Here is a 143,266-nt window from a genome sequence, read left to right as displayed (position 1 = left end):
TCAACCGCCGGCCTTGGGCCAGGCCATAATTTCAAACTCAACGGTAACTAGCTGACGTCAGCTAGCCGTTATTTTTTATTTATTTATTTACAAAATTTTTTAAAATTCTATTTTTTTTCCTATAACTTCCTAAGCCATTAAACAACATTAAATTAAATTAAGTAACATGAAACAACATTAAACAATATGAAACAATATTAAATAACATTAAACAACATAAAAAAATGGAATTTTAACAAAAAGCTCCCGGTATTGTTCACTTTAAAGAAAAACCACATTTTTACACTAAATAGTCAATCTTGGTACTACTCACTTTACCCTTTATTTTGTCCTTATCGTTAAAACTCAAAGTTTTCAAGTCCTTTTCATTTGAAACTTAAACAACATTTTTAAAAACATTTAACAACATAAAACTTAAACACATACTCCATGCTTCTTTTGGCCCAAAGATGTGCAAAAAGATCCTATTGCAGGTGCTTGTTTGTTGCACGGGAACGTATCATCCTATAACGCCTCATGTACTCATTTATAGAGATACTACCAGTTCTTGGATTGAAGGGCAAATTAGGCCTATCATGCTGACGTCAGCTAACCGTTTGATTTGAATTTGAATTTTTTTGGGCAAAATTTTTTGAAAAAATATTTAAAAATTCTCATTTTTTCTTATAAATTTAAGTTGTTGTAGTTTTTAAATTTAATAGTTTTTAAATATAAGTTGTATTTTTTAAATTTAAGTTGTTGTAGTTTTAAAATTTAAATAATAAATTATGTTTGGCCTTATTACTCTTTGGCCCTTGGGAGATGGTTTTTTGTGACGGGGCTAAAACGAGTCCTATGGCCCTTTGGCCCTCGGTTGGAGATGGTAAGAAATATGGTCATGCATTATTCATTAAAATATTAATTTCTTAGAGGGCCAGATGACTAAAACAAGCCATATGGCCCTCCTTCGGTTGAAGATGGTCTTATAACCCTCGAGCGAGTGATATTTAGCCTTTCAACAAAATATTGTGTGGAGCCCACAAGGCTTTCTTTCTCTATTTAAATATGAGGTGTAGTGGTATTTCTCTTCACTTGTAAGTGAAGGGTCTTGGGTTCGATTCTCGCCAAAGATAAATTCGAACCACATTTTGCTAGCCCATTGTGAGGTTAAACCTACCCCCCTCCCTTTTTGTGTAGATAATATCAATTGTTCAAAAAAAAAATGCTGCTGGAGATTAAAAAAAAAATAGTTTCCTTTCTTTTATTTTCTTATTAACTAAGAAGCCATATTGCAAAAAAAAAAAAAAAAAAAAAAAAAAACCGTTGATAAATAAAAAGAAAAAAGAAAGAAGGAATTAAAGTAAGATGCCATTTGTCCTTTGATTGGGAGTTTTGAAAGAGATGGAAGGATTTTAGAGGGAGAATGTATCCCTTGAGTTCACTTTTTCTGTGTGCGTTGAAGACTCAACAATTTGAAATGCAAAGAAAAAAAATTGTCCTAACGAATTTGTTGCGACGAAGACCCAAATTGCCTTTTTTCAGAGTATCAAAAATGGAATTGTAATATAGATTAAAAAGGTATAATGCCTGTCAATATTATAACTATATTTTTCTCTTTGGGGGGTTTTGGGTGGATGAAAATTTCCTCCAATGTTGAATTGATGAAAATCTACCTACAAAATAATAAACACCGTTAGCCTAATTGACGAATATCCGAGAAAAAAGAGAGGTTGTTTGCCAAAGGGCCTCTAATGCCTAAGTCAGAGAGAGGTTGAGAGAAACTAGAACATAGAGAATTTGGAGTAAAAAAATTGGCGATTACTGGTTTTCTTGTTGAACTTGGCTATTTATAAGAGTGAACCCTCACAGGCAGCTGGGATAGGAGGTCGCATGACATACTAGGCAGACTGTTATGTTCTGCCAGTGTGATGCAGACCCGACTCTACAACTGCTCACGAGTAGTCCTGGAGATCTTTGGTGGATAACTGCGTCGTAACACCAAGCGCCTAAGAAGACTCAGGATGGGATATTATGGGCTTAAAGGGTACCTTGATATGTAACTGACCCAAATGCCCAAAACATGTAGGGCATGCAGATGTTTGGCCCTTTCTAGTACCCTGTGGTCTGCTCACGACATTAAGAAAAAAAAACTATCATATTGAGCTGAAAGTCTACGCGTCATTTTTCTATTGGATTTAGTTAGTTTATGCTTCCACAGGTTGCTTGTTCCTCCACTTGCAAATAACATATCTTCATTGTAGAAATCTTAATATCATAATCGTTCAATTTCTTAATCTTCATTTAAAGATCACGCTTGCGAAAAACCATTGAAAAAGTAATTGTTTAGTCATTCAAATGTATCAAGTAAATGGATGGTTCATCATTAGCATGTTACTTCGTACCTACACCATTAATTTATTTGATATCTATAAATGACAATGATCTCTGAATATTCTTGGGCTTGAATTGAACCATTTGTGGTGTATGTTTTGGCCACCCAACTCCGGATGCGTTTGCCCCACTTGTGCATTTATATATGGACGACTCAACTTACATCTTAATGTCTATCGCAACAATTGTCAATGCTAATAGGTCAAATGTCTTACCTAAAGACCACACAGTCGGCAGGCAAGGTTTTTATGCAAGTCAAAGTCTTTGGTCGTAGTAAATACTACCCACCTAAACGGCTAAACCTAAACCTTAATGTGTCCGTATGAGTTATGAGCTTTCGATACTTCTATCACGCTTAGTAATTGTCGTAAATACTTTCACACCCAAAGTCTTCTTTTGTCTATCCATCCATGACCGCTACCGTCTTGTTAATATAAGTCAATTTAGAGTACAAATAATAATCATGTTTTGAGATAAATCATCTGTCTTCTTAGAGCAAAAGATGATATCATTCCACTAAAAGCAGTGTTTAAAATATCAGTAACTGTAGAAATATCTATATACAAATTTATGGAAATATTAACGGATATATTGAATATCAATATCGATATTGGTTGTTTTCGAAAGAAATGATGGAAATTTAAAATGAAACTTTAGGGATTGTCAAAATTTAGTTTTGACGAAATATAAGAGTTTCTTCGATATTCAACAAATGTGTCAGAAATATTAACAATATATGTCGATTTTAGCCTAAACTTAAGAGTTTCTCCAATATAAGGTGAACTTGAGACTTCATGCCCCATTTTCAAGTATTTATCTAATTTTTTGAATATTTCCATGAAAATATCGATCGTATGAAAGAAATTATAAACACCGACTCAAAGTAATCAAGTTATTGAAAGTTTTGTAGCAATATTGCCTTATTGAATTGCATATTCTTTTTCAATTCAATGAGTTTGAGGTTCCAAGATTTCTTTCAATGTAGCTTAAAATGTAATATTGCTTGTAAATTTGTAATAATAAATTAAAAAAAAACAATAATTTGTTGTAGTCCTATTAGATTAAGAATGTGATTGTGTAAATCCTAGTGTATCTATGATATCTTTGAATATTCCCTTTAGTAGTTAATATCCTATTAGAGTTGTAATCCTAAAAGGGTAAGGAATTAACTATTGTTGGAAATTTGAGTAGTTTGAGTAGAAATTTCCTTATCCCATATTGGCCATTCCCAAAAGATTTTATCACTTTATAAGGTTTTGTCCTTTAAAGAAAGTGATTGGAGTAATAGGCCTGGAGACTAAAATTGGGCTCACCCTTGGGGTTGGGCTTTGGGGTGTAATAATTAATTGGTAATTAATATATAATTAATATATATTGTCAAAAGATGGGCCTTGGGCCTTGGGGCTCTAATAATTAAATTATTTAATTAATTATTTTTCGGATTTACTTAATTATTTTTTAATTAAATTCGAATTTAATTAATTAATTATTTTTTTATGAAAAGACTCATCCTTTCAGATGAAGTCTGAGAGTTCTTTCTGAACACAGAGCAAAGCACCCTTCTGAAGAGATGTCTCCCAACAGTCACACCCCATTCTCATACCTGTTGCAAACAGGCATCTATCTGCTATATATACATACATCTGCATAGCATTTAGGACACAGAAATAAAAAACTTCATCTTCTACATTCATAAACCTTCTTACTGAGAGAACCACACTAAATTCGCCAGAAGTTAAATTTTCCGGTGCTGGAATTTTAACTTGATCGTTGAATCCTGGTGAAGCAGACGTCCGTAGAACTACAAGCACAGAGTATGGACGAAATTTCTGTTTCAAGGACATTGCGGTACGCAAGCCTCGATCTTCAAGTTGTCTGTTTTATAATTCATATTCTAGTTTATATTTTGTTAGTTTCTATTGCATTTATTATTTATTAGCATATATAAATTATCACAGATTGTTGACTTATATCCAACAACCTTTTCTACGACTATAAATAAATGCACAATGGGGTGAAATAGAACACATCTCACAATTACACATCTCTCTCTTCTTTCTCTATGTGGCGCACCCCGCACAATTGGGTGAAATAGAACACATCTCACAATTACACATCTCTCTCTTCTTTCTCTATGTGGCGCACCCCTCTTTCCCTATGTGCTCATTACGAAACGAACCCTCTTTTCATAGTGGATTCAAGGGAATATATGTGGACTAATCCAACCAAAATGTGGACCATATAAATACTTATGGTTTTGGTTGATGAATCAACAAACTGGTCACATGTTTGTCCACAAACATGCTACTAAACCTCTTGGCCTAGAGCACGACAGATCACTCGATTCATATGATTCACTTCCCTAGAAGAGGAAGATCACGGCATAATAATGAATCTATACTTGATTGCTGTCTCAAATAATTTCCATCTCTTGAAATTAATTCAGATTACTCCTGAAACTTGAAGTTCTTGGTCCAATATACTAGTTTGGATGAGTTAATGGAATTGAAATGAGATTACCATCGATGATGTTTTCACTTATATGGTAGCTACTAACATAAATGAAAGGCGACGATATCGAACCGTGTTTCGTTGATTAAGTGATAACGTAGAACTGATTGGACAATTGAAACTACAATCCAGGTCAATTTCCTTACCAAAGTGTGTTTTGGACCTATCGTTCCTACACTGCCCAAGGTAACTTCATTGTGTTACAAGTGGGAAAGGAAGCGTAATGAGATGAATGAAATAATGCGATATGATGCACACCTTACAGCTCAAAGTTTCTCTCAAACGTCCTGTGATTTATAGCAACATTATGAAATGTAGTTAGTATTTTCTCCATGGGGATATAGATACAGAGATTTGCATGTAAGTTCCTGAAGAATTACATGGACTGGTTCAAATAGTTCCAAACCACGGAACACCCTCTTAACTTGTTTGAGGTGTTCACTTACGGATTGAAACAATCCAATGGATGTGGTATACTCGTCTAAGTGATTATTTGATCAATCAGGGATATGAATGAATGCCCTTGCGTGTTAAACTATAAAGTCTTATTCCGAATTGCTAGAGTTACAGTTTATGTTGTTAACACGAATCTCACTAAGACTCCAGAAGAGCTTGAGAAAACTGCCTTGCACTTGAAGATGGAATTTGAGATGGAGGATCTTGGGAAAACACTTTTATGCCTTGACCTAAAGTTGAAGCATTGTTCTGACAGTACTTTGGTCTACTAGTCAAACTACACTCTGAAGGTGTTACTTTTGAGTGTACCTGTGATCGTCCAAACGTTATATGCAAATGTGACTGTTGAAGAGGTTATGGAATCTGAAATTCCATATCTAAGTTCAACTTTACGCTTTGTACTTAGCTCATTGCGTTAGACATGACATCTCATTCGTTGTTGATCTATTGGTAAAGATGTAGCACCGTGCTTACATGCAACCACTGAATTGGTATTAAAGATATACCCTGAATGTACTACGAATTTGTGCAAATCCCAACACATCTCGAGCAGATCTAAGCCCCCTGATCCTCGAAATGATGTTTGCCTGTTTGTCATCCTGACACTGGTTACTTATCAAACCTGCACAAGGCATATCCCTGAATGGTTATGTCTTTGCCGTTAAGGGTTATCGCAATATCTTGGAGGTCCATGCTATGACCTTAGTTGCGAAATATTCGAATCGTTCCAAGACTCACCTTACTTCACTACGCCATACATGAAACATGGTTAGGAGTTCTTGTTGAGTATATTCGAAGTACTTGATGGTTTCATCCATCGGTGAGTCCCAACGACGATCCATTAAAACTATGTTGCATGTATCAACCCGACCAAGACATGATACATCAACAAAGCCAACTCCAAGACATATTGCTTCTACATCTACATAGAAAAGTATCAGGAGATCGAAGTCATGCAAGCTCATCCCAGACAACCTTGCCAACCTTTACACGACGTCACTGCCGAAGTCAACCTTCCAAAAGCTTGTATAAGGAATTGATATGCCTAACTATTCATATGCAATGCTTGTAGTTCTCATTTGGAAGTTCTGTCAAGGCAAGTATCCAGAAGTATACTCGCTTGATCTTAATGTACTATTTTTCCATACAATTAGTAGCATTTTTCCCACTAGGTTTTTTGCTATCTAACTAGGTTTTGATGAGGCACCCATCCTGGGCTGGTCATACCCTTATGAGCTCTTCTACTTGTGTCCGGAAGACCTATAGTTTTGACTTAATGCAACTTCTCACTTTTCTCCTTGGTCTATGGGTTTTTGTCCTACCTTGGGTTTTACCATAGCGAGGTTTTGTGAGTTTTACTTTTTATGCATTCTTCCATTGATCTGAGACTTGCATTCGTTCATTATGCCAACAACTTCATCAAATGTACTTGCTTCATCACTAACGACCTGATGCGCCACTTTAGTTGAGTATTTACACACTCAAGGGGGAATGTTGCGGTCTTATTAGATTAGGAATGTGATTATATAAATCCTAGTGTATATAGGGATATCTTTGAATATTCTCTTTAGTAGTTAATATCCTATTAGAGTTGTAATCCTAAAAGGGTAAGGAATTAACCTTCCATACTACTATAAATAAATGCACAATGGGATGGAATAGAACACACCTCACAATTACACATCTCTCTGTTCTCTCTCTTCTTTCTCTATGTGCCGCACCCCTCTCTTTAGCCATCATAATTGTTCAGTAAATTATGCCTACAACATAATCAACTTATTATATCAGACGTTATGTAGTACAAAATTCCGGTGAACCTCGATAAAAAAAAAAAAAAAGAACTCTTCCGATATCATTAGGTCAAAATTTAACAATTGTTATACTTTTGGGTCCCATTTAACGTTAGATTTTGTTTCGACAAAAAAAAAAGGTTAGATTTTGAGTACAACAATATAAAAGAAAGGAAGGATATGTAACCCCGCGCAACCTTTCTTTAAGTAAATATTAGTATTATTATTGTTTAGCCGATTGAGCAATACCTAATCATGATAAATTAAGAACAATTAGGCACAAATTTGAAGTGTCGACATCAAATTATATCAGATAATACAGATTAGAGAACAAGGTAATTTCTCCTTAATTATATCACCAAACTATATATGACTTGTCAATTTTATGCGCCGCATTTATTTAAGACTAATACCATTTTTAGAAGAAAATTATTGTTTACCTTTAATTTTTCTAGCTTCTCATTTTTTATTTATAGTTTACAGTGTGATCTTATATTTTAACCGTTCATTTTTTAGTTATTTGTATGTCGTCATATCATTGTAGTATTTAATTGAAATAGTATTGTATTTGTATTTTGTAAGAATCCTATGTGAACTCAACTAGTTAAAGATAAAGGAGAAATAATATGTTGGTAATACAAATTAATACGAGTTTGGATACATGAAAAGCTACATCCTATAATTGAGGCCAGTGGATTTGCTGTCACAATTTTCATGTCTCCTTTGTGTCTCTTTTTGTAATTTTTGACACGTGGCATTCACCTTAACTCTACATAAACACTGTTAATGTTTTTTTAATAGAATTAATAAAAATATTTTTTTTAAAGAAATACAAATAAACCCACAAAAACTCAATCACCCCATCACCCACCAAACAAAGCACCCCGACAACCACCCCTTGCCCCAATCGCCGACCATTTTGCTCCCAATCGCCAATCTCTTTATTCACCAACCCATCATCGTCATCTTCTTCCTCTGGGTCAAATCAATGGAACCCAGTTTCAGCTCCCACAGCCCACCGGTTCTGGGTCGTCGTCTTCGTCGTCAACCTCATCCTCCTCACCATACTGTTTCTGGGTTTGTTTGTGTTGAATTGGCGGTAGAGACGATTGTGGGTTCTGGATTTGTTTGGGTTGAAGTAGCGGCAGAGACGATTTGGGGGGACATCTTGAAATTTTGGGTTCTTCTACAGGTTGGGAGATTGAGGACTGTGAATAGATTCATGGGGTTGATAAGGACGATAAGGAAGATGAGTTTCCAGTGGGTTTAAGGGATTCCTTTGAAGGATTGCAAGAGACTGGGGAATGATTGCAGAGAGATTTTTTTTTTTTTTTTGGGTGTGTTTTAAAAATTTTAATTAAATTTTATGGAAAGTAACTATGTCAAATTTTAATGTTAAGTGGAGGACACGTGTCACAGAACTAAAGAAGAGACATAGAAGAGACACATTATTCGGGAAGCAAACCCGCGGCCATAATTGAGGGGTATACTTTCATTGTGCATTTGAAAGAAAGCACTAATCACAACACCTCTACGTGATGGGGATTTGAAGCAACATGAAAATAACCAACCCTCCACGATAGATGGGAGTTGGCTACCATTGCTTCTATAAGTGCAAGAGTTCCCTACTCACAAAGAAATACGTTTATCGTTCTTGGCTCTATCACCATCTGAACATAAGGTCTCTTAGTGGGTAGAAGAAACTACTTAACATACATGACTTCTTTAGGTTTGAGACTAACGATGGATATATATATATATGTATATGTATGTATTATGAATTGTGATTAGAGTTTCTGTTAATTTACTTAAATTCCAACATATCTTACTTGTAATCTCCACCACATGAGTTCAAATTATAAAGTCTATATATACGTTAATCACAAAGGTGAACAACGTTGTCGGCGGGTTGTCAACTATTGAACCATTTCATTTTATTTTACAGGAATTCGTACATGAATAAAGGATTAGCGACTAACAATGTATATAGGCAAGTGGGGATTTTAATAGGTTTTTTAAATACATACTAGCAAGGACGAAGCCAGAGATCTATATGAATAGGGGCATCATCAAATAACTAAGTTACGAATTAAAAAGTTCAAGAAATTACAAAATAAAACACTTATATATTAATCTATAAGATTTTCATACAACATATTACAATATTAATTTCTCGATGCATTTTCATATTCTGAAACCGTTGCATGACAATATCATTACCAATATTATAAAATATCTCTGTATAAGAATAACATGTTATTATTCATCCATTGATCTCTCATCCGATTTCTCAATCAATTCTTCAAAAATTTCATAGCCGAATCATGTGGGATTGCTATATGCATTATGTGCATTTTCCCCCCAAAAATAAAAATGAGCGGGGGAATCCGCCACTAGGCCAAAGGTGGTTCCATCCATGCATTCGAGATTATTTAAATAAAGGAGTGGAGGGAGTCGGCTAAGCCTAAAAAAGGATCAGCCATGATAATTTAGTTCAAATTCACCTTTGGTGAGAATAAAACCTAAGACATTCCACTTACAAATAAAAAAAAATCACTAAACCGTATTGGTAAAAAGAAATTCTATTGTTAAAAGGAATAATTAGGTTCCTATCTCTTATTTTCATATTACATTGATTGAAACCTTATTATTTTTCTATTTTAGATCAAGGTCCTTTGACTTATTCCATGTCATCATTTTAGTATTTAAAATATTACACGTCATCATAAATGAAATCTCATCCTTTTTTGCATTTAAGGCAAAATAAACCATATGAGTAAGTTTAAAACAAGGAAAATCCATTTGAACTCCTCCATTCTTCTTCTTCCCTTATGCACTTCCGGAATCTACATCATCCCAAACCCAATTTTCTCCATTTTTTCTCCATTCCTGAATTGATCCAATGCATATATGTTGAATAAATCTTTTGTGATTAAAATACAAATTAGCATCAATGGTTTTATTGGCTTGTGAGATTTGTGTGGCATAGGCAAGGCAATGCAAGCATCGCTTTCTTAAGGAATCTGGTTGATTCAAACATGCAGAGACTGTAGAGTGAGCGAGCTATGTGAAAATTGTACCATTATGATGTCATCTTCTTTTGTTCTTTATATTTTTTTCTTTTCCTTTTATTATTATATATTAGGCTTGATTATTCAATGTCTGGTTGGCTACACTTATATCCATGGGTACATTTTTAATCTACATGTTTCATTCTAATATATCTATTGCTATAATATGTTTTGGTTGTTCAAATTCGTTTTACATAAATATATGGGTACAAAGTTTTTGGAGAATATTATGTAAAATGGTTTTGGAGAATATGCATGTTTATAAAACAATGTGGTATTAAGTACATTCTTTTCCTTGAGTTTTTAAATGTACTCATGAGTTTTCTTGTAAATTCGGTATGTACCCATATGCTATTTATGTTCATATATTATTTTTGGTCTAAGTTTGTGGGTACATTGCTTTTGTATGTATGAATTCATGGGGTACATTATTTCCCTTGATACTACTCAATAAAATTCACAAAAATATGTGCAGTGTGCATGAATTTTTAGTGTAGAAATTGTTTTTTTTTTTTTAAGTCTCATAATTCTTGAGATTTGTACATATATGATCCCATAAATTTTTTAATTTTTAAAATTTAAAATTTCTTTTAGACTTGATCGATTGATTGAATCTCATAATACTAGGATTTTGAATTACATGAATTCTTGGATTTAAATCCCTTAAATGTTGGACTGCAATCAATATTCTAAATTACAGTTTTTTATTTAAGATATCAAAAAGATGGCATGGAAATATAGTAATACTAAAATGCTGAGGTGTACAAAGTCAAAGGACTTTGATCAAAAAAATAAAAAATAATAAGATTTCAATCTAACAATTGAGTTGACTAGGGACCGAAATCAAAATGACCATTGTTAAAATGTACTTGTAAATATTCCAAGTAAAATTATAGGAATCATTGCAAAAGAGATGTTGACTCAAATTTGTGCGACGACTCGGGCTTTATAACCAAGGCAATACAGACACTAGAGCATGCATCCACCCACCTTTTAGAAATCCCTAAAGGCAATTCAATTTTTTGAGTGCATATAGTATTTGGAGACTTTGGACTTTAACCACTTGTGTGGCAAGTATTATTCAACGAAACCTTGTAGGTGTTTTGCTTAAGCTAAAGTAGCAAAACATACAACCACCCCAGTCACAGAGAAATCTTATTCAAAAGGTCTACTAATTTTCCTGTATTCTCAACAACCATTTACTTAAAGACTAAATCATTACAAAAATTAGTAAACTAATGACCAAAAGATATATTATCAATGCCTTCGAGCCTGAGACAAATTAATTTCTTATTCCATTTAAACGTGTGTTTGGCAATATTTTGACCTATCCCAAATGCGGTCCAAATAATCGGTGGTGCGTTTTATCTTGAAGCACTTGAGCCGGCTGTTAAAGTATTTTCAGGTGTTTTTTTTTTTTTAATCAAAAGTGATCCTGAGTAAACATGCTTCCTTCGCAAGCACTCTGAAATATGTAGTAAGTCTTGAGTGACGGTCACCTTCAAATAATTCGAGTGCTGCTCCGTGTCTTTGGCTTTTGCGTTGTCGAGAGTATGAAGGCCAATCAAAGCTTGTACGAGGGAGTTTCGGCTCTCCACTTGTTGCCTATTTATTAGACAAATCATATATTTAATATGAGTTATATAGTGCTAGGCTCAAATCATGACACCAAATGTAAGGGCGAGTAGAAAATATGAATTTCACATCATGAAAATAAATATGCAACTAATTCACTTTAAATTATACCCTTCACTTTAATATGCAACACATAATTACTACAAACTTTAGGGTTACTCTACGGTATCGATTTAAAAAAAAAACAGTTTAGTCTACAGTACCCTTTAATAAAAAAGGTATTTGTGCTCTTTATCGAACAATGTTTTTGTAATATAATCACGTCCACATATAACAACGTACCTTGACAGTGTAATATGACATTGACAATGTAAAATCTAAAGTTTGTACAATAATAACAATATCATACATGAGGTGTTCGTGTTACTAACTATAGCGTACCATGACCATGATTATGTAACTTGTGATTGTAAACTTTGACGATTCTATTGTAACCTTAATTTCTAGTATTGCATGTTGAATAGTACTAAAATCCGACACGGGAAAGTTGACAAAAATAAATATGACTTATATTGTGTAGTTCCACTTCTTATTATGCCGACCCAGATGGCTTCAATGATGACCTTACACCATGAATATTCGGCTGTACAGATCCGATGCTTCACGGATTGGACGCTACTCTAGTCAAGATTAGGATTGATGTGTTACTGTTCATCCGTCCTTAACTGTGGAGCAAGCTTTTGCTTATGTTCTTCGTGAAGCCATGCGACCATCTGCAATTAATGATCTCTCAAAGGACATTAACTGGAGTGGCCATGGCCTCTATAAATCCTGTGCAACGTGATTAGGATGGTAACGGTTCGATTTGAGGATGAAAATGCTATATTTATATTCATAACCACGAAAATTAATCATATTCATAACCACAAATTAATCATCGGGGATTATCCATAACCATATTCACGGGGTAACGGATTTCTCATCGGTTAACGGTTATATCTATCTTCGTCAAAAACAAAAAAATTATATTCATCCAATTGACGCATAATAATTTAGTAAATGCTAATTTTGTCATTAAATAGCCATGTCCAATAATAAAAACATAACAATGAATAAATTTTGTAGAGTATAAAAATAAGAGTATTATATAAAACATTAATGATGTTGGCTGTTGATATCTCCTATAAGCATGATGTTTGATGCATAATAAATATAGTATAGGGTTCGATGAATAATATTATATTATGTACTAAATATATTATGCGGAATAATGAATACGGTAATAATGGTATAAGTTCACTCAATAATATATATATATATATATATATATATATATATATAATTTGATACACCTCGACCCGGAATGTCCGCTAGGATTTCGAATTGAGCCGTGCTGGCCAGCACCTGGAAGGTGACAAAGCCATAAAGTGTGATAATGCGTAAACTATGAAAAGATTTAAACCTAAAAGTGCCTCAATATACGAGTGCGCGGTGAGCGGGTATGGACTCATTCACACGTGATACCGAGCATAAGTAAAGTATAGCAAGGTAAGATAATGATTATACCCTCATAAGAAGCCACCTGTACTGAGAAGTGCCACGAATCCTTGTCGATACGGAAATTTTGCTACTAGAACCTGGAGGGGTGAAAAACAGAAAAATGTGAGTGGGCGAAAACAAGCTCTTCCGAACCATTTCATTTATCAAAGTAATAACCCTTCGCCGTAAAACCGGAATAATTTCTCAAAAAAAAAAAAGAATACATATCGATATCGAAACCATACCCGGAATAGCAGAATCCATATGTATGACATGCCCAATATCTCAACATAATGAAATAAGTAACCCAGGTGAAATAAATTCATGAAAAGTAATATGTCAGCCGGATCCACCTATTGTGGTCTGTACGACTGAACCTAGTTCATCCAATGTCCAAGTAATATGTCAGCCGGATCCACCTCTTGTGGCCTATATGTCAACCAGATCCACCTCTTGTGGCCTGTACGGCTGAACCCATAGCTCATCACATATCTCTTGTGGCATGTACAACTGAACCCATAGCTCATCACATATCTAAGCAATATGTCAGCCTGATCCACCTTTTGTGACCTGTACGGCTGAACCCATAACTCATCACATATCCCTGCACACAAGTCGGAACCACTTCTAATGGTCTGTACGATAGGACTAGGTGTAAATATGTACGCTCAAGTGCTACGATCACGTGAAGACTGTGCGAATAATCGCAGGTCATCTACCAGTCGGAACCACCTAAAGTGGTATGTACAACAGGACTGTGCACCTACCTTGGATCCAAGGTGAGTGTAAGGTGCGGGAGGTGAACATCACGTGAAGGACTGTGCCCTGGCCACGAGCGGGAGCACTAACACAGGAATGCAGGTTTATGAGCTATAACTGTATTTAATATAACATATACAACTCATGGGCAACTTGTACGACAGTGTCGGAGTTGCCTATTATTACAACCTGTACGACAAGGTCGGAGTTGCGTATTATTGCAACATGTACGACCATGTCGGAGTTGCCTAAAATATAAATGTAGTCATACGATAACTCAATCATTTCAACTAATACCATAAACTCACCTAAACTTACCTGTGCGTTCTGCATTCACCTTCGCACTTCAATGCATTCACAATAAGTATGTGCAGGTAATGTACATATGGATATGCCATGATACAATCTAAAACTCAACCATATCATAGTATTTCCAAATATATACATATATATAATATGGAATAAAATGCATAAGTTGTAACACCCTACTCCCGAACTATTTATTTTCGGGCATAATTATCAGTGATAAGCCCAATTAGACATTAGTTTAATTAACTATCATTACTTACATTTCCTTACATCAATTTCTTGATTCTTCACACATAGACTTATGACCAACATTTAACCAGCAAATCATAAGGTTAAATCTCATATTTCCCACCAATATCCCTCACATTGCTCAATTCCCCAAACAAGGTTATTGTCTCAATTATTGTATGGCTGCATCTAACATCTTGTTAGACTGCCTACGTACCCTAAACAGGGATCAAGCCATTCATAGTTCGCACTAGTACTTCAAAGCATTCACAGTAATTATATGTAGGTAATATGCATAAATCAACTTAGACATGTTTGTGGAATTATCAATCATATGTATATATATACAATAGAAAGGAAAAGACCCACTCACTGATATGTAGAAGGGTCGTAGCCCCCGAGTCTTGCTTATCTGCGCTCTTCCTCTAGAAACGTCTCACCTGACGCTGTTAGCATATTCCGTGAACTTTGACGGAATATTTCCTTCCTTCAACCTCAGCTCGCCGAAGTCAGGCGCCGGTGACCTCTGTAACTGCCGATTTCTGGAAAAACTTCTAATCGTCATATCTCACTCATTTCAACACCAAACTTCACGAAATTTAAACCAAAATGAAGCTTAGGATGAAAGGAACACATCCTTACCACTTTTATGCCCTAAAACTCACGAAATCTCGTCGGAAAAATCTTGATAATCCGGCCACCTCTGCAACTCGCCAAAACTGAGCTTCCCGATGTCCAAAACCTTTCAAAATCCTTCCCTAAGCTTCGTGAAACAGTCCTAAGGCTCATTAGAACCTTAAAATTCAATGAAACCTTCACGATCACGACGGAGTCATTATGCACCACATCGGGGTTTCCTGGTTCCCGAGTTTTCGAAGTCTTCACGTCCAACCAAAGGTATAAATAAGTTCCTGGGCTCGCAATGAACACGAATATCACCTTCACAACCTCGATCCGTGCACGAAATGGTTGGTTCACCAGTTGACCGTACAATTGTACGGAAAATGAAGAAAAACCGAGAGGGAGGAAAGAAAGAGAGTCAACGGGAGTGGTGTGTGTGTGATCCTAGTTGGTCACCAAACAAAACAAAAGAATAATAAAACCTAAGTTCTAATTGGGTCCAAGAACTTAGGAAAAATTGAATTGGTCCACAACCTAAATTCATCACACCACACAACGTCCAAGGGTAAGATAGGAATTTCACACTATCGAGGATATATTTCAGGACAGACTGTCGTATAATTTATATTATATTACATTATATATATTATTCGGTTCGAATTTGGGGACGGATATGGATTTGGGACTCCTATAACCATATCCAAAACCATAACCAAATCAAGTTCACAGTTTTTCCCCATATCCATAATATACCCGAATTTACATACCCAAATCCACTCCATTCGAGCGGTTATCCACGGTTATCGAGTTTAACAGTTTGAATTGCCATCCCTAACCGTGATGTCCTTCAAGTCCCCTGTGTCAACTCCTCCCTTGCCAAGCCAGCAGCCCCCTCTGGCAAGTAGGTTGATCCTCCTAGACCACGAGGCGGTCCTTCAAGCCTCTTCAGACGTGAATGTTAACATTATGTTGTAACACCACTAAACATGAAAATATAAAACTCAAAAGTGAATAAAATGGATAAGTTGATGATGTTCAATTATAATAATGTATTGTAACAAGACACCAACAGAAACTGAGGATGTCCTTGATCACCAACAAAGACAAAAACCAACGTTTTCAATATCAAAAACAAAAACCGATGAGAATGTCTTAATTATATACAATAATTAAACTTTAGATAAACTTCATTGACCAAAAAAACTTTAAATTAATTTTTAGTTTATACTATATATAATGACATGGCTTGTGCTGATTACTGATGAAACCACTGTCTAGCATTAATGATTGATTGCCGCCACTTATAAACTTATGTTTTTGTAAAGCTAGGAATCTCGTTACTCTATATACATATATATACAGTGGCAGACTTGTGATACCATTTTTTATACATAATTTTTAATATACATTTTTGTATGACCAACTTTATAATGTATTTGGATGGATTAATTTGAATGTGTTGTGTGTTTACGTGGTGTTTCTGAAAGTCCAGATTCTGAGACAAATGTTTAAACTTAGCCTCCTTACAATTTTGTTCTCTCTTCTTGAAGTATAGACAAAAACAATATATTAATAAATAAGGATTTGTAGAAAAGGAGAGGTGAGTAGATTTAAAGTTTGATTTAATGGTGAGAACTGTACATAAGACCGTTTCCTATATATAGTACAAACAAATAAGTTGTGTGTCATACCATGAAACAAATATTTATGTTGTACCATAGATGGGGTGAGAACATGGAAGTCCGATCAAGAAAGTACCACACCACTCCAAATAAATAAACAAAAGCAAACTAGAATGTATGCATGACCACTAAGTTAAGGAGTCAATCATTCTAGTTCCTCTTCAGTCCTCACCACAAAATTCATTGTTTTTTAGATGCGATCATAATAACTAACAGAACGAAATTTCATATCCATCATCTTAAGTAAAAAAAAGATAATTGGAGAAAGGAAAAATGCAAAAAATGGGGAGACATGTCTCTCACTCTTCCTGATGAAAATGATTTTTTTTTTTTTTTGGAGAACGATGAAAAAGATACTTGCAGTTGAAGCAGAAGTGAAGAAATAAATTAATTTCATACCACTGACTTATCTGTAGATAAAAAGATTTTTTTTTTTTTTTAAAGGATTTTGGTAAAGTTCGATGATGCTCGTGCATGCGTTTCGAGAAAAATCATCAAAGATAAACTCCTTGAACATTTTGATATTCAGATTTAAAGTCGAAAGAGGGGTCAGGGTAATAGAGGAGAGAGACGAGTCGTAGAGTTGATACAAATTTAAAAATAAAAATAAAACATGGTGAGAAATTATTATACAATGGTTTTTAAAACAATAATTAAGGTAATTCAACCATATGTTGAGAGTTTTTGCTCTCTTGCCCATGAAAATAATATTTTAAAACAATAATTGAATTAGAATGATGTAAATTTTAACCACCAGGGGGGGCTTAGCGGTTGGAGTGAATTTCAGGCTCGTATATTACACGGCACGTCCTGATTTCGATTCCTAACGCTGATGAATCACATAATGATGGTCAGAGGAAGTTGGAATGCATCTGTGAGTCTTCTCGGTCCTTCAAAGGGTGAACTGTTGTGGCGAACCACTAGCTTGTCTCCTTTTTTTCTAAAAAAAAAAAAAGGAAATGTTAATTTTATTAATAATAATATGAATCAGATTACAAACTCTAATGCCATTTCAATTAAAAAAAAAAACCTAATGCCATAAAATATCACTTATCCATAAAACCCTAAGAGATAATTTTGAATAAACAATATAAACTCTTGCGAGATTTCATGTTACATGATTATTTTTTTCCTCAGTCTTGGTCCTATCACAAAATTACATTATTTTATGGGCTACACACATCATATTCATAATCCAATCAAAAAGGGTAAATACATTATACAACTAATCACATCACATTCTTGAAGACCAATTCCAATGGTGTGGGAGGTGTCTTAGTGATTAATTAATTTGTCTATTATTATTTAAAACAATAATACATGTGGTAATATTATGGAGCCAAAAAAAAAAGTATGTAGGGTATTCACTTGTGAGTATCCATCAATTAAAATCTCAAAACCAAGCCCAATCAACAAGTTTTTTTTTTTTTTTTTGAACAAATTTATCAACACTAAGGGAGAGCGGAGTGAGCTTAGCCTCAAAATGAGCTCATAATAATGTGGTTCAAATTTACTTTTAGCGAGAATCGAACATAATACCTCTCACTTATAAGTGAAGAGTAATACTACAAGACCGTAGTACTAAGTGGCGCACCATCAACAAGCTTGAATACTTTAAGTAGCACTCTTCTCGATCCCCTTATTCTATCCTCAAATTAATTTAACCAGTTATTCTCCTCGCATATTAAGATTACTAGATAATTACGGACTTATTTGGAAAGTGTTTTTAAATAACTAAAGCGCCTTTAAAAAATTTGTTTTTGAGTTCCAAAATTAATTATGCTTATTGCAGGAAACACTTCAAGTATTTTTCCAGATTTAATTTACATTTTTATTGAGGATTGATTTCAAATATATTTTCTTTAAAAATGCTTTAATTATTTAAAAACTATTTCTAAACTATTCCAAATCACAAAATAGTGAGCTATAAAGTGTAAAGTGTTACAGCAAACTAATGACATCTGTCGACATAGTTTATGTTGGAAATTTGGGCATAAATTATAAATTGTTTGTCATTAAGTGCTAGAAAAGAGGGATTATATATGAATCATACATGTGTACAAATGATCAAACACTATTCTATTGATTCTACCCATAAATATTCTCAAACCATATTTGTTTATCTCACTTTGGATAATTAAACACAAGATTCCAAATTAAACCAGTTGATCATTGTTGCTATGGGACTAGCTAGGCCATGAATTAGTTAATTCCACATTATCTTTTTAAATCCTCAATGATTATTCTCCCTTTTAATTGACAGTTGACAACAAATTAATTTATCTAAACGACGATTACGGCTAAAATCTTCTGCTAATGAGAGATGGTTTACAGATAGACCGTTTGAATTAGTCCCAAAGAAGCAGTATAAGCAAATGATAATCATGTTTGTAACATTATCTGCTTAGCATTATATTCAACAAACTGAGGAACTCATTTGTATTTTCCAACTTTGATGTGGTCTAATTTGTCTTAAACAAAGAAGTATTCAACTATGGTCGGCAAAGATGGTTCTTAAGTTGAAAATGCCGATAATTCAGCAACTAATGGTGTATTGTTTATATGTTATCTTTGATAACATAGTGATATTCTACACTATATTCATCCAAAACTATTAAGAGGAGATTTAAATTGGAGTGTAGAGGGAGACATGCATTGTTGTTGCTAACTTATCTAAAGCATGGTCGGCTAATGGAATTTGACCTTTGAATTTTTTTTTTGTTATGCAACTATGATGTAAAAGGAGGGTCTGGCTACAATGTTAGATCCAAACGCTGCAAATATCTTATAAATTTTTATACACAATATCTAACTGTTGATTTTTCGTACACTGTCTAATACGTACCATGAAAGAAAAATCGATAAAAAGTACAAATTTGGTGAAGGAAGAGTATTCAGTTTGAAAATGATTATTGTAAAGATGGGCCAAGCCTTACTTATAGGCCCGGGCCATTAGGCTAGGTAGTTCTGAATTATTTGGGCATTTGGTGTTCATAGATGCTGGACCAAAATTAAATGGGCACTATGCATCAGCTAATACGTGCACGAGAATCCAGTCCACCAAAATACCATAGATTATAAGGACATTACTTGATACCATATTGACATGTTGCAAGACTATGTTGACATTCGTAGACACGATATCAGAATCTATATCGACAACTTAAATCAACATATCGACATGTTACCAATGATATGAAAGACATAACTATGAAATATCGATAATCGCTCCAGGAGTGTGGTGTAAGCCTTATGGAGTTTCTCATATGTGTGTTTTATATATATCACAGGTTAAGTACTGTGATTAGGCCATCAGTTGTAACACGAGAATTCATAAGAATTAGAGACATTTTTTTTGGGTTACCCCATTATTTCGTACGGAATATATAAAGTAGCAAAACCATGCATGGAATAATCAAATTCGTTTAATTGTCACCACAACTTGATGAAATTCTCTTTTTCCGGTACCATCATGATCACTGCCGTTGCCGTCGTTGGCGTCTCGATCCTTTTTCGTCATGAGAAAATGATCATCTTTGTAATCAGGGAGCGGTTCTTGGTCAGACTCGATAGCCTCCAAATCCATCAGTAGCTGCATGAAGTGTGATTTGATTTGATCAATGGATTTTCCAGGAACCAGAAGTGAGAGTTTCTCCCACTCCCCTTTTTCAATGCAGTGAATATTGTAGGTCGCTAGGGCAGTCTCGAAGACTTTGTTTTCTTGCCAAGTCCATTGATCACTACTAACTCCTCCTGCCATGGCTACTTGTATAATCCAGAGTGCTACTACATATATATATATTAGGGCGTGAGGAATTTCGAAAAGACTGAGAATAATGGAGGAGGCACGTTTAGAGATTTGAAAAGCAGCGTGATTCAGTACTGATATATAGGAAAGGTTTTGCTTTCTTTTGAGTAAGTAGGATTTTGAAAATAAATACTAATTACTATGAGTACGATGGAGTGTATATATATAAAGAAAGCACCTTTTACTTTTTGAAAAATTGGAGGAAATTCAATGGTAAGTACTAATCCTAATACCCTTGGGAATGGGCTGATATACTGTAATTATGATAAAAATCATATTCATAACTTTTTGTACAAGGTTCGATTTTTCCTTTTTGATCACTAGGTGAGTAGAAGTTTGGTTTCAACTTAGTACCAACTTGTTAATGCTTTTTAGATGATTCATATTTTTTATTATGTTGAAATTTTTTAACGCGAAACATTTTTTAAGCGAACATATTATACTGATTAATAGGCAATACACAAGCAGACAAATTTACTTTTTACACACTAATCACGTCGAAAAGTTGAATTCAATTCATTTATTTTATTGATTACGAACATATTAAGCATTAGCCCATAGGCATTAAATTCTGTAATTTGATTAAAAAATAAATCAATCAATCAATTACAAAAGTAAAAAATAAAAAAAAGCGCTTTCTTCTTATTGGTTTGTATTTTGTAGTTGTACCCATATTTTGAGGTTAATGCAAGAGGTGTACTACTTCAATGGACTCATATTCAAGATAGGGATGGTTTTGGAAAGTACTTGGGTTTGCTAGCAGATTTTGGACATTCCAAGCCTGCGGTGTTCAAAGAAGTACGGAAGGGTATGGATGCACGGTTTAATGGATGGGCGGAGCAATATTTGTCGCAAGCGGGGTAAGGAAGTGTTAATTAAGGCAATTGCAATGACTATGCCAAACTACGCGATGTCTTGTTTTAAGCTTCCGGTGAGTACGTGCAAAGAGATGGAGTAGAAAATAGCGAGATTCTGGTGGAGGGGAAACAAAAAAAATTATGGAATGCCTTGGATTGCATGGGAAAAATTGAAGAAGAGAAAGGCGGGGGGCGGATTGGGGTTTAGGGACTTACAATGCTTCAACCTTGCATTCTTGGCTAAAATTGGGTGGCGTTTGGTGATGGCTCCGGACTCGCTGTTGGCTCGGGTACTTAAAGGTAAATACTTTCCGAACACAACTTTTTTGGATGCAAAGTTGAGGTGTAAATCAGCATGGGGTTGGAAAGGTATTTTTCAGGGAAAAAAAATTCTTGAAAGGGGGTTGCGCTGGAGGGTGGGGGATGGAACGAATATTAGAGTCACTGGAGATCCTTGGATTCCTATACCCAACACTTTCAAACTTCAAACTCGAAATGCCTTGAGGCCGGAATGGGTGAGCGATTTGATTGATTTTGAGTTGGGTGGATGGAATATGGAGATGGTACAGGAGCTTTTTGATGAGGAAGAGTCAAAGTTAATTTTGGGAATACCATTGAGTTTGTTGGGCTGTAAGGATAGGTTTATTTGGCATCATACGAAACATGGAAGGTATACGGTTCGAACGGGGTATAAGGTGGCGATGGAGTTGCAAGCGAATGGGGAGTTTGGGAGAAGAGGTACATGCTTGGCAAGTGGGAAGGTTGAAAGGGACCGGTTGCGGAAAGGAATTTGGGGGCTTCATGTTCCTAATAAACTAAATTTTTTTATGTGAAGATGTTGCAACGGTTCACTAGCGGTAAGAAGGAACTTGCTTCGGAGACGTATGAATGTGGATGGTAGGTGTGCGGTGTCTGGCGCTGTGGAGGAAACGGAGGAACATCTTTTTTTCCGGTGTGTATTTAGTAAAGTGTTCTGGTTTTGCTGCCCATTACAAATTGATTCATTGTCTCTGGTGGGACAAGACTTTAGGGAATGTTGGGAGGATTTGCTGTCATGTATTAAAGGAATGGCAAGGTAGGAAGAAATTATCCAGGACGTGGTCTTCGGGTTGTGGAGAATTTGAAGTGCATAAATGATGTGGTGTTTCAAGGGAAAACATGGAATCCAATGGAGGCAATTGAGGTATGGAGGAGACATGTGGGTGAGCATCGGGTATTTGAGAAGGAGGTGAGGGATTCTTTGGTTAACTAAAAGGAAATTGGGGCACGGGAGGATGGTGGAGCAACTGAAAGGTGGAGGAAACCAAAGTTTGGTACTTTGAAAGTAAATTGTGATGGATCATGGAATTCGAAGACGGGGCTAGGGAGTTATGGGTGGGTGATTCGAGATTTTGCAAGGTGTTTACGGAAAGCATGAGGGGAGGGAAAGAGGCCTTTTAATTCGGCAATCTTGGCAGAAGTGGAGACCATTCATGCAGCGCTTGTGTTTTGCAAAAACGAAGGATTTACGAAGGTGGAGATTGAATCGGATGCCCAGGTGCTATTGCGAATGATTAACAAGGAGATTGAAGTGGATGCTAATTTGGAATGTCTTCTGTTTGATATTGATTCTTTGGTGAAGCATATTGGAGATGTCAAAATAGGGTTTGTGCCGCGGGGGAGCAACTTGGCTGCTCACATGGTTGCCTTGTTTACTGCCAAACATGGTGGTCTATTTATTTGGGATGAGATAGGCCCTGAATTTTTATTTAATATTCTTGTTATGGATGTAAACATTTCGATTAGATTATAAATAAAGTTTGTTTTTGACAAAAAAAAATTGAATAAAATCTTTTTCTTTTAATTAAATGCGTTCTAAATTCAAATTTTCTCATTTTGTATGTGTTCCAAATTCATAAATTTATAGGATTTTTTTTTTAAAAGTGAATTTATAAGTCCACTGTTCATGCATCCGAATACTTTTCATCTTCTAAATTCTTGTAAATTGTAATAGTTTTAAAGCCTTTCAATCTTTTAATAAAATAAAAATTAAAAAATTAAAAAAAAAAAAGGAAAAAAGTTCCACCATGCCCTCTTGAAACCCAAATTCATAAAAACTCGTAGCTTAGCGGCTAACCCCCCTCACCCGCGTTTGGCTTCACATTCTCAAATTCCAGGTACCCTCTCTCTCTTGTATCTTGAATCCATTTACGGTTTTTTTTTTTTTTTTATACATGTGATTGAGTTAGAGTTCTCAATTATAGTAGTTGAAATTGGAAACTGAATTCTTAGAGGACAGACAAGTTTTTGTTTTCTTCTTCTTATTTATGAATCTCGGTTATGCACTTACAGGATTTCAATCACTAATTTAGGAGAAAGGAACCCAAATTGTTAACAAAATAATTGGGATTAATTGTTTATGATTTGGGTGGAAACCCAGAAGAAGAAGAATTGAAAGGAATGGAGGATTCATATTCAGTGTGCAGCCCCAGAAGAATACTGAGTGTATCAAAGAAGAGGAGGGCAACAGTGTCATTTGTTGATTCAGATGACAAGGCTTCTGGGTTTCATGGCCCCAAGCCTTCTGAAGTCTATGGCTTTGTTGGTTCCATCACTACTGTTGTGGCCACAGGTCCCACCCAATATTCTTCTACAAATTCAGTTTTTATTTCTTTTTAATTATACTTATTTATTTATTTAATTTTGGTATTATTCTGTGCTGTGCTGTGTGAGCAGTTATATTCTTGGTGTGGGCGTATGTTCCAGAGTCTTGGTTGCATTCCATTGGGATTTTTTACTATCCCAGCAGGTCTGTCCCCTTTTGCTTTCACTTTCAATCTTATGTGTTTTTTGAGTTTTCGTTCAAGATTATTATCCGCCGTCTGTTCTATTCTTTTGTTGTTCCAAAGGGTTAGACGATTATCTAATCGGAACTTTGATCATGTTTTGTCATCTCTATGGAAATTTTAGAGTGGTGTTTAAATCAGATTCGGGAAATGGGGCGGGAAAGGGAACAGTTTGGTCAGTGTATTTTAGTGGAAGAGTTTCAGTCCTCCGTCAATAACATTCTTTTGTTGTTCCAAATGATTAGATGATTAGCTACTTGCAACTTTGATAATGGTTTGTCATAGTTTCTGAAATTTATAGTCATTTGGATTGGGAAACAAGAATTTTGCCCTATGAATCAGGAATTAGGGTCTTTTTGTGAGTGCTTTATAAGCGCTTTTGTTAGGAACACCAACATTGAAAGCACAATGAAATTGTCTAAAAAAGTTTCAAGTGTTTACTGAAATGCGCTTGGAAGTGCTTTTGCATCTATGGAGAAAAGGAGGATGTGCAGCGATGTTTCGTTAACCTTGGTTCATGTTCTGTTAAGGGATGGTTTGCCGTGTCCACCGTTGAACAGTGTCTAGTTCAGTAGTTTTGGGGGGCTGGCGTCTTACTAGCATGTTGCAACTTATTGTATCTTGCCCACCTTTATCGTCTTTTTTCACTTTTCTGTTCTCTGTGGCCTTAGCATCCTGTTTTGCTTCTGCCTCTTGTTTGTTCTTCACTGCCGCCTAGCTTTTTAATGAAATTTCTGTATGTTAAAAAAAAACTGAAAATTGACTTTGAATTGCTTCCTCTAGAAAGCACTAGGCTTTTGTAACCCACAAGCACTTTTAAAACGCTGTCAAAAGCAGTTTTAGTCATTCTAAAAGAACTTCCCAACAAGTTTGCTCTTTTGAATTTATGGTACTATTTTCAGGTATTGGGCATTGGCAGTGCCAGCTTACGCTATGATGACAGTGGTATTAGCATTGGGATTTTACTGTGGCCTCAACTTCATGTCCACCCCTCCCCCTTCTTCCTTATATACTGTTTACGGTGAGAGTTGATTCCCTTGCTTCGCCAATTAACGTTTCAGATGTCTGTTTTAATCTTTTCACTTCATTTTTTTCGACAAGTTGTGCAAATGGACTTCCATTCTCTTGTGCAGATGAATTCAGTAGAGATCCTCTGAGCTCTTCTCCAATTGGGGATGATGATCAGCCCATCGAGCCAATATCCGATATCAGCATCGACAGAATCAATCGTTCCATGTTTAAATAACACAAGCAACCTCAGGAGTTGTTTGCTTTCAAATTAATTGGTTGTTTGGTTGAGCAAAAGGGAGTCCATTGATAACAGTAGAGGAAATGCACCTACTGGAACAGGAAAAGAGGAAAACAAAGTTTAGCTGTAACAAGCTAGGGCTCGAGTCTCAACCGAGTTTATAAACAGAGTACGTTTTCATATATACAATGAAAAGAACACTCTCAAGCATAGAGAACCAAGCTTAAATGTATGCATTCAGCATTGTGAGAGCAAATTTTTTACTGCAACATCGTCCTCCAACTATATTTCCTCGCAAGGAAAACCCAATTCGGACAATTATAAGCAGGAGTTAAAACACTTTAGCTGGCGAGACTAACTTGTAATTTAGCACATACGTAGAAGATAAGTTAGTTGTCCAAGAAAATGCGGACTGTTTTCAGTACTCCATTCTTACATATTTAAGGCAATTAACTCAGCTTCTCCGAATCATCTTGGATGGCCACGATGACAAGTAGACCAAAAAATGTGAGAAGTCAGCAGTGTGTGTTATATACAAGCACTTGCAGCGTACTCACAATTGGTTTCTCTTTTGAACTTCAGAAAATGCTCTCTCAAGTTCTCAACAAACTTCAAGCTTTTGTTTGTTGCCTTCTTGAACCTGGATCCTTGTCATCTGAGAATCCAGCATCTCCTGCACTCGACTCTTCAACTGCAGTTGCAAAAATCCAAGCGTGAATTGTTAGTTGACAAGAAAATACTTTTGTTTCCGGTTTAATTTGTTCAAAACTACAAACGCCGTGCAAGTTCATTAAAATTGAAAAACAACCGAGCTCAAGGTTTGAACGATGAACAGTATATTTGGAGAGTGAACTTATGATATAAAGATTACCTCGGCGAGCCCTACTTCATTCATCACTGACACATGGATAGCTCCATCGGGACCCAACTTCCGGTACCTTTCCAGCTTAAGATCAGAATCATCACCATTATCGGTGGCAAATAGCACTGGAGACTTTTGCAACAGATCACATTTGGACACAACATCAAGCCACAGATGCTCACCAAACCTCTCCTTTATTTCCTTGTATATGACAAACTGCACGGTCGTCATAGAAAACCCATGAATTAATCTGTTGTGAGCTGTAAGAATCCCTTCATTTTATTTAAATTCAATTCAATGCCATTAAAACTATGTTTCACGTCTTGTATTGAATCCAGAAATAGTATGTAAAACCACATAATACCTGGTCAGAAGGTGAGGTCCCGCATTCCCCAGAGAGATCATGGACATAGAGAATTGCGGTCGGTAAATGTGAGAGGACAGCAAGTGTCAATTTTTCCAAATTATTTCTGTCCTCTGAAGCACACAATTAAAAAAAATGACAAACCAATCGAGCAACAAAAATATAAGCACTAACCACAACCACAGACAAGATGAAAATAAAAAACTTATCATATCTTGACCACAATCAGTCATGCAACTGAAAAATTGTTCATTGAGTGGTGAAGAAACATTTTCTTCTTACCAAACCCAACTAACCTATGTCATTATACTGAAAACTAAAGAACCTTAATGGAAAGGAAAACAGGGCATACACAGGACAGTACTTGCATATATATATATATGCAGGTACGATAACAGTGACATGAACTTCCAAGTGGTGCTTTAAACGGAGTACGATAACAGTGACATGAACTTCCATAAGTACACCTTTCCTCCGATGCAGCGTCAAATATAGTAGTATGCATTACCAGTTTCCAACTTTTTATATGATCCAAAAGCCTATCTAGTGGGGAGACAAACTTTTATGCTAAACATTAAGCCAAAAAAAACTTCCCTTAATATATCATATATATATGGTCCATAAAGGATTTGCATTAGAAGCACAAGTTTCTAAGTTTTCATATACAAATTAATATATACAAAATTGAAATGAGACAGTTCGGAACAAGCTCATTTCAAGTTCGCCAGAAAGGGTTAACTTTGAGAGAAAATGAATTGAGTGATTGCATAAATTTGGATTGTTATAATGAAAATTAGATGCAAGCAAAGTAAAAAGAAAAGAAATTGGTTTCCCTATTGTTGGATTATCCTCATAGTCATATTTGAACCAAAATCCTACAGACCTTATATATTTGATCGGCCTCTAAACCAAGCTCCATTTACTCAAACAAGTAAGCAATGGTCATTCAGAACAGTTCATTCAGCAATGTACCATATTACTTGTGTTTTCATAATGGACTATGTATCAACCAACTAGACTAAATTTTGGTATTTAACATCGACATTCTGCATATTGGATCAATGAGTGCAACAGTTAAACATAACCACTCTATAAGATACATACAACTAGCAAATGCCAGTCACTTACCATCACATCTCTTCAGCAGGCCAGGAGTGTCTGTCACCTGTAGTCAACTTAAATTAATATTGAAAATAAAAAATATATGTTCATTCTAAATATTGTAGAAATTGACCGACCTGAAAAGTCTGATGGCTTGAAATAATATGACCCATTAGTATTCCTCTTGTTGTGAACGGGTAGTTGCAGATCTTAAATTAAAATAAGGAGAAAGGTGAGATAAAGACGATAATATTTGATAGTAACAATAATTGAAAAATAAGACTTTCATACATCCTCCATACAAGGAAAATCATATTTGTCATTAAAATTGTGCATACCTCAGGCTTCCCAGTAGAGAGTATACGGACCAAAGATGACTTCCCGACATTAGGAGCTCCAACAAGGCACAGTGTCGGTGCTTCTAGATCAACTACTGGCATTGCTCGCAGAGTCTGCAAGTATAAATAGTTAAAAGAGGCAGTATTCCAAAAGGAAAGGGCAAAAAAAAAGCTTTGTGACTCAACAAACCAGAGTTGCATAAATCAACCCATTAAAAGTTCTAAAATGCATTCCTAAACAAGGCATGGATCCACAGAGAAACCATTTTTAATTTATATTGAACAACTATGATGCAACCAAGTAGTATGAATTATATTTCTTCTTTTTCTCAGAGAACTAGTATGAAAGTTTAGACAACTCAAAACAGTACAGAATTTAGTGATTAAAATGATAGACTACAAATACCCTTTTCTTCCACAGTGCATTTAACTTAAAGAAACCTAATGATACAAATTTTGCCTGACATAAAAAATTTTAGAATATTTAAAGTCTTGCATGCAAGATCAGATTCTCAGACACACCATATCTATAAAATGATAGATACGATGTGTTTTGAAACAATTAAATAGTTTTTTTTTTTTTTTTTTTGCCAAACGATAGATTTTGTTAGATTAAATGTTAAATTAGCCATTGACAGGATTCAAACTCACGCTGTCATAATACACAATACATGTCGTGCCTTCCTTAAGTTTGAATGAAAAGAAAAATGAATAAACAAAAAACAAGAACCACTATAGAACCAAGTTCAGAAATCAAAGCACCTTGGCTATGTGTAACAAATCATCAACATGTTTTCCTTCACGATTAAATGTCTCTTCGACTTTCTTTATACCCTGTAGATATAACTGTAACAGAGTAAATATCTATCTACACCGCTGAAATGGAGTTTTTCTTTTGGCTAAAGAATAGAAATGACCTCAGTTAGTCTTGCCTCTGCTTCCTTCTTCGTTGTTGACTGCCACAAAATATGAGACTTTGTAAAATATTGTCTTCTAGAATCAATAAAATACATTCTCCCAAGTTTTTTATTTTAATTTTTTAATCATGGGTAGGATCTCCCTAGCTTTTTACATATAGGAAATTCCAACCATGATAAAACTGTAAATGGACACCCCTAATATAAAAAGGTCGTACCCAGTGCACAAGGCTCCCGCTTTACGCAGGGTCTGGGAGAGGTAAATGTCGGCTAGCCTTACCCCCATTTATGGAGAGGCTGCTCCCAAGTCTCGAACCCGAGACCTACCGCTCATGGGCGAAGGCACTTGCCATCGCACCAAGTGCGACCTCTAATATGGTAGAGTAAAATCCATACAGTAGTTACACAATGCACTGTTTGTGTTTCTGGTAAGAGAAGATGCAGGTAATCCTCATAAAGCTAATAAACCACGAGTAGATGAGAAATTTCACGAATGCTCAGCAGTTAGCACATGGAAGCCAATATGAAACAGGCATGGAAGAATAATGCCGCACAACATAAAATACCACTTAAATTTCAACTAATGTTTCACCACTAATATACAATGAAGCATAAAAAAAAAAATTAAGGAGATGTCCGAGAAAGGAAGAAAGTAGCATAAGCTGCCAAGTACCAAGTGCATTGTATGCAATCATGATGGACAATATGAAGGAAGGCAGTCAAAGGTCATAAATTTCCATACTGAAAGCTCGAATTGGGAACTGTATCCACCTTAGCACAAAGAGATGCATGTTCCTTTCCAATCGACACAACCTTCTTCCTCAAAGCATCGACCTTACCCAACACCTGTAATCAAATAAAAAAGTTGAAGACCGACCAGTTGATGAAAGTCTAATACCTGTCGGCATTCTCTTAATGTCACATAATTCAGTCCTTGTGGAGAAACAATTGGAAAACTAGTTTGAAAGGTATCCATTGAAATTCATTCAAAAAGACAAGGAGAGAAAGCATTTTTTCCATTTTAGTATAATAAGAAACATCAAAACAACAACCTAACTCATATTTTTAGTACATGACTATGAGAATATGAACAAGTTGTTCCAATTAACTTTTTACTGCAATAACATCCTTGATTTATTCTGCATTGAATATTGGCCATAATTTGCTCAATATGTACCTGTTCATAATTTCCATCCCCAAGAGTTAATTCAATAAGAGACCGTTCGTAAGGGTGAAGATACTTTTTATTTGGAAAATTCTCCAAATAAGTTCTCAACGGAAGTGCCAGTTCCTGCAGATGGAAACAGAAAGCTAGTCAGTCATCATTCAACAGTCTTTCATATAAAACGGTACAAAAGAAAATACAATCAAAAGACAAACTTCAGTTAAGAACAAACTTTCATCAATGCATCAAGTTGCTTTGCACCTCTATTTCTCTCTCGCTTTGCAATATTGGCAATACCTGAAAATAAGATTTCAAAAATCATGGCCAACAGACTAGTTGTAGGGGGCCTACAAACCAAGTTCCCTACAATTCCAATCTAATGTATTTTTGTTAGAACTGTTATAAAAATTAAAATAAACACTAATAACAAGTACCCTTCGTTGGTGTTATCCTCTTAGCCTTCCTTAGTGCTGAGTACAGAATGTCAACAGATGGCATCACCATGGGTAGCTTTTGGAATGCACCAACATCTTCAATATTTTCAGGTGATTTTTCCTAGAATTACAATATTGGGATCATGGTAACACCATTACTTCTTTCTATTTTTATTCTCAAGAGAAATGAATGGTAAAGGATTGCAGGAAGGTAGGCACCAGAAAAAAAAAAAAAAAAATTGATAGAAACTTGAAACTTATTTAAACTTGAGAGAACAATGCGCTTCAAGTTCTGTCACATTAGAATCAAGTAACCAAATTGACAACAATCCATTAAGATAAACGCCATTAAGATATCAAACTTACTCAAGTTGTCAAAATCAACTTCGCTGAGTTTTAATACCATATGAATGCACCAAATAATCAGCAATTAACTTCATTGCACAATATACAGCTACTGTTTCTAAAAATGAATCAAATGGATATTTCAACCATCAATGGTATACATCCACTATATTGTAGTGCATGCCTCCACCTGTATCTCTGTACACATGGTACACATACAACCTATATGCCCATATATGGTATACATGGTACTTATAATTCTGCTGTTAGCAGGACAAACAATGTGAATTGGTCAACAAGATCGATCATTTACTACTACCATTTTCCTACAGCACACCCAATAATTCCAGCCCCTATACCACTATACAGTCAAAAACTTCTAAATCCCAAACTTCAAACACAATGTTCATGGTGGTTATTGATCAACAAAACAACTCCCTCGTTGACAGCTCCAGAAGGTCATATCATTATTGCAGTCGGTCATTTATACTTCAATCCTGAATTTCACGTTAATTTGCACCAGACCCAGATACTTATTCATAGGGTCTGTCCAACCTCTCTTACTTTTATCATCCAACAAGAAAAAGGTAGTAGTAGTAGTAGAAGTAATGCCCTAATATACTTTCTAATATGAATACAAGAGCAAACCAACCAATTACTGACTGAATCCTCTTGTTATACTTTCCATGAAACTACAAATTAATGATTACATAATGTTAAACCTTTGCTTCTTTATTCTTTTCACTTTTCCGGACCATTTTATTATTTCATATCATTTCTTGCTTTGCTTCGGCCGCTAGTAATTCATCCTTATTTTCTGTTAAATCATAAATGTGCCCATGAGACCAAATAAATACAGATACCAAGGAGAAAATACCTTGGCCTTGCTCACTGGTTTTACAACAGGTGAAGGTACATAGCTTCCCTTGACAACCTCATATGTGCTAGTTTGTATTTCCTTGCAGAAGCACAGTACTGGATAACTTCTGGCACTCGGTATCAAGTGCGGACCTGCATTAGGATCCAAATCATTTGTAAATGCCACAGGCCATGTAAGTTAAAAACCAAAAACCGTAATCACACACCGCGAAGCCAAATGGAATTTAATTTCTCAGACAAGTAAAACTTAAGAGACCAATGGAATGATTGAAAAACAAAGAGTTATGCACAAGTGGTTGGGATTCCAATGGAAAATGAAGCCTTGAGTTTCCAAACAGCAATGCCAACAAAAAGAGTTGCAGAAAATAAGAATTAACGTCCACTAAATCAAAGGGCAAGCATTCCATAGCTAAATCAAACCAAGCAACACGTACAGTGGAATCAAATCACACAGAAAAGCTTGAGAGAGAGAGAAAGAGAGAGGGAAACCTTTTGAAATCTTAGAGATTGCGAGCGGCAATCTGTTTGGGGTCTGCCACAATTGGAAGAGAGTAGAAGCCCTGCTCATCCTTTTCCTGCGGAATTCAGCTTCTCAAGTATTTGGTTCGGGAAAAGCATTGGCCGAGCGATGGAGGGGTTTTGGAGGTTTATCGACTTCTTTCTTACAATTCCCTTCCCTCCCCTCTCCTCTTAACCCTTGAAATTTTTCGACGGTTAGGATTTATGCCACGTAATAAATTAAATCCACCACTTGAAAAATCTTTTTAAACTCCTCTGGATTTTTATTTGACCACGCCCTTTAAAATATAAATAGAATTAAAACAATTGTTTTAAGAAAAATTATTTGGGGTGGAAGGTAAAAGAAGTATTTTCTTGGTGTAAATGTAGGAAATTGGTTTAAACTATAACTATCCTTTGAAATATGACTATTGTCGACTTTTTACGGGATGGTGGGAATAAATTGGTTATAAACATGCTATTACAAAAAATATAAATATCACTAGATTTTAGTACTATTCTTGCTCTTCATGACACTTATCATTGAAGGAGATTTACAAAAAATATAAATATCACTAGATTTTAGAGATTTACAAAGTTTAAAATGATGTGTGTTGAAGAAGATTCTAAGCTTATCATTGATGCTATTTTGTACAAGTGCAGACACTTTTATTTTAACGAGAAATCATATTTTTATACTAAAAAATCAATCATGATACTATTCACTTTACCTTTTATTTTATTCTTATTGTTAAAACTCAAAGTTTTCAAACCATTTTCATTAATTTCTTAAAATAAATAAAATAGTAGAGTGGAAAGAGCTCATGTCACATTCCATACTATGCTGGCTCTTCGTATCGTCTTCTTCGTTCTCACCACTTTCCCAAAACCCATCCCTATAAAACTGCAAATCACACACAGAACCCCACTAAATTCAGATCAACCTCACTAACAGTGGTGTCCCATTCGTCAAATGATCATCCACTCGATAGGTATTTCTTTTATTTTCTTGCTTTCTTAAATTTATTTTTACTCCTGGAAGCATCGTATCTAAGTTTCTTCTGCAAAGCACAATTTCCTGCCGATGTTGCATGAAGCAGTGTTTGTTCGAGTTTTCGTAATGCTACATGGAGGTATAATGGTTGAGCAAAATTTATATATTTAAGAGTGTTTGCCGTCCTTGTTCATAAGTTATGAACATTTTTAGTGTTGACCTTTAATGCAAAGCTTTCTGGTGTTTGAACTGTCTAACTAAAACCCTTATTTTTCCTCTTTGTTGTGGTTTGGCTTGGGGGATGGTGTCTCAGTGTCTGTCTAAGCATTTAAAAGGTGCTTGATATCCGATGGTTGACATGATATGTGAAATTATTTTGGAGTTCAAATTGGTAGGCTTGAGAATCGATGGTTGATATAATGGACAGTTCAAAAAGTTCGTTCCTTATCCTACCTTAACAAATATGTTCATTCTTATTCGTTCATAGCGTTCGACCCCTTCAGACTTTGGTCTTGGGACTAAGAGGAAATTTGATCGCAAATCTATTTGCCTTATGGTCACAGTGATAAGTTAGAAAAGTTATTTGTCTTCTGGTTACTTGTCATCAGCTTTACTTTGCCAACTTAGTATAGCTTAAACTCGAGAAAATGCTAAGCAGGACAAAAGGTCAAAAGGTCAAAAGCTCATAATCTTTCTTAGCACTACGATAATTTTCTGCATCCTATAATATCCATAGTTTAATTAAGAGTACTTTGTGAATGCAATTTGTGAAATGTTAATAGTCATCAAAATTGAGTAATCACCTTCCATTATGTGATGGCAGAAAATCTTATCTAGCTTGTGTCGCTCCTCTAGAAGCAATTCTATTTGATATTGATGGAACATTGTGTGATTCAGATCCCTTGCATTATTATGCTTACCATGAAATGCTTCAAGAAGTAGGCTTCTCTCTTTATTTCTCCCTCTCTCTCTATCATCCACACGCCCGTGCGCACACACACATGCACAAACACACTTAGCATTTTTCTCCGACTCACTCTTTGGTGTACCACAGGTAGGTTTTAATGGTGGGGTTCCTATCACTGAAGCCATGTTCCGAAGGTAACTTCAAAATTTGTCACGAAACTGCATGCTTGATATCAAATACATTTTTGGTATATAATGCCTTCGTATTATTTGTTGTACTTCTTCTGCGGATGGAAGGAAATTATCTTAAACTGTATAACTACAATCTTCCTCGACTAATAGGGAATTCTATTTCCTCATCGAGGTGTGGTATTATTTCTTTCAGATATAAGGACCCTATCTCTTGTCTCAGCTTGATTTACTGAGTGATATGTTGCAGATTGGTATCTGAAAAGGTAGAACCTGTTAAGGGCCTAGATAGTTTACGCCAACGGATTGAAAAACAAGGCTTGAGACGGGCTGCAGTAACAAATGCTTCAAGACTAAATGTCGAGCTAATATTATCAAAGTTGAAGCTCACAGATTTCTTTGAAATTCTTGTTCTTGGAGGGGAAAGTTAAATATCAGAGTGCGCAACGAACGAGATTAACAAAAAATAAGAATATTATTAAACAACCGAGAATGCCGGAACGGCTACAAAACCTTAAGAGACTACATTGTGAATAACTTGATCCTCAAACTAAATTACAAGCTCTATTTATAGAGCAATAAACCTAAGAAACCCTAATGCTTAAATGCCAAAAATACCCAACTACAAAATCAAATCAAATCTCTAATTAATTTCTTAAATAAACCAAATAAATTTCAACACCCCCCATCAAACTCATGGCGGTATACGTCATGAGGTTGCCAACAAGCAGATGCGAATGCAAGACTCCAAATTCCAGTGCTAGTGCCAGTGCTAATGCCAATACCAATGCCAATACCAATTCTAATGCCAATACCAATATCAATGCCGATGTCGATGCCAATTTCAATACGAAATTCCATCGGTGCAAGTACAAGATTCCAATGCCAGTGCCAGTGCAAGATTTCAATGCTAATGCCAATTGCGAACTCCAGAACAAACCTGAACAAGCAAGCAAAAAATCCAACTTTCGCAACGTTACTCGAGTAGTCACCAGTCCAAACACTCGAGCAATCGTCACGGAAAGCAACACCAAACCTCCCAATACAAGCGGCCTTAAAAACAACCAAACCACTCAAAAACAAACGACCACTATTTTCCCGATCCAACCTCAAACTTCACAACCTGAAAAGGACACATTGAAACCCACAAAAAATTCAAGATCCAAGGAACAACCTAGAGAGAGAAGAAACAAAACGACCCTAATATTTCTTTCATCCCCGTGTGGGCCTCCAAAAAAACAATCAAGCCTTTTTTTTTTCAGACTACTATGACTATCAATACCGAATTTCCAAAGACAAAAAAAGGAACATAAACAAAGTGACCCAGAAGAACAAAGGACACAGACCGAAGCGGAAGCGACAGCGTAATTGAGACCAAAACTAAACCAAAAGAACAAAAACTGACAAAACAAACTGATACCATACAAGAGCAGATTGGATCCAAAGGATCGAACCCGCTCTGATACCAAGTTGAATATCAGAGTGCGCAACGAATGAGATTAACAAAAAATAAGAATATTATTAAACAACCGAGAATGCCGGAACGGCTACAAAACCTTAAGAGACTACATTGTGAATAACTTGATCCTCAAACTAAATTACAAGCTCTATTTATAGAGCAATAAACCTAAGAAACCCTAATGCTTAAATGCCAAAAATACCCAACTACAAAATCAAATCAAATCTCTAATTAATTTCTTAAATAAACCAAATAAATTTCAACAGGGAATGCGTTCGAGCAAAACCATTTCCTGACCCTTACTTGACGGCGCCTGAAACGCTTAAACTGTCAAATAAGCATGCTTTCATCTTTGAGGTTTAGCTCTCAGAACTTTGTGCCTTGCCATTAACAATAGCATTTGATCTCCAGTTAAATTTTGGCATACCTTGCACCAATCTTTGTTCTATTTTTGGTTATTCTGTTTCAGGAGTGAAAGCTGGAGTATCAACCGGAATGCCGGTAGTGGGTTGAGGCACAAGGAATCCCGAGGAAGCGTTGATTAGTGCCGGAGCCTCTTTCGTTGTTAAAGATTTCGACGACCCAAAACTGTGGGAAGCACTGGAAGAGAATGTGAGGAAGGCAGAGTAACAACACTTACAACTTGATATGGCAATGACAAAGAACAATGATAAAGTAGCAGAAGGTTTAAAGCTTAATTTATAGACACTAGCACATACACTCACAAATGTGTGTGAATAATTTCGTTTCATTTTTTATTTTTTTCATTAAGAAGTGTGATTAGTTTTAAAGTAAAAGTTATGAAATGTGGCACAATGATGGGCAGTTTCTTCAAATGTGGGCGTATTTGTTTTAGGGGTGTGATATGCACACGCTCATTTTTACTTCTCACGCACCTTTTTAATTTTTGGTCATCTGATCGGATGAATTGAAGAATATCAAATGACAAAAATTAACGAAGGGTGTGTGAGAAGTTAAAAATAGTGTGTGGATGGCACACCCTCTTTTTTTATTTGTTATTTAAATAGGGCATGCTATGTTTACATGGTTGTGAGGTTGGTGTAAAAAAACATCAAAATTTTTGTTGCATCTAACTACTAAATTGCACATATTTTTAATTTTTGTTCAATTTTGGTGAGAGGTTAAAATGGTAATTTCCTGAAATCTTAGTTAACAAACAAGTTCTATTAATAGCCAGTATAGATTATAGTATTATGGAACAGGGACATCCCCATGAAATATGTTGATCCTGCTCTGTGTTCAAGTTCAAATGACGCTTGCCGATAGGAGATTAGGACGCATTGGTATTCGTATCCTTTTTAGTTTTGCGATGCTGGTGGTGTTTAAAATGTTATAAAAATATATACATACAAGAAACAAAGTTTATAGAAGCTAGATTTATATACACAAGTTCATAGTTATCAAAAGATTGGCAATGCTCAATTACTCATTGTTCAAAAGGTAATTATATGGACAAGGTCGAAATATCAGTCAAATAAAAACGTCTAAAATCGAATACAAAATTGTAAATCGTGCATAGTGCGCGTGATTGGAATAAACAAAAAGATCTTTCGCTAAATTTTCTGCTAAATTATCCCATGATTGGCTAGAATGCCATCTAAATAAACTCATAAAGTTACATTATTATAGCAAGTAAAATTATAAACCTGCAAAAACTCAAGAAAATTAGAAATTAATATGTAGAGATATCCTCAAACATACTGCTCTCGTGAAAATAGGAATTACTTTGCATTGTACATTATAAATGTAAGGAGGACTGATCACTTGTTTAACTTGCATTTCAACTAACACAACAATGTCTAAGAAAAATTACACATTTTTAAAAATAAAATTTGTTTTTAGTATTTAAATATTTTTAATCTCAATGATAATGTTTAATTAGATTTGTGAAGCCCAATTATGTGCCACGGTAGGATGTAACAGAAGTTTTCCCACAATTATAAAGCAAATGGTGCATAGATTTTCGACACTCATTTTCATATATTATCAATTTTAAGAATTATTTTAGAAGCTATTTGTGATAAAAAAAATTAAAAAAAAATAAACTTCAATTTTAATATTAAGGGGGTGTATTCAATTAGGAATTTGAGAGATTTTAATAGATTTATAAATCCATGGATTTTTATGGAGTTTAATTGATTTTTAGAAATTTCATGTAAAATTTTGATTCAATTTCTTCGAAATCTCATGGGAAAATGTGAGATTTGTGAATGTTTAAAATATACTACAAAATCTCTCTAATTTCCTCTAATTCTTCAACATTTCCAAATTTGTTAAAAACAAATTCTTATTGAAGTTATAAACTTCTTTAAAATCCTAATCAAATACACCCATATGTATAAGGATTTTAATAAACTATCTTAAAATCATGATTGAATACACGTTGAATTTCAAAAATGGATCTTTTGATATAGGCGCCTCAGTTTTGAATTTTCTAAATCGAAAATCCATGTCTTTTAGTGATTTGATTAAACTTTTTTTATTTATCATAATTTTGATGCTATATGCGCATTATATTGTAACAAATTTCCTATAATCTAGCCTTTTGATTACACTCTTCTCCGTTAGAGATAATTGTAAAAAAAAAAAAAGGTTGGTTAGATTCAAAATTATCTTCACAATAATTGTGACATCCCACATCACACAGGAGAGTGGATCCTGTAAGCTTTATATGTATATTCTCATCTCTATTTAGCACGAGGCCTTTTGGGGACTCACTAGTTTCGGGTTCCATCGGAACTCCGAAATTAAGCGAGTAGCGCGCGAGAGCAATCCCATGATGAGTGACCCAGTGGGAAGTTCTCGTGTGAGTTCCCAGAAACAAAACTGTGAGGCATGGTCGGGGCCCAAAGCGGACAATATCGTGTTACGGTGGGAGTTGAGTCTGGGATGTGGTAAGGGCCCAGGTCGGGATGTGACAATAATGCTACAATTTAACAATAATTATCTACGATTTAAGATATTTTCTTTCTAAAATAAATAGTTTAATATAATTTTAAATCCCTCAAAATCAAGTGTACCAAAATAAGCTTTTCTTTTAGTACGTTAAGAGAAGATAGGATTGAAAATAATATAAATGACACACCCCGACCGAGGCCAAGGCATGCTGGCCATCATGTGAGAGTGACGTAGCCATGTGCACAGTGCGGAAGCGATAAAGATAGAAAATATACGAATAATTAAAAACTACATTTAGGGAGTACACTACTAATAAGAAGTGATAGGAGTTAGTTACAACCGTAAACTCACTTAATCAGAGCATAATAAGTCTAGGTGCAGTCCAATAGGACAAGTACTAGTTACACAGTACCAGGAATGTCCTACTATAATATAGAATAGTCAGAACATCCAACGTCCTCGAGCCACCAACAACTTACTTAAAACCTGGAGGGGCGCAAAATAGAAAACGTGAGTGGGCAAAAACAAATATTTTACAAAATCATTTCATTTATCAATATACTAACCCTTCGCTGTAAAACATGTATAATTTTCCCAGAATCAAGATATAAGCATATACATATATATATATATATATATATATATATATATATGAAACCATATCAATTCAGTTCATGTTTCACATAATCATATTCATAGGTATAAATGCCATGCCAAGATATAATAGAGTAAACAATTCAGGTAAGAATAATTTCATAGAATTGTGATATGTTAGCCGGAACTCCTGTGGTAGTCTGTACGGCTGAATTCATAGCTCAAACTCAATCTAGTCGGAGTCACTACTATGACTTATACGGCGATATACTGCACATAAGTCGGAACCATTGAAAAGGGTTTGTACAACAAGATTGGGTGAAATATAATTATGCTCGATTCTATTCTCTTATAATAGCCGGGCGATAAATCGCTAGTCACCTACGAGTCAGAAACATAATAAGGCATGTACGACAAGAATGTGCACTTAAGTTGGATCCAATATGAGCATATAGTGCGGGAGGTGACGTAAATAAACAGGCATGTACCCCATATCTCTGGCTAATTCACAATCACCCTAGGTGCAGCTTTATGAGCTCAACATTACTTAATCACATATCACATATCACATCATCGATGATTCACACAACCAAACATAACTTACCTGAACTCACATGTGCCTCCACAGCACCACATTTATATATATATATATATATATATATATATATATATATATATATATATACAACCATGCAATGCATATTAAAAATATAGAAGCATTTGACATATTATTTCAAAGCATACTTTCTTTAAAATGCATTTTTGCGAAATATATCAAGTATATAAATATATACTGAAAACAAAAGCCCACTCACTGATATGTCGAAGGGTCGTAGCCCCCGAGTCGTCCGTGGATACGCTCGTCCTCGGGATAAGCCTCACCTATATGCGAATTAACTATAAAAACGTTATTTTTAAAGCACATAGGCAATACTAGCTAATAACTTCTCATACATTGCTCAAAATAGGTATATGAATATACCACAGTGATCTACACAACCTCATAATCATCCCCATATTTTTAGAAATATTTTTGGACCTTCCACGCGCCACCACGCACTGGCAAAGGCACGGCAAAACTCACCCCCACGCGCGGCCCAAACCTAACGGATTCCATAACCACCGTTACGGAATATTCCGTTAAACCTAACAGATTCCGTCACATCTGACTGACGGCGTGAGAATATTCCGTCATACTTGACGGAATATTTCTTCACCTCCTACCTCCAGCTTCGGCGACCGTCGCCGGCGCCGGAAACTGGGCAAAACTTCAAACTCACTATTCTCCTTCATTTCTTCACCATTTTTCATGCAATTGGTACCAAAATGAAGCTAATAACATGTAGAATCACGTTATACTACGTTTAAGCCTTGAATTCCACTAGAATCTACCTGAGGAAGCTCGATAATCCGGTCGACTTGAAAAGCTTTGATCGACGTCCAAACTCTACTAACGAACTAGCACAAGGCTCGTGAGGATCTCCTTAAGCCTTCTATGTGCTTAGAATTCCCTGAAAATCGAAGAATAAAAGTTGCATGAACAGTACATGGAATCGGACTTTGTGGTTCCACATGAAATCTAATGTAACCTTACCTATATTTGGTACCTTTGAACTCGCAAGGACCTTAGGAACACAATGGTACCATTTTCAACCTCAATCTGCAAGGTTTGGGGTGTTCTTGCCCTTGTCCGTACGTAAGAGGGAAGAGAGAGAGTGAGAGTCTAAGAGGGGTGAGAGGACACGGGGGAGAGAAAAGAGAGAGTGTGTGTGTGGCCTAGGATTGGTCAACCACCAAAAAGAACATAACTTAATCCTAATTGGTTCCAAACAATTAGGATTTTAAGAATATTAACCCAAAGCTACCCTTAAACCACATTACACAACTAATGTTCAAGGGTATTTTCGTCAATTCACACCGTCGATAAATATATATTTGGGACGGGCTGTGACAATAAACATACCAATACACAATGTGTACAAAATAAAACGTACCAAAATAAAAATAATGTATCAATATTAACAATATGTATCAAATCAAACGTACCAAAATTACAAATAAACATACAAATTAATAATTTTTGTAAATTCAAATGTACCCGCATATAATATATATGTAATGTATTGTACCTAACAATAATTCATCAACAATCATACTTAAAAAAAAAAACAACAAAAAAAAAATTTCACAAAAAAATTGAAAAATTACACAAAGCTTTTATGTTGATCACCAACTATTTGGAAAAGAAAAAACCATTTAAAAAAATAAATAATATTAAATGTTTGCATAACAAAAAAAAAAAAAAAAACTATGGTCGAAAAAAACATATTTGGAAGAAGAGAATATATAGTTTAATTACTAATATCTCCATTAAATAAGGAAAAATGCATCATGCAGATAAAATGATAAATTAAAAAATTATTTTAATTTAAAAAAATAAAAATGATTATTAATCAAAACGCTTTAATTAAATTTTAAAAAAGCACAAATATTTAATTTAAATGATATAAAAAACTATAGAAAATTATAATTTTTCGAAAACTCACTTAAAATCTTAATTAAATATCCATGAATTCATTAAAAAAAATTAAAACCCCTTAAAATCTTAATAATACACAACCTTACACTATGTTTGGATGATGAAAATAAACTTGAAATTTGGATAAAAGTCAGAATTTATAAATTGACATGCATCAATTTCCTTGTTTGGATTTATAACATAGAAATTTAGAATTTCAGTGTGGAAAAAAAACTTCGAATTTGGGGCCTCCAATTTCCAAGTTTAAATTCCATGTAAATAGGTGTCATTTTCCAATTTATATGATTGAGAGTTTAAAATTAAAAAATTCCGTTTTCAATTTCATTGTTCTTTTAAATTAACCAAACAACAAAATTCACAAATTTTAAAAAATAAAATCTCTCTATGTCAATTTCTGCAATTTTAAAATTTAATCTTAAATTTGTGTTAGTGTAACGCGTATAGGATGGACAAAATCCCCGCGCGGGACTCTCTTATCGCCGCCCCTTTCTCATCAGTACAAGAAGCTCCTTCCTCTCGATTTGCATCCTAAGAAACCAGGGCCATCAGGACCCTTCTCACCAAGCATCGGGTACGGCTGATCTCCATCCCATTTGAACCCGATTTATAATTTCGGTAATTATGCCTCTTCCCTTTTCTCTTTCTACAATTTCGTGAATTGGGTTTTTGTATCTGGATAATTTCGTGAATTGAGCTCATCTGATTTCAATTGGAGTTTATCGTGATTATTTTTCTGATTATTTGGGTATTAATTGGGTTTGGGATTGATGTGGGATTTGATTATTTTCCGATTGGGTTTGGGATTTGATTATTGTTTGGGTATAATTGGGTTTGTGATTTCATTATTTTCTGATTATTTGGGTATTAAAGCTTGGTTTTGAAAATATTCATGTTCCTCATATATTCTATGTGACAATTTATCTGCACTTCCGGTTATTTGTGAGACAATGCTGGGGTACAATTCCTTTTTTCTGCTTTGCAAATGAGTTCTGTTTCTGCTTGCTTTTCTGGGGTACAGTGTGGGTTTGCGGTTTTTAGCCGAAAGTCTCTTACTTTGCAATCTCTGGTTTTGAAGAGTTACTGGAGAGGAAGAGCTAAAGCTTCTTCATTTTCATTAATTTTCTTTTAAAATATTTCGGTCCAGAATGTTTCTTTTTTCCTATTTTGCTAAGCATGAAGCTCTATTTCCAGATTGTCTCTTTAAGTTATTCATGTTTTAATTTTCTGTAGATCTGTTGTTCGAATCCAGTGTTTGGTAGATCTATGGGTTTCGTTAGATATTGGTTCTGTAATTTAGTTTGAAATATTTCAATATTTGGAGTAATTTGTTGTACTAATCAGTGTTTGAGATAGATTTAATTTAAGACAGTGAAGAAACTCGACTGCATCAGCAATGGCGACGGTGCCGGAAACCTCGTCGGAAGAGAATCCAACCCTATCACACAGCAATTCCATAAGCCACAGTCCCCAACCCCTAGACCAACTTGCCACACCATGGGTCGACTATGCCGTCGAGCAGGCTCGGATTTACCAGAAGAACGTTGAAGAAACCTTCGAATCCGCCGTTGCAGCTTCTAGGTCACGTCTCTCCGAGATTCGAGCAACCTCCGCCGCTCATTTCAGCCAAACTATTGTAAGGAGACAAATTCCCCTCAACTTTTGCTGAGCTTACGAATTTTGGTAAATTGAGATTGCTTGGCACAGAGGGAACTAACAAAAGTTTTTTTATTTTTTCACTTTGTATTACGTAATTTAGATTATCTAATAGTTAATGAAACTTTCAAAAGTTTAGATTGTTAATTTTATAATTTTATGAGGAAAAAATTGTGAAAAGAAATGTGGTTTGTAATTGTGTATTGTTTTGTGCATAGTGTTGATTCCGATAATTCAGAATTATTTGCACCATGCCGAAAGTATTGCATTTGGGCATTATTTTCCATCAACACACACGAATCATTAGTTACTTGGAGAAAGTTCTAGTTGATGATGAGTATACTTATTTGAGTTGAATGTGTGAATGCAGAACTCTCTGGAAGATATCAAATCTAATTGTGCTGCTTATGAGGAACTTTTATTTGGGAAGATTAAAGGTAACTGTTGGTTTATCATTTTTTTCCTTTGAGAAGACGAAAGTAGAGTTTCCCATTTCTTTTTGTTTACATTGTTGATTATTTTAGAAGTTTATATTTACACTTTTTTGGTGCAGAGGGTGTTCATGTTGCAGCTTCAAATCCCATGATTACAGCTGGAGTTGCAACTGGATTGGGGTTTCTGCTTCTGAAAAGTATGCATTAATTTCATCGGCAGATTCTGTCAATATCGGTTTTTGAATGGTTGCGTGCATTCAAACTTTGATTGCTATGTAGTCCACATAACGATATCCTTTAGTACTTACTCTAGTAGGTAACTAATCTAAGAAAACCTGAGATGTTAAATCTCATGGATGCTACTAATTATAGATGACCGGCAACACTTGAAGTTTTATAGCAGGCAATTTTAGTATATTAGATTCCATGATAATACTGTATGTGGACTACATTGTAGATCTAATCACAATTTAAGATGTAAAAAGTTTTACTTAATATCAAGTATCAATCCTTGGTCATTACCCAATTTTTAGTTATTTATTTATTTGTGTCTACCTGCAGGACCACGACGCCTCTTGTACCACAAAGCCTTGCGCCTTTTTGTGAGCGAAGAGGTAAGCATGGACTGTTTAAACTTTAAATACACATTCAATTGCATTGTTAGAATCACCAACACCTTTCAGAAAGAGGGTGAATCTTCATATTTAGTGCATTGTGTAGCTATGTGACAATGACCAAGAGATGACTAGAGTTTAATATGATATTCGTTATTCCATACTCTGACAATACTTGGTTCGTACGTCAATTTTTGAGATCAATGACCAGCTAGCTAATGTTAGTGGCCTTTTCTGAAACTTGTTTCCAACAGTCTGAGCATTCTTTTGTCCAATATTTAGGTAGTTTCATTATTACTCTTATTTGTAATGAATCAAAGAAAACAAGAACATGGTGAGGGGAAGAAAAGTCAGAACCATGAAGACCTTTTTCCTCTAGAGCCAATTAAGGTGACATGGTAATAATCCCAAAAGTTGGCAGTATAATGTGCATTTTAGAAGGGAAGTTTATGTGAGAAACTAATTTCATAGGAAAAAATTAACGACAATTCAACTAAGTTAACAAAAGATTTTTGTGGCATGATGCGAGAAAACAAGGCTTAAAACTCATGGAACTGTATTGTAGCAAGCACATGATGCATAGTCATAATATCATACATGGGGTTTGCTTCAGCACTTGTTTCTTTGTGCAGTCTTTACTTTCTAGAGCTGATGCCAAAGTAAAGGAGTTGCGACATTCAATTGATCTTCTAAAGGCTGAAAGTGAAAAATTAGAGGTGAACTCTCTCTCTCTCTCACACACACACACACACACACACAGAGTCATTCACTGTTACAAAATCTGTTGCTCGTTTGTGCCTTGTGCAAGGGAATTCTTACTGATATAGATTATATCAGAGAAACTCTCTTGCAAAGGAAATATATGAAGAATATTGGACGTCCATACTAGTATAGGATGTATGAATTGAATACCGAGTAGCATAATCAACAAGAAAAATAGTTTTTTCCTGAAAATAAGATGTGTTGCTTTTCTTTAGCTCCAAAATTTAGCAAACATAGGGTTGTCACTGGCATAAGAACCTTGAGATGATTTTGAAATTTTCATTTTCTCTTTGAATTTACCATATCAGATGTTTGAGAAATAGCAACTAGAAGTGCCAATTGAACAGTCTACCTGAGTAGTTAGCTAAACTGTACCAAAAGGTAGCCACTGACTCCGACAGAACCGTACATGCACAAACTGGAAAACCTTGGGGTTCAAAGGTTTGATTGTCACCTCAAAAATTGTGACAATAAATGTTAAAGATTTTTCTATGAGCGTCGTTAAAGTTTGAGGTAGATATCTGATCATTCATATGCCACCTGACAATGAATGGGGAAGATTTCCTTTTCCAAGGGCAGCCTATTGAATTAATGTGCAAGAAAAACTTTATTGTAACAACTTTAGAAGGATGGTATCAGTCTTCTATTAACATGTGGAAAATATGACGGAATGATCGAAATATAAAACTTGAGTCGAAAATAGGTTTTGCGTTCTGGGTGAAAGATGTAGGTTTTGCATTAATGAAGGGAAAGAAAGAAAGGGTAAGCAAAGTGTTTGCATAGTGGAATGTCCTGATCGATATTGTGCTTTAACAAAATGAGGAGGATGGAATCATTTTTCTATTAACATGAGAAAGAAATTAAAAATGATGATGTAACTTGAAGTTGAAGGATGAAGTAGTTTCAAAAGGCAGACGTACATTCTGGTTAATGGATTATATTTGTGCATTAATAAATGGAAAAAAATAATTCTTAAAAGAATTAAAGGATGATTAATTGCTTGAATAATAGAATGCTATTATGCCCAGTTTAATAGTTTGCGCCCAGTTTCTTGTCTGTCTACCTTGAGACCTGGAAGGGCAGGGAGGGATTGATATGGTAACGTGACAAATTTATGAAGTTGTTCTAGTGGGGTATTCCGAGGGTGCTAATCATATGCATTTGCCATTTAGTTAATGTCTTGTAGGCATGCATCAGTAGGCAACAGCTTCTTCGAAGACTTTGGCTGCTAGCTGTGAGAAAAGAATTATTGTAATGTTAGTTCAGGCAGTCAGATTGGTCATCATTTCTTGGAGTGACATTAGGTTTAACCTGGGCAAGCAGTTTAGTATCATTTGAATTGCAAGAGCTACTTCAACCCAAAAACTGAAGAGTTGATTGTGAGAAACTAATTTGTTCGAATATTGATATAAATGAATGAGTGAAGGACAAGAAGTAAACCCTGCAATGATCATGAAAGAACCAAAATTAATTAGACTAAATAAAGATTACAGAGAAAATTGCCTTTCCTGCTCTGAGTTTCTAGCCTGCTTTAGTGCTCATCGTGTTTAATCTGAGGAAGCATATCTAGAAATTGAAGTCATGGGTATGGTTATTGTTTGCAGAAGCGGGCATTACATGCTGAAGAGGAATTGACAAGGGGAAGGACAAAACTCAGGTTTGCATTTATAAAAGTGGAGCAATTTATAATTCACTCCCATTGCCGTAGCACTTACTTTTTATGTCCAAATTTCTATTTGCAGACAAACAGGGAAACAAATCCAAAGTGTGATTCGCTCAGCTTATAAGGCTGAAAGACAAGCAGCAGGTATGCAAAACCTTTTGACTCTAGAGTTTGATAACATTAAGCAGTTAAAAGGGGAGGCGAATGAGACATTTTGCTTCTGTTGCTTGAACATTGTTTTTCATTCTATCAGGTTTGAAAGATATCCTTGGAGAGCTTCCCAGAAGAGAAGCAGCTGTGTTTCGGTCACAAGTGAGTTAGTTGATCATAGTATTGCACTTACTCATTTCTTCCTTATCCAGAAGTCGAAAACATATATCTTAAAGACATAAAAGTTAAAACTCATAAATACGAAATCCACTAAAGAAAACAGATCTTTGAAGAGGTTTATCGCCTTGGGAAAGCATGTTACTCACATAGACAGTTCACTGAAAATAAAGACAATGGACGAGATAGAAAAAAGAAATTTCTCCATCCATGTCCCATGTTTCTGCTTATCCACTGGTTTGTATAAAATTCCTTGTTGCGAATTTCACATAAATGCTAATCTTGGGTTGTCTCGCTTGCAGGTTTCCAAACTAGCTACGGAGGCAAAGAAAGAAAGGAATGCTTTGTCAAAGGAGGTCACAAAAATTAGCAATTATGGGATCTCAGTCTGAGAATTCTCACTTGCATTCCGTCGTTAGAATGTACCTCATCAAAAGTGTTAATAATTGAACTAACTGCAGTACTTGGAGCAATCCGTGCTCATGAGTTTTGTACAAGGCGATATTGCTTAAGACTACAAATGTCAGCGTCACGTTAGGACTATGGAGATAAAAGTTTGAGAGTGATAAGTTGAACCACAGGCTTGTTAATTAACAACAAAACTTGCCCAACTTGCCGGGCAGTCTCACTAAATTTTTGTTGGAGTCACGAGTTCTTAGCTTTATCTTGACCATTATCAAAGTCTAATGCTCTCAAACATCAAACATTAGGTCATGCCCACTTTGTCCATGTTTGAGTATCTGAACTGAAAGAAATGGAAAAATCCTCTCTTCCGGTGCGGTGACTTGAGCACTCCATTTGTAGCCTCGCATATTTCTCTTCCAGAGTTTTGAGTGTCTCTCATGCATTTGATGCAAGTACTAGATTTAATCCTAATCCTAGTAGGAATACCTCCCTATATATGTATAATCTTGTGTATTCGACCAAAAAAAAGAAATACATACATAATTTTGTGTATGTTCAAAGAACACTACCTCCTCAAATTGAAACATAACAGGTCTTATTTAAAAATTAAATAAAAGATAAGTAAATCCATTATAACCTCTCTCAACCCCAGGAGGATCGTCTCTGGATCTTTTTTTATGAGGATCTGGGAATCCTTAAATCGTGTCCATTCATCGTATATAGTGCGGTCAGTTTTTGTCAAGTACTATTCATATTTAATTTAAAATAAAAATATTTAAAATGATTTATATCGCACAATGTATGATGAACGGGCACGATTTAAGGATCTCTAGAATCCTCACAAAGAGGATCCGGAAAGGATCCTTATTCCTCTCAAGCACACCCTACGAGCGTGCACAATTTGCATATATATATATATATATATATGGGGCACTTTGTATCCGGTCCTTAGTTGGTATAATTCTTTGATTGAAACCTTATTGAATTTCAGTTTATGAACAAGGTCCCTGAGCTTTGTACACATCAGCATTTTACTATTCACATATTTCCATGTCAGTTTTTAATTTATTTATTAAAAAAATTTAATTTATAAATTATACTTCATATCACTCATTATCATAGCAAAATAATTGGAGACCATTGTAACTGAAATTTCCAAATTTCAGTCCCCCAATTCAAGCTATTCTTCTGTTTATAGTTTGTACCCAAGACAGACTTTATGATTCATAAAGTCTGAATAAAAACAACTTCATTCAAAGTATGCCATTGAACAAGTCCCATATCTTCATTACAAACACAAACTCACTTCAGAGTCTGCCATGGAAAAGCTGATGTGAAGTCGCCATACACGCTAACAGAAAAATGTACCCCCATGCAATAAGATTGCTACCAACCCCCCCCCCCCCAAAAACACCCGCATATGGCCTTTTTAGTCCCATTGACTGCAAAAATCTTCCAGTATTTTTGTTTACCTGATTAGCTAGTTTGTACCCAAGATTAAAAATTGATTTTGCAGTCACCATATATGCTAACAAAAAATGTACCCAATGCAATAAGATTGTACCCCACGCCTGGCCTTCTAAGCCCCGTAAAGGAAAAAAAAAACTTATTCAAACATTTTTACAAACACTTGTTGTGCATACTAGAAATTCATAAACACTGGTCGTAGGATCTCCAAGCTCCTCTGTAAATGCAATGCAGTTCTTCCCCACTTGAAATACCTCCGACTGGGTAGAACTATGGTGCAAAGATTACCCATTCAAAGATTTTAACAAAGTCAGTCCGATGTAACAAAAAATTGGACGCGGTTCAAATCTTCTGCAAAAATCTGCGTTTGTTTGAATGCTCTTGGAGAACATATGAGTACGGCTCAAATTTTGGCAAAAATTGAATTGATGAATTTGAATGCAAACTAAAAACAAAAAAGGGAATAGCTTGAATTGCGCAACTGAAATCAGAGTTTCAGTTACAATGCTCTAATTATGTTGATAGTGATAATGAATGATATGAGGGTAATTTATAAATTAAAAATTTTAATAAATAAAATAAAAAGCTGACATGGAAATATGTGAAAATGCTGATGTGTACAAAGTCTAGGGACCTTAATCAGAAATTGAAATTCAACAAGGTTTTAATCATAGAGTAGTGATAACTGGATCCTAATTTCTCCTATATATATATATATATATATATACAGGCCATCTTGACCATTAGATTTGGCTTTAATAAAATTATGTGATTGAGATTAAATCACAGGCCACATAATCTCAACCATAGGATTTCATTAAAGTCAAATTTAATGGTCAAGAGGATGTCCCCATTTTTTATTAAACATGAGGATCTCTTCCCTTAAAGACTTCTTATATGAAGAAGTGGCAGTCGCACCATCGTCATCATCAAAGAGTTCTTTCTTCCTCTTTATTTCTTGTTAATGTTTTTGCTAGCCAACTTCATTATGAGTTACTAAGTACTTTAGTTGGGACTTGGTTGAAGTCCTAATCATGTTTCCTTGAGTATTTTCGATACACTTTTGTTACAAGAAAATTTGTTGATACTTTAATGGTTAATTCCTATTTTAATTCCAATCTTATTGAGTTATTTTATGATTGATCACCATAGAATAGCTTTGTGATTGAGTTTGTTACACTGATAAATTTAGATGATCAAGTCTTGTACCTATGCCGAGTAACAAGAGAACTAGCTACGGTTGTTGGAATTAATTATCACGAATAATTGGAATAGATACAATGTTCTAGGATTTGCGTGCATTTTCCATTGTATTATGCTTTCTCAGAGTGCAGCTTAGTAGATACCATGCTAAATACTTGGAGAATGAAAAAAGTTAGTGTAAACACCCATGCCTAATTTGTTGTTTAGGGAAATCAATAGCTTAAAGAGTAAATACCATGCCTTTGGGTTGACAAACGTTAAACATCTAAATTGTCTTGAATCATCATGTGTACCGATTGCTTAGGCGAAAAAGATTAGAGATGGAAACCGAAGTCCTAACCGTTCAAACATCGTTTTCAAAACCCTTATTGCCAATTACTCTTATTTGCCTACGTTCTTTATATTGTGTTTTTATACTTTTAAATTTAAGACATCTCAAACTATTTTGTTAAACCTTTATGTGCATGTTTGCTAGTTTTGTGAATAAATTAATTTAAGTTCTTAGGAATCATAACCTAGATACCTATTAGTGCAATCCTTGTGGGAATGATCTCGTACTTGCTTTATATACTATGTGTTTGATCTCGTGCACTTGCGAGTTTAAAACGTGTAATTAATAGCTTAATATTTAGGTTGCTAATTTCGTAACAAGTTTGTATATATATATGTATGTATGTATATATATATATATATATATATATATATGTATGTATGTGTATATATATACATATATATATGTATGCATGCATATGCATATTCTCAAACAAAAAACAGCAATCAAACAAAATAATAATAATAATAATAATAATAATAATAATAATAATAATAAATCTGATATATTATATACGGAGTGGAATACATAGGTTTTAGATATGTACAGAAGATTACTATAATAACAGCAATCAAACAAAATACCAGAATTAATCTGACCAACAATTCAACATCCCCAATCCCAAACCATCAGAATTTGGTTCAACAACAAAACTACATACAACAACACTTCAACAAATTCGGTCGTGGTCGTGGTCGTGTTCGGGTTCATATATCCGCAGCAGCAGTAACTATGAAGTCTCTGAACATTAATCCATCTCAGCGGACCCATGCTACAGAATCAATCTCATCCCTTGCCGACTTGTACAGTTCTAGCCTTTTAGCACACTGGTGCCTCCTCTCCATCAACGCCGGATCTTCGTCAAGCAGCTGGGAAAGGTGCTTAGCCTGAAACACAAACCAAAGCAACAACAATTATAAAACACAAGCGATAATAGTTGTTCGGGTCCAAACAATCAAAACATTGCATGTAAGGCAAGAGAGTACCTCTCTCTTCCCTATTTGTATGTAGAAGTGATTCAGCAACGACGTATTAGCCTCTTTGACTTGACAATGAACAACGGCCTTGGGGATTGTGTTCCTCAGTGTCTCAGACACCATTCCCACATATGAGGATACGTTTGATCCTATCCTCCGAAAGTGGCCCTCTGAGTAGCGGTCCATGGCAGGGGCAGGGGCGGGTGTTGTACCAGGCCTTCCCGCTGGTGTTGAACCAGGCTTTCCTGGGTTTCCTGGGTTTCCAGTGTTCTCCATTTCCTGTGGAAGTCTCCGAAAGAAATCCACAGTCAAATATGAAGATTCCATGTCCACTAATCGAAGAGTTGTCTTCTTACTTTCATTACGGAACCTTTCCAAGGCCTCATTACATGCAGCAGCTATTTCAGCTTGCAGAGTCGGAAAGCGCTTCAATTCCTGAGTTACAAATATCAATATCATGCCCCTTTCTCATTCAAAGAACACCAGTTAAACTTTATAACCAACAGCAAAATTCCGTACCTGAGTTTCTGCTAATGACTTCCTCACAAGTTCTTTCAAGACAAAGTGAACCTAAGGTGTGGGTTTTTGGTCAGTAAGAGAAAAAAGAGTGATCAAAAGTTCTGGACGACTAGACGAACTTTAAGAACACTTATAGCAAACCCAGAATAATAGAGTGTAAAGAAAAAAAGGATAACTTACAGCATCCACGGAAGCTTCAGCCGGCCCTCTAAAATAACTCAGTGACCCCTCAATTAGGCGGCGGTAACCTTGCTCCGGAGCAATCAAGTGTGGCTGATAACCGTCAGCCTCTGAAACCACTTTCCTTACATTCTGCAGAGAAAGATGTCGATCAAATGGAAGCTTCCTCAATGCAGCAGGCAGTTGGTTGTCAAAGACACCATAAATCCGATCACCTCCAGCCCGTCTAATACGACAAAATGAACAAAGATATCATCAAACCACAGTAGTGCAGGGAGTTTTTTTGGTCAAAAGAAATCAACAAATTCATCTGATGATACTACATACAACTTTAACATCATAAATCCCTGTGAAGCAGAGTATTACGCAGATCCAGCACATGCAACCACCAAGGTTCCCAGATCCAGCAGAGACAGGGTGCCTCAAAAACTACTAAAACCAACCCGAAGCCAAAACCTAAGGAACCCAATTACTAACAAATTTTCAAACCTTGACAGTCGGAGGTGGTTTCGTATTAAATATCAGAACCAGCCAAAAGAGCTAATGCTAAGTAAGCACACTACGTTAGATTTAGATCACCTGCATTGGGTTGTCCAGCACACTAGATTGAATACAGAATACCCGCATGGAATTTACAATCATATGAATCAATCATATCTAAAGAAAATTCAGCTTATGCCAATTTTGCTAAGGATTTGGGAACTAAAGACGCAAACATTAGGTAAACAATCCCCAAAAACTTAAAAAGGCATACATTGAAGGGACGAAGTTAAAACAAGTCGATCTTACCCTCCATCTAGATGCTCCTTGAAAATCCTGTTAAATGCACGGCAGAGTTCCAGTATAGTGTACAATTGAGCCTAAAATACAAACTCTTGGTCACAAACTCATGATTGCTCAAAGATCATCCAATTTATGATCAAGTGCCGCAGATAAAGACAGCTTACCCCAGCATCAACAGCAACAGGCCTACCAAGATGGTCCAACTCGGATTCAAGTTCATCAATGCTTTTGTTAATCATAGATAAGATACTTGGTATTCGAGCCCTAATCACAGTCTCCAAATGCTACAAACAAGATCAATCCATCAAAATGATACCCTATTACATTAAGCAACAAAAAATGATACCTATTTTAAGGAACAAAATATATTCAATTGCAACAAAGATATTCAAACTCAAATATATGCAATTGAGTCATACCTTTGAGAGAAGTTTTGCAAGATACTCAGAACCCATTCTATTAGCTAAGTGCCCATAGTCGGGACTGGTTGCAAAGTATTCGCGCTCCTTGCGCCTTGCAAGAACCATGTCTGTATTTTTATTAATATCTGCTTGTGAACGGTTCACAACTCCAACCCAAGGCTGTTGCAGGCGATAGGATCTTCCTTCAATAACCTATGTGGACAGACATAAGAACTTTAAACTATATTTGAACATATTTCTTTGTTTCAGATACAAAGTATAGGAAAATGTAAAGAAAACCACAGTTAGGCTTGAAGGATCACTTCCATTAAATACGAACACATAACTATAGCATCATTGAAAACTTCTACATTTGAATGCAAATGCAACTTGCTAAAAGCCCGATCTCAACTATTGGAAAGTATTAATGTAATTCACTTGTTTTAAAAGTCATTTCCATAACAGTGAGCTGTGTAGGAAATAGGAAGGAAGAAAGAAAGATGGAGAGAAATCTTACATCCAGTGCATTAGTTCCTTTGTCCATCAAATCAAGCTTTGTCAACACCCCAAATGTCCGTTCACCTGCGTAAAGAAAATGATATAGGAGAAGACAAAATCAAGCAATAGGAGCCATAGGACAACTGCACAAGTCAAAAGGGGGAAATGGTTACACTTGAGTAAATAGAGCATACCTGTTGGATCAACTTCCCTAGCAAGTTTTATAGCATCTGATGTGGCTATATCTTGGTTGGCTGGAGATATTGCTAGTATAATGCTATTAGGCTACAATAAGCATAAACTCATCAACTAGATAGAATTTAGAACACTATTGACATTCATAGTAAAAACTTCAGGAGTAGGACCTATGTGGCAGGAATGCAAGAGGTCAATCAACGACCAACCTCTGACATTCATGCAAAACCGGATCTCATCTCACTCCTGAAGGGCATGAGAAGTAAAAATAACACCAAATACATAAATAAATAGATCGCCACAAAGTTAATAAAAGCAGTGACAAATAGACAATGTTCCAGCATGATTCTATAAAACTGAAACACAAAAAAGTTACAGCTCTTGACAAAGCTATTCAGTAGTGAGAAAGACCAGCAAGCTTCAACTATTTGCTCTACCAAATCTAATTCCACTCACAGAATTAAGTTGTATAACGAACAATATCTATAAATTAGTATTTAGAACATAATTCAATCACACCATACTACATCAATGTTTCTGTGCATAATGACTAGTCAGTGACTTCAAAACTCCCATGACAGTTATATATGACTTCATAATGATTCTTTACCTTCTCAACATAAGATCGAACCATGTTTTCAATATCTTCAACAATACTTTCAGGCTGGCCCTCTGAAAACAACAAGAGTCCTTGTTGATGACTGATAAATAAATTTGCATCATGCAATTCAATACTCAATCAGCATTGGAAATAAAACATACCAACAGCAACTTTCGTCAGACCGGGTAAGTCAATTAGGGTTAAGTTGACAACTGCCAGGAGATCAAGAATTAGTGTATGGAAACGAACACAAAAATTGATAATGTAAAATAAAACCCCAACATTCCTCTCTGGAAAAGTGAAATATAAAAGCGAGAGAAGGAAAAGTAGATTAAGAGCAATAATACCTAAAAGTTATCAAAGGTGCCCCAAAACTCTATTGCTTAATTTGCAAATATCAAGTAAGTGAACTTACAAATATATTTTCCTCCGACATAAAAACATATTTCTCTTAGGCCGCATTTGTTATGCAGGAATACTTGCACGGAAGTTGATTGATTTCTGTTCAACCCAAATTTGTTTTTTGGCTACATTTTAATATTTCAGAAAGGAATGAGGTCCACGGAATTGACTGCAATTCTGCCCCGCAACCTGAATTGCAATACTGACAGGGACACCCATATTTCCATTCCGTTCACTTACGTAACAAAAAATTTCTTCGTATGCACTCAGTCATTCACATATACACCGATTAAAATGAAAATAATATTCAAAGAAATATGGAACAAAAGCTTGCTGGTGCTACTCCTATCCCTCCCTACAGCTTTATCTCTCCAGTGCATAATCCAAAGCTGCATATGTTGGTACTTCATCAGTTAAATCCTCATTTAACTTCATCAACCCACTAGTAAATTTAACCCAATCTCATCTCCAAATCAAGATATTTTGCTTGCTTTCGCAAAATTTTGCTTCTCCTTTGCTTTCACTAAAATATATCTTCCGTCCATCCTTCCTACCGATTATTATTGGCTATGGCTTGTTCTGGATCTTGCTTTATATTCTACTAGTATTTTATTTATTTTTAGGTCAGTTTACCAACATTATCTTGTGATGAGAAAGTAACTCTCCTCTCTCATCTGTTTATCAATGAATTTTTACCCTTTAATCAATGTTTGTCAATGATTCTTTTAGATATTACTTTGTTTTTTGTTTATATCTTTTCGTGAACAGAGGGAGCAAAAACTGTGTTCATCTGACCTTTTCAATGCTTTGAAGGAAAAGGGCATTCTGGGAAATGTGTTCAATCTTATTTCATTCCTAGCCTTTGATTCTAAAAATTGTTTCAAAGACTTGAATTGGAAATACCAATTCCATTCCTTTAAGAGATGGAATGGAAAAGAAATACAACTCCTTTCCCATGTATAGTCAAATAAATGTGGCCTCAAGAATCAGGTTAGCAGAAGCAGAAAAATTACAAATTGTAACAAATTTCTCTTTAGAGGTGGACATGTGAAATAAACATCCAATCAAATTACAATTATAAATACAACTAAGCAGAAGCACGAAGATGATAAATTGTAACAAATTTAACCCACAAAAGGGTAATATCAAATTCTACAAGCTTTAAAAGTTTACGGCTCGTTACTTGGACAACAAGTTTCCAATGACTGTATCCAAACTTTAGATTATAAATAAACAACCAAAAGATCGGTAATGGAAAGCATACCATTAGGGGAGTAGATGCTGAGATGGATAGGAACAGGAGATATCTGTTTTGTCTTTCCTGTTATTCTATCAGTTTCTTCCTGAATTTCCTTTCGAACCATGCCTGCAGAGAGACGACAACATAAAAGTTTGGTTGTCAGTTCCTTTCAACAAATAATAGACAATTTCATAAGGAAAATGTAACATCTCCCAAGTAAATGTAGCAACTGTCAAGTCAAGATCTAAGGTGCCATGTCAAGAGCTTGTGCACAAGTTAATATTTAGTCCTAAAAACAAAGCCAAATTGGAAAACAAGTTCATTAGAAAACCAACTTAAATATAAATTCAATTTTTAATTTCAAAATCTATCTGTAATGTAAATCATTTTCTCCCATGGCAATCACATTGCCAAGTTGCTTCTACCTAAACTCAAAATAAATGTATCACTAGAGGTGCTCAAGAAAGGTGGACCAAATCCAAACAGTATACTCACTGACTCGACTGTCAAATTTCCAGCTCTCTACAAGTAAGGTGGTCAACTGGAGAACTACGCAGTTGTACACAACCTATTGTTTACCAGCTAAAAGTAATCGACTTTTCATTGTTAAACATGTGAATATCTACTACACCTATCTACCTTCAAATCTAAACAAATTTGAAGGAAACATAAGAGAGAATAATTTGCATACCAAAATCAGTAAATCTCCTCTTGGAAAGGTGAAGGAACTCGGCGTACTCCTGGGTTCCTTCATCTGTCTTGTGTAGCTGCAACACCAAAGGCCGCCTTGTCACAATCCCTGAAATCATACCAAAAACAACACCATCATGATAATCGAACATCAAGTAAGATAAAATTAAACAATTTCAATAACACTCAAAGTTGTGAACGAACCAGATCCTCTGGGAAGAAAGTCACGTCCAACAATGCTCTCCAAAACCGAAGACTTCCCAGAACTCTGTTCTCACAAGTACCAAATGTTCAAAAAAAGAAAGGGGAAACAAAAATCAGAAAAATACCCACATGTTCCCAAAGAAAAGCCCAATTAAAATATCATCTCTACTTTTGCTTCTTTACAGATAAATTGCTATTTATTCTCATTAAAAGCAATATTCAATCAATCTCTACCAAAAAAGTTCCATACTTTCTCAAAATTTCTCGTTAAAAATAAAAACCTCGTTAAACAGTAAATTCAAGCAATAAAACGAGACGTAATCAGTTAAAGGTGGTTGGGAGAGAGAGAGGCAGACCTGGCCGCCGACGACAGCGACAGAGGGCAGAGCTTCCCACAAGGAAAAAATACTATCGCTGCCTCCGTAGTCACCGAGCACAGTACACGCCCTCTGTATGCGATTCACCAGCCCTATCAAGCTCTCCATAGTCGTCATCTCAGTTCCCTTTGTCTTCGATTCGAAACCCTAATTTCGCTTACTCCTTGAGAAATCGAAAAATCAGTAAAGCAGCAGAACTTGACTTGGGAATTTGGAAAGACGCCCTCTGTTTCTCTCTCTCTGAATATTCGAACGGTCAAAATATAACAGACTTTTTCTCCCTTCCTTCTACTTATAAGTTATAACTAATGAATGATGTGTTATGGGTTCGAAGTCGAACCGGATGGGCACCGTTGTGGCAAATGGCGGGACCCACTGATGAGTGGTCTTCGCTCAAAAGCAATCCTTCCAAATTTTCAAATTTTGAATTCATCTTCATTTTGGAACACCATACTCTGCCAATATTACTACCATGGAATTTGATTCTAGTAGATAAATCGGTACCCTGCAGAGATATATCGATATCTGTTAAAATGCATGAAATAAACATGTTGGAACAATGGTATTGGATGACTAGTGAAGTTAGGCTAGTCAACTTTCTTTGTGTAAGTTAGGCAAGTTAGGCAAGTTAGGCAAATGTTAGGCAAGTTAGGCAAGTTAGGCTTATGTCCTCTTTCTTTCCCTATATATAAGTTTCATCTTGTAATTGTTAGAATGTATCAAATACACATTGAAATTCAATATGGTATCAGAGCTGTGATCTGGGAAAACCACAAAACACAAGCTCTAAGGCAGTCACGAGGTCAACCATTCCAGGCATGGCTTCTCATTCAAAATGGGAAAATCCCAACCACCCACTCTATCTCCACCACTCGGACCAACCTAGTGCAATCCTCGTACCACAACCATTGGTGGAAGACAACTACAGCACATGGGTTCAATCCATGAGTATGGCCTTAACGGTCAAGAACAAACTTGGTTTTGTTGATGGGACAATCAACAAACCAAGTGAGGACAATTCTGAGGAGCTGCAACAATGGAATCGCTGCAACAACTTGGTCAAGACATGGCTACTAGGCTCCATGTCAAAGGAGATTTCAGGGAGTGTCATCAACTACAAGGATGCTCGACAAATGTGGACCGATCTGTAGGAGCGGTTCTCACATGTGAATATAGTTCAGCTGTTCCATGTTGAGAACGAGATCCATGATTGCGTCCAAAGCAATATGAGTGTAAGTTCTTACTTCACTAAACTTAAAAGTTTATGGGATGAACGTGATACTTTGTGTTCCATTCCAGCATGCAGTTGTGGAACAAAGAATGAGATGAACTCATATGTTGAAACTCAGAAAACCATGAAGTTCCTTATGGGATTGAACGAATCGTATGCTACGGTTCGAAGCAATACCCTTCTTCTCGAACCACTGCCTACGGTGAACAAGGCATATGCATTGGTCCTTCGACATGAACGCCAGGCAGAGGTTTCCAATGGGAAGAGTACACAACTAGAGGCTGTTGTCTTTGCAGTGAAGAATTTGTCGCAAGAACCTACACCGGAAGACAAAGAGATGCGATGTGGAAAGTGCAATAGAACCAATCACATCACCAAAAACTGTCGTGCACATCTCAAGTGCACTTTTTGTGGATGGAAAGGTCACACCTTCAATTTCTGTCGAAAACGGAAAGCAGCCACAGAAACGGAAAGCAGTCGTCCTTTTTCTTCAAAAGAGAATCAAGTTTCACAAAGTAACAAGCAAGAGATGTTGCCTAATTTCCCGTTCTCTCAGGAGGATTGCAAGCAAATCCTTCAAATGTTGAACAAGAACAAATCATCATTTGCCAATCAAGTCGGTAATCCTTCTAGTCATGAAGAACTTTCAGGTAAAGCCTTATCTTTTTCCTGTAAAGGAACCAAAAGTATTTGGATCCTGGACAGTGGTGCCACGGATCACATAGTTTGCAGCCCTAGTCTCTTTACACACTCACGAGCTGTTGAAAATCATACAGTTGAACTGCCAAATGGTTCCGTTGCCAGAGTCACTCATATTGGACAAGTTGTTTTCTCTCATAATCTTATCCTTGACAATGTCCTATGTGTGTCGTTCTTTAAATTAAATTTAATATCCATCAGTAAACTAGCCTATGATTCCTTATATGTCACAATTTTCTTCACCCAATTTTGTGTCATTCAGGACCTTCGCTCGAGGAAGATGATTGGGATGAGAACTGAAAGGAAGGGACTCTACTACCTCGACTCATCAAGGAAAGGAACATGCAACAATATTCAAACCATCGCACCAAAGCTTTGGCACCAACACCTAGGACACCCATCTCATAAAGCCACTTCGTTATTACCTTTCTTTAACAATAAAGCTTGTGATTTGGAAAATTGTTCAATTTGCCCATTGGCCAAACAAACACGATCACCCTTTCCTTTGAGCTCTATTTCTACCAAATCATGTTTTGAATTATTGCATATTGATATTTGGGGTGGCTATCAAGTTGCTTCTATTTCAGGTGCCAAGTATTTCCTTACCATCGTAGATGACTACACTAGAAGCACTTGGGTTCATTTGATGAAACATAAATCTGACACAAAAGACATTTTAGTAAAATTCATTCAAATGATTGAGACTCAATTTAATACCAGAGTTCAAATCATACGAAGTGACAATGGCCCTGAGTTTAAACTTGAGCAATTTTATGCTCTCAAAGGCATCATACATCAATCTAGTTGCGTCAACACACCACAACAAAATGGTGTTGCCGAACGTAAACACCGGCACTTGCTCAATGTTGCTCGGGCTTTGCTCTTTCAAGCTTGTCTGCCAAAACGTTTTTGGGGAGATGCAATCCTAACCTCAGCCTACCTCATCAATAGAACACCCACTCCACTTCTCAAAGGTAAAACACCCTACGAAAAACTGTTTCACAAAGCACCTAACTATTCTCATTTGAAGGTTTTCGGTAGCTTGTGTTTTGCTTCTACACATGCCCAAAGGCCCTCTAAATTCGACCCTCGTGCAATCCAATGCATTTTTCTTAGGTATCCTTATGGTCAAAAGGGTTATAAATTGTTTGATATAAAACACAATAAGACTTTTGTTTCTAGGGATGTCGTATTTTTTGAAGATCATTTTCCATTCCAAAATTGTAACACTTCTGTTGCCCCGTCTCCATCAAACACTACACCTATCCCGTTTGACTCGACCTCTCCCATTGAGTCGCCTTCAAGCCTTGCACCAGCAGACATAAACACCACATCTCCCACACTTGCCGACATCACACCACTCTCATCTCTTTTCCCCTCTACAACTCCACCACCAGATACCTTATCAACACCTTCACCTACCCTACACTATTCCCCACCTCCAACCACTCCATCACCAGATCCACCCCCTCCACTCCGTCGTAGCACTCGACCAACCAAAACTTCCACATTTTTGCAGGACTTTCATGTTGAGGTGGCCCTCCCATCCCGTGTTGCACCCACATCTTCCATAAGCATGGTTCAGTCATCAGGTACATCTCACTCCCTATCTCGTTATTTATCCTCTGACCATGTATCCACCACTCACAAAACCTTTCTCACCACCCTCACCATTATCAAAGAACCCACCAGTTTTTCGCAGGCTGTTCAGGATCCAAAATGGCGTGACGCCATGCAAAAAAAGATTGCTGCCCTCCATGACAATCGCACTTGGACTCTTGTGCCCTTACCACCTCACAAACATCCCATAGGCTGCAAATGGATCTATAAGGTGAAGCTTAAACCTAACGGCAGTGTTGAACGCTACAAAGCCCGTCTCGTTGCTAAAGGCTATAGTCAAATTGAAAGGCTTGATTATCGGGAAACATTTGCTCCAGTTGCCAAGCTCACCACCGTCCGTGTCCTCCTCAGTATTGCCTCCATCCGTGGTTGGCATCTTCACTAACTTGATGTAAACAACGCATTTTGGCATGGTGACTTATACGAGGAGGTTTATATGTCCCTACCTCCTGGGTTCAGACGAAAGGGGGAGACACGAGTATGCAAATTACACAAATCCATTTATGGTTTAAAACAGGCCTCAAGACAGTGGTTTATCAAGCTGTCTAGTGCTCTCAAGACTGCTGGTTTTCATCAATCATGGTCAGATTACTCATTGTTCGTCCGAAACCGTCAAGGCAGTTTCATGGCATTACTTGTGTATGTTGATGACGTGATACTTGCAGGTAACAATTTGAGAGAAATTGAAGAGACTAAACTCTTCATTTCCCAACATTTTAAGCTAAATGATTTGGGAAAAATCAAATATTTTTTGGGGATAGAAGTTGCAAGATCTAAACAAGGGATTGCCTTATGCCAACGCAAATATGCGTTGGAGATACTAGAAGATGTTGGGTTCCTTGGTGCGAAGCCCTCACGATTGCCGATAGAACCAAACTTGTCCCTTACACAAACTGAAGGGACGTTCCTACATGATCCTTCTTCATATAGGAGACTCGTAGGGAGGCTAATTTACTTAACCATCACGAGGCCTGACCTGACTTACGTGGTTAATATGTTAAGCCAATTCATGGACAAGCCGCGACAACCACACCTTGATGCAGTGCATAAGGTTCTCAGATACATCAAACAATCTCCTGGCCAGGGAATTCTTTTGCCTTCTACAGGTTCACTACAGTTACAAGCTTTTTGTGATGCTGATTGGGCTCGGTGTAAAGACACTAGAAGGTCAATAACCGGTTATTGTATCTTCCTTGGGCAAGCACCGATATCTTGGAAAACGAAGAAGCAAAGCACAGTATCTCGTTCTAGTGCAGAGGCAGAATATCGTTCTATGGCTATCACCTGTTGTGAAGTTATATGGTTAAGAAACCTTTTGAAGGACTTACTAGTGAATCATGCACAACCAGTCACATTGTTTTGTGATAATCAAGCTGCCATGCACATTGTTTCGAACCCAGTGTTTCATGAACGAACGAAGCATATAGAGATCGACTGTCACTTAGTACGTGAGAAGATTCAGATGGGAATGGTGCAAACAGCTTACATACGAACCTCGAATCAACCTGCAGATTTGTTCACCAAACCACTAAGCTCGGCGCAATTTGAGGTCTTACTTAGCAAGTTGGGTGTCATTGACATCCACACTCCAACTTGAGGGGGAGTGTTAAAATGCATGAAATAAACATGTTGGAACAATGGTATTGGATGACTAGTGAAGTTAGGCTAGTCAACTTTCTTTGTGTAAGTTAGGCAAGTTAGGCAAGTGTTAGGCAAGTTAGGCAAGTTAGGCAAGTTAGGCTTATGTCCTCTTTTTTTCCCTATATATAAGTTTCATCTTGTAATTGTTAGAATGTATCAAATACACATTGAAATGGCGGGAAATGGCGGGACCCACTGATGGGTTCGAAGTCGAACCGGATGGGCACCGTTGTGGCAAATGGCGGGACCCACTGATGAGTGGTCTTCGCTCAAAAGCAATCCTTCCAAATTTTCAAATTTTGAATTCATCTTCATTTTGGAACACCATACTCTGCCAATATTACTACCATGGAATTTGATTCTGGTAGATAAATCGGTACCCTGCAGAGATATATCGATATCGGTAGAATTATCGGTAAATAGAATGATGAAAAAAAAGATATAATATCTATAATCTGTTGTAATAATGTAAATGCTTACATAATTTGACTAAAGACAGAAGAATGGAAGTCAAGATTGAAGGCTAAGATTGTTGGCTTAAATAGTATAAGTTTGGTTTTTTCTATTTTGGTATGTCAAGTTTCCTTCATACATTTAAAGAGATGTCGATCAGAACCTTTACATAAAGAGGTATTTGTATTATTGAATAACACAACGCAAAATAGAAAAATTCATGTAAATAATTATTATCTGCAACAACTATTGCTGAGTCGAAGACACAGGCACACTTGCCAACCTTATAAATATTATGTCTTATTTACTTTATATTTCACCGTACACATATCATTAAGTCACAACATAATGTAGCCACGCGAATCTCTACAAACTTTAAAACAAACTAATAGATATCACATCTTCCATTGCCATTGCCCTTTCATATGAATCTTCACTTTGAGTAATGGACTTTGTAACTCCTACATCGCAAGATAGATATCACATCTTACACTGAGCATGAGCTTCAGTATTTCAGTATCTAACTGTACTGGTTAAATCCATTGGTCAAGTAACGTGGACCACTCGATCGGCTTGATCTCCAACATGAAGGAGGTCTAAATAATTGGTATCTGCAACCTTATCTCGTTCGGCCTCCATGTCTCGTACGTAATTTTAGCCTCATATTATAGTAGCAATAAAGGAGGAGGGGGAGGGGCAGGGAGAAGGCAGCATGCAGTCTATATATCATAGACTCGTGCATTTTGAGAGTGTCATGTAGTTGACAGATAACACTCTGTTCTTATGTCGAATTCTTATAACAATGAGCATACATCACTTAATGGAATAAAACTTTGTTTTTGTATTATAGTAGCTATAAACTATATCTTCAAGCTTTTCATATGCAAGACGGTTTCGAGTCTTAGTATATATGGATCAAGCTAAAAGTACTCCAGTCTCACATCCCATGCCAAGGAAGATGTTGTTTGCGCTAGAATTCGTATTGCCAATTTAAGTATTGCAGGGTTGTTACTGCCAAAATTGGCAATTCCAAACAAAATGCATGAGCCCACAATATTTAAACTAGTATCATTTGCGTTTATATTTATCTCGACACTTATCGATGTATGTTTGCATGCATGCATTTCACGTAAAGAAAGGAAGAGGCATGCAATTATGCAATTGGTGTTGGCTTTATGGGGGCTGGAGACTTGAGTGAATATTGTTTGCAGTAAGAACCAAGAAGATAGACGTACATTGGGAGCTTTGTGTAAAATGGATGGAAACATATGCATGCTGTTGTCCTTGCAAATTAAGTATAGTATTTTGGCTCCATCTTCAACTTCGAAAGATGAAGAAATTTTTAGTTGTGACGGGAACACGGATGGTACACCACTTGTTTTTATGCAAGTGGTGGAAAATTTTAATTTTTAAGTTATTAACCTTTTAACACACATAAGCCATCATTTCTATAGAGACACGTGGTGTACCATCTCGTGTGACTGGCACACCGAAAAATCTCTCCAGAAGATGCCACAATTTGAACCATCGATCGTAGAGTTGTTAGTACGAATTAAATTTGAACCGGCTGAATGATTCCATAAGACCATCTCCAAACCTGGGCTAAAAGCCAAATTACCCCCCAAATTACTCTCCCAAACACTCTCCAACCCATGTTAAAATTTTAGGCTAAATGTCAAATGTTATTTCTGGGCCAAATACCCCCCCAGCTTTCCCCCCTGGTTAAATGCCAAATGTTTATCGGAATTTAAATTTTTTTAGATTAAATTGTTCATAAAATTAATTTACAATAATCTACATATTTAAAAAAAAAAAATTGATTTAAGAAAAAAATTAGCCTAAGTTCATTCTTTAATAATTCCGGGCTAAAATTTTAGGACAGAAGGATTGGAGCAGAAAAGATGTTTCTGGGCTAAAAGCCAAATTTTTCGGGCTAAAAAATTTGGCTTTTAGCTCAAGGGTTGGAGTGGAGATGGTCTAAAAGGAAAAAAAAAAAAAAGGAAAAACCAAGCAGCTACAACAAGAAATACGAAATAAACAGTGAGTAGGAAATAAAAAAAAAAACTCCAGCCAAGAAGCCAGAAAGGATTATACTAATCAAATCCCACGTCAGCCTCTCTCTCTCTGTAGAGCCTATGTTTTACAGTAAAATCACCACTCTTCTTCAATGTATTCTGCAATATTCTCCGAAATCCATCAAAATAATTTGAAATTCCGCTGATTAAACTGATATTCAATTAATATTTCCAAAATTTTGGGGATATTAAACCAACAACACGGATATTGCTAATTCTTCACCAAACTTTCGTGGATACACGGCACAAATATATCCATCCGTTTTCATTGTCTGTGGCCTAACTTTTTAATCTATAACGGCATAACTGCTACAGCTTAGTAGTATTTTGCTTCATGGGTTATACGAAGTTTCCAACGATTATTCACAATAACGCATGCATTTTGACCAGATCATAATTGTCTCGCCTATGATAAATCGGATAAGAGTCATCATTTAAATTGTAGTTAGTGCAAATGGCTTGAAATAATTTCATTTAAAAGTCTCACATTCTATAAAAGGTGGCCGTGAATTGCGTATTCCACATGGATTTTGTACCATATGCCTTAACTCCGTGTTGTATTTCAACCCTGACATTTTTTTTAATTTATTATTAAGAAAAGGGTGATGATTCGAAATTATTACAATATTTTTTTTGGGGGGAGGAGTTGAGAAGCACATGAACTTGAGGGGGACTGCGTTTTTAAAACTGAATGACATATACATGTGCAAAAACATTTACCAAAATACCTTTTATAACATCATTCTTCAACTCTTCAAATTTTGACTAATGATGTAGCCAAGAAATTGAGTTATTTTAGATGCAATAAAATTAAAAGGAGGAAACGACGTTCAATGAAAGAAAAGTAATTGGAGAATTTGCAAATCTAGGGTTAGAAGATTATTTGATGATGCCATATCTCTAGAGTTAATGTTTGGACGTTTTGAGTAGCTCAACAAGTGAAAAACAAAGAAGAGTTAGTTTCGACAAATCTATGGGTTTTAAGTATCAAGTTTTGAAAATCAAAACTTGGGGGGTGTATTCAATTGAGATTTTGAGGGATTTTAATTCTTTTAATGAATTTAGGGGTATTCAATCAGAATTTTAAGTGATTATCTGACATTCAATGTGTATTCAATCAAGATTTTAAGATAGTTTATTAAAATCCTTAGAAATCCAAGTGTATTCAATTAGAATTTTAAAGAAGTTTATAACATTTTAGGTGTATTCAATTAGAATTATAATTTAGAGAATTTGGAAAAGTTGAGGAATTAGATTGAATTAAAGAGAGTTTGTAGTGTATTTTAAGCATCCACAAATCTCACCTCTTCCCATGAGATTTCGAGGGAATTGAATCAAAATTTTACATAGAATCTCTACAAATCAATTAAAACTCCGTAAAAATCCATGAATTTATAAATCCATTAAAATCTCTCAAATTCCGAATTGAATACACCCCCTTGATTTGAAAACCAAATCTCTGGAAGTTTTGGAAAACAAGTCTTCAAGTTTAGTATTTGAAAATTTTAATCTTCACCACTAGCGATTCGTGGGTGCATTTGCTGCAAAAATCTTCGGTCCAAACTTTTGGCAGACTTTGAGGTAGTCCGTGATTTCGTCCGTATCCTTACCATGAAGGAAAAGCTTGTTTGAGCAATTCTTCTCTATATCCACAACTGCATCTCGAAAATCTTTGTTTCGTGTAGCTTTCTGAACACATAGTTGTACTTGAGCACGAGTTCGGCAGCTCTATATAAATGCAGTGTAGTGTGCCAACTCATGTTGTGGCATTCTTAGAGAAACTCTAAGAGTGCATTTGTGCACCAAACTACTTCGGTCTAAACTAGCTTCAAAGACTAAATTGGATTGATTTGGCATAGACTATGTTGTACTACAGTTGTGAAACATTTGGTGTAGTGCTGGACTAGCTAGGACTAATAAATATATGGGATGTGATATCCACACACCCCTTTTTACTTCTCTCACACACTTTTAATTTTCGGCTGTCGGATCGAATGAATTAAAGAAGATCAAATGACAAAAATTAACAAAGGGTGTGGGAGAAGTCAAAAGGGGTGTGTGCAAAGACATTTACCAAAATACCTTTTATAACATCGTTCTTCAACTCCTCAAATTTTGACTAATGATGTAGCCAAGAAATTGAGTTATTTTAGATGCAATAAAATTAAAAGGAGGAAACGACGTTCAATGAAAGAAAAGTAATTGGAGAATTTGCAAATCTAGGGTTAGAAGATTATTTGATGATGCCATATCTCTAGAGTTAATGTTTGGACGTTTTGAGTAGCTCGACAAGTGAAAAACAAAGAAGAGTTAGTTTCGACAAATCTATGGGTTTTAAGTATCAAGTTTTGAAAATCAAAACTTATTTGAAAACCAAATCTCTGGAAGTTTTGGAAAACAAGTCTTCAAGTTTAGTATTTGAAAATTTTAATCTTCACCACGAGCGATCCGTGCGTGCATTTGCTGCAAAAGTCTTCGGTCCAAACTTTTGGCAGACTTTAAGGTAGTCCATGATTTCGTCTGTATCCTTACCATGAAGGAAAAGCTTGTTTGAGCACTTCTTCTCTATATCCACAACTGCATCTCAAAAATCTTTGTTTCGTGTAGCTTTCTGAACACATAGTTGCACTTGAGCACGAGTTCGGCGGCTCTATGTAAATGCAGTGCAGTGTGCCAACTCATGTTGTGGCATTCTTAAAGAAACTCTAAGAGTGCATTTGTGCACCAGATTACTTCGGTCTAAACTAGCTTCAAGGACTAAATTGGATTGATTTGGCATAGACTATGTTGTACTACAGTTGTGAAACATTTGGTGTAGTGCTGGACTAGCTATGACTAATATATATATGGGATGTGATATCCACACACCCCTTTTTACTTCTTTCACACACTTTTAATTTTCGGCCGTCGGATCGAATGAATTAAAGAAGATCAAATGATAGAAATGAACAAAGGGTGTGAGAGAAGTAAAAAAGGATGTGTGGATAGCACACCCCTATATATATATATATATATATATATATATATTTAATTGTGAAAACTTCTACTTTCTTGTCTAAAAAACTAAAATGCACTTTATCAATAAAAATTGTAATGAGAAATCCTTTCTTTTTCAAAAATCCTTTCTTTTTCAGAATTTTAAACCCCCCCCCCCACCCCCACCCCCACCCCCCAAAAAAGTTGGATTTCTTTCATTACTACGAATTCAATTTCTTCAATTTGTATGAACAGTCATGCCCTTCTCTTCTTGCAAGAACGACTTGAAAAACCCAACCTAGAAATCAATCGACAACTTAAAAAATAAAACCAAACCTAGACAAGAAGGACAAAAGGGAGAAGGAGAGACATAACGTTGTTTCGGGAGGAAGAGTTTATTGAAAGAATTGCCAAGGAAGGAGGATGGTAATCTTAGGTATTGACATTTAGCGAGGTGTTGAGTCGGGACGATCTTGACTTAATCTCATTAGTAGCAATCCTTGCTCGCACCACACACAACATAATAATCCTACTTAAGTTAGTCCAGTCCAATAAAATCTAATGATGGCAAACAAACGCACCCTAAAGAGATTGAACAAAGAAACCCAAGGAGATAAAGGAGATAAAACACAAACATTCTTATTATTAAGAGAGATTATATTCACATACCCCAAATTACTTCTCCCACACTCCTTTAATTTTTTAATATTTTCAACACACCACTATCCCTTGATAAATAAAAAATAAATAAAATTTGAAAGAAGTAATTTAGGATGTGATATAATCACCTATTGCGAGACTTAATTCACTAACTCAAACCACAAACCGGTAAATCATAGCCCATTTTACCTAAATGTCCAAGTAAAATCTCAAATTAACGGAATGGGGCCCCAAATAATTTGCACCTCTTCACCCAACCGAAAGCCCAACAAATTCAAGCCCAATAAAAGAACCAGCATTGCATCAAGAACAAGAAAAACAGAAAACCAAAATACAAAGGAATTCAGCATTCTTGTACAACACGAAGACAACCTTTTATTCTTCTCCCGACTTCTCAGATTCAGTCCGCGTCACCAACACCCAACCACTGCACCAATCGCACACGAACAATCGCAATGGCCGCCGCCGGAGTAGAGATCAAGCACCCGGACGCTGCGCCGGAGGAGACATGCTCCGCCAAGGCCTCCAAGCAAGGCGAGGGACTGCGGCAATACTACCTCCAGCACATCCACGAGCATCAGCTTCAGGTCCGCCAGAAGACCCACAACCTCAATCGTCTCGAAGCTCAGCGCAACGAGCTCAATTCCCGAGGTTCGATTTTCCCCTAATTCAAAACCCTAATTTCTGATTCTTCAAATTTTCAGTTTGTTTAGTCTGTCGTGGATTTTAGGTCGTGCCTTCCGGTTTGTGTTTGGGGAAATAAGGTCAAGATTTGATTTTTTTGGTTTGGTTTGCTTATATCTAGGAATTTAAATGTTGAGGAGGACGAGGATTCGAGATAATACTGGGAAAGTTTTGTTCTTTTCTATTCTAGGTTGTTGGATTCTTTGTCTGGAAATACCTAAGATTGAAAACTGGAACTTGGTACTAGCTTTCGTTGATATAGGAAGTGTGCTTGCTCACTCTCTGGGTGTTTCGTTGAGGGGTGAAGACACGTTTACTCGGATTATATTTACTGAGTCGTATTCTTGTTTGTTGTCTTAGTGTAATTATAACCGAGATATAAACCAGTTAACTGGAGTAGAAAGATAATTTACTTTAATAACAGAGGGGATAAGATGAAAGTAAGTGATTTCGGCGATGAAATCAGGTTGTAGTCAAAGTATTATTCAGAGGCTTTCGTATTTTTTCTAAAAAAAAGTGTCTATTTGATGTATTTGAGCAAGTACACACGATGCCTGTGAATTGTTGTTTTTGCTTACTTTGGAGTTCTTGTTGCCTTTTCTTCTTCTGCTGGATTTTCTTCATCCTTTAAACATATGGTAGCAACTAACAAGTCAATTGGAGTTTTTCAAATGATAAATTAAACTTATTCAAAATTGCAACTTGAACAGTGAGAATGCTGAGGGAAGAACTACAGCTGCTTCAGGAGCCGGGATCATATGTTGGTGAAGTTGTCAAAGTAATGGGAAAGAACAAGGTTTTGGTTAAGGTAAGTAGGAAATTCTTTAAGACCAAGTTGAAAATTATTCAACTTGACTTAATTACGAAACTATTCTTTAGTTATGATAACCAAATTGTTTGATACCTCTTTTACATACTTTGTTTCTTTTCGTTTTCCAGGTTCATCCAGAAGGGAAATATGTCGTTGATATTGATAAAAACATTGATATCACAAAGATCACGCCATCAACAAGAGTTGCTCTCCGCAATGACAGCTATGTGCTACACTTGGTCTTGCCAAGCAAAGTTGATCCTTTGGTCAACCTTATGAAAGTTGAAAAAGTTCCTGATTCTACTTATGATATGATCGGTGGCCTGGATCAGCAAATCAAGGAAATAAAGGAGGTTTGCTATGGCACATTCCTACTTCTTTTTCTTCTGATTTTGTGTGTTTTGGTGTGGTGTCTTTGATAATACATCTCCACTTTCTTCTACATGTGTTGTAAATGATGTTTAAACATCTTCCATTTCCAGGTCATTGAACTTCCAATTAAGCATCCTGAACTGTTCGAGAGTCTTGGTATAGCTCAGCCAAAGGTAATACTATGTTGCCAAGCTATTACGTTTCATTATTTGCTTACTAGATACGCGCTAACTGTTACAACTTACATTTATGCCCTGAAAGTAACACTTCTATATAACAGGGTGTGCTGCTTTATGGACCACCTGGCACTGGGAAAACACTTTTGGCCAGGGCTGTGGCCCATCATACTGACTGTACATTCATCAGGGTTTCTGGTTCGGAGTTGGTCCAGAAATACATTGGGGAAGGATCTAGAATGGTCAGAGAACTTTTTGTCATGGCCAGGTTGGTTTTGATCTTTCCCATCAAGATTTGGTATAGATTTCTATTACTTTTGTTGCCTTGATGTAAGATTTTGTTACTCTATGACGTGTTGGGTCATTCCTAAAGGGTGTTTTGAGCTACTAAACACCAATTTTAAGGCACTTGGAAAAGGGAAAAAATCCAAAGCTTTGTGGGGTTGCCTGGTATCGGCAATTTTTTGGAATATATGGCTGGAACGCAACAGAAGGATTTTTGAAGACTATACTGGAGTGGGGGCAGAAGTACTTTGGGGGAGAGTAAAATATTGGGCATCTTTTTGGGCTTCGGTTACTAAAGAGTTTAATAATTGTTCTCTATCTCAAATACTGTGGGATTTGTTAGCAGCAGTTAAGTGAGCTAGGTCTAGAATTGGCTACTGTAGCCAAATCCTATTGGGATTTTCCTTTCTAATTTGTTGGTGGACTTCTTATCCACTTCTGTGTTTTTCACTATTCTTTAATAAAATTGTTTCTTAAAAAAAAATTCATAACTGTAATGTTGGGAATCGGTATTAGTATTATGGGATCATCTGGGGTGTATATGTTCCTCCAGTCTAGGGGTGTCCCTGAACTTTCAAGTATATGTTTGACATTATTTGCTGCAAGATCTAGGTTGTGGAGGAATCTGTAATCGTTCAATGATCTTGTCAAGCCTGCCAGTTTGAATTAATTGAAAAAGGATTATGGGATGCACTCACTTACTGTTGTTGATCTGATTTGCTTTCATTTGTTTGCTTACTTTATTTCAATTTGGTTTTTTTATCTCAGGGAACATGCGCCATCTATCATTTTTATGGATGAAATTGACAGTATCGGATCTGCTCGTATGGAATCTGGTAGTGGCAATGGTGATAGTGAGGTGCAACGGACTATGCTTGAGCTTCTCAACCAGCTTGATGGATTTGAAGCGTCAAACAAGATCAAGGTACTGAACCAAATGTGGATTCACTGGTTAGAAATGCAGTATAATGTTTCTGAACATTTTCATCTGACCACCGTCTTTCAATTACATTTTTGACAGGTTTTAATGGCCACAAATCGTATTGATATTCTGGATCAAGCTCTACTTAGGCCAGGACGAATTGACAGGAAAATTGAGTTTCCAAATCCTAGTGAAGAGGTACATGCTTGTCACTATAATAGAATTGACCTCTTGCAGTAGGTTGCTTTACTTAATGGAGGTTGATCAGCAGCAAATGCACAGTAGAGTGCAGTTGCTATCCAATCAGAATAGATATGAATAAGTAGGAGAATAAAAGAAAATGCCACAAAAGTCTGCGTAAATTTTTCCAATATTCGCATGTTCGAACCTTCTAGTCTTATTGTACTTTTGATGGTTGTCATTGCCTAGTTTATTGAACATCACTCGAATACAATACTTACTAGTCCATTTAACAAATTGCAGTCTCGTTGGGATATCTTGAAAATTCATTCAAGAAGAATGAATTTGATGCGTGGAATTGACCTGAAGAAGATTGCAGAGAAGATGAATGGTGCATCTGGTGCAGAACTGAAGGTACCCTTGTTTGTTTTCCTCGAGTTTATCGGTAAGTGAGGTTTTGTGTGCTGTATCAAATATTTATTGTCGTTTTACTTTTCCATCTTGCAGGCCGTTTGCACAGAAGCTGGCATGTTTGCTTTGAGAGAGAGAAGGGTTCATGTAACGCAAGAAGATTTTGAGATGGCGGTGGCCAAGGTAATGAAGAAGGAGAACGAGAAGAACATGTCGTTGCGCAAGTTGTGGAAGTAAATTACGTTATCATGGTGTTCTTGGAGCAATGCAAGCACGAAAGACGATGTTTATGAGGATATTTGCAGGCATGGGCATCTTGCCTGGCTTCTACTTGCTTGCATTTTACTTACCGGGTGGAGGGTTTAAACCATGTTGTTTTTACTTGCAAACTGTCAAGTGTGTGCCTCTATGTTAAAGTTACATATATTTTTCAATTCCAAATTATTTTTATGTTTCCTTCTAGCGTCAATGCATCAAATTAGACTGGCAATTTTCTGTTTTGATATTACGTGGTAATTAGAACCATTTATTCTCTGATCATCATCATTTAAAGGCCATATGCGTTGAACAACTCAACGGTTGACTCTTATGATAAACTGATGCCCCATTGTTAATGAAGGAGGAATGACTCCATAAATTAAATAGCAAACCCTAATTCTGTAACACAAACATAATCCTTGCTCGGGTTCTCTCTCTCTGTGTCACCAAAAGCAATATTCTATTTTGATGTTGGTCTAATCTAATCCAGACTACAGAATGAGGACCCAAAACTTTGAACTAGATGCTTCACTTGAAAGTGAGAGATTTTATGTTTGATTTTTGCCAAGTATTTGAACAATATTATTGCTAGCTCGTTGTGTGGCTTAGCCTAGTCTCCACTACTTAGTGTAGATAATTTGTTTGTTCAAAAAGAAAAAAAAGAACGAAAACTTAGAGCTAGAGTGGTTGGAGGCGAAAGCGTCTGCTCTAGCTAATTGTACACCTTACCAATTGCCATTTTGGTATGTTGGGAATGGAGTACAAGAACATTGAGAGACTTATTTTTTGTGGAAACATGAACATTGGCGTGAGAATGGAAACCGAGTTTTACATTGGTAAAAAGAGAAATCTTGCACTGGCTTATAATACTTCTTATATTGCCAATTGTTTTATGGTGGAACCTTAACCTCCTCCATAATATCAGAGCAGATTGGCTCACGTGTGAAGCCCAATGGCCACATGTGCTTCACATCATCCAATTGGTGTTGTCCACATTGCCAAACACGGGCGGGCATGTGGTGGGACCCCAACTTTCTAGAATTGGTTTCTAATTGTGTATAACTGGATATAAAACGTAGTTTGTCCCCGAGCTGCAGCTGATGAGCCTATGCTGTACAACGTTCCCAGATGATGGCACCTATCACAGGTTTGAAACCACCAATGCAGGTAAGAGTGCCCCCAAAGGCTGATGGCGCATTGCAGACGTTCGAATCAGCAAACTTTTCAAGCGGTGGAAAGCAAAAATATTAGATATTAGTCCCTAAACCTTGTTTGCGACCAGTAATATTGAATTACGCAAATGGATTCTCTATTGAAGTGCTGCAATATTAATGCTACAAGCATCATCATTCTCAACACTTTGTTTTTAGGGTTTATAACTTTACATCTCAACACTCAACACCTCTGCCCATCCTCTAAAATATCATATTTGATTCAAACAAAAAATTGTGGGCCCACGAATGGGTTCTTTTGTAAAAGCGATATTCTACTTTAATATACCTTGACTTATGCAGAGGGAGATTCGAACTCGGGTAAGGCTTATTTTTAGCAGTATCCCTTATAAGCTTCATCAAGTCTCAATCAACCCCTACCCTCTAATGTATCTCACTTTATTTGACCAAATGAATCGATACATACAACACCTGTATCAGTTGTTCCTCGTCTGTGGGTGATGATCATTCGTTTCTGTAAACCAGTGTCGGGTATTCTGGACTCCACATGTTGTTCAGCACATATTCTTTGATTTCTTCCTGCAATCCATAACCATATCAATGAGCGCTACAATTTCACCATCGATAATGTTTTGAGAGTCAAGAAATTCATGCTATCTTGTCCATGAAGGCTGGAAACTGATTAAACCCGGCATGGATATGAAACGACAGCCTTCGTCAATATTCATATGACATCATAAGTTTAGATTCAACAGCAAAGTTGCTAGTAGTTCGAAGAGATAAGACACTCAAATATCTTAGTCATCGGAAATAGCAAAAGTGTAAAGCAGGTATACCTGACTAAGTTTCCGCAGCTCTCGAGCATCCATTTCGCGGTACCCTTCAGCTAGATCCTCCTCTATGGCTTCCTTTATCACAGCTGCAGCCACCTCCTTTGTGATATCTCGTATGCTGCAAATATGAATCCAGTGTATGGACATGCATAAAACCTTGAGTATAAATCCTTTAACATGAATTAAAGATAAAAATAGCGGAAATGACACAAAAAGAAGCAATGAGGTCACTGATGCTATACCTAGATATAGAAGGGTAGATAATCCCTTTAAGAACATCCTCATCTGACATATATGCTGCTAGGCTGTTGTTTTCAATCAACTGTTAGAACTCAGAACAACCTAAAGCATAACTGGAAAATATTCTAGAAAGTTGAATTTTTTATACGCATATATAATATGTATACATACATACATACACACACACACACACACACATATATATATATATATATATATATCTTCAAGAAGAAATCAGTGCGAATAATCATATAACGGGAATAGAAATATGTACCATCACCAAAGTCTACAACAAACAAGCAGATTTTTCCACTTTGTTTTCCACATTAAAGGTTCAAACATGATCCTCAATGGACTAAATAATAAGTCTCAATCACAAATGAGGGTAATAATTCTAACAAAATTCTTCCCTCGAATATTTTCTCAACATCTCTCCACTTGCATACATTTACTACGTAATTCTTGGCATTATGTGCTCTCTCAGAGAGTTATCCTTTAACAATCTCTCCCACATGTCAAATTACAGTTTTCAAAAAAGAAAAAATAAGGGAGAGTTTATATTTCAGGGGGAAGAGGGAACTGACCCTCTTCAATTGATCAGTCAACAATGTTTACCGCAATTTCTTATGGGCCAAGAAGAATCTTGTAGATTATAATTTATAAACTGATTATTCAAGGAAAATATTAGAAACTCATAGCTTGTGTTCTTTTCAAACCAAGCTAGAGTGTTGAAATGTTCATCCAGTAAAAGTTAATTCTTAAAGTAGATGAGAAATACCACTCGGCTGCGGCCTGTAGCATGCCATCAGAGACGATTCTGGAGCCAGATAATAGAGTACCAAGTCCAATACTGCATGAACAAAGTAGAATTTATAATCATGTAACATCAAAACTGAAATTTTAAGTTGGACCTGGATGACTTTATAAAAGGCAAAGTGGACAACTAACCCTGGAAAAAGGTACATGTTGTTTCCCTGGTTGCAGTGCCCAATATTGCCATTTCCTATGAAATGTAGAACTTCAGGTAAGAGCTTCCGGTCAAAAAAAAGAATGCAGAGAAATACAACAACAACAACAACAAAGCCTTTTCCCACTAAGTGGGGTCGGCTATATGAATCCTAGAACGCCATTGCGCTCGGTTTTGTGTCATGTCCTCCGTTAGATCCAAGTACTCTAAGTCTTTTCTTAGGGTCTCTTCCAAAGTTTTACCCCTTCGGCCCTGAACCTCTGTTCCGTGGTCACATCTTCGAACCGGAGCGTCAGTAGGCCTTCTTTGCACATGTCCAAACCACCGTAACCGATTTTCTCTCCTCTTTCCTTCAATTTCGGCTACTCCTACTTTATCTCGGATATCCTCATTCCTAATCTTATCCTTTCTTGTGTGCCCACACATCCAACGAAGCATCCTCATCTCCACTACACCTACGTGTTGATGCTTCACCGCCCAACATTCTATGCCATACAGCATTGCCGGCCTTATTGCCGTCCTATAAAATTTTTCCTTGAGCTTCAGTGGCCTACGACGGTCACACAACACGCCGGATGCACTCTTCCACTTCATCCATCCAGCTTGTATTCTATGGGTGAGATCTCCATCAAATTCTCCGTTCTTTTGCAAGATAGATCCTAGGTAGCGAAAACGGTCGCTCTTTGGTATTTCCTGATCTCCGATCCTCACCCCTAACTCATTTTGGCCTCCGCTTGCACTGAACTTGCAGTCCATATATTCTGTCTTTGATCGGCTTAGGCGAGGACCTTTAGATTCCAACACTTCTCTCCAAAGGTTAAGCTTCGCGTTTACCCCTTCCTGCGTTTCATCTATCAACACTATATCGTTTGCGAAAAGCATACACCAAAGAATATCATCTTAAATATTAAGTTTGTGATCTTCGCTAGATTGCTCCGGTCATTAGTGTGGATAAGTATGTAAATGGATAGAGATAGGAAGCAAACACAAGATGTACGTGGTTCACCTAGATTGGCTACGTCCACGGAGTAAAGGAGTTCTCATTAATTGTGAAGGGTTTACACAGTATATAGGTTCAAGCTCTCCTTTAGTGAGTACAAGTGAATGATTTAGTACAAATGACATTAGGAAATATTGTGGAAGAATGATCTCGTAATCACGAAACTTTTAAGTACCGAAGTGTGGTATCGTCTTCACTTGCCTTATCTGTCTCATAAGTAGATGTGGCATCTTCTTTGGAAGTACTCTTCCTCCCTCTAGGGGTGGTATCTTTAACTGGTGGAGATGCACAAGGTAATGTATCAATTTCACTTGACGCTTACTTGTAGTTTCAGGCTTGGTCAAGCGCGATACAAACCATGTAGTAGGAGTCCCCCAAGTCGCCGAGCTAGGGGATCTGCTGAAAGAGGTGACAGACAAGGTAAGCAATCAGAGCTCCAAGCAATCAGTCCCAGATCAGAAGTTTGATTTCGAGTTCCGGCTGATTGTTATCCTTCTCCTTATCTTGCAGGTAGCATGAAGGATAAAGAGAAGAAAAGGAGAAAAGGTGATATGAGATACTTTTGCTTTTGAAGAAGTAACTTTCCACAGGCTTATTCTTGAACTGGGCTAGAGGGTTTTCTTGTTTCCGCCAGAGTATAAGGCCGACTGAAGAATTTGAGGGTCAAAACAAGTCCATCAAATCTAGAGTACGTTCGACCCTGCTGATATGGGATACTTTTGCTGTTGACAAAGTAGTGGATGTATCGGCACGTGTTCTGTTGCGCTTCTCTCCACATGCTTCCTTGTATCCTTCTCACTTGCCTTATTTGTTCCTCAGGCAGATGTGGTATCTTTTCGGGAAGCATAAGATGTTGAAGATGAGTACTCGAGAGCAATGGGGTTCCAGGCAGTCAATTCCGGACTGGAAGCTTGATTCCAAGTGCTGACTGATTGCTCTCTTTCTCCTTGTCTTGCAAGTAAGAACAAGGCCAAAGGAAAAGACAGGGAAAAAGCATGATATGGGATACTCTTGCTTTTAACCCTGATGATATGAGATATTCTTGCTCTGGTGTAGCTTGGTTGCAGAGGTATTCTCGGGGGGAAAGAAAGCTGAGTATTTCGAGAGGCTTCGTTGGGAGTGCCCTCTCAGATATGAGGAAGGGTTGAGCATTTTTGCAGGTCTGCCTGTCCGTTGAGGATGGAGGTCGACATATATAGGAGTCTCCCTAACAAGAAGGAGTAATACTATTCTTTTACCCTGCTTGGTCATAGCACGGTAGTGGGAGCTGCCAGCTTCATGTGTTTTAACTCTGTCAGAGCACTTTGAAAAAGTGGTCTGTGGTATCTGGAAAGCTGATATTACGTGTGAAGATTACAGACAAGCTTTATCCAAGGAGATCTGGCTCTCGAAGTTGAGGAAGCGGTGTGAGGATTACAGACAAGCTTTATCTAAGGGGCTCTCGAAGTTGAGAAAGCGGTGCCTCTTCGGTTTTCGAACAAGCAATCCTGTCGGGGATCTGTCTCTCGAGATTTGGAGAACGGTGCCTCTTCGATTTTTGAGAAAGCAATCCTGCTAGGAGTCTGGCTCTCGAGATTCGGAGAGCGGTATCTCGTCGCTTTTTGAGAAAGTAATCATGTTGGGAGTCTGGCTCTCGAGATTCGGAGGACGGTGCCTCTTCAATCTTGAAGCAAACAATCTTGTTGGGAGTGTTTTCTCGAATGTGAGTAAAGGTTAGGCCTGTTTGCTAGTCTACCTTGCCATGGAGCACAGAGGTTGACCCACAGGGACTTTCCAATTATCCAGCAATGGTCCTGTTCCTTTACCCTTGTGGGTAATAATATGGTAGCTAGACCTTCAAAATTTATGTGTCTAAACTTTGTTAGTGATGTTTCTTTGCTATTCTTTTACCCTTCTTGGTCATAGCGATGTAATGGGAGCTGCAAGCTTCACGTGTCTAAACTTTGTCAGAGATTTTTGGCAAAGTTATCTGTGGTACCCGTGAGCTGATGTTGCGTGTGGAAAGTGAATGATTGAACAGTAACATTCACGTGTTTTCCACTTCACTAGAAATCTTCGACAAAATGCCCGTAATTTTCGCAAAGTTGAGTGTGCATGTGACAGGTGCTGACAAGGCTGAAAAAGCAGGTGCCTCTTCGATTTCTGAGATCGGCCCTCGTGGTCTCTGAGCAGCCCAGCTTTTGAGAAAGCAAGCGCCTCTTCGATTTCTGCGATCGACCTTCGTGGTCTTTGAGCAGCCCAGCTTTTGAGAAAGCAAACGCCTCTTCGATTCCTGAGATCGGCCCTCGTGGTCTCTGAGCAGCCCAGCTTTTGAGAAAGCAAACGCCTTTTCGATTTCTGAGCAGGCGCCTCTTCGATTTCTGAAGCTCCATCGAGTGCGGATTTTTATAGAGGCTGGTATTAAGTTCCAAAGCACACTTGAATCTCCACCAGTAGAAGCTCCCTTCTTGCATTTCTAAGATCTTGATTTGTCCGACCTCTTTTCTCTTCAACACCTTTGAAAATGTCTGGCCCCTCCGACCGTCGTTTTGACTTGAACCTTGTTGAAGAGGCAGCCACGCCTTCTCCAGACAACATATGGCGCCCATCCTTCTTATCCCCTACTGGTCCTCTTACCGTTGGGGATTCCGTGATGAAGAATGATATGACCGATGCGGTGGTGGCCAAGAACCTTCTCACTCCCAAAGATAACAGACTACTTTCCAAACGGTCTGATGAGTTGGCTGTTAAGGATTCTCTGGCTCTCAGTGTCAGTGTGCAGGTTCTGTGTCTAATATGGCCCAACGCCTATTTACTCGAACCCGCCAAGTTGAATCATTGGCGGCTGAAGTGATGAGTCTCAAACAGGAGATTAGAGGGCTCAAGCATGAGAATAAACAGTTGCACTGGCTCGCTCATGACTATGCTACAAACATGAAGAGGAAGCTTGACCAGATGAAGTAATCTGATGGTCAGATTTTACATGATCATCAGAGGTTTGTGGGTTTGTTCCAAAGGCATTTATTGCCTTCGTCTTCTGGGGCTGTACCGCGTAATGAAGCTCCAAATGATCAACCTCCGATGCCTCTTCCTTCTAGGGTGCTGTCCAGTACTGAGGCTCCGAATGATCCCCCTCCGGTGCCTTCTCTTTCTGGGGCTCTACCGACTGCTGAGACTTCTCCTAAGCAACCTTTGTGAAGGCTCCCTCTTGTTTGTTTATTTTGACTCGTGTATATGTACATATTTGTAACTTCTTAGAGATATCAATAAATAAGCTTTGTTACATTTCAACGTATTGTGTTAAATGCACCAAAGCCTTCTTCACTAAGTTCTTTGAATTTTTCTTTTGTTGAAGCTTGTATGTTGAAGCTTTGTGAGTGGAGCATGTAGGTTGAGGTAGTGTTCCCTTAATTTCCCGAGTGGGGAAAACTTCTCGATTGGAGACTTGAAAAATCCAAGTCACTGAGTTGTCTCTCTGCCTCAGTCCTTGGCCACACAATGTCTTGAAGACTTTAACCTTCCACTACCTATAAATCTTCCTTATGCCAGGTTCTTTTTTCCCACGAACTCGTTATGCATGCTTGTAAAATACTGTTTTCATTTCCTTAGACGTATTTTAATCCTCAACTTTATCAAGGGTAATCATCTCAAAATGTACATAAGCAAACAAAAAAGAAAGAAGGTTCCCTTTAAATAAAGAACGAAAACAACAAGAAGAAAGGGAGCAAAACATAATGGCCCAATATTTGATCTAATAAAAGAATGAGGTACAAGGATAATTATGCCTCATGACAACCATTCGTGCCCCTAATTCTTTATAAGGAAAACATCAGTGATGTAGTACTCATCAGTTCCACAGTTAACAGATACACTTGATAACGAGTTCAGCATTATGCTTACTCATAAAGAAAAAAACGTATGAGGGAAAAAAAAGTTTCTCGATACATACCAAGATTCACATCTTTGAATGGACTTCCGCTTGCAAAAACAATATTATCACCCACAATAGAGAATGCTTCTTCGGGAGTACACTCAGCTGTTCCAAAACAAAACAACGTAGCTCAACACTACAAACCAAGCTAGATTCCATACCCTTTTTTCCCCCAATCCCAAACCCAAAAGGAAAAAAAGGCATACCATTTGTTGTTGGATTTGACATTGCAAAGATGGCTGGTCTAGTTGATGTTGAACTTCTAAGGGCCTCTAATACCTAAAATTTACATCTGCTTGACATCAACTTTGAAAGAACAAAACTGCTATGCGTAGCACAATCCAAACATTCTACAGAGGGATAAGAGACAAGCTAACAAAAATGGTACAAACTTGGACCATAAAGGTGCAGCAAAAGAACTGAGACAGTTCATAAATACTTTTGTAATTCACATTCAGACCACCCCTACAAATTTTGCATTCGTATCTTATAGAACAGGTTGAAATAACAAAATTTGTACATGACCATGAGACAAAAACAACATCCGTAGTATTCCCTTGAACAAAAGCTTCATTTCTGCGTTGTACAAATAAATTATGTTATATTAAACCTTCTTAACTTAGAAAAATCAAGCATTTCTTTCTTGACAGAAGTGCTACTGGACACGTATGAGCTAAATTTTTATCCATCATCATTTCTGAAGTGCAAAACAATTAATCAATATCCAAAATGCATTCTAACTAGAAAAACATTTCACGTGCAAAACAATTATTCAATATACAAAAGGGCTATACTCCAAGTTTTTAACTAAAAACATTTCAAGTACATAAATGCATTCAAACTACCTCTTTTGAGAACAATCCCCCGACTGCAGAAAGTCCAAGCAGCACATCAGGGTTGACTTGATTGACCTGATTAGCAAAGATTACTAAACGTGGTCACGAGTAGTGAAAAAATGACATTGGCTACAATTTAAGTTAGATAATATAACAAATAAATAACTACTTTCCCATATCAAGGATATAGTATTGAACTTAGAATGTTCAATAAAACCGTATTTATTAGAGGGATCAATAATGCTAATTATTCTTTATGTATCACCAGATTCAGCTCAAATCACTAACACACTACATAAATAACTCTTAGATAAACCAGTATTGTTGTATAATTAATTGTAAAAGGAATTATAAATTCACTAATGCAATTCTTGCAACATGTTCACACAATATCCTTTTTTCAAAGAGATAGGTCATACCAGATTCCTGTACTATATTTTAATTCTCTAAACGTGGAAAAATCTCAACCAAAATCAAATTTATATAGTCTGAAGTGTGAAAAGTATACAAACCACTTCCACAAGACTTGCTCCTTCCCTTAACCCTTGACGATTAATTTCTTTGACTTTCCTGGCAAATGGACGGGCATCTGGATCAATATCTTCACGTTCCTCTGTGATCAGACCCTGCATAGATGACAACCAACATTATTTTCAACTTAATCATCTTGTCTGGGTAATGGTGCAGCAACTAGAACAGACAGTATGTTAACTGCGTCCACTTTAAATTATCAATCCGGAATTCTGGATATAGAACACATGTATGGGGAAGAACCCTATAGCCACCATAAGGTTATCTGATGAAACAAAGAAGCTACAAACAGAAGTCCTCGCACCTTACATTTCAGCATCACATATTAATACTAATGAAACTCAATAGATAAAATAGCCAATTTGGTTTGCTCAACAGATACTTCAACAGTTCTGCTCACGGGAAGAAACTGCTTCAATGACGTGATGGGGTGGAATATGGAAATGAAAAAACAGGGCACTTATATCGAGGCTCACTATTGAGTGGAGTTTTATAAAAGCATTGTGTGACTGCTTGCTCACCTTGGCATCAACCACCCAGAATTGTCTGCCTGCACTATGAAATGCATCTTCATTGTTTCCTAACATCCTTGCCATTGTCTTCCGTGCAGCATTAAGAACCCCTATTCCTGCACTGCAGAAACACAAAGAATAAGCAAAACAGCCTTTGATAAATCAACGTGATACAGTAAAAGGTTTAGCAGTGTTGCATGTCTGTTTGACATGTAAATCAGAGACCGCAAGATCTTCACTCCACAATAGAATATCTCTCCATTTAAAATACAACAGAACAGAAACTAGAGCACTAAGAAAATAGGCCCTCTCTAAATCCCACGTACAAATATAATAAACTGACAGGCAAACAATAATGTTTAGAGTTGTTGGAGGCACAACCATATTCAAAGGACCACTAACATCTTATCAGCCATTAAGTCAATAAATAAAGTAACGCTCTATCTGGTTTTCATTACGCTCTATCATGTCTTTCATTGCTCAGAAGTGTATGCTTTAAAGAATCGAGTATTTTAAGTACTAACCTTCCAGCACCAGCAACAACAATTTTTTGTTTAGGGAAGTCAATCATTGACCTTCCTTGTGCCCTTACAGCTCCTAAAAGTCCAGCTAATGCAACTCCTGCTGTTCCCTGTAAGAATATTGACATGAAATTAGATGAAATAAGCCAGAATGGCAAGTAAGTTATATTTCCATATATCCCAGTTTGAAAGCCTGGTCCACATGTAAGAAATAAGATAATTTTAAAACAGGTGTGTGTGTATATATAATTGCTTAGAAAAGCTTAAGCAATTAGTAAATCATGCAACATTGAACATCAAACCAACACCCTCCCTCACATGCATCATTTCCTTGCTTTGTATCTAGATTCAGGTTTTAAAATCAGGAAGGTTGAAGAATTGTTACTGAAGTTCCTGTTACTGTCCAGTTAATTTACCATCAATCATTATTGCAACAATTGTAAATATGAGTCCCCTTTCATTGAGGGATCAAATAACCTTATTTGAGGGGCAACTTCTGGGCCCACTTCGGATTTCATTTCAAACATACAAACCGTCTATTTTTAAGTTCGTCGTTCAAAGATCATCCTTGTAGAAAATTAGGCAAATCTGTATCCACTAACACATCCAATTGTACTCAAGAAATAGACGAGCATGGTATTTCAAGAAAGACTACAGAAACAACCATTTAATTGATAGGTTAAATGATTTCAGATTTAAGTGCTTCCTTGCAAGGATCTTTGAGGGAATACTAAACGGTTTTAATCTTTAAAATAAAGTGAGGAGTGGCCACTTAGTACTACGGTCTAGTGGCATTCCTCTTCACTTGTAAGTGAGAGATCTTAGGTTCGATTCTCGCCAATGGCGAATTTGAACCAAATTATTGCTCGCCCATTGTGGGGCTAACCCACCCCCTCCCCCTTAGTTTAGATAATATCGTTTGTTCAAAAAAAAAAAACACAATGAGGAGTGGGCCCTACAAGGGTGCATTCATAAAATCTTATTTGAGGGATCCCTCAATTGATGTTGGAGTAACGGTAACAAGAACAAAAAGTACATATGCACACACATATGTGCCTACAAATACACATGTATGATTCTATGCATGTACATATATATAAGCCCTACTGTAGCAACATATACAAATCATATTGAGTGAGTGTATGAAACAACATACATAGACAATAGTCAAATGGAGCAATACCAAGGTTTTCATTTTCCTGTTTATTACACAAACACGAAATTTACAGCCTGGTATACAAGTATATGCGAAACTGTACTTTTGCCTAACTAGAGATGATAAATTTCTGGGTATGTTCTATGTTGATATATTACTAGTGATACAATGCAAATGGAAAACTTGGGTTTTTTCACAAGGTCCAAAACTTTCTATTCAAGTCACTTGTACCTATATTCTGAAAGTAACTAAAAGGCACTTCTCAAATAAACGTTCAGCATCACCCAAGCATGTGAATAAAGATGTACAGTGAAGATGAATTATTTTTGTTGGAAACCAAAGGTATAATGTAAAAATATTCTTTTGACTTTCAACCCAACCTCGGAAACCAAAGGTATAATGTAAAAATATTCTTTTGACTTTCAACCCAACCTCAGAGCTAGGGAAAAATGTAAAGATGTAAAGTGTGTGTCTCAATGTAGATTTCTAAAGCTTTTTTTTCCCCTAGGTCGCACTTGGTGCGATGGCAAGTGCCTTCGCCCATGAGCGGTAGGTCTCGGGTTCGAGACTTGGGAGCAACCTCTCCATAAAATGGGGGTAAGGCTAGCCGACATTCACCTCTCCCAGACCCTGCGTAAAGCGGGAGCCTTGTGCACTGGGTACGACCCGACCCTAGGGAAAGATTTGCTTTTGCAGACTAAAGAAAATAGAACTGGACATTTTAAACAGAAAGAGGCCTGTAGAATTGGGCCTACAAACAATACTTTAATTTGAAAAGTGCAAAATTGAGGCCTTCACTGAGAAAGTGAGCAAGGAGTTTGAACCCTGATTGATATAAAACGATGACACATCCATCAAATAAAGATGATCAGATGCTATCTCATGAAATGAAGAAGTCAAATACCTGAACATCATCATTAAACATTCTATAGGTATTTCTGTAACGCTGTAACAACTTAAAGGCCCACTTGCTTTGGAAATCTTCAAACTGCACAGAAAAGTTGTGTTAAGTATCTATTTAAAGAAAACTGGTGCATATTAGCATTCCAGCTTCTTGTAACTATGTAAACATGAATGACACTTCAAATTACCTGCACAATCACATTTGGCCAACGAGTAAACACAGCTTCCATAAATTCATCAACAACAGCAACATATTCATCACCATCAAGACGATGTCTATCCAATCCCAAATCTAAGAATAAAGAATGGATGGTTGTTGATTGCTATGGATATAAAATCAACTGTCGAAGAATACTTGCACATAAGGAAAGAATTCAGAAAGAAATATAAATGCTACTGATGCCAGAGTGAATATTAATTATCTGAAAAGTGAGAACTAAACATAAAAGAGGAGAACTGAATCATAACATAATGGTGTTTTCTGAAATGATTGTCACCAAATTCTTTAGAGTGCCAATTCATTGTCTTCGCATATTTAATATATTGTACCAGCACCATATTTCCAATGCAAAGAATCATAACAGCGGCTTCTTATACCATAGATTGACCAGGATTGGATGAGGAAATACTTACACAACGGGTCTTTGAGCAGCTTTTCATTGTTAGTTCCCACATCAATCATCACAGGAAGTACCTATAGTAGGCAGGATAAGGGATGAAGAACAATAGTAAGGAAAGTCTAAAACAACTCACCACATGTGACCATGAGGAGAGTATGTATGAAACGATGCATAGTACAAATCAAGATGAAGGTTCACCAGGTCAAGTGACAGAGAAAAGATAAATGACCTCATCAATGGTAAACACCCAACAAGATCAAGTGGTTCACAATCATGGAAGATGAAAGTATCACCAATTCCCTACTATTACAATAAGAACCCTCTAGCCGTTGCTGTATTTTATATATACAAGAAACAATTTTACAGCTAAAAGGAAACAGAAACAGATGAAAAAATTGTCTTAAAGCCCATTAAGCCAGGAGGGATACCATGAAAAAGAATGACACAAACTCAAATATGATTTGTCAAAAGACTTATAAGGATCAACGTTATTTAGATGGGTTTGAAGAACGTTGAGGTTCCACCATAAACCCAATCGTCAATATGGGGAGTAGCCCAACCTCTTATAAGCCCATGCAAGGTCCCTCCTCCCATCAATGTGGGACTCATTCTCAACACGCCCCCTCACATGTGACGAATTTTCGAGCCTAACACGTGGACAACACAACGGGGTGACGTGGAGCACATGTGGCCGCTTGGTTTCACGTGTGGGACAACTTGCTCTGATACCATGACGAAAGTTGAGGTTCCACCATAAAACCAATGCGCAAATGGGGAGTAGCCCAATCTCTTATAAGCCCATGAAAGATCCCTCCTCCCATCAATGTGGGACTCATTCTTAACAGGGGTCACCGAAACAAATTTGACAATCATCACTTGCAATAATATTTGGATGTATATGTTGAAACAAAGACATCACGGTTATCTAATTAGGAGATAAAGCATAGTCAAAAGGGGAAAAAAGAGCAAGAGATTACTCTTTGAGGGTTTATTCCAGCAGCAGCAACATATAAATCTAGCTTCCCAATCGCAATTCCAATTCCCTGGACTCCAAGGTCTCCAAGACCCAATATTCTGCTCCCATCAGTAACAACAATCATATCAACCTGCACATGATTTCCACGAGTGATCACATGAATTACATGAATTACGTTGCAACATTTCTTGTTTTGGTAAAGAAATAGGCTGCGTTATTTCTATGAACACCAAAATTGATATTCACATTCAATAACCCATACCTCTGCAAAAGTGTTAAAATGAGAAGGGTAAATAAATTTAGCCTCTGTTTTCTGTTTTACTATCTTCAATAATTGACCTTTCTACTTCTAGTAATACAACTTAAAACTAGTTTTAGACACATTTGAACCTTAATAATAAGTGTAATCTATTTGGTTAAACCGGTCAAATATGAACCCACATCTCTCACTCTGAAGCCCCGTATCTACACTTCTAGCTTTTTTCGATTAAGTAGTCAATGTTTGTATCACTCACTTAAAATTTATAATAAAAAATTTTAAAAAATAATACAAAACCCATAACTTCCAAACATATAGCCATGTAAAATGCACGGAAGATAGAAAATCAAGCACCAAGAACTAGCATATTGACCGACAATATAAAACAAAGACAATTGAAGTTTGGAACTAAATAAAATAAGAAAGACTCAGTAAAAATACTGATAGCTAAGACTAAATTTTTTAAGTCTTAATAATTCTTTAACAATGATTCTAAGCAACTCACTAGCAATCAAGATTTATTTATGTACTTTTCCTATACGAGCAAAAGAGTAAACACAAGCAAAGTGAACTAGTGGTCTGCTTAACTGAAAAACACAACCTATGAAAGCCTGAGAAAGCAAAAACCAATCCACAAAGTGATGATAACTGGCCTACATGAGGGCACCATTAATAAGTATAAAAGACCTGATCAGCTGGCCAATTATAAACCATGGACATCATTTCTCCACGATCTTCCGCACTGAAGTACATTCCCCTGGGCCTTCTAAACAGACCACTGTAGTTCTGGCAAACAAGACCTACAGTAGGAGTGTAGACTATAGGTGCATACTCCTCAATATTGGCAATCAAAACCTGTTCAGACATTACAATTTTAAATAAATCATGATCCATTGAAAAAAGTAACATTTCAACTTACGCATTAAAATTTTGAAACATTTTCTTTTTAAAATTTTTAATAAATCATGATCCATTTTCTTTTTAAATGGAGGTAAGGCTAGCCGACATTCACCTCTCCCAGACCCTGCGTAAAGCAGGAGCCTTGTGCACTGGTACGACGACCTAATGAAGATACATGGTACACATCAATTTAAAATACTATACAAGTAGATGAATGCTGAAGTTTGCAACTCACTTTATAATACATTGTCTCATTTCTGTCATGCAACCGGTTAAGTATCCGCCACTTGGCCAGAGCATTTGGATCAAATGGTCCATCTCTTACTTGCTCTTCAAGTCTCTTCAGGTCAACCACTGTCAATTAACAAATTCCAATAGGTATTACTAAAAACATTCAGTTAGTTTACTGGAAATAAAATGTGTTTGAACATCTAAAACTAAGAGTGAAAGAAACGTAAGAAATTTTTTATTCCGATGCTTAAACACTACAAAAATCCAAGAGTATGCAAAATTCTTGCTGCTCTAGTAAACTTAAGAAATCTAACACACTAGGGACTACCTTCCAAAACTCACACGTAGAAGAAGCAAGGGGAGGAGAAAGAGAAGTGATTCAGAGACCACAACAAACTTATACGATCTTCCCCTTAGTTCCCTACTACCTAAGCCACTAAAAAGAGGCCTGAAGACACAACTGTTCAGTCTGTATCACATGTAAAGATGCAGAAAATTTTGAAAATTATTCCTTGTTATTAATATTAAGCATATTCCCTTTATTTATTTATATGTTGGCCATCCTGCTCCCAGCATATTTAAGAGACCAGTTAGTCAAGAATGGCCCTTTAAAAAAATATCAGTACCTTTGACTTTAACAACAAAAACAATTAGATCTTTAACATATCAAGGTTTATGCACCAACTAAATTAAGAACTGAAATTATAAAATAACATGCATTAGTAGAGCTAGTCCAAAGAGAGCCAAAATGTTACACTTGCGGAAGCTTGCTACACATCTCTTCTTTTACCATACACTACCACTCTATTAGTATCAGTCATTTTCCACATTCGCTGAGGTTTAGATATGCAGATCCTCAATCTTCCAAAATAACTTAAACTTGTCATATATCCAAAGAAACTGAACATAAGTTATATGTGTGCATAGATAACTATTTTACATTTAAGATTTATTTCTAAACCATCAGATCACATATATGGGCTTTTCATATCTGTTTCTTGCCCTCAAACGGGAAGAGTATAAACTTGTCTCTACAAAAGGAAAAAGAACCAAAAAGGAAGTAAGAACAGACTTACTGAAGCGTTCAATTTGATGCTCGGTAGACATAACGTTTGGAGGGAGAAGTCCCCGAAGATCAAGACGATCTCGTTCTGTAAAGGAAAATGACGTCCCCTAATTTGACAATCATTTAAAGGGAAACAAAAAAAAAAACAAAAGCAAAGATCAACTCTTTGTAACTTCAAAATCAAATTAACCAAACATAAAACACACGAAGATGATAAACGCCATCACTATTCATATGCACATTGCTTAAACAAAAGTTTATTTCCATCAAATCAAATCAAAAGTTTATTTCCAGAACTCAAAAAAGAAAAGAAAAAAAAAAGGCTATTTCTAAGAAGTTGAAATAATTAGGCACATTGCTTAAACAATAATCTAATTTCGATTATTCGGTAAATAACATGATTTTAGCACAACAGTTTGCTTAACCAACAACAATTAACATAACTAATCTCTTACATCTTATGCCATCGCACAAAATAATCCATCCAATTTACAAAATGTGCCGCACATAATCAAATCCTCCTAATCAATCAATCAGAATTACGATGAAAAATATATACAATTAAAGAAAGCAAATTGAGCAAAAGAAAACGAGGGTACTTTATTGAACCAGGGATCGTGAAGAATGTCGAGGCTGCGCTTGTGGACGATGATCGGGCGGTGGCCCTCGGTTGTAGTGAATGATCTGGAGTGCGGGAGCAGAGCATTGGTGCCCGATCCCCTCACTCTGTACCTCTTGAGGTGTCTGACGACGGACGACGACAGCCTGATCGGCGAGTTGAAGTTCGACATGCCTCCGACCCCGGCCGACTAGTCACAGCTTTTGCCTGTAGAGAGAGAAACAAGAGAGAGAAAGAGAGAGGGGGGAGTGAAGTGGGACGAGTGAGGATCTGTGATTGTATGATTGGCGGTGAAGACTGTCCCTTATTATTCTGTTTCTTTAAATGGCATTGGTTCCATTCCCCCCGAATTGCAAAGGGAGAGAGTTTTGGCTTACTTGTCAACAGTCAGATCAGTTGGGCGGGGCCCGCCGTCGCTAATACGCGGGGACCCACACACGTCCGTTTGTTTGCATGCTGCGCACTGGCTCTCAAGCTACCTCACTTTTTGTTTTTTTTGGATGGTCAGAGGGTAAATTTCATTACCATCAAACAGCACATACATACAAAAAGGCCCAAATACAACAAATTAAGCACAATGTAAAGCAAGACCTCAAACGTGAAAAAACAGTGCCCAAAGTCAGCAAAGGGCCCAGCACAAAAGCCAAACAAACAAAAAAACCTAAGTAATTTACACCCTGGCATGACCATAGGTCCATAGCCACAGAGATTCATCACCACACTGCAGCCTAAAGTCCGACCAAACAAGGGCTCAGGAAGGAGAATACACAAAGCTTCATCAATGATCTGCCACCACAAGACGAAAGAAATCGATGGGAAAGCCGACGGGAAAACCACAGGCATCTGTGCCAATAAAGGCACACGAGTAGAAAGTGGTGGCATAAACACTCGAGCCGGAGCTCTACACATCTTCTGATAAATCCGCATCAAGGCATGGTATTTAGGAGATGTTAAAGGAAATCGGTTGTCAAAAATATGGAAGACGAGAGGAGGAGGACAAGTAATATGAAGATCGTGTTGTGTTTGGCTCATACATTTGTGAGTAATTATGAGTCATGTGTTGACAACAATTGAAGACATGGTGACTACCACAATCCAAATGCCTTTCGGCTTGTAAACTAAACAAAGAAGTGGACATCATCATGTAAAGACATAATCATGAGTAAAAACATCATAATTGTAAGAAAAGAGAAAAGGTGGTGCTTTTTCTTTAATGATTATTCAAGACATCATGATGTTGGGAATAAAATATGAGCGTGAGTGACCTTATATTGAGAGTGCATTCAGATGAGAACAGGTGGTAGAAAAAGGATAGAGTGAGAGTGAGAAACTCTTGGGGAGAGTGAGTCTCTTAGTAAAATTCTGTGAGGGTACAAAGGGATTGGGGTTTGGGTTATGTCGATTTAACTCAAGTGTATCTTGTACTAGTTATTCTCATAGTGAAGAGCAACATCTCTCGGAGGACGTAGGCAGGTTTTTGCCGAACCTCGTAAATTTCTCGGTGTCTTTATTTCTTGTATTTTATTCTGTTCAACTGAGTGTGATTTGGTGAGGTTGTAATCTGAATCTCGTTTCCGCACTGATAAACGGGCCAAGGCACAACAGATCGAAGTGAAAATAAGGCGGAAATCAGTGTTTAGGACTACAAGGTAAAACGAATGCAAACTTTTTGGAGGATTTGTAAGTATAGCAAGGGATACAGAAGCAAAGGTAAAAAAAAATGCAAACGAACAAGAGGTTATTGGCAACCTTGGCCACACTTAGGAGTAAATATCAGTTTGGAACCCGAACCAGTATAAATCGAACTATACAGTTTCTTCTATATCTTACACAAATCGAACTGAATCAGACCGATAATTTTATGCAGTTCCAGTTTGAGAGGGTGAATCAGATCGTACCAACACACTGGGCGGCAATCATGTTGTGCTCCTTAATTAATTTATTTTTTTCTTCAGTTTATAAAGCAATAGAACAGGCAACATATTTTTTTTTGGCGCCCTTGTTCTCCTCGCCCGTGGCTTGGATCGGACCGATCTTCATATCTTAAAGTGTTAAGTTTGTGACAATATTAATCTTAACTATACCTCACAATTTGAAGTTATTTACACTAGCATCTCTTGATGCTTTTCGTGTGCACGCAAAACCCTTTTAAGTTTACAATAATACCCCTTGGTGTTTCAATTTGTCTCCACAAAGCCCTTTATGTTAAAATTTCATCCAAAATTGGACGATGTTATTGTAAAAAAACAAAAAATTCTCCAATATTATACGATTATAGTTAGTCACATGGACACCCGCTTTAAAATTTTATATTTCATATAAAAATAATGTTAAGAAGATCAAAATTTTAAATCAAATGTGCAAACCAAATAATGTGTTACCAATAAAAAATAAAAACGTTAATTGACACTTAATTAATAATTAAATCATACAACCATCATTTAGTTTATAAATTTAATTTAAAACAATTAGTGTCATTAGCATTGCCCAATACCCAACCCCCAAAAATTTGTAGTCCAAAGGCTTCAATCCAATTCACATACACAACCCAATACCCAACCCACACAAATTGAAAATTGGAGAAATAGAAAAGGATCCTTTCTCGCTTTCCCAATTTTCCTGGAAAATTTGGATGTGCAGGAAAACATGTTAGGGCTCACTGCTCTCACACCTCCACCAATCGCAACACTTCCATCTATTCCATTTCCATCGCTACACATCCATCTCAATTTCTCTTCCTATTCGCCCCTCAAAACCCAAATCCCAAAAATACCCAAAAGATTTGTAGTATTTGCGAACAACGGCAACGGGTTGAAGCAGGATTTCAATTCCGAGGAGAGGGAAGAAGAGAAAGGCGACGAAGAAGGAATTGGATCCGACGGTGGGGGCGGTGACGATGATTTGGGGAAGAATCAACGGCCGTTATTCGGCAACATCAGATGGGGTGATCTGCTGCTGGACCCAGATCCTAACAACATCTTGGCCGTCGGATTGACGGGGCTGCTGACGTGGGCGAGTGTGCAGGTGCTGTGGCAGCTGCTGTTCATCGCATTGGCTATACTTGTTGCTGCTGTTAAGTACTCCTTCATTGCTGCTGTCCTCCTCTTCATTCTCATTGCCCTTCTTTGACTCACTCTTCTTCCAATTCTACCCCCAAACTGTTCTTCTCTAGGTTGCTATAACTTGTAATTCAAGCGATTAAGAGCGTTTTTCTATATTTGAACAGTATCGAAAAAGAAAAATATAGGTTTGTTTAGTGTAGTATAAATGCAAATTTGTGCTCAAAAACAAATATTTGTGTAATTCACAAATTCTAGTATCTTTATTGGATTGGAACTTTTCTAATTTGAAATGACAGGGTGTCAATGACACTCACAATCATTACATTAGAGTATTTAGTTGAGCTAGTGTAGACACGGGTTACGACAATTGAGGAAGGCAATAACGCGTTATTTGCACGCAAGTTTGAATACTCAAACCCGTAAATTAAAGTTAAGTATCTTTTTTGTCAAAAGAAAAATGTTGGGTTAGAAACCACTTACGGTTACTGTGCGGAGTTTTTACCCCGAAAGGAAATTAGGCCATCTCCAACCGAAGGGTCAAGAGGGTCAGAGGGCCGAAAATAGCCCTAAAATCGTCTCCAACCGAGGGCTAGGCCAGAGGGCTCGGGAATCTGGGAGGGCCCCACGGGATCGGAGAGGGCTGGAGGGCTGGCTGCTTTCGGCCAGCCAGCCCCGGGCTGGCTATTTTTTTTTTTAATGTTTCTTATTTCTGTTGGTTATAACCGACAGAAATAATATAATATATATTATTTCTGTCGGTTACAACCGACAGAAATAACATTTTGAATTCAAACTTCCAACGGCCAGCGCCACTAGCCGTTGTAAATCCTTTTTTTTTTTATGAATTTAAACCTTTTTTTTTTATGAATTTAAACCTTTTTTTTTTCTATAACTTCCTATAACTTCTATTTTACAAAATTTGTTTCAATTTTTTTTTAATTCTATTTTTTTCCTATAACTTATATTTTACAAAATTTGGTTCATATTTTTTTCATATAACTTCTATTTTACAAAATTTGTTTCATATTTTTTTTTTAAATTCCATTTTTTCCTATAACTTCTATTTCACAAAATTTGTTTCATATTTTTTTTAAATTCTAATTTTTTCCTATAACTTCCTAAGCCATTATACAACATTAAACAATATGAAACAACATTAAATAACATTAACCGACATAAAAATTATACAACACTAACCAACATGATTTTTAAATAAAATTAAGTTGTAGTTTTTAAATAATAAATTATGTTTGGCCCTATGGCCCTTTGGCCCTCGGTTGGAGACGGTTTTTTTTGACAGGGCTAAAACGAGCCCTCTGGCCCTCTGGCCCTCGGTTGGAGACGGAGGCAAATATGGCCCTGTACTGTTCATTAAAATATTAATATCTTGGAGAATCTTGGAGGGCCAGAGGGCTAAAACGAGCCCTCTGGCCAGCCATCGGTTGGAGATGGCCTTACTTGAGCCTTCTCTGCTTTCCAAATTGAGTTTGAATACATTACATGAAGCGATGAACAAGTCACAAATCTGAGGTACAAAAGGATAGATGCATAGCCAAAAAAACCCCCGAAATCATAAGGTCAGTTGCAATTAAATTAACCACACAGCAATGCAGAAACGCTGGCCCGAGTAGTTTGGTACAACTTCGGGGCATTCAGACTCGATATCCCAGCAGCCTCAATACTCTTTTGACGCTTCAGATCTCTCTTCTTAATTTACTTTACCAACTCCCCGTGCTCTTTCAATGTTGTTTCATAAAAATGTCATCAAACCATGAAAAATTTAGGATGGCTTTCCAAGTTGGATGGGTGAGTTGTTTTTCATATCGGCAGTCAATTTTTAGCACAAAAAAAACAGAGGGAAGTTAGAGAAAGGGACATGCTTCCAGTTTTTTAATTTATTTTAATATAAGCCACAATCGAAGGGAGGATTAGACATATTTACTTAATTTGAACAGGAGAAGTCACGAATCAAGTTTTAGGGAAAAAGAGAATGGGAATATGATCAACTAGTCCCAAAGTTTATCCAATTCCCAATTTTTCACTGAACCCACTCTATTTTTCGTTTCCATATGTTTTAAACAAGAAAAGTTTGACTTATAATTACCTTGCCCTATTTCAGCTAGAGGGAAAAATATCAATGAAAACACATGAAAAAAAGGAAAGGAAATAATCTACTACGAACCTCTCCCAAAATAACCAGATGTTGTTTCCTCCTCCTCCTCATTGACATTGGGTTGCAAACGAGCAAGTTTAAATGCTCCTGCTTAAACAAGGAGTTAGGAGTCCTTAGTTCTTACCAGTATAAATACCCCCTTCATGAACAATACGAGGCATGCATTGAGCTTCAAGTCGAATTCTTTGGTTCAGAATTATACGAGTTTACTGTGACAATTGGAGAGTCTTTACCTAGTACCATATCATTGTCCTTTTGCCTTTAAGGATTTCTCGGTTAGTTTGTTGATTACAATTGTAATTCAACGGATCGGAATATTTTTGAGATAACAATGGCATCAGAATCGAATTATAACATTCTGGGGGAAATTCCTGACATTGTGTCTTTGTATACGTTTGACAATGGACCTAAAAGAAGACGCAGTGAAAAAGCAAAGAGTAGTAAAGCAGAAAATAACAAGGAAGCGACCTCCTCATTAGCCACAGAAAAGAATAGCAATTCTAACAAACGACAACCCACTGCGAGGGACTGAACGTCTGAATCTTTTAGCAAGGAAAAAACGACATCAGAAGCCCTGAGTTATAGATGAAATAAAATTGTAGGATCGATTTCAAGTCTTAATGCTTTGACATGTTGACGTATTGTAAACTTCGACAGATTTTTGTTTTGTTTTTCTTTTTATTTGCAGATTCTCCTTGACAAGTGTTTGAACTAGTGAACGTTTAGTTTGAAATTTTTAGTATATTTGTTTTAATTTATTAAGTAGTTTACAATTCTTATATAATCAGCTAATAATATTCATGTTGTATTGATCATATATCGGCGTCCAAACCGAACCATGCAAATTCTTCGGTTCGTTTTCGGTTTTATGGTAAACCAGACGAAATCGAACCATGCCCGCCCATATAAGAGCAAGTCCACCCCTAAGGACTTTGTGCCAGCACCCAGCGCATTTATCCACTCAAGTGAACAGTAATAGACCTCAGTGAACAGTAACAGACCAAAGCATCTCCATCCCTAAAAAAATGCGCTGGCACCCAGCGCATTTATTTGGTGTGTTTTTTTTTTTAAGTTTATTTCGGATATGATTTTTAACCAATTTTGGATAAAATTTCAAATAAACTTAAAAAAAAAACACACTAAAATAAAACTACATACTCATCAAATAAACTTAAAAAAAAACACAGTAAAATAAAATTACATAAACTCATCAGATAAACTATAGAAAGAAAAAAATAATTTTTTTTTAATTTTCTGTATTTTTTAATAAATTTTAATTAAGTTAATTAATCTGGACCGTTGATCTTTGATCGGACGGTCCAGTTTAAAAGTAAAATTTAAATTTTTTTTACCGTTGGAAATCCAACGGTCTAGAAAAACTAGCCGTTGGAAATCCAACGGCTATCATAACGCCACGTCGCTGAGCCCAAGTGGGCTGACACATTTTCAGGAAAGCCTAAAACCCACTCGCGCCTTGCGCGCTTGTGTTGCACGCACCTGAGAAACAGGCCAGCTTCTTGGTCAGTCCAAAACGTGCTGGGCTGTTGCCTGGCATGGGCTGGGTGCCAGGCAACTCCACGGGCTGGAGCAAATGGACTGAGGGCCAGCTTGTTTTTTGTGCTGGGTCCTGGGCAAAGCAAGCCCCGGTGGACTTGCTTTAAGGGAATGGTCAGTCTGGCAAACCCGAACTAGCACTAACTGAAAGTAGAGTCGTAAATTAACGGTGAACTAAGAGAAGTACGGAAACTTATTCTGGGACGACGTTCCATTATTTTGGATCAAAAGTACTTGAACGAAAAACCAAGAGTTAATTACACCAAATTGCCAAAGCAGCAAATTAACAAGATCAATCCATGCATACCTCTCTTACCAAATGGTAAACATGAGCAATTAATGCAAACTTCACGATGAAGGTCAACACACTAGCCACTGAATCTCGGGACTCCATCTCTTTCTAGCCTACTTTTTAAAAATAATTATTATTATTAAGAAAAATGAGAGAGTTCGAAACAATTATAATAATTTTAAAGAAGGAAAGTTTCGAACGCAGGACACATAAGTATATGTGCTAAGGTCATGGTGAACGTTTAGTTTTAGTGTACTGCTTATCTTGTTCAGTACAAGGAACATGTATTAAGTTTTCTCTCTTTCTCTATTGTCTCACAAGAAAATCCTAGGATAAGAACGAGTGAGAGAGAGAGATGATAAGTGTCGCATGTTTGAAAAACACCAAAAACCTATTCAGAAAATCTTAAGGACATTTTTGTATCGTCGTAGGCCTAATTGGGCCTTTTACTTAAGTTGAAAGCCTAACAAGCCCAAGCCAAGACCAACTTCAATGGTTGAGTTAAAACGTAAAATACCTACACAAAAAATATCCAACATTGAGCCTAAAACAAGTTTTGGAATAAAACTTAAATTTGGGAAGATTTAGCCCAAAAAATCGACGAAACCCATTTTTCTGGCCCACCACTGCGATGGACACACCAAACTCAAACCCACTATGGGTGCACTAAAGCGCACAACCAAAATTTTAAAAGACGCTAGGCGCTAGTCGGGCAGTGGGCTGGGCCCTAGGCGGACTAGGCGAATTTAAGTAAATTTGTTTATACTTAAAATATATGTAATTACATCATAAATTACAAAATAGAATGACATATATATTATGAAGTATTGAAACATAATGAAAACATGGGAAGCAAGCGTGTTCATTTTAGTATTTAACAAGTTTCTTACAATTTAAGCAAAAAAAAAAAATGCAAAATGATAGTTATCTATTTTTTGTTGAAGTGAGTTGCAACCTAGGTGGGGTGTCTAGGCGTGTCTAGGCGGGCTAGGCAGGTGCCTAGGCAGTCTAGGAGAGCACCTTCGAAGGTCTAGGCGTCATTTTTAAATTTTCAAACGCCTAGGCATTAATCGGGGAGGTGGACAACCGCGTAGTGCCTAGGCGGCGCTAGGCAGGGATTTTTAGAACAGTGCGCAAAATGTCTTGGCATGCAACATATGTGACAGGCTAGTTAGTGCTAGGACCCAGTGGGTTGACACCTGTCAGCCACTTGCACCAGCACAACGACTCTGGTTTTGTGATCGAACGACTGAAAATAATGGGCCGCTAGTTGATCCAACTGTCCATATTCAACTTTTTTTATTTTATTTTAATTTATAAATTCATTAAATTCAACAGCTGAAATCAAATATGATCAACTCTAGAGGTAAAAAAAATAAAATAAAATTCTAACTGCCCAGAATTAAATTCAATGGCTAAAACAATTAAAAAACTTTTTTTTGGGTACGTTCATGATTTTTCATTATTTATTAGAATTTATATAGTTTTAGGTCAAAATGTTCATTAAAAAAAAACCTAGAATAATCTACATAAAATATATATTTTTTAAAAGTTACAGAAAAAAATTAGCTTAAATTCATTTTTAATAATCTTGGGCTAAAATCTTAAGCCTAAATTATTGAGGAAGAAAAATACTTTTTTTATTCTTCCATTTGCGAGAATCTATTTATGGTAGTCATGAGAATTGACCTAACAAGATATCAAAAATACCCAAGCTAAGAAAAATGATAAATAACCTATTTATGTAGGGGTAGGGGTGGGATGCATGGTGTGTGTGTGTGGTCGCGGGCAGCGGTGCGGGGGGGGGGGGGTCCAATTTTGAGGGATTTTAATTCTTTTTATAAATTTAGGAGTATTCAATTGGGATTTAAGTGATTCTTTAAAAGTTAAGGTGTATTCGATCAGAATTTTTTTTGAGTTTATTAAAATCGACAAAAATACGGGTGTATTCAATTCGAAGTTGAAATGAATATATAACATTCCAGGTGTATTTAATTAAAAATTGATTTTAACGAATCCTAAAAAGTTAAGAAATTCGAGAGAATTAGAGAGATTTCATAGTGTATTTTAAACTTTCACAAATCTCACATCTCCCCAAGAGAATTTGAGAAAATTCACCAAAATTTTTACATAGAATCTCTAAAAATCTATTAAACTTTATCAAAATTCATTAAAATTTCTCAAAATCTGAATCGAATACACCCTTGATTGGAATTCCAATGAAATATGGTCATTATCTTTAATTCAAGCCTCTTAGAAGTCACATTATTAGAGTACAAAAATTTAATGCCCAGATCCTAATATAAATTGGTTAGTGAGAAGAGAACTGCTAAGGAGACTCTCAAAAGTGGCCTCTCCATAGATTATTTGCCACCTTATGTTTTTGATACAATATTTTAAAATGTTGGCACGAAAACTAACGGTAAAATGTAAAGTAACAGAGAGTTCATAAAGAGTCACACTTTGAAAAAAAATCCCTTGACATTTCTCTTAGTAAAGTTATATGATTCGCCTATATAATTCGCTTGAATATAATTAGAATTATCTTCCCACTCTTCTACTTTTCTCCTTTCTGCAAAACTTCTCACATGGCCATACACTTAATTAATTTATTGTTTGTACTTCTTGACTAGATAGAATATGCTTCTCTCTCCAATTTCCTCTCCTTCACCTCTCTCATTTATCTTTGTATTATCACCTGGGCATCAATCTAACTAGACTAGGGCAACCGCTGAGTGGACCACAGGACAATACAATAAGCAAAGCAACATTTTCTGATCGAAATTGGAACTTCCAAAATTTCTTCACTTCCTTCCCATTCAAAGAGTCTAAAATAAGACTTCACTTCTAAGGGGCTATCGGCCTCGCTTTCTTTCCATCTTACTGTGACTTCGATTGGTATACTACTTTATTTGAAGATGATGGTTCCTTCCTCAACTGATGAGAAATGACTAGCTCCGAGGCACTTTGAAGTTTGAAATGACAATAATAGGGAACGAGCTTTGCGGCCTCTAAACCAAACGTTCTTCGTCGTCTCATTGGTCAATGGAGACTGGTGCTAAAAGATTAATAAATTAAGTGAGGATATGATTGTAAGACTGTAATAGTTTTAGGAACAACAACTTCAGAATAAACTTAGTATAGCTTGTTAGCACACATGGCATTAACGTGTGCCAATAACCAATTAATCATAAAATAAAACTTTGCATCAGTTTATTTCGAAAATTTGTATACAAATCCAAAAGAAATTTGATTACCATTTTCTAACTTTCCCCAACAATTAGATTTTGTGATTTGATGAAAGTTAACATAAATTTAGTTCAGCTGCCAACCCAATTACCGACTTCATCAAGGGCTGAAAACACCTAGAGCAATGTTCTGGGTCCGAAACTCCCCCATCGTCTAAATAATTATAATAGTTTCGAACTCTTCCCTCCTCTAGTAATTATAAGGTACAAACACTACTTCGTTGCTATAAACATAGCAGGAAATCCTGCACAAAAGTGACACGGCACGTTCATCGAACAACACGTGTGGGTTTTTTTTTCCTCCAAAATCTCTTTCAACTCTGGTTTAGTTATTTAACCCAAGTAAAACAGAGCACCTTCTTTTCTCTTCCTCTTCAGCTCCTTAGATTTCATTTGGGTTATGAGGATCGTTAGGCTATGGCGGTGGGGGATGATGGTTGACAAGAGGCTACAAATTTGATGGTGGCCTGAACATATGGTCGGTTGAGCGAGGGTTGCTAACTAGAAGAGCCATAAAGAGGGAAAGATAAAGCATAAAGCATGAAGCTTTGCAATGGAGAAATTGGGAGAGAGAAAGAGAAATACAGGGGAAGGGATGAGAGAAAAATGAAAATATGGAATTTTCAATTTTTTTTCTGTTCAAAATTAGTAATGTTCGGGCAAGGATCTTGGATCTGGTCCCTCGCATAGCTTCTAGGGGCTTTTGCTCTTTCTTGTATGTCGAGCAATATTTGCTTGGTGTGCTGCAATATGAGTTGTTCGTTAGTTTGAATGGTGCCTTTGTAGGGCTTTTGGTTTAGGCCTTGAGACTCATAATCAAAACTAACAAGGATCTGAGCATGCCATTGTTATCTTTTTGTATAATAGATTGTTATAAAGGTGTTAATTAAGTTGATTACTTGCGTCACAAGTTACTTAGACTTCTTGTTTATCAATGGATTGTCACAGATGGGTTAAGTCTGTATAAGGTTCTTTTCTTGCCTTGTAAACAAGGACTTTTAATTCATAGTATTGTATATCCAAAATGAAGGGAGTTCAAGGCCCTTCCAACCATTGCCTTGATCAAAGTTTGCTTTAATGAAAACAGGTTCATTAACTTATCTAGATTTGATTACAGATAAAACTTTTAGGTGGAAAACAATTGAAAATGATTTAAAAACATGAAGAAAAATGCATTAAACAATAGATATACTATATGTAAGTATAAACAAAAAAAACTTGGGCAAGATTTAACCTTATTGGGCAAGGTTCAACTTCTTGCAACCACTTCTCTTTGTGTTTACAGGGATTTATATACTCAGGGGGATGAAAAGTAAATAAGTTTCACTAGAGGGAATCGATATTACAACACTAAAGGAAGGTAGCACAACTTCTAATCTTTATAAAAGATGGTTTTCTATAGGGGAATTACGGCAATCTGGACAAAATTCAGCTTTTTGGTTTCTTGCTTGTTTGAGAACAAACTATGATGTCTTTTGATTGATTGGTTGAGTGTCCTTGTCTCTAGTGTCCCTTTCTGCTTTTATAGATAATTTGGCTCGACTGTCCAAGCTTTGCTTTTAGATGATAGCTTTCGTAGGGCAGTGAGTCATCACTTATTTACTCATCCATGTCCTTGAAAAGTGATTTTTGCTAATAGTAAGGTGCCCTCTGTCGCCCATCACTTCAAACATAGGCATGTGGCCCATGCCTTGCTAGAATGACTTCCAATTCCTCTCAGGCCTATCGACTTGTTCTAGCCCAGTCTCCCATTTGCCTTTGTATTTCTAAGCCTCCACCGTTACAAAGCCTAGTGTCAAATATAAACCCAAACAATGCCCCCTTTAATCCTTGTCAATTCTGTTAACTAAGACATTGATAATGATTAAAATTAATTGCATGCTTTAACTGGGGACTCACACCATTTACTCAGCTATTTTTGAATAAACATTTGCACTAACCCACGATCTCCAACGTTAACCTACTGCCCATTCAATAACTCACATTTAAATTTTCTCGGCCATCACTTCACACAAACTTATCTCTCTGAATTCCCAGAATCCTTGAATATTTTGCATTCTTAGCCCTTTGTTGCCCCAATCTTTAATCACTTTCACATTTCTCCTTCGCATTCAACTATGGCACCCAAATCACCCCTTGCATGTGAGTCTAGAGAAGGGATTGTTAACTTGTGATGCTGACTCAATGGCCTTCATCGTTCTCGGACTGGCTTGAACCTGTCCATCTTCTTCAAGGAGGAATGGGTACACTTTCTAGGGCCTGCTTAAACTGCCCAAGTCCCAATTGCAGTGGAGAGTAACATGCTTAGTGCCAATTGGTTCACTCCGAACCCCTGCTCTGCTGAGGTTGGGATTTCTGCCTCCAAATGGTCGAATTCTAGGAGGGGTTTCCCTCTGATGAAGGATGAAACTAAGTTTCAATGGGTGGATAAGCTGGAGCCCATCTGGAAGCAAAAGTGGATGGTGAATGGCATCTTCGAGCTCATTATGATATCGAAAATTACTGTCCCAATCAAGCATGAGCTCCTCTAAACAACTCTCCTATTTTGAAATAATGGGACCAACACCTTTGACTTCAGAATAGGTCCTATGACTCCTACTATCTTAGACATGGCTCAAGTCTTCGGCCTAAAACCCTCGGGAAGGTGTGTGGATATCACACATGACTGGTCCTCCCCCTCTCGCTCAATCGCTGAAAGCTCTCTGAGGTCTCTAATTCAATCACTAACTTGGAGTACAACTTTTCCACGTATAAGAGCTACGAGACATCTTTCACGGGCTTCATCCCCTTCGCCAAGAAGATGTTTAACCCACATTCCCCTACTGTAGATAGAGCTCAGGAACACATGTATTTCCTCATTTACAGGTTGAACAAGCATGTGTTCCCCAACAAATCAAAATGAGTGAAGCTGGAGTGAATCTTATTGGTGGAGGCGATGCATTCTTTTGATGATGTCGCCATAAGGCCATTCATCTTGTCATATCTCTACCACCTCCTTCACGAAATGACAAAGGGTGAGCTCTTCAAGACCAATGTTAATAGAGCCATTTGGATGGTGCAACTTTGGCTCCAGTAGTACTTCCCCAAGTTTTGGGCTGCCAACCTGGAGTTCCACGAAGGCATAACTCTAGCCCTAAATTTTGGCAGAGGTTCTTACCACCAATCATTCCACCATCGCCTGCCTCTAGTTCTTCAGGATTTGCTGGACTCGGGTAGACTTAGAGTGAGGTGCCTCTGTGCTCAGGATGTACCTTGGTTCTCATACTAACTCTTCCAAGACTCATTTGGGAAGGATGCCAGCAGCTCATGCAAAGAGAAGTTTATCAGCTGCATCTAAAAAAATGATCTGGCTTTGGGAGTTCGAAGTGACAGAGTGAGGTACGAAAGCGGGCTGGAGGTCAACCACCCCAACTTCTATGGTAGACAACTAGGATTCAGGCAGACAATCCCAGTGCCTTTCTTCGATTCCCTTCACTGTGAGACCTTATATCGCCTTCGTTTTCCCTATGAGGTCACTTTTCGGGCGAACAGGCACAACCTTGAGGTGATGAGCAAGATTGCCCATAAACCCGTGGCTTTGAACTTTGAATGCACCTCCTAGTTCACCATTTGATGGGAGGCTAAGTGGTCAAAGAAGTATGATAAGGACCTCAGGGAAGCCAACGATAGACTTTTCGGGTAAGTCTTTCAAGTTTCTCTCAAACAATGATGAATTTAAGAGCTAGAAGGAAGCCATCAACCAAAAGAACCAACTTTTGCTTATAAATAAACCACATTGCTTATGTTTTCCTTTTCTACATTATAATTTTATAGTTTATGGTTATCTAACTCTTTCTTTGATTTTGTAGCCCAATGCAACATTGATGAACTGGATGTCGGGCAAGAAAATGAGGTTGATGATGCCTTGGTCCTCTAATAGGCTGTTGCAGAGGTAGCTAGGCAAAAAGTGGGTTCCAGCCATGCTTCTAGGGATGATAGGGATATCTCTAAGCTGTTCAGTGAATCAGAGACTGAGGCTAGGCCCGAGATGGAGATGAGAGCCCCTCTTCAGGTAAGGCACTTTGTGGTGGAGTCGTCGGAGTCCAAGACCTAGTCCTTAAGAAACATAAATATGCCAGTAAGTGACCTAGTCCTTTTTTCTTCTCTTTGTTTTGACTCTTCTAATTTTTGAGCTAATTCCTTTTTTTTTTGCAATTAGGGTTTCCTGCCCCTAAGAAACCTGGCCCTATTTCCCAAGAGTCAGAAACAGGCGTGGAAGTGCAACAGAGTGACCTTGCTAAGATCCTGGAAGAGTTGAAGGCATGATTTCTTAAACCTTGAGTACTTTAATGTTATAGAGTTCACCCTCATCAATACTTTGCTAATTCTTTGTTGTCTTTCACAATATGCTACTAAAGCAGATGAAACTTCATAGCTTGAGCCTTCTTCTCCCCCAGCTTAATCGGTGTATTCCTCTCATTCTCGAGCTAAGCCCTCAGAGGCACAATTCTCTATCTCAACAGTAGTTAAGTTGTATTTCTAAATTTTAAAAGCTAATATTCTTAATAGTTGTTTTCCAGGCAAGGGAAAACACTTCAACATCTCAGGTCGGGCAAATACTAACCCCTCTTTCTTCCACTCTTCTTCCAGCAATGGTCTCTCACTTCCCAGTTCAATCCAACAATTAGGGAGATGCTCCATTTTATGGAAGATGATAGTGCCTCTGTAGGTCTCCTCATTTGAAGCCCTTCTAAGTTTTTTCTAGGTTTTTCCATTTAGAACTCACAATTAATGTTTATTTTTGGCAGTCTTCCCCCGTGCCTGATACCACAACTTAACCACCACCAACCTTTGGGGATCTTATAATCCCTGAGATACTAGCTGTCTCTGAGGTAACTAGCCTCAAGGCTCATCAAGCTCCTCCTCAGGTCTGCCAACCTCCATCTTTTAAGGTAGCAGCAACCACATAAGCTCTTCCCAAAGCTCAAAGGTCTTCTCAAGTATACAAGTGCTTTCATTATTGTTCTTTCTTTATCTTAGGTGTAGACTAATCCACTAACTTATTTTCTTCTTAATTCAACATGCTTCTAGTGAGGGCTCGGGCAAGTCTCCTTAGCTTGCAGTGAGCAAGGTTGCCCTTCATCGGCCTCCTAAGGCTTCTGGAGTCACAGGGATCCTAATCCCTAAGCTTAGGAAAGTTATTGCAACTGAGGCTCATTCTTCTATCTCTTATGAAGCTGTTACCACTGCTTCTGCTTCTGGAGGTGTTGAAGTAATGCCTCCACCTCTAGCATCCATTCCTGCCACAACCTCCTTACCTGAACTAGTCAAAGAGTTCAGGCAAATTCGGACAAAACTGAGGCCTCCAAGACACCAATTTGAGCCTCAACACTAGCAGGATCAAAGCAGAGTCTTCAAAGAATAGATGTAGAGGAACTTATCGACCTCTTTCAGCCTCAAGGCACTTCAGGAGGTTGAGAAAGCCTTCACTGAGTTGTAAAAGGCTCAACAAATGTCAAAGGTGCAGTACGAGTTCTTCCTCTTTTTCTTCAAGAATTTGAGGGCTCTAAGGGACCAACATCTTCGGGCAGATAGGCAAGCAAATATAGTGAAATGTTATAAGAAGAAGCACTCCAGAACCTTCAGTTGGTGGAAGATGACTCAGCAATGGAAGATAAGATAATGGTGGTGGCCTCTGAGATCTAGAAGTTGAAGGAGCAACTTTCTGTATTGAAGGCCAAGCAGATGACCCTCTTGAGTAAGCTATAACAAAAGATTGAAGAAGTGAAAAGGGTCAACAAAAAAATGGAGGATTCTGAAGCTTAACTAGCCAACAACAATATTGCCTTAGAAGAGCTGGGCATAATTTTCACTACCATGCAGACCTATCATTCCAGGATAGCTGTTTTGGCTAAGGATGTAAATATGTTAGGCTAGGGTATCTTGTAACCTCCTCCATTATGAAATGAAAGATCTATTCCTTCTTCAGCTTTTTACTTGTTCATTTACACTTCTTTGTCAATGCTTAACTATTTTAAATATCTTCCCAATGTTTAAACTCCATTAATGTAACAATCTCTAAAATCCCACAGAGTTAGGTGATACTTCTTTTAAAACTTGGTATTAACTAGATGTTTTTGCAAATTTCTTTCTAAATCTACCAAGTAGTACCCTCATCTGTCTAACACTTTGTTGATTATAAAAGAGCCTTCCCAAGTAGGACTCCACTTTCCAAAAGCTCTAACTTGAGCTCCTAAGGGCATAATTGCCTTCATACCAATTCTCAATCCTTAAAGGTTTTCATTCTCACTTTCTTGTTGTATGCTCGGGCAACAACCTTTTTTCATTCCTGGATCTTGTTTAGAGCTTCCATTCGGATTACATCTAAATCTTGAACTCCTTGACACATAGCTTGAATAAAATCATCGCTATGTAGACCAAATTGGTTCTAAAGCCTTATAGAAATCACATTGATCTCCATAGGGAGCACAACATCTTGCCTGAATGTTAATGCATAAGGGGTGATCCTAGTTTCTGCTCTTTTGGAAGTCCTATAGGCCCAAAGAGTATCTCCCAGCTTCTCATGCCATTTTTCTGGGCTGTCTGCCACCATTCTCTTGATAATGTTCACCAAAATCTTGTTGCTAGCTTATGGTTGACCATTAGATTGGGGATAATAAGGGCTAGACCGAATCATCTTTATCTTAAACTTGTCTGCAAACTCTTTTACTTCTTTTGAGATAAATGGTGGCCCTCTGTCTGTAACAATTATCTCGGGTACCCCATATCTATGTAGGATTTTAGTCTCCATGAACTTCTTCACAACAGTTGAATTAATGGTCTTCACAGCTGAATCCTCCACCCACTTAGTAAAGTAATTAGTTGCCACAATTATAAAGGTGTGCCCTTTATTGGAAGTTGGGTATATTTGCCCGATGAAGTCCATTGCCCGCCCTCTGAAAAGCTATGGCTTCACCATTAGATTCAAGGGTACTGAGGGTATGTGCTGGAGAGGTCCATGTCTTTGACATTCTTCATATCCTCTAGCATAAGCTTTACAATCTTTTTCTATGTTGGGCTAGAATTAACCATATCTTCTCAGCAACCACCTCATCTTTGTTCCAGCTTGATGTGCTTCACAAATGCCTTCATGCACTTCAGCCATCACTCTCATTGATTCCTCAGAACCTAAGCATTTCAACAAAAGTCCATCTAGAGTCTTCCTTAGCAAAGTTTTGTCCCACATGACAAACTTAGTTACTTGCCTTCTGATATTCTTACTTGTGAAGGAAGAAAGGTATTTTAAGTACTGAGTGATGGATGTTTTCCAGTCTTCTATCTCAGGCTCTTTGGTTATTATACCCAAGCTAAATCCTCTCTCAAAGATAGAAGAAAGATTTCTTTTTTGTACTTCTACATTCATCTCAGGCACTTTTTCTTGAATATGTGCTCCAGAAGCCCTTTGTGCCATTTCGTTAGCAATTACGTTTGCTTCTCTAGGGACATGGTTAATTGTTACTTCACTACGCCAATAATTTAACAAATGATTATTTGCCAAATAATATCTTGCCATTGTGAGGTGTTTGCACTTGTATTCTCCATTTAGCTGATTGATTACCAACTCAAAATCACCATATATTTCTACCTCAGTTGCCCCCAACTCTATCTGGATTTCCAAGCCAATGATCAATGCCTCATACTCTGCCTTGTTGTTGGTAGTATCTTTGTAATCCAAGAGGAATGAGTATCAATGTTGACTACTATTTGGATTAATAATGACAATCTCAGCTCTTGAAGTATGTTGAGTGCAAAACCCATCAAAATATAACTTCCAGGGAGTGATCTATAGGCTAGTTATTCTCTTTACTTCTTGCTGGATCCATTCTTCCCTGCCCGAATGATCTTTACTAGGTGGGATCCAAAGGCTGGCCACTTCCAGAGTTCTAAGGATGTTGACAAGTTCTTCCTTAAAGTCTTAGTGCTGGGACATGAAGTCTGCAGTTGCTTGTCCCTTTATTGCCTTTTGAGGTACATACTGAAAACTGAACTCTAATAGTGCTAGAATCCACTTCCCAATTTTTCCAGTTAGCATTGGCTCAGACAACATGTATTTAATCACATCAGCTTTGGCAATTATATGGATGTGGCAAGGCAACATGTAATGCCTTAATTTGCAGGCAAGTAAAGTATAAAGCTAAACATAGCTTTTCAATTGGGGTATATCTTGTTTCTACCTCAGTAAGGATCATACTGAGGTAGTATATTGCTTGCTCCATCCCCCTTCATTGTTTTGTACCAATAAACTCCTTATTGACTTCTCAGATGCAGAGATCTAGAGTTTCAAAGGTTTTTCCCTCTGGGGAGTCATGAACACTGGTGGAGAGGCTAGATAAGCCTTTACTCTGTCAAAAGTTTCTTGGTGTTAAAGGCCCCACTTGAACTTATCTTGATTCTTTAATCTTAATAAAGGAGTCAACGGTTGGATCTTGCCGTTAGATTAGTAATAAATCTCACCAAAAAGTTGATATTCCCTAACAACCTATGCAGTTCTACTTTGTTGGTAGGGGGAGGTGATTCCATTACAACCTGAGCTTTGTTCTTGTCTATCTCTACACCTCTCTAATGAATTAGGAATCCTAAAAAGTTGCCTGATATAACCCTAATGGCACATTTCTTAGGATTCATCTTCAACTTATGGGTCTTCATTCTCAATAAGGCTTATCTGAGGTCTTATAGATGTTGATCTTCAGTTTTAGACTTCACCACGATGTCATCAATATATACCTCCATGCTATGATCAATTAAATCATGAAAAATAGCATTCATTGCCCTTTTGTAGGTAACACAAGCATTTTTCAGCCTAAATGGCATAACTACGTATTCATATGCTTCTATATGTCCTAGGCATCCAAATGTTGTCTTATGTATATCTCTTTAGCCATTTTATTTGATTATATCCAGTATTCCCATCCATAAAAGATAAAACTTTATGTTTTGCAACTGATTCGATGGATAGGTCAGTCATGGGCATGAGGTATTCCTCTTTGGGAGTTGCCTCATTAATGTTTTTATAGTCAAAACAACATCGAATGACATTAGTTACAACTTTTAATACAAGTACAATGATAGCCAACCACTCCACATACTTTGTTGGCCTAATAAATCTTGCCTTTACCAGCCTCTCAATCTCTTCCTTGACTTTTTCTTCTATCTCTTTCGACATCCTTCTTGGTGCTTGCTTCAAAGGTCTGTACCTCTTTTTGATAGGCATTATGTGCTCCACTAACTAGGGTCTAATCCAGGCATTTCCCTGTAATGCCATGCAAAACAATCCTTGAATTCATGCAAAAGGTCAATTATCTTTGCCCGATCTTCAACCTCTAACAAGCCACTGAGTTGTACTAACCTTGGATCCTCATCAGTCTCTAAATTAATGGTTTCCAAGGGGTTTTGAACTTCTGGTGCTGGTTTATCAGGCTCTATTCATAAAAGCTCTATTGACTTTGAGGCCTCGGGTTTAACCTCTGGCCAGTCTAAATCATATATACATTCTGCCATGTGAATGGTTGCTTCCACTTCTTTTCCCCACTCTGCCAACTCTTTGGTTGAGCTCACTTTAATCTCTCTTATTTCTCTCTCATACTCTAACAGTCTTTTGATTAAGGACCTGACTGCAACCACTTAGTCTTTCATCTTTTGGTATGTCATCATTGGTGTTGGTGGGCTGGGACAATATAAGGCTTGTCCCATTCTTCCTCAGTGAGAGAAAGTCCTTACTCTAGGAGCTTCTAGGCCGTCACTTTGGTAGGGCGGCCGTTCCTATCAGAACATAGACATTGTAGGATCTCAACACTGGGATTGTAGAAAATTTTCTTCTGCAACATTGGTTGTAAGGAAAAATGGCCCTGTTTCAGCCTTCACTAGCTCCAAAAATCCTGGCTCCTCAGTTCTGGCCTCATGGTAGATAACAACTTGTTGGTGCAAAGTAGATGACATAGATAGACTTTGGTGGATCCAATCTTTTCCCAGCAATGCCCTATAGGTAGAGCTGTTGTCCACCACAAAGAATGCTAACATAATCCTTTTGGATCCCAAATCTACTTCTAAAGGTAATATCCCATAGGTTTTAGTGATGGCCCCAGAAAAACTAGACACTGTGAGATCAGTAGGAATAAGATCTTCCTCACTTCTGTAAAGCCTCCCCATCTGCTTGAGTGGGAACACATTGACTGTTACCCTCATCTATCAACACCCTTTTAAAGGGGACTCCCTCCAAATGAGTCGTTACATATATGGGCTTCAGAGGGTTTGCTAAAGCTAGACTCAGCTTGTTGAACATCATCTTGTCAAAGTAAACCCTCTTAGGCTCTTTCGTGTAGGATCGGGCAAGTCTGCCAAGCTTGATCCTTCTTCTCCAACTTTCTCAATGTTCACAAGTGCGATCATTGGTTCTGGTGCCAAATAATCACCTTCTATTGCTGCTGGCTAATCGGGTTTTGCATAGAACGTGGTTGATAAAACATAGGTTATGTTCATATGGAAGTTGCTTGGTCTAGGTACTTCTTCATTCTTTTCTCCAATCTGACATAAAAATTGATTCATCCATGCTTGGGCATCCTTGGTTAGCATCAACTCGGGCACTTCCTTTTCTTCTGCTATATCAAAGTTATGCAACTGCCTTGAGATTTCACAGGGAGCATCCTCTAGTAGAGGTAGAGGTATCCCCCTCTCAAAGGAAATGGTTCCAAAACAGATAGGCTCTGAATTCCAGCTTAGTGTAGGCACTATCACCATACTCTCTTGAGCTATTCTCAACACCTTGTACTTTCCTAGATGGGGGTTTTGAGGTATATGATCTCCCTCACCTTCAGCTTTACTCTTAGCTATCTCTATCTATTTCTTAATTCTCCATTGGAGTTGTCTTTTTCCTCATTGGGTGACTTTCTCGAACTTAACATTTTCAAAAGCTTCTGAAATGGGAGGGATTTTTAATGAGTTCATATAAGCCTTATGATGTCTTTGAACCCTCCTTATTATGGATGCCCCCATCTTTCTAACAGGTTTCCCATCTTTACCTACTATGTATCATTTTTGGCTGAGTTGGGCTGAATCTTTCTTAGTAACTAGGGGAATTGGGCTCATGGTTTTCTTTCGCCATCCTTGTCTTATGTTGCTGTGATAACTTAGATTAAGAGGTTTCACATCTACCCACCTTAGTAATTTTGCTTCCTTATCTTCTGTTTTTTTAAGAGGCTTCATAGTTTCTGAAAACCTCAAGTAGGCCCTTAGGCTTTGAATCTCCTCCTAATCTCTGGAACATATTCTTGGTGGTTTCTTTCTCTGCAGCCCGAACAATACTTATGCTGGCATCTTACTCCTCTATCTCTCTTTTCTGACTAACTTCCGATCTATGATGGCACTTGATGCTAGCACCTCAAGTTCACACTCACACTGACATCTACTACATAAAACCGCTCATTTGACCACAACTGCTTGGGGTATGTCGGGAAATCTTCTAACTCCCTTTGTAGGCCTAACTACTTGCCTTCTCTCCCCCTGTTCATCCTAGGTAGCATTTCCTTTACCATTCTCAACCCAATTAAGGTTAATCATGTTGATTGAGGCTTCTGGGAATGGATCTGTGTCAATCATCGTATTGGCTTGGGGTTTCTCCAATAATAGTTTTCCCTTGACTATGAGATTTTGGATCCAATCTTTGAACTACACACAATTATTTATGGAGTGATTAAAGGTGTAGTGAACTTTGCAGTACTTCTTCCCTCTAAGCTTTTCAGATTTGGGCATCTTCTTGGTGTTGTTGGGCAAGATTACTCTAGCCTTCACTACTTCCTCATAGATATTCACAGCCTTGGTTAACTCAAAGGAGTACGTCTGGTACTTTGGGGGCTTCATAGGCACAAAGCCTCCATCATTCATTACAATCTTCTAGTCTTTGATAGGTTGGACCAATCCCTTCACCATTAAAGGTTTGAAAGGAGTGGTCATCTTTGCAGCACATAGCTCAATCCCCTCTCCTAAACTGTCATCATTTCCTCCTGACTCTAGGCTTTCAAACTTTAGCTGGTGTTAGGGGTGGGTTTAAAAAACCGAAAATAAAAAAAAATCGAGCCGAACATCGAACCGAAGCCGAAAAAAACCGAACCGAACTAGGTGAACCGAACCGAACCAAAATAGGTTGGTTCGGTTTCAGTTTTGGTGGTCCAGAAACCGGACCGGACCGAACCAAACCGATTTATATATAATATATATTTATTTATTTATTTAATATATATTAATTATATAAATCATACACAAATACTCAAAACCAAGAGGTTAGAGGTTTCGAACCCCTTCCCTCCTGGTTGATGAGTATTTGCTTCAGCCAACTTGACAACAAGCTTTGTTTGGTATAATTGTATTAGTAAAATATTTATATTGATTATGGATCTTTAATTCCTTATATTTATAACATATCTAAACACAAACCGTAGCCGTCCACCCATTTATTCCTATTTCATCTTCTCTGACTTCTCAACCTCTCTCTTTCTCCCACCGTCAAGAACTTATCTCTCCCACCGCTGCGATGCCTGATTCAAGAAGTTCAGGTTCGTAAAGTTGCTCTAGCTGTATCAATTTCATCGATTTTTTTCCCAATCTTGTAAATCTGTTTATTTTGTAAATCTGTTTATTTTTTCCCAATCTTGTAAATCTGTTTATTTTGTGATTGCTTCTCAGTCCATTCCAAGTACCTCTTTGTTGCTAGTTTTACTCTTCAACTTGCAATCTCATTTTCCACCCACCAAAAGAGAAAAACCCAGAAAATGCCCCAAAAAAGGAACAATCTTTCCTTCCTTTTTTTCTGCAAATTACCAACTCTCTGTAAACTCTTGTGAGTTGTGACCAAAAACGCAACTTTCCTCCAACCCTTCTGGCCTTTATCCTTCATGGTAAATATTCAGGATCAAAGGGCCCAAAAGAAGACAACTTTTTTCTTACCACATTCCGCCTGGATCTCATTCAACACCCATAACAGGGTAGATTCAAGGGATCATACAAAACCCAAAACTCACTGCTGATTGAAAGTTGCAAAACCCAAAATCTAATCCCTTTCTCGGTGGTTTCCTCGTGAAAAATATGATTTTTCTTGGGATAAAATAAGATACAAAATATGTGGGATCAAAAATGGCGAAAAGAAAGTAAGTTGCAAAACCCATTGAATTATGCTGATGTTTGTTTAATATAATTGTTTGGATTTTCTTATAATTGTTTAATCAATCTTTCTTTTTGTTTTTGTGTTTTTTAATCATCTAAAAAAAATTGTTGTTGATGTCTGTTTCGATTTTTTGTTGTGAATTTTTGAAGTTGCTGATGTTTGTTTGGATTGTTGGTTTGTGAATTTTTGAAGGAAAATTGACCGATGTTGTTCTTGGATTTGTCTTTGTGGAGCCCTATGTTGGTTGCTCGTCTGTTTGGCTGTGTTCGAACAGGTGCTCATGTCTGGATGTTGTAAATTGTAATCGGTGAGGTGTCGGTTGGTTGGTGGCGGGGGTTTTCGATGCTCGGCGGCGAGTGCTGCAGTGAAAGCTTAGGTTTTTTTTTTTTGTTGTATTGTATGTATTGAGCCTTTACAGTTTGTTGGATCTTTTGGGCTGTTTGGCAGGTCCTCTTTTGGGCTAGTTTACCAACCAAATATATATATGTATATATAAATAAAAAATAAAAAAAGGAGGAAAAAATCGAACCGGACTGAAACCGAACCGAAAAAAACTGAAACCGAAAAAAACCGAAGAAAAACTGAACCGAACCGAACCGAACAGTAATTTCGGTTTGGTTTTCGATTTCAGTAAAAAACCGAACCGAAGGGAACCGAACCCACCCCTAGCTGGTGTATATGGGCTTTGGTCTTATAGAAAAAAGGCACTTTAGATGAGTATTTCACTTGTTGCTCATCTGTTAGCAACTTCTCATACTTAGTGGCTGCAATCACTAACTCATGAAGCTCATTAAACTGCATATTATATAACTTGTTCCTTAAAGGTAGCCTCAGAGCTTTCTGAGCAATGGCTATAAGTTGAGCATGGTTGATTAGGAACTGGCATCTCATCTTGGTTTTTCTAAACCTTATCATGAAATCTTATGTAGACTCATGTTCATACTGCTTCATCTCCACTATAGTCATCTCTAGCTCCACCCTATAGAACTGCTCATGGAAGGCCATCTTCATTTGCCCATAGTTGGTAATGGAATAAGGGGGTAGCATAAAGTACCACTAAGAGGCTAAACCTACCAATGAATTTCCAAATAGTCTCAACTTATAGTTAGGGTTGTCTTTAAATGCTACATAGTGATTTGAAAACTTGAAAATGTGATATCTGGAAGACACATTACAGTCTTCCCAACTAAACGTTGGGAATGCGGGCATCTTGAAGTTGAGGGGGAAATGATTTTGCCCATTAATGTACTCGGGATAAGGCTTCTGGTATGTGATTCTGAACATCGGGCGAGCCTGTGGCTGGGCATTTTGTACCACCATCATCCTTAACTCTGCCAACTCATTCATGAGCTGCTGGTTAGCCATGTTATTGTGTGGGGTATAAGTAGTCCCCAATTTCGGGCTATGCTCAATGCCCGAGAAAGCTTCATTCTATGGATCTGGCTATCTCCATCTAGCTTTTCTTCCCTTATTAGCTGATGGTAATGACCTATAAGGGAGAGGTTTTCCCACAGCTATAGGTAAACCGTTTCCGCTTGTCTCTCCCACTGGATTGGTGGCCTCATACTTTATTATTTCTTGCCTGATTTGCCTCCTACCATCTAGTGGGAGTAGCAAAGGATCGGGCAAACTTGTCTCTTAGAACCCTTCTTCTTCTGTCATACTGGTTCCAGCACCCTCATTCTTTTTCCCTCGATCATTCTTTTCCTCGAGTAAGGGGAACAAAGGAATCATTGGTTCCTTCTCTGGGCTTGCTTCCCTGATTACTTCCTTGGTATAACCATCCCTTGGTGTATAGTACTCTAACTCCAGTTTTCTCTGTAGAGTTCCTGTTAAGGAACACAGTTTGCTAACCTCTTCTCTGGTCTTCATATAGATTTTCTCTATACTTCTTAGTACTTGCACCATAGTGGCTTGCAAATCTTTGTTAGTAACTTTTCCACCTGTCTTCTCAGAAGAAGTTAGGCTCTCTAGTATTGTAGGGCTGCATAGTAAAGGGAAGTCTTCTGGGTGATCTGCCATGCTAACTTCTGTTGGACAAAAGAGTTGCCTAAACTTTACTTTCCACCTGAATGTTTGTTCCTTCTTTCTTCTTGGCATACAAAGCTATTAATGCGTCCTACTGGGCGTGCCAAAACTATGTTTAGGCAAGGATCTTGGATATGGTCCCTCGCATAGCTCCCCAGGGCTCTCACTCTATCTTGCCTGTAGAGCAAAATTTGCTTGGTGTGCTGCAATATGAGCTGCTCGTTAGTTTGAATGGTGCATTTGTGATGCCTTTGGTTTAGGCTTTAAGGCTCACAATAAAAACTAACAAGGATCTGAGCATGCCATTGTTATCTTTTTGTATAACAAATTGTTGTATAGGTGTAAATTAAGTTGATTACTTGCGCCATAAGTTACTTAGACTTCTTGTTTATCAATGGATTATCATAGATGGGTTTAGCCTGTATAAGGCTTTTTTCTTGCCTTGTGAAGAAGGACTTTTAGTTCATAGTATTGTATATCCAAAATGAAGGGAGTTCATGGCATTTTCAACCATTTCCTTGATCAAAGTTTGCTTTAATGAAAACAGGTTCATTAACTTATCCAGATTTGATTACAAATGAAACTTTTGGGTGGAAACAATTGAAAATGATTTAAAAGCATGAAGAAAAATGCATTAAACAACAGATCTACTATATGCAAGTACAAACAAAAGAGACTCGGGCAAGATTTAACCTAGTCGGGCAAGGTTTAATTTCTTACAACCACTTCTCTTTGTGTTTACAGGGATTTGTATACTCAGGGGGTTGAAAAGTAAATAGGTTTTACTAGAGGGAATCGATACTACAACACTAAGGGAAGGTAGCAAAGCTTCTAATCTTGACAAAAGATGACTTTCTATGGGGGAACTACGGTTAAAAAGGGTAGAACCTGGACAAAATTTAGCTTTCTAGTTTCTTACTTGTTTGAGAGCAAAGTAGGATGTCTTTTGATTGATTGGTTGAGTGTCTTTATCTCTGGTGTCCCTCTCTACTTTTATAGACAATTTGGCCCGACTGTCCAAACTTTACTTTTAGTTGATGGCTTTCGGAGGGTAATGAGTCATCACTTATTTACTCATCCATGCCCTTGAAAAAGTGTTTTTTGCTGATGGTAAGATGCCGTCTGTCGCCCATCACTTCAAACATAGGCATGTGGCCAATATGCCTTGCTGGAATGACTTCCAATTCTTCTCGGGCCTATCGACTTGTCCGAACCCAGTCTCCTCTTTACCCTTGTATTTATGGGCCTCCATCGTTACAAAGCCAGTGTCAAATATAAACCCAAATAAGTAGGATGCAAAAATATTTTAGGATTTGTAACCATCATGAAGCTCTAGATCTTTCTTCAATAGATAGTGGGAGAATTGTTGGATAGAGAGAGGAGAAAATAGAAGGTGAACAAGGAAGGAAAAATGCAGGCAAGGAAAGAGGAACTTTACCTGAGTTAAAGAAGAGAGGTTTTTGAAGGAAAACAAAACCCACACATGTTGTTCTCTGGAAGTGCCACGTCACTTTTGTGCAGGACTTCCTGCTGAGTTTACAGCAGCGAATTGTTATAAAAAATAATTAATTAAGCTTCCAAATCACTCAAAGAAACCAAATAAAATTATTTAAAACACTAGGCAGGCTTTAGCCGTTATAACTACGCAAACTTTTTCCCATGCTTTTCGAAATTCCCATTTTACCCTTACCGACCAAAACGCTCAAACTAAGGCCTCACCCACATTCCCTGCAGAGTCATTGGCCTTCTCCCATTTCAAAACACCCCACCTCGTCCCCCTTCTTCTATTTAAGAAAATCAGAGCCACCGCAGCTCCCAAAGCGCAGCTCAGCATCAGATCTTCGCACCAAAATTCACACACAGGTATGGCTTCTTCTCCATTCGCAGTTTCGATTAGCATTTGATGCAATTGAAATAGATTCTGATTTGCGTTTCTGGAATCGAATTCTTTTGCTCCGCATCATGTTTGTTAATGCTTGATTTTACTGGTAAGCGTCGTCCGATTTTATTTTAGTTCGATTGGATTTTGTGTTTACGGTAGATTTTTGAGCTCGCATTTGATCGGGATTTTGAAATTTTTGCGTGGATCTGATCGGTGTGGTTTCGATCCGTGTCTGTTTGGTTTGGTTTCGTGGAAGGGAGTGGAAAGTCTCAAGATTTTTCTTTTCTGTTTATTCATTTGAGGTTGTTGATTGTGTATGTGTGGATTTGAGCTCGCATTAGTCGGTTGAGTGCTCGATCTGAGTCTACCTGATGCTTTGATATGAATTTTCGTTCTTTATTTCGTTGAATTTTGGCCTTTCTATTGTCTGATTGCATAAATGTTTTGTTAGATCTCGACGTAGTTCTGATTGGTGTTGAATTGATTCATGAGGAAAAGGGAGGGAAAGGTTGAGAATAAAATTTTGAATTTATTTATATGCCGATTATGGTGGAGCTTGAGCATTAGATCGAAACAGAAACTTTTTTTTTTCCTTGCGTGCCTGGTTTTCTGCATCCGAATTGATCATCACTGTTCGTTTTTGTTGGATTTATGAATAATTGAACGAGAAGGATTTGAATTGAATGATTTTAAAATTATGATGGGAAAAGTCATAGTTTTTTACTTCTGATATATTTTGTACATTTTTTTGAAATTTTTTAATCACTTTAATCAAATCTATGCTTTTTGTTAAATTTTTGTATTTTACTTTGAACAAGTAAACTTTACAACAATGAGACTAAAATTTGAGTCTGATATGTATGGCCTCTGCTTGAATAGATCAAATAGTTTAGAAGGTTAAAAGACACTTTACAAAGGGCAGTTTGGACTTAATGGGACTTAATGGGAGTTTTATGGTTCAATTTTGATGCACAAGACGTGGCTATTCAGACCGCTGTAGTGGAAAATTAATATATTTGTATGTACAAATGCATGCATAGACATGCCATGTGTACAAGAGAGTTTGTTAGCTTATCAAATATTTTTGCAGATTCAAGCATAATCATGGGTTTTTGGTCTACCTAAAGTTTTACAATTGCAGTGTTTTGATTTGCGCAGATAGGATATTCAGAGACAATTAGTTGGTGCTCATGGGTTCAGTTGTTGATGACGGAAAGAAGGTATATCTTGGGTTTTGTTTTGATTGAGGTTTCTGAAATCATGCACGGTTTCTTCTGGAAACTTTGTCACTTAAGTTGATATTTCTAAATTTACTGGGAAATGAAATGCTTTCATTTAGTCTTCTCCAGACTCCCGAAGGACCTTATTCTTTTATCTGGTTTCCATATGTGCACCTTTAACATTTGTTGTTTCGTTTCATACTACTTCAAGCTTAAATTGAGAAATGCATCCTACTGCAGGAGGCTCTGCAGGAGGCTCATAGAAGCTTAGCTGATCTGAACCCTACAGTTGTTTTTGTATTGGGTAAGAAAATTATGAAACTAGAACTAGTTGTATTCTAATCATCCTTGTTTTTCTGAGCTGTTAGCAACCTGGGATAAGATCCACTAATCTTGGCTCGTGTTTTTAATATCCATTTTCTCTCTTTGCTTAAGAGTTCAATGAAAATATGTGCATGATTTAAGAGTCCTGTATGTCAAAGAGATGATGTTTTTGTATGATAGGTTGGCTATTTAATTTTTTATTTCAGTTACCCATTATATATATGGGAAGACTAATTATTGATACGAACCTTAGGTTTGTTTACATTCCTCTCATTTGTTATCGTAGCTGTACTTTATTTATACATTTCGTGTTTGGTTGTTTTTTTCCTTTTTCCACTAGCTACACTAAAGCCTCCAGTCATTTCTTTGGCACCACCCTTCCTTTCTTTTGAGGTACCTATGGATGCTCTTATCAGTTGTTTCTTTTGATTTAATAGGTGGCCCAGGCAGTGGAAAGGGTACTCAATGTGCAAACATTGTTGAGCACTTTGGGTTTACCCATCTTAGTGCTGGCGATCTTCTTAGAGCAGAAATCAAATCTGGCTCTGAAAATGGGTATGGCATTGTTGTGTAGTCTACTTTTGGCTTTTTATAGTAGTGGGAGTGGGATACATGATGAGGGTAGCATTCCGCTTCTTGAGTATAGTATAAGTATCTCCAGTTACCATGAATTCATAGTCACCCAACAGCTTCACTTTTATAAGATTCTGTGTTACATTACTTGAGGGGCAAGGGTGACAATAAGGTTGTGGGTGGTTGCCTCTGTTGTGTAAACTGATCCTGTATCACACCATTTGAGTAAAAGAAAGAGAATGCTCAGGACTGTACTTAGCTTTTTCCAATACAGTCAAACACTAGAAAAAGTGTTTCCGCAGAAGTGTCTTGTTTTATGCCCCTTTCGTTGAAAAATGATTGCAAAGGTAGTCTAGACTCTGGACTTTGTATGCCCATCAAAAATTGTTTTACATGTCTCATGTAACACACCTTTTTTTAATGGTTGACAGGACCATGATTTCGGATATGATTAAAGAAGGAAAGATTGTCCCTTCCGAAGTAACAATTAAACTTCTTGAACGAGCAATGCTGGAAAATGGTAATGACAAGTTTCTCATTGATGGGTTTCCCCGTAACGAGGAAAATCGTGCTGCATTTGAGGATGTGGTGAGCCCTCTGGATAATCTTTCGTTGTTACTTAAGTACAGTTTTTGGTAATTGACTAGTTTTCATAGTGGTTTATTTACTTGTTTAACCAATGGAAAACCGTGTTAATGACTTTGCAGACTAAAATCGGGCCTTCATTTGTCTTGTATTTTGACTGTTCTGAAGAAGAGATGGAGAGGCGGCTTTTAAGTAGGAACCAGGTAAAAATGTGATTTTTTCTTGTGGAGGATTTTGTATATTGTCTTGGTATAATGATATCATCTCTTTTTGTTTCCAAACTAATTACGTTGATGTTTTGTGTTTCATTTGTTGGGCCAATGAAGGGAAGAGAGGATGATAACATAGAAACAATAAGGAAGCGGTTTAAGGTTTTCCAAGAATCCAGTCTCCCTGTGATAGAGTACTACAACTCCAAGGGGAAAGTTCGGAAGGTAATTCTTCAATTGGTTTTACTTATTTCAACAATATAGTCTTTCATGTTTGTTGGAATCATTGTTGTTTCACTCTCAGATTGATGCTGGAAGGCCTATTGAAGAGGTTTATGAGTCAGTAAAAGCTATTTTTGCACCGAAAGATGAGAAGGTAAATGGCCATCGCCATACTTTGATGGAATGCTTAATCTTGTTCTGGATGAAATGGTGTAAGAATTGACCGGGAAGGGAGTTCATGGGGGGTATCTTTTCTTACTGGTGTGGTTTTGTAAATATAACTTGTGAAACAAATGCTTTAGGATTGTAGTAAGCTTGATTAGAAATCGAGGAATTTGAATGACCCAAGTGTTATGTTAGTTTTAGATTGATAATGTTTCCACATCAACTAATTGTAATCACAATTGTGGCATACCAAATTGATCACGTAAAGTAATCAATGATCAGAATGTAGCTGCCAGTCAAATGCATAGCCATAAAATGCAAACTAGAACTAATTATGAACACAAATTGGTGCTATTGGCTAGCTAAAACCAAACGGAAAGAGAAAATGATGAGAAATTTCTTACTATTCAGATCAAGGCAGCAAATTTTGATACGGGTTGGAGTTTGAAAGTAAGGGGATGGGTATTAACAGTAATCTGTCTCTAGCATTAACTGGACCCTGCATCAAGAACAGAAATCTAGATGCACATTTTACATTATGGAATCTAGCGTACCGTTACTCATCTGCACATTTTGCGTGTCATTGACGTTAACTTCAACTACATTTAATAAGAATATCGTGTTGTTTTCCCCCCTCTAGCATACACTTGAATATGTGTATATTTTCCCTGTCACTGACGTCAATTTTTGCTGTTACAGGCCGAGTAATTGCTGCGATTGTGACCAAGATTTCAGATCCTATGTCTATTGAGGTAAAACCTTAATCTTGAACCGCAAGAATAAGAGTTTACACGTGTGATGATATTACGTGGTTTTGCCTCATTTTGCACATAAGCACACATTCTCCTTTTCACTTTCCATTTGGGACCAGGAATCTAAAAACTAGAAATAGAAAATAGGAATGGAATAAAGGCAGCAATACCAATAATGCCGATGATGGTGTGTTTTCCATCTTCGAACGGGAATCAAACTATTCTTGTCACTGTTAGGGTTGATAAATATGATATTCTCACAATCCTCAAAAATCTGTTACGGTGTGCGTTGTTTAAAATTGGTTTGTGATCATTGGCCGAAAAACAGACTTCCTAAATCAACTGCTTTGCAAACTGAGATTACTTTCACTGGACATATTCGAATGCCCATAGCCCATGTTTCGTTGGAGTCGCCACACCCGTCACCACATACGCATACAAAACTACTCTTTCTACCGAACTCCAATATTAACGTTTTCTGTCAACGGTATCTTTGTTTCAGGTGATGCATTGCTGGCTGCATATATTATATTCTTTGGCAGGTTTATTCCTGATGCTTGCTTACTATAGAAGGTTGTATTATTATTCGACACAATTGAGTGTATCCTTCTTCTCTTATATTGTCATTGGATTCTAACTTTTAAGATTTATAGTAATAAATTACATAAAATGTTGAAGGACACCAAAAGTAAAAACAGAAAAATCGAGTGATTCGCTTGGAAAGATTGTTCATGTGAGGAAGTCAGTTAAATGTTGCGTGGTATGTAAGGCGCCCTGTTTTGGGCGTTGCTTATAGGGGTGGGTTCAAAAAACTGAAAACCGAAAAAAACCAAAAACCAAACCGAACCGAAATCGAAAAAACCGAACAGAACGAAAAAATCGAACCGAACCGAATTCTTTTGGTTCGGTTCGGTTTTAGTGATCTAGAAACCAAACCGAACCGAACCGAATTAATTAAATTAATTTTTTTATTTAATTATTTGTTTTGGGTATTATTTTCTAAACCCAATTTGTAAGTTAAAATGTGCTAACCCAATGTGTTGCCAAACTTTAAGCTCAAAATATTAAAAAAATGCCTATAAAAACTCTAAACCCTAACCAATTATTTCTCCCCCATATAAGGTTCCGGAACCAAACCTCTTTCTGAAGTATCTATATCCATCTTCATAGCACTGTCTACTTCTGCGCCAGCTTTCTTTTCCAAATCTACTCTCATATAACATGTAACATAATCCATAAACATTTATTTCGGGTAGATTACTTGGGTAATTTGTAATGGAAAAGAATCCAACACACACTAAATAAATCCACCCACGCATTACCTTTACTAATCAAGTTGTCAACATGCAGTTACAAGCAAACAACACTGATCTTTGAACAACATCATACAATTTAACTTTTCTAAGTCATTTGTACGATTTTTGTGTGATTTTTGTGTTGTGAGGTTGTTAGTTTGGACTTTGAAAGACTTTATTGATGATTTTAGTTCAACTTTAAATGTTTATTTTCATTGTCTTTGATTATAGTTAGAATGTTTATGTTATGATTGTGTTGGATATGTTAAAATTTAAAATTTCAATGTTTTTCATTTTTTGAAAAAAAATAAAAACAAAAAACCGAAACCGAACTGAAACCGAACCGGAAAAAACCGAACCGAAAAAAAACCAAACCGAAAAACCGAAAAAAAATTGAACCGAACCGAATCGAAATTTCGGTTTGGTTTCGGTTTTGGCAAAAAACCGAACCGATTTAAACCGAACCCACCCCTAGTTGCTTATAATATAGAAGGCATTTTTACTCGTAAGCGTTTTTGTTAAAAATGGCTTTTATTTGAAGCACTTTCTTCTCAGAAAAGCACTTGGAAGTGCCTCTTGAAAGCTTCTCCTAAAAGCACTTTAAAGCAAAAGACCGGAGAGAGAGAAAAATGAATACGAAAATGACAATGAAATTGATGCTTAGGTTCTAAACAAATACGATGCCATTATCCTTAATGGTATCGAGAACGATTCCAAGCCTACCCTCAATCCTCTCATTCTTTTTGGGTTCAAAAGACATTGCAAACACATCAGCATCCTTGCACCTCTCTGCAATCAGGGTTCCTACAACTCGACATGCCTCGTTATCGGTAAGCGACGGCAACGAATACCTCAAATCCTTGGAGTTTGTGCTGGCCACGGATATCACTTTGCTGGTACCCCTGTGCATCACTTTGGCATGGATGAATCGTTTTGAAAAGAAAACATCCAGTAAAAATGGCCTCATGTACATATCTGTCCTTTGACTCCATGATTTCCTATTAGGTCTATTTGCAGCCTCGCCTCGAGATCTCCGGGTCCATGCAGCTCGAATGAAGGAATCCTGAAAAACAAGCAAGACAAACTCGAATCCTGTTTATCCGTTTCAGTGGTTGAAAGTTTAACTGAGGAAGCATTTGACTTAGCAAATCGATCCACGACTGACTTGTAAAACTTGAACTAACTGAGGCCATAGTGACTATAATAAAAGACCTAAAGATTCCTACTTTGTAAACGGGAGAAAAAAAAAACATAGACAACGGACAATTCACAAGTATAACAGAGTACCTCCTCCAATTTGGTCATGCACCTATAGTTTATAGCATCGATTATTTCTCCGAACAAGCATGAATAAAGGGCCTCGTAAACTAAAAAAGGCATTTGAAGTTATTGAATGGCTACCCTAAGATCAATGTCGACAAGATTTATCTCAAATGTGCCAAAACCAACAAATCCGTCTCAACTACACAACGCAATTGCAAATTTCCACAGATAAAACTGGTCCATAACCGTAACCAACGTAATGTAATAATTCGATTACCATTCACCGAATATATTCATAGAAACCACACGCTTGTTACCCTAGTCAACAAACTCGAGACCTATAACTTCCATTGTCCTAGTAATTTCATCAAACACCTTATCTGCACTAATGGAAACGGGTAACCCTAAATTATGCATGCATTCACAAAACACGATTCAATTCAAGCCATCAGATCAGAAAATCAATGGTTACGAACAATTTCCAACATTTTCCTCATGGTAAATATTGGGATTCAGTATAAAAAAAAATGGTCAGGTAAGAAAAGAAAGAGAAAGAGGAAGTAATGGAAGCGTGCCTTGTTGGGGGTGTGAATGCGATTAGGAGGGCTTGTGGTGCAATTGAAGAAGACGCCGAAATTAGGAAAGGAAGATGCCCATGAGAGCCGGCTGGGTTTCACCGAACCACTTCCACAGGGGTTTGACAGCGTCGGCGGCAGAGGAGGAGCTGATGTGCAGCAGGCCATTCAGAGCAACGACGAAGGTTTCCCCTCTCTTGCTAAGCGGATGGGGATTTTTTGCAGGAAATCCCACATGTGAGGCACGTGGGGAGGAAAGGAAGATAGGCTTGGTGGGAAAATGAGGTTGACATGTATGATAAACTAGGTTTTAATTTGGTTCTCTTTAGGATCACAACGTTCGGTTTGGGAACGGAAATATTATATTTATCCATATAGCCACGAAAATTAATCATATTCATAACCGTAAATTAACTATCGGCTACTATTCATAACCAAACTTACGGTAGCTGATTTCTTATCGGTTAATGGTTATATCTATCTTCGTCAAAACAAAAAATATATTCATTTAATTGACACATTATAATTTAGTAAATATTGATTTCATCATTAAATATTTGATGTATAAAATGATTCAATAAATGGATATAAAAATTATAGCTAAACATTGATGATGTTGGTTCTTTGATTGTATCATTGAATTCTCATTAATTTTGATTCAAAACTTTTGAGTTTTTACACAAAATGCAACTCACACGATAAAATTTTTGTATTATCAAGATAATAGATTTGGTGAATAATGAATATATATATATGTATAATATTATCTATATTCTATATATATAAAGGGAGAGCTCCAGTTTGGTAAAGCTTTCCAAAATGCCAAAAATACCCATTTGTTTCATTCACAATCAAAACTCAAAAAATTCAAAAAAACAAGAACAAACTGGTAAAAAACCATATCTCAACAAAAAACTGTATTGGAAAACAAAATAAATAAAAAAGAAAAAGAAAAAAGAAAACGGAATTTAAAACCAATACTAGTCAAGAGTCCATGTAGTGGGTAAGTGATTGCTAACTGATGTGGTAAAAACTAACACACAAATTAAATCATCTTTTAGATAATTGTAGTATGCGTAAGTAGGGATCGTTCTAGGCCGGGGATTAGGAGGGATGCTAATCTACACAAACTTGACTCAAAAACTGAAAACTAGACTCAAATACACAAAACTAAGCTAGACTGACTTAAATAACACAAAATATGCATTCAGGGGTGTTCTGGACGAAAATTGAAGTAAATTGACATGAAATACTAAAGGGGGATTTGTTTCAATGAATTTTAAACTAAAACTAAGTAGGTTGCAGAAACAAAGTGAGGGTGGTACGAAACTAAGGTAACTTAAGGGGTGAAAGGCTAGCTCGATGATTCTTCTCCACATATGAAACATATGCATACAAATTGATTTCCAGTTATTATTCCTATAAACCATGAATGACAATGCCCCAAATTAATCATGAAAAGTACAAATTAACTTTCAGAGTTTCCTAAATTCATTGAATTGGACTCAGCGACGCAACCAAATTATTCTTATTAAGTTCCCTATATGAACTGCATGATAGAGATACATATCAAAGATCATTAAGTTCTGTGAAAATCATAAGCAATGACAAATCATTCATAACTATGAACTGCATGATACTCCTACCAGGAATTTACTTAACTCGATCATAACTAGTGACCTTTACTACTTGTAAATATAAATACATAACGATTAGGTGAAATTCCCTTATATTCTAGCATCAAATCCTTACATGCAAATTAAGTATGCATCCTTAATTAACACACAAGAACAAGTTCTCAATAAAACAGATAAGTAAATTGCATTCATGATTTATGAAACAATAACTGGATGTAATCAATTTATATAAAACATATGATCATGGCTTCGAATTCACCTCTAGCTAAAAAGAAATTTAGTTACGCATGTTCGTCATAACTAAATAAAAACAATCTAAATTAAACATTGAAATCAATTAAGGATAGAAAGAACTCTGAGACACTCCAGCAATGGTAGATTTGGCTCCTCCTCTAGATGGCAGAATTGTCTCCTCTTCTCCTTGCAAGCACGGCTCAAAATCTCCTTTTCTCCTCCTCTAGATGACAATTTTTGTATTCTCAAGATAATATATTTGATGAATAATGAATATACATATACATATATATATATATATATACATATGTATGTACAATATTATCTATATTCTATATAATCTATATATATAAAGGGAGAAGCCCAAATAGGTGAAGCATTTCAAAATACCAAAAACGCCCCATGTTTCCTTCACTATCAAACCTAAAAACTTTCAAAAAACTAAGACAAATTGGTAAAAAAAAAAAAAACTATATATGTAAAAGACGAATATAAATACAAAAAAAAAAAAAAAACAAATATGAAAACTGTTGATGCACAAAACCGGAGGGGTCTTGGAATAACGTAAATCTGACCGTGAATCTGCAAGAAAGTAAATAACACAAGATGTATCGTGGTTCATCCCAATATTTGGGCTACGTCCACACTGATATTGTATTTCTCTGTTTGTGAGAGGATTGTGAGGGAGAGAGCTTCTGTATGTGAGGATCAGAGCTTTGCTCTGAATCTCCGAGCTTGAGGATTGTGAGGGTGAGGATGCCCTTTTATAGACTAAGGCCATCTCCAACCGATGGCTGGCCAGAGGGCTCGTTTTAGCCCTCTGGCCCTCCAAGATTCTCCAAGATATTAATATTTTAATGAACAGTACAGGGCCATATTTGCCTCCGTCTCCAACCGAGGGCCAGAGGGCCAGAGGGCTCGTTTTAGCCCTGTCACAAAAAACCGTCTCCAACCGAGGGCCAAAGGGCCATAGGGCCAAACATAATTTATTATTTAAAAACTACAACTTAATTTTATTTAAAAATCATGTTGGTTAATGTTATTTAATGTTGTTTCATATTGTTTAATGTTGTTTCATGTTACTTAATTTAATTTAATGTTGTATAATGGCTTAGGAAGTTATAGGAAAAAAAATAGAATTTAAAAAAAATATGAAACAAATTTTGTGAAATAGAAGTTATAGGAAAAAAATGGAATTTAAAAAAAAATATGAAACAAATTTTGTAAAATAGAAGTTATATGAAAAAAATATGAACCAAATTTTGTAAAATATAAGTTATAGGAAAAAAATAGAATTAAAAAAATTGAAACAAATTTTGTAAAATAGAAGTTATAGGAAGTTATAGAAAAAAAAAGAAAAAAAAAGGTTTAAATTCATAAAAAAAAAAAAAAGGTTTACAACGGCTAGTGGCGCTAGCCGTTGGAAGTTTAAATTCAAATTGTTATTTCTGTCGGTTATAACCGACAGAAATAATATATATTATATATATTATATTATTTCTGTCGGTTATAACCGACAGAAATGAGAAACATTAAAAAAAAAAAAAAGCCAGCTCGGGGCTGGCTGGCTGACCGAAAGCAGCCAGCCCTCCAGCCCTCTCCGATCCCGTGGGGCCCTCCCAGATTCCCGAGCCCTCTGGCCTAGCCTTCGGTTGGAGACGGTTTTAGGGCTATTTTCGGCCCTCTGGCCCTCTGGACCCTTCGGTTGGAGATGGCCTAAGGGCTCCTCCTCTTTTTACATATTTGCCCCTTCATTTATTACATAATTATATTTGAGTCTCCCGAGTATTTATATGCGATCTAAATATAGAGGTCCTAAGTATGGTACAAACAAAAACTTTAATGGAAAAACACAAATTAAATTTTTTTACTATACATGTAAAAAACGAATATAACTACAAAAACCTAAAATTAAAAAGTTACAGTAAAAATTAAACATAAGAAAATTTAAAATAATGTTGGAATGATAACAAAAAAACTTGAAAGAAAAAAAAAAGAAAAACATGAACGTGCTTAACCCTCACAAACTGATACGCAGTAGTGGGCAATTTAAGAACACAAATTAAAAAAAATAAATTCATCTTTACCACATGTGTGAAAAAAAAATATAAAAAAATAAAAAATAAACACTGAAATTAAAAAAGTTACAATATTGTTCAAAATAAAAGTTACAGTAAATATAAAAAAAGAAAATTAACAAAAAAATTAGAAAAGAGAACGGACATGCATAACTGTCACAAACTACTGCAGTAGTGGGCAATTTTCTCCTCCAAAGATTCCACGATATGAGTTTGGTGGGAGGTTCAACACTAATCATCCACATACCACCAATATTTACAGATGAATAAGAACAACAGTTATCTCACTAATAACTTGCAGTTTCTTTTTTATCGGTTTATGTTCACTCTGGCAGAAAAAAAAATTGTTTTCTCTTCAACTCCAAAAGGCTCTTTCACCTTCATCAGTCAATTTTCCCAAACAGATTAACAAAATTGCCATAGAAAATCATGTATCCAGAAAAACAATTGCATGTGTCATCAAATCTCTCACCTTCTTTTTCTCTTTTTGGGTATGATCTGAAATTTGGATTTATTTGTGAATTTGTTTTTTTTTTTAATTTTGAAAGGGAACTGCGGGATATGATAGAGATGTAAGCAAATTTCCAATCTTCATCTATATATGTTTTGGTATGTAAATTTTTTATTTTGATACTCTTGTGAACACGGAAAATTCCTGAAACGAAAGAGACAAGAACAACGTGCACAAACAAATATTTGTATTTTTGATGATTTTGGGTTACAATCTCTCTCTATTTTGATCCTCTGATTCGATCTCCGTAAGGTATTGATTTGTGGATGTTTCGTTGATCCAAGGGCCGTCGAGGCTTGATCTTGGATGAACTGTTGGAAGTTTCTTCAAGGGGCCGTGGGCTTGATATTTGAAGGTGGATTTGAGCGGATCTTCAAGGAGCCGTTGGGGCTTGATCTTGAGGATGAGTGTTTCTTCAAGGGCCGTTGAGGCTTGATCTTGAATAACGGTGATGAGCGGATCTTCTAGGGCTTTTGGGCTTGATCTTGAAGAACAGTGATGAACGGATCTTCAAGGGCTTTTGGGCTTGATCTTGAAGGTGGATTTGATCCAAGGGCCGTCGGGGCTTGATCTTGGAAGAACGATGAACGAAGAACGAAGAACACTCTCTTCAAGGGCCGTCGGGGCTTGATCTTGAATTGGTGGATGATTGTTGATCCAAAGGGCCGTTGAGGCTTGATCTTAGGATGAACGATGGACGAAGAACGAAGAGCGAAGAGAGCTTTCTTGATTCTTCGGGAACCTGGATGCTTGAGAGCTTCGGCGTTTCAGAGCTTCAGAGCTTCAAGAATTTAGCCTAATGATTTTTTTGGTTCCTCAAATGAATGAAATTGGCTTCTATTTATAGAATTTTCCAAGGCCTAATTTTGAATATAATATTCCAGATGAAATAAGTCATTTCTGCCAGGTGTTGACACGTGTCCTGTTTGATGACTTTTCCGATGATTCTCGATTTTTTGTTTAGACACACGCTACGTGTAAAAATTATGTAATACATGAGCGCTGAAACTTTGATTTATCGGTCAACATTTATTTATCGAAATTTCGATGTCTACAAATGCCCCCACTTCAAGGCGTGTCGTATACATGTGCTTGTCATGTGTAGGAGATGTGTTTTGAAGTCCCTTATTGTAGATGTCGATCCAAGGGCCATCAAGGCTTGATCTTGAATTGGGCTGGAGATTTCTTCAAGGGCCGTTGAGCCTTGATCTTGAATTGGGCTTGAGATTTCTTCAAGGGCCGTCGAGGCTTGATCTTGAAGGTTGAAATTGGACCACAAGGAGTTTCATGTGGTAGATGATCCTTGGCTTTGGTAGTGGATGAATTGGCACGTATTTTGTTGCACTTGTTGACTTTCCACAGCTTTGATCTTGAACTGGGTTGGAGGACTTTCTGGATTCCTCCAATTGTTGACTTTCCACAACTTATTCTGGAACTGGATTTGATTCAAGGGTGGTAGACACTTGATCTTGAATCGGACTTGTGATTTCCTCAAGGGTCGTCGAGGCTTAATCTTGAATTTGGCTGGAAGCTTCTTCAAGGGCCGTTAAGGCTTGATTCTTGAAGGTTGACTCGAACACATGACAAGCAGGCACGAGGTGAAGGTGTCGACTTGTTGCTCTGATCAATCTTTCTAATTCACACCTGAGCAGTTTGGTCAACGGTATGATATTCAAGATTGATGGGCTTTTCTTCCAGTTGGTGACTTGATCTTTAAGGATTTGATTCAAAGGTGGTGAAACGGCACATGCAGTCCACAACGCCTAGTAAGTCGACCCAAGAATTTGAGGGTCAAAACGAGTTCACCGTCCAGAGTGATTACAACCCTGATGATATGAGATACTTTTGATTTTGAAGAAGTAGCGGATGAATCAGCACGTGCTTTGTTGCACTTGTCTCCACATGCTTCAAGGTATCATTTTTATTTCCTTTATCTGTTCCTCAGGCAGATGTGGCATCTTCTCGAGTTCCTCATCTCAGACTCCTTCTGCTGAGTTGACTGTGCAGGCTACATTCTTCTCTGCTTGTTTCTTCTGCACGTTGTCTCCACGTGCTGCAAGGTATCATTTTCACTTGCCTTTATCTGTTCTTCAGGAAGATGTGGCAGCTTATTTGGAAGTACAGCAGCAGTGGGAGACGAGTACTTGAGAACAGTGCTAGGTAGGCAATCAGGGAAGGGTTCCCAGTAGTCGGTTCCTTACCCGAGTTTGAGTGGAAGTTCCGGCATATTGTTTTCTTTATCCTTGTCTTTGTAGGTAGGAACAAGGATAAAGGAAAGGACAGGGAGAACGCATGATATGAGATACTCTTGCTTTCTACCCTGGTGATATGAGATACTTTTGCTTTGGAGTCATTGGCTTGCAGAGGTACCCCAAGGAATAAGGAACACTGAGTGACCCGAGAGGCTTCGTTGGGAAGGCATTCTCGGAGATGAAGAAAGGTTCTGTATGTCTGCCTTGCTATGAAGGGTGAAGGTGGACAATTATAGGAAATTCTTTAGTACCTGTAGAGGTAATATTCTTTTACTCGTGTCGGCAACCAATGCGTGATTGATCAGTATGGCTTCACATGCTTTCTTCTTTATCAGAAATCTTCAAAAAATTGTCCGTAATTTTCGTCAAGCTGAGTGTGCATGTGATAGGTGTTGATGAGGCTGAAAAAGACTGGCGCCTCTTCGATATCTAGGATCGGCGCTTCGAAAAATTGCCCGTGATTTCCGCAAAGCTGAGTTTGCGCGTGATGGGTGCTGACGAGTCTGGAAAAGCAAGATGCTTCTCCGATTTCTGAGCTTGCTTCCTCGATTTTTGAATTGGCCTCTTCGAATTCTAAGCTCGCTTCTTCAATCTCTGAAATCCCGTCGAGTGTTGATTTTTATAGAGGCACACAGTTCGTTTCAAAGCACACTTGAATTATTTTTTTTTGCTTGTAGAAAACTCCCTTCGTGCACTTCTAAGATCTTGATTTTGTCCGACTTCTTATTTCTTCAACACCTTTGAAAATGTCTGGAGCCTCCGACCGTCGTTTTGATTTGAACCTTGGTGAAGAGGCAGCCCCGCCTTCTCCAGACAACATATGGCGCCCATCCTTCATATCCCCTACTGGTCCTCTTACCGTTGGGGATTCGGTGGTGAATAATGATATGACCGCTGCGGTGGTAGCCCGAAACCTTGTCACTCCCAGAGATAACAGACTACTTTCCAAACGGTCTGATGAGTTGGCTGTTAAGGATTCTTTGGCTCTCGGTGTGCAGTGTGCAAGTTCTGTGTCTAATATGACCCAACGTCTATTTGCTCGAACCCGTCAAGTTGAATCATTAGCGGCTGAAGTGATGAGTCTCAAACAGGAGATTAAAGGGCTCAAGCAGGAGAATAAACAGTTGCATAAGCTCGCACATAGCTATGCGACAAACATGAAAAGGAAGATTGACCAGATGCAGGAATCTGATGGTCAGATTTTACTTGATCATCAGCGGTTTGTGGGTTTGTTCCAACAACATTTGCCTTCGTCTTCTGGGGCTCCGCCGACTGCTGAAGCTTCAAACAGTCAACCTCCGGTGCCTCTTCTCCTGAAGCTCCGCCGAGTTGTAAGGCTTCACACGAGCAACCTTCGTGAAGGCTCCCTCCTATTTGCTCTTTTTTTTTTTTTTTTTTTTTTTTTTTTTTTTTTTTGTCTCATGTAAAATGTACATTTATGTAATCTTTCCAGAGAAATAAATAAAATGGATTTTACTTCTCTCAATGCATATACATATATATATATATATATATATATATATATATTTTTTCTTTTAATTATGCACCATCCACTATTTTTTTATATATATTTTGCTTTTCAGATGGTGCAATCCGCACCATCCTTTTCTTTTTTTTTTTTATTTTATTATTTTATTATTATTATTTTTTTAATCATGCACCACTCACTATTTTATATATATATATATATATATATATATATTTTTTTTTTTTTTTTCTTTTCAGATGGTGCAATCCGCCCCATATATTTTTTTATTTTTTTATATAAATTTGGAGGACGGGTTTGAGGAATTTGCAGGGATGAAGCCGAGCTTCGGAGCACCGCCGCATAGCACCGATGTTCAGAACAATCCCAGGCCCCAAAACTCTGCTTTACGACCCGACCCATCTTTCCGGCCTGCACTCTACCCAGATCTCCACCTCCGCCGTAGCGGCAGCATCCGCCACCGAATGCCCATTTCCATATCCTCCATTCTCAGACTCCACGAGTAGCTTCTCGCCAGGAATCTCGACTTCCCGGTGCTTCACGGTGGCAATGTCGACGGAGCTCGTCTTCTTGCTCTTCTTCTTTCGGAAGAAAAAGATAAAAAACATAACAATCACGAGAAAAGCCAGCACAGATCCGATCACAATACCGGCAATAGCACCACCGGCAAGCTTTCTCTTTTTGTGGTGGTCATTGATGTTTATATCTCCTCCTATGGCAGGATTGGTAGCTCCGCCACGGTCTCCAGGACAAGCATTAAGGGGACGCCCGCATAGAGAATTACCCAGAAACGAGCTCGAAGAGTAAGACTGCAACTGTTTTGGAACAGACCCGTTTAGCAAATTGTTGGATACATTGAATTGGTTGAGATTGGGCAGCTTCAGCTCCGGGATCGCCCCCGAAAGCTTGTTGCTTTCGAGATACAAAGTCCTGAGCCTGGTGAGATTGTTGAAACTCAAAGAGATCTCACCGAAAAAATTGTTGGAGGCCAAGTTCAGCCGCACCAAGTCGTGCAGACTGTACACAAACTCCGGGATTTCACCGGAGAAAAGGTTGCCCTGCAAGAGAGATCTGAAGGCAGATGACCTCTTAAAGCGTTGAGACGGAGACTGAGAGTGCGGAGACAAGTCAGATTTCCAAAAATGCCACTGGGGATTATGCCGGAGAGAGCCACGCCGGGATTTGTAATTGGGTTTTAATTTTTATAGCAGAAATGTTTGACGAAAGAAAGCTGGAGGATTCTAGCAAATTCTTCAGGTTAAAGATGTCGACTTCCTCACCATTTTTCTCTCTCAAGGCGGTCCCAGATGTTGGAGAGCTTGGTCTCGATCTTGGATCGGTAGTCGTGGATCAAGGAAGCATGGTCGTCGTTGCGGCTTTCCTTCTCCTGCTCGATGGAGGAGATAATGGGGATGAGATTCGATTGGGCGTTGAGAGAGAGACGGTGACGGTTCTGTCCCTCGATCCTTAGCCACCGTCGGCAAACCAGAGAGCAACGTTTCCGGTCGCCGGACCCGAGGGACTGGAATATGCAGGCTAAGCACTCGTCGGGAAGATCGAAGATGAAATCAGACGCCACGTCGTCGACGATCTCAGAACGTTCCTCGTTGGGCTGCAGCATCGGGGAGATCGCGGCCGTTGCTTTGGACTCGGATCAATGGCTGTGTTTGTTGCTATCATGGTAGCTTGAATTTACAGCCGCCGAGGATGACTGGCCCATCCACTGAACAACCTAGAAATCAATGGTTGAGCTCTTCCACATCAGCACGGTTAACCGTAGATAGCGGGTGTCGAAACATTTACTTGGTCCTTCACTTCCATGGTGATGTAAAGGTTGCTAGGTATGGGTGCGAGGAATGAGGACGCCAAGGGTCGAAGACCGCATCGGTGGAGATGAGATTGAGCTAGCGGATGCTGCTGGCGGATCTGTAGCTGCTAATGTTCGACGAATCGCCGCACTGGAGAAACTTGTCAACGTCAGCGGCAGAGACGAAGGGAATGAAGTTGTCGGAGTAGATGATCAGCGAGCAGGGGAGAGTCGACGTTGAGATGCAGGTCACGGAATGAAGTGGAAGGATGAGGGATTTAGGACTTGGTGTGCAACAGGTGGGCCTGGTTATTGGGCTGTGTTCCTTAGCTGAGGCTTGTGTGCGGATGGGAGAGAGAACCGGGCCTGTGAAATGAAGGGAGGCCTGGGCTGTGACTCCTTTTCTGTTGATGGAGACGAGGCTGGGGTGGCCCAATTCCTTTTTATATTTTTTTTTCTTTGTCTTTTTTTTTCTTCTTTTTGCAGAAATTGTATTCCCTTTTTTTTTTTTTTTTTTTTAATATACAAAGTAATATTTTTGCATTTGTAATAAATTTGACTTTCATTAATAAAACCTTTATTTTTTTATTGTGATGTGATGAAAGGAATCTTTAATTTTGAGAAGACAGAGCATGATACTAGGACTTTACGAAGCTTCCAAAGACGTGGTAGTGCTTGTGCAAGAGACTGCAACGGGGTTTCGCTGTGTAGTGTCTTTTGTTTACAGTCTTTTTCCCTCAGTGGTTAGCTGCCGTGTGGAGCTGTGCAAGAGCCTGCAGCGAGACTTCGCTGCGTAATGCCTTTTGATCACGGCTTTCCTCGATGGTGACGTTGATGTGCCTCTTGCCGCCGCTTGGAATGACCGTTTTGTAGGTGCCCTCTTCGCTTTTTTCAAAGTGTTTGTGTTTTTTTTTTTTTTGATGATGTGACTGTACTTGAAGTTTTGAAGTTTCAAGTTGCCTACGTACCCTCGGTTGAGAAGGGATCAAGTCATGACGTAGTTCAAATGAGCGATGAATTTAACAATGATTTTGATGATGATTTTGCCGTACACAGTTTATGCTCTTGCGGGCCAGGAGTTTTGGTTTATGCAGTTTAGGCTCGTGCGAACAAAGAGCATTGGTGTCACCTTTTAGGCTCGTGCGGACGAGGAGCATTGATGTCGTTTGCATTTTCAACTCGTGCAAACAATGAGCATTTGGTGTTGCCTTTTATGCTCGTGCAGACCAGGAGCGTTGATGTTACCTTTTATACTCGTGCAGACCAGGAGCTTTGTGCCATGCAGTTTAGACTCGTGCGGGTGAGGAGAATTTGTGAATTTTGTCAAGCAATTTTGGAGAGACGTTTCTCACAATCTTCATAGCAAGGAGCCTTGACCGAGTGATTGAAGAAGTCTTCGGGAAAGAAATCGCGCATTGTGATGGCAACAGACGATCTTTGTGTCGCAATTTCATCATCCTCAACACTTTCACGTTGCTTTGAAGGTTGACAAGAGCTGCTTTGCCCCCTTTCCGATTGACGGACTTGTGGAGGAGACGTATGCTTCTTGTGCAATTTCTTAGGAGTGACTTGAGTCCATCGTTCATCTTTGTTTGTCTTGGAGGATGCCCCCGGAGGTTGAGGTAAAAACTTTGAGTAGGAAGAGCCAGAAGTGATGGTGGTATAGTTTGACTTCACCACATCGTCAAGATCTAGCTCGATGATTCCTTTCTGAGCCAACTTCATGATGAGATCTTTCAGCATGAAGCACTTTTCTGTCGGATGACTGATGAAGCGGTGGAATTTACAGTACCTTGGATTGTCGGTGCGATTCATCTCTTCTGGCCGTCTGCACTCAGGCAAGCAGATCACCTTCTTTTCCAGCAAGTCTTCTAACATGGCAACCACATCAGAGTCGGGGAATGGATAAGTTTTCTCCTCAAGCTTCTTCAAAGTGCGTCTACGCATCTCTTGATCACGAAAGGCTTCGGCTTGAATCTCCTTGCCTCGTGTAGGGATTTTGACGGAAGTTGTGTTGACTGTCATTGCTTCATTGGTGGATTTCCTCGTAACCTTCTCCACCTTTGTCTCAAGAACTTTGTTGTTCTTATAGTCGGCGATCGGTTCTTTCTTCCCGTGATGGGCGATGCTCAATTCCATGTCATGGGCGCGGGTGGCTAATTCCTCGAAAGTCTGTGGTTTAATGCCTTGAAGGATGTATTGCAAACCCCATTGCATGCCTTGGATGCACATCTCGATTGAAGAGGTTTCCGAGAGCCTGTCTTTACAGTCGAGGCTTAGAGTGCGCCATCTGTTGATGTAGTCAATGACTGGCTCGTCCTTCCACTGCTTTGTGCTCGTCAGTTCTAGCATGCTCACAGTGCGGTGGGTGCTGTAGAAGCGGTTGAGGAATTCCCGCTCCAATTGATCCCAGCTGTTGATGGACTCAGGCTCTAGGTCCGTGTACCACTCAAAGGCGTTTCCTTTCAGCGAGCGCACAAACTGCTTGGCGAGGTAGTCCCCTTCGGTCCCTGCATTGTTGCAAGTTTCAACAAAATGGGCAACGTGTTGTTTTGGGTTTCCCTTTCCATCGAATTGCATGAACTTTGGCGGTTGATAACCCCTCGGCATCCTTAAGGCATCAATCTTCTTTGAATACGGCTTCGAGTACAACCCGGAGGTATTTGAGCTCCCTTCGTACTGTGCCTTGATGGTGTTGGTGATCATCTCTTGCAGCTGCTGGATAGAAAGAGATCCCATGAGTGCCGCTGCTTGGTCTGGCTCCGGCTTCACATCGATTCTCTCCACCGTAGGCTCATCTTCTGGGTCGGGTTTATCGCCGTCATGTGCCTCCAATCGATTGACTAGTGCTGCAATTTGCAAGTCTTTTTCTTCCACAGTTCGGGTTAGCCTTGCGATTGCTTCATTCATTTGAGCCAATTGCTCTTCGATGGAGGTAACGCCGATGGTCATGACTTGTGCAACCAATAGACGTGACTTTCCTTTAGATATCCAAGATGCTGACGAAGAACGTCGTTGGCTGCTTTGGGATGTCATCTTATGTGCCTCAGTAGCATGCTTTGGTGCCCCCAACGAGGTCAGATTGATGACGGACTCGCGCCTTTGATGCTCCCCTTGCTCTTTTAGCGGCACCAACTTTGAAGTGGCATGTTGAGAAGCGTTTGTGGCGCCAATGGATGCTCCGTTCATGGCGGAAGTGCTTAGGCTTCTTTCCTTTGTGAGAACAGCTTGTCCTTTGCTTGATGCCATTGATTTTTGGAAGTGTGCTTGAATTTCTTGAACTGAGAAAGAGATGAGAGGTAGAGATTGTCCTACTGGGCGTGCCAAATTTGTGAACACGGAAAATTCCTGAAACGAAAGAGACAAGAACAACGTGCACAAACAAATATTTGTATTTTTGATGATTTTGGGTTACAATCTCTCTCTATTTTGATCCTCTGATTCGATCTCCGTAAGGTATTGATTTGTGGATGTTTCGTTGATCCAAGGGCCGTCGAGGCTTGATCTTGGATGAACTGTTGGAAGTTTCTTCAAGGGGCCGTGGGCTTGATCTTTGAAGGTGGATTTGAGCGGATCTTCAAGGAGCCGTTGGGGCTTGATCTTGAGGATGAGTGTTTCTTCAAGGGCCGTTGAGGCTTGATCTTGAATAACGGTGATGAGTGGATCTTCAAGGGCTTTTGGGCTTGATCTTGAAGAACAGTGATGAACGGATCTTTAAGGGCTTTTGGGCTTGATCTTGAAGGTGGATTTGATCCAAGGGCCGTCGGGGCTTGATCTTGGAAGAACGATGAACGAAGAACGAAGAACACTCCCTTCAAGGGCCGTCGGGGCTTGATCTTGAATTGGTGGATGATTGTTGATCCAAAGGGCCGTTGGGGCTTGATCTTAGGATGAACGATGGACGAAGAACGAAGAGCGAAGAGAGCTTTCTTGATTCTTCGGGAACCTGGATGCTTGAGAGCTTCGGAGTTTCAGAGCTTCAGAGCTTCAGAGCTTCAAGAATTTTGCCTAATGATTTTTTTGGTTCCTCAAATGAATGAAATTGGCTTCTATTTATAGAATTTTCCAAGGCCTAATTTTGAATATAATATTCCAGATGAAATAAGTCGTTTCTGCCAGGTGTTGACACGTGTCCTGTTTGATGACTTTTCCGATGATTCTCGATTTTTTGTTTAGACACATGCTACGTGTAAAATTTATGTAATACATGAGCGCTGAAACTTTGATTTATCGGTCAACATTTATTTACCGAAATTTCAATGTCTACAACTCTATTATGTTTGGTAGTGATTAGCTTGACAATTGTTTGCTATTCTTTTAGCATAGGAATATGGTCATCAGTCAGGCAATGAATATGAGGAATATGAGGACGATGAGGATGGCGAAGAGTATGAAGAGGAAGAGTATGATTCCAAAGAGTTTCACCCTCACTACATTTGCATGTTGCAAATTTTTAGTTTGATTGAAATCCTCCATCTCATCACTCTCTTTTTAGTATCTAATTGGGCAATTTTCAAACTTTTTGTAATAATTTTTCAGTTCTAACAGGTAATTCTCCACTTAATTGTTTAATCTTTTAATTGCTACAAGCCTACAAGTATATTGTCTTTCGAACATTCTAATTTTTCTTATGACCATAGCCCCTAATTATTGTTAAAAAAGTATTGAAGAGTCGTATTTTTTCTATGACTCCGACTGTAATGAAGATTTTCCACAGTGGTCAAGATGGTAAAGGTTTATAGATATCTAATTTTATTCATATGTGTATTCTTTCTCATTTGCTTTTCTACTCATACGAACTTAAACTTTAAACTAAACCAATTTCAGGGCTTTACAACATTTCAAGCACACTCCTAGAGTTGGGAATACTCCCTCTGTCTCTCCTCCTTTCTCTTGAATGTTTGATTGGTATTTTACTGTTATTAGGTTTTCCATTTTGGGTTTTGCCTCAATCAGATAGAGAGAGAGAGAAAAAAAAATGTTCTTGCAAACAATTAATTGGTATGGTATGCAATTTGTGAGGGAATTTGCTCCATTCTTTCTTTTGGTTATTTTACGTTTTTGGTAATTAAACTTTTTGTTTAACTCTATCTTTTTTATTTTGTTATGTTCCTCTAATCCAGGAATTCACCCTATTAATATTTTTGTAAATTTTAATTATGTTTATGTGTTGGAAAGTGGATGCTACTTGCTATTGTTCATGGACTTTAGGTAGGAACTTGCATTTAAAATCTCATGTTGTTTGACAATTGCATGAATAACATTTAAATCATTACTTTACGCAAAGTGAAAACGAAAAACATGACAACTTTTTAGAATGTGCATGGTAAAGAAAAAGTTCATCTTTGCACAATACATTTAAAATATATCTTGACAATTACAATGGAGGAAAAACTATCACAATACACCTTTAGGGACGCGTAGCGTTTGTGATGCAAAAATGCCTCTCGCACGCACATTAGTGCGTGCGGAGAGGCTAGTTATATATAAAGGGAGAGCCTAGTTTGGTAAAGCTTTCCAAAATGTCAAAAATGCCTATTTGTTTCCTTCACAATCAAAACCCAAAAAATTCAAAAAAAACAAGGACAAACTTGTAAAAAACCATATCTCAACAAAAAACTGTATTGGAAAACAAAATAAATAAAAAAGAAAAAGAAAAAAGAAAATGGAATTTAAAACCAATACTGGTCAAGAGTACACGTAGTGGGCAAGTGATTGCTAATTGATTAAAAAAAAAGTAGATAAATACATAAGGTGAGAGATGCACTAAAAAAACAATTCAATAAAAAAAAAAGGAAAAATGAAAAAACTTGAAAAGAAACTTGGGAATGTGGGAGATACTACAATTTTCAAACTAATTTCAGTAATTGAATAAAAAATAAAAAATAAACCTAATGCGTTTACAGTTAGATTGATTATCCCACAACTATTTCATCATATTCTAACTTTCCACCGTAGAAAAAAAAAGTTAATAAATAAAAAAAGAGAAATCCAGATAAATCAAACTGTCCACCTATCCACGTAGTTGCAGCAATTACAGGAAATGAAACCACCATGATCCCCACAGTGCATACAATGAAACTGGATGATTTTCTCAAACACAATTTCGTCTTCTGTACAATACCTATCCTTCACACCTTTTTTTCCAAGTTTCTCGAACTCACTTTCTTCTTCTGTAAAAAAGTCTCGATTGGTGGCTACTGGCTATGATTCAGTAAGCAAGTCTTAAGTGGTGGTCTACTGGCTATTTTACTTGGTCTTCCCTTCCCAAAACACACGCAACAATTGGTGTGAGGTTAGCCTAAACCCCAAATGCAAACCTAAAATGTCACATCTCGGCCCGGGTCCCCACCACATCCCAGGCTCGACCCCATCGTAGCACGATATTGTCTGCTTTGGGCCCCGGCCACACCCTCACGGTCAAGGTTTAAAATATCGATGATATCGGAAATATCAGTAGTCCAAAAATACGGAAATTTCGATGGAAATATCGGGATATTATCTGACACACCCTGATCCTAGAATCAAGGCGTGTTGGCCGTCACGTGGGCGTGACGTAGCCAAAAGTGCGACGCAGAAACAATAAATACGAGAAATACGAAGGAATAAAAACCAACTACTAGCAATAATAACCAAGTAAGGTGCTAGAGTGAGTTTAAGTATGAAACACACATATTCAGAGCATAAGTACTAGGTGCAGTCAAGTAGGACCATAACTAAATTACAACACCCGCAGGTGAGTCATACATTTATGTAGTCTGTTAGTACGCCGTGGAAATCCTCGTGGGCCACCAACGCTGCTATCTAGAACCTGGAGGGGCGCAAAACAAAATTGAGTGGGTCAGTAAAACAAAGATTTCGAAAACATTTCAATTTAACAACAGTTCTAACCCCTCGCTGTAAAACCTGTATACTTTCCCAGAAAATAACATAATATGCATAAAATTCTTCAAATATCTCAAATAACCAATTTTTATCAAAAACCAGAAAGTATGCCATGCCATAAGCGTCAATAACAAAATAAGGATGCAACATATTAACAGGTGAAATAAGGAATCAACCAGAGACCCTGCAGTTGGTCCTGTAAGGTTAATTCTAAAGCTCAATATCCAATCCAACCGGAGTCACCACAGTGACATGTACGGCGCTACTCTGCACATAAATCGGAACTACCTGAAGTAGTCTGTACGATAAGAAAGGTGTAAGAATACGCTCTAGTGTTTCTCTCATCAACAGTTGTATAACAATCTAAAATCACCTACAAGTCGGAACCACCTCTCGTGGTCTGTACGATATGTCGGAACCCTTTAATGGTATGTACGACATGCACCTACTTGGATCCAAGGTGAGCGTGTGGTGCGGGGTGAATAATATAAGCACTAACACCAAGGGTGCAGGTTTGAGCTTTCAATACAATTCACATCATCAATAAACCATATGAATAACATAAAACTCACCTGATACTCACCTATGCATCCACAACATCAATTCACATATATGCATCAAATACTAATTCATATATTTCATATAATATGCATGCATGACATTTTAAAACTTACTTTCATTAAAATTCGATTTCTGGGAAAAATCAATAGCATATAGGTAAATACAAAAAATACTGCCCACTCACTGGTAAGTCGAAGGGTCATAACCCCCGTGACGTCCTTGAATGCGCTCGTCCTCGGGATAGGTATCACCTATATGCGAAACAACTACAAAAACGTTATTTAAAGCACATAATCGACAATACGTAATAACTTCTCATACGATGCTCAATTTGGGTATATGAATATACCACAGTGACCTACTCGACATCACGGACATCGAGGTATTTTTAGAAAAAAATTTGGACTTGCCACGCG

At 37.4% G+C, this 143,266-nt stretch overlaps 11 protein-coding genes across 17 annotated transcripts; 7 read left to right on the top strand and 4 right to left on the bottom strand.

Annotated features, from left to right (window-relative positions):
- Positions 1-23,601: 23,601 nt before the first annotated feature.
- On the top strand, positions 23,602-25,919 carry LOC126627853 (phosphatidylinositol N-acetylglucosaminyltransferase subunit P-like). Its single transcript, XM_050297435.1, has 5 exons — positions 23,602-23,732; positions 23,908-24,187; positions 24,292-24,364; positions 25,304-25,422; positions 25,535-25,919. Exons 2-5 carry the CDS (start codon positions 24,016-24,018, stop codon positions 25,645-25,647), a joined length of 477 nt encoding a protein of 158 aa, XP_050153392.1. The 5' UTR covers positions 23,602-23,732; positions 23,908-24,015; the 3' UTR covers positions 25,648-25,919.
- LOC126627822 (nucleolar GTP-binding protein 1-like) lies at positions 25,808-32,726 on the bottom strand. The gene is made up of 14 exons (XM_050297380.1): positions 32,545-32,726; positions 32,054-32,187; positions 30,832-30,952; positions 30,630-30,694; positions 30,410-30,523; positions 30,004-30,078; positions 29,233-29,271; positions 29,078-29,149; positions 28,316-28,429; positions 28,115-28,186; positions 28,005-28,041; positions 26,877-26,989; positions 26,522-26,728; positions 25,808-26,341 (listed from the first exon to the last, which is right to left on the bottom strand). The coding sequence occupies exons 1-14, from the start codon at positions 32,621-32,623 to the stop codon at positions 26,252-26,254; spliced, it is 1,332 nt and encodes a 443-aa protein (XP_050153337.1). The 5' UTR covers positions 32,624-32,726; the 3' UTR covers positions 25,808-26,251.
- Positions 32,727-33,517: 791 nt separating this feature from the next.
- Positions 33,518-36,937, top strand: LOC126627857 (haloacid dehalogenase-like hydrolase domain-containing protein Sgpp). Its single transcript, XM_050297442.1, has 6 exons — positions 33,518-33,545; positions 34,371-34,485; positions 34,602-34,648; positions 34,893-35,067; positions 36,372-36,458; positions 36,571-36,937. The coding sequence occupies exons 2-6, from the start codon at positions 34,474-34,476 to the stop codon at positions 36,574-36,576; spliced, it is 327 nt and encodes a 108-aa protein (XP_050153399.1). The 5' UTR covers positions 33,518-33,545; positions 34,371-34,473; the 3' UTR covers positions 36,577-36,937.
- Positions 36,938-42,584: 5,647 nt separating this feature from the next.
- On the top strand, positions 42,585-48,250 carry LOC126627835 (RGS1-HXK1-interacting protein 1). 5 transcript variants are annotated; one of them, XM_050297404.1, is made up of 10 exons: positions 42,585-42,724; positions 43,507-43,786; positions 44,177-44,243; positions 44,360-44,437; positions 44,802-44,854; positions 45,487-45,570; positions 47,221-47,273; positions 47,359-47,423; positions 47,533-47,591; positions 47,909-48,250. In XM_050297404.1, the coding sequence occupies exons 2-10, from the start codon at positions 43,547-43,549 to the stop codon at positions 47,996-47,998; spliced, it is 789 nt and encodes a 262-aa protein (XP_050153361.1). In that variant the 5' UTR covers positions 42,585-42,724; positions 43,507-43,546; the 3' UTR covers positions 47,999-48,250. The 5 variants fall into 5 exon arrangements, with proteins under 5 accessions (XP_050153361.1, XP_050153360.1, XP_050153359.1 ...); XM_050297403.1 differs by having other exon boundaries at positions 42,585-42,768; positions 43,523-43,786; XM_050297402.1 differs by having other exon boundaries at positions 42,585-42,768; positions 43,519-43,786.
- A 3,245-nt stretch (positions 48,251-51,495) lies between these two features.
- LOC126627817 (phragmoplastin DRP1E-like) lies at positions 51,496-58,360 on the bottom strand. The gene is made up of 15 exons (XM_050297374.1): positions 58,059-58,360; positions 57,703-57,766; positions 57,500-57,607; positions 56,833-56,934; positions 55,328-55,378; positions 55,176-55,237; positions 54,565-54,655; positions 54,390-54,454; positions 53,891-54,085; positions 53,636-53,755; positions 53,478-53,548; positions 52,689-52,914; positions 52,509-52,559; positions 51,999-52,424; positions 51,496-51,899 (listed from the first exon to the last, which is right to left on the bottom strand). The coding sequence occupies exons 1-15, from the start codon at positions 58,194-58,196 to the stop codon at positions 51,771-51,773; spliced, it is 1,899 nt and encodes a 632-aa protein (XP_050153331.1). The 5' UTR covers positions 58,197-58,360; the 3' UTR covers positions 51,496-51,770.
- A 3,736-nt stretch (positions 58,361-62,096) lies between these two features.
- Positions 62,097-63,324, top strand: LOC126627830 (uncharacterized mitochondrial protein AtMg00810-like). Its single transcript, XM_050297395.1, has 2 exons — positions 62,097-62,211; positions 62,247-63,324. The coding sequence occupies exon 2, from the start codon at positions 62,255-62,257 to the stop codon at positions 63,224-63,226; it is 972 nt and encodes a 323-aa protein (XP_050153352.1). The 5' UTR covers positions 62,097-62,211; positions 62,247-62,254; the 3' UTR covers positions 63,227-63,324.
- A 6,427-nt stretch (positions 63,325-69,751) lies between these two features.
- LOC126627826 (26S proteasome regulatory subunit 8 homolog A-like) lies at positions 69,752-73,731 on the top strand. The gene is made up of 9 exons (XM_050297391.1): positions 69,752-70,085; positions 70,829-70,926; positions 71,058-71,282; positions 71,412-71,474; positions 71,582-71,745; positions 72,531-72,687; positions 72,784-72,882; positions 73,168-73,278; positions 73,372-73,731. The coding sequence occupies exons 1-9, from the start codon at positions 69,890-69,892 to the stop codon at positions 73,510-73,512; spliced, it is 1,254 nt and encodes a 417-aa protein (XP_050153348.1). The 5' UTR covers positions 69,752-69,889; the 3' UTR covers positions 73,513-73,731.
- Positions 73,732-74,820: 1,089 nt separating this feature from the next.
- LOC126627818 (NAD-dependent malic enzyme 62 kDa isoform, mitochondrial-like) lies at positions 74,821-91,117 on the bottom strand. Its single transcript, XM_050297375.1, has 19 exons — positions 90,766-91,117; positions 90,177-90,273; positions 89,105-89,223; positions 88,657-88,824; positions 87,712-87,840; positions 86,748-86,808; positions 86,303-86,406; positions 86,116-86,199; positions 84,059-84,165; positions 83,544-83,655; positions 83,004-83,117; positions 82,501-82,566; positions 81,862-81,934; positions 81,674-81,760; positions 76,727-76,781; positions 76,557-76,628; positions 75,781-75,843; positions 75,542-75,656; positions 74,821-75,284 (listed from the first exon to the last, which is right to left on the bottom strand). Exons 1-19 carry the CDS (start codon positions 90,955-90,957, stop codon positions 75,210-75,212), a joined length of 1,893 nt encoding a protein of 630 aa, XP_050153332.1. The 5' UTR covers positions 90,958-91,117; the 3' UTR covers positions 74,821-75,209.
- Positions 91,118-93,291: 2,174 nt separating this feature from the next.
- Positions 93,292-94,137, top strand: LOC126627852 (uncharacterized). Its single transcript, XM_050297434.1, has one exon. The coding sequence runs from the start codon at positions 93,432-93,434 to the stop codon at positions 93,912-93,914; it is 483 nt and encodes a 160-aa protein (XP_050153391.1). The 5' UTR covers positions 93,292-93,431; the 3' UTR covers positions 93,915-94,137.
- A 23,898-nt stretch (positions 94,138-118,035) lies between these two features.
- LOC126627839 (UMP-CMP kinase 3-like) lies at positions 118,036-122,936 on the top strand. Of its 3 annotated transcripts, none has more exons than XM_050297412.1 (10): positions 118,036-118,197; positions 119,375-119,436; positions 119,677-119,740; positions 120,198-120,315; positions 120,765-120,921; positions 121,041-121,121; positions 121,245-121,352; positions 121,432-121,503; positions 122,214-122,266; positions 122,595-122,739. In XM_050297412.1, the coding sequence occupies exons 2-9, from the start codon at positions 119,407-119,409 to the stop codon at positions 122,220-122,222; spliced, it is 639 nt and encodes a 212-aa protein (XP_050153369.1). In that variant the 5' UTR covers positions 118,036-118,197; positions 119,375-119,406; the 3' UTR covers positions 122,223-122,266; positions 122,595-122,739. The 3 variants fall into 3 exon arrangements, with proteins under 3 accessions (XP_050153369.1, XP_050153367.1, XP_050153368.1); XM_050297411.1 differs by lacking the exon at positions 122,595-122,739 and adding an exon at positions 122,769-122,936 and having other exon boundaries at positions 118,037-118,197; XM_050297410.1 differs by lacking the exons at positions 122,214-122,266; positions 122,595-122,739 and having other exon boundaries at positions 121,432-121,692.
- Positions 122,937-124,191: 1,255 nt separating this feature from the next.
- Positions 124,192-125,685, bottom strand: LOC126627848 (uncharacterized). The gene is made up of 2 exons (XM_050297431.1): positions 125,400-125,685; positions 124,192-124,624 (listed from the first exon to the last, which is right to left on the bottom strand). Exons 1-2 carry the CDS (start codon positions 125,565-125,567, stop codon positions 124,229-124,231), a joined length of 564 nt encoding a protein of 187 aa, XP_050153388.1. The 5' UTR covers positions 125,568-125,685; the 3' UTR covers positions 124,192-124,228.
- Positions 125,686-143,266: the final 17,581 nt, after the last annotated feature.

Source organism: Malus sylvestris, chromosome 7, assembly GCF_916048215.2.
Source record: "Malus sylvestris chromosome 7, drMalSylv7.2, whole genome shotgun sequence".
NCBI lineage: Eukaryota > Viridiplantae > Streptophyta > Magnoliopsida > Rosales > Rosaceae > Malus > Malus sylvestris.
This window is presented reverse-complemented; position numbering and strand designations above follow the sequence as displayed.

Bases quoted from the DNA above. Each gene is read 5' to 3' on its own strand.
- LOC126627822 (XM_050297380.1), bottom strand. From the start codon at position 32,623: ATGAGCAGGGCTTCTACTCTCTTCCAATTGTGGCAGACCCCAAACAGA. The intron at 29,272-30,003 runs GTGGATACAGTT...ATTTTGTGGCAG, and splicing joins ATGCATCTCTTTGTGCTAAG to TCAACAACGAAGAAGGAAGC. The intron at 26,729-26,876 runs GTATTATGTGGT...ACGACCGTGCAG, and splicing joins GGACCTCACCTTCTGACCAG to TTTGTCATATACAAGGAAAT.
- LOC126627857 (XM_050297442.1), top strand. The intron at 34,649-34,892 runs GTAACTTCAAAA...GATATGTTGCAG, and splicing joins ACTGAAGCCATGTTCCGAAG to ATTGGTATCTGAAAAGGTAG. The intron at 35,068-36,371 runs AGTTAAATATCA...TTCAACAGGGAA, and splicing joins TTCTTGTTCTTGGAGGGGAA to TGCGTTCGAGCAAAACCATT.
- LOC126627852 (XM_050297434.1), top strand. From the start codon at position 93,432: ATGTTAGGGCTCACTGCTCTCACACCTCCACCAATCGCAACACTTCCA.
- LOC126627826 (XM_050297391.1), top strand. From the start codon at position 69,890: ATGGCCGCCGCCGGAGTAGAGATCAAGCACCCGGACGCTGCGCCGGAG. The intron at 71,283-71,411 runs GTTTGCTATGGC...TTCCATTTCCAG, and splicing joins AAATCAAGGAAATAAAGGAG to GTCATTGAACTTCCAATTAA. The intron at 72,688-72,783 runs GTACTGAACCAA...CATTTTTGACAG, and splicing joins AAGCGTCAAACAAGATCAAG to GTTTTAATGGCCACAAATCG.
- LOC126627830 (XM_050297395.1), top strand. From the start codon at position 62,255: ATGGCATTACTTGTGTATGTTGATGACGTGATACTTGCAGGTAACAAT.
- LOC126627848 (XM_050297431.1), bottom strand. From the start codon at position 125,567: ATGGCCTGCTGCACATCAGCTCCTCCTCTGCCGCCGACGCTGTCAAAC. The intron at 124,625-125,399 runs GCACGCTTCCAT...CTTGTTTTTCAG, and splicing joins GCATTCACACCCCCAACAAG to GATTCCTTCATTCGAGCTGC.
- LOC126627853 (XM_050297435.1), top strand. From the start codon at position 24,016: ATGGAGGATTCATATTCAGTGTGCAGCCCCAGAAGAATACTGAGTGTA. The intron at 24,365-25,303 runs GTCTGTCCCCTT...TACTATTTTCAG, and splicing joins ATTTTTTACTATCCCAGCAG to GTATTGGGCATTGGCAGTGC. The intron at 25,423-25,534 runs GTGAGAGTTGAT...TCTCTTGTGCAG, and splicing joins TTCCTTATATACTGTTTACG to ATGAATTCAGTAGAGATCCT.
- LOC126627835 (XM_050297404.1), top strand. From the start codon at position 43,547: ATGGCGACGGTGCCGGAAACCTCGTCGGAAGAGAATCCAACCCTATCA. The intron at 44,244-44,359 runs GTAACTGTTGGT...TTTTTGGTGCAG, and splicing joins TTTATTTGGGAAGATTAAAG to AGGGTGTTCATGTTGCAGCT. The intron at 44,438-44,801 runs GTATGCATTAAT...GTCTACCTGCAG, and splicing joins GGGGTTTCTGCTTCTGAAAA to GACCACGACGCCTCTTGTAC.
- LOC126627818 (XM_050297375.1), bottom strand. From the start codon at position 90,957: ATGTCGAACTTCAACTCGCCGATCAGGCTGTCGTCGTCCGTCGTCAGA. The intron at 84,166-86,115 runs GTATTTGACTTC...ATATTCTTACAG, and splicing joins TGTTTAATGATGATGTTCAG to GGAACAGCAGGAGTTGCATT. The intron at 75,657-75,780 runs GTATAGCATCAG...TCATATTTGCAG, and splicing joins ATCTACCCTTCTATATCTAG to CATACGAGATATCACAAAGG.
- LOC126627817 (XM_050297374.1), bottom strand. From the start codon at position 58,196: ATGACGACTATGGAGAGCTTGATAGGGCTGGTGAATCGCATACAGAGG. The intron at 55,238-55,327 runs GTATGTTTTATT...TGTTGTTTTCAG, and splicing joins TCTGACGAAAGTTGCTGTTG to AGGGCCAGCCTGAAAGTATT. The intron at 52,915-53,477 runs GTAAGATCGACT...TTGTCGTATTAG, and splicing joins AAGGAGCATCTAGATGGAGG to ACGGGCTGGAGGTGATCGGA.
- LOC126627839 (XM_050297410.1), top strand. From the start codon at position 119,407: ATGGGTTCAGTTGTTGATGACGGAAAGAAG. The intron at 119,741-120,197 runs GTAAGAAAATTA...TTGATTTAATAG, and splicing joins TACAGTTGTTTTTGTATTGG to GTGGCCCAGGCAGTGGAAAG. The intron at 120,922-121,040 runs GTGAGCCCTCTG...ATGACTTTGCAG, and splicing joins GTGCTGCATTTGAGGATGTG to ACTAAAATCGGGCCTTCATT.